We start from the raw sequence: 144179 nt of genomic DNA, 5'->3' as shown, positions 1-144179 counted from the left end.
CAGTTCATAGAAACAATAAAGAAGCAAAACCTACAACCCAATGACCTACTTGTGAGCTTCGATGTTGTATCTCTCTTCACACAAGTGCCCATTAATGAAGCCTTGACAGCCATTCAAAACAAATACAATCCCCCCGAATACATCTTGGACCTGACCAACCACTGCCTAACCAACACGTACTTCATCCACAATGGACAAAGATACAAACAGATAGAAGGAGCACCTATGGGATCACCCCTCTCACCGGTCATCGCTAACCTGTACATGGAACACTTTGAAACCAATGCTTTAGACAAGTCAGAACACAAACCCAAACTTTGGCTCAGATATGTTGACGACACCTTTGTAATTTGGCCACACGGGAAGGAAAAACTGGATAGCTTCCTCACACATCTCAACAGCCTACACCCCAAAATACAATTCACTATGGAAATAGAAGCCAACAACCAACTTCCCTTCCTTGACGTCCTAATCTACAAAAAACCTGATGGCTCCCTAGGACACACTATCTACCGGAAAAAAACACACACCAACCGCTACTTACATGCACAATCACACCACCACCCTGCACAAATAAACTCCGTAGCCAAGACTCTCATCTCCAGAACCAAACGCCTGGCTGACGAAGACCACTTGACAACTGAGTTACAGAATCTCTCAAATGTGTTAATTGCCAATGGATACCAGCAAAACAGGGTTACGAAGCTAATCCAAAAAGAAACACCCCCCAAAAACCAAGACACAGAAGAAAACAATGGCATAGCCCTCCTTCCTTATATCAAGGGCACTACAGATAAAATTAGCAAAATCCTCCATAAACACAATATCAAAACAGCCTTTTGCACCAACCAAAAAATAGCCAATATCCTCAGAAACCCCAAGGATAAAATTCAGTTGGAAAACCAAGGGGTCTATGAAATACCCTGCAAAGTCTGCCCAGCCACGTACATTGGACAAACAAACAGACGAATAAATGCACGGATCGCAGAACACAAGAATGCCGTCAAAAAAGAAGAAAAAACTTCCTCTCTTTTCCAACACATGAAAGAAACAGGACACGAAATTAATTTTGCAGATTCCAAATTGCTCTTTAACATGGAACATCACCACAAGAGAATAATCATGGAAGCCATCGAGATAGAGAAACACCCTCACAACATGAACAAGCGTGACGACACATCCCGCTTGCCAGACATCTGGAAATTAGCCCTCCCCACAAAATCTGACACCAGATCCAGAGGCACACAGAACGCCATCACCAATCAACTACACCAGACCCAAACCCAGACCCTCTCCACAGATAAATTACAGACACCATCCAGTAGCCAAACCAGGGTGGCACCTCCGGATGCTGCACCCCCCTGCAATCCCTACACAGATCTGGCTGGCACAGGCCACAAAACCACAGCTCGCCCCTATACACGAAGCCAAGCCAGAGCACAACCAAGTGCAGTACAGCCATCTTCTCAGAAAAACTCTTCACAAAGTTCAAGAGTTCAAGACACGAAGGCTTTAGCAACTAATCCACACCTAATGACCCACCTAAGTGGGATTCAGGAAATCACTCAAGAAATCACTCAAGATATCCCTCAAGTAATTAAGGAACAAAAGAAGAAAAGGCACACTAGCCTGGGAACCTCCTCTCTGCCCAGAACATTGGAGGCTATACACCACACCTCCTCAACAGTATTTATAGGAACTCAAACACTGAGATCCTGCTCTGTTCCAGTAACAAGAAGCCGAAAGCACCAGCCTGAAGATGACGAGTGAGACCTCGTCGAAACGTCGCCTAGACACCCCAACTTTTACACGGGAAGACACCCGAGGACACCAAAACCTGCATTCCTGTACCCGTGAAAATCTACGAAAGCACATATATATATATATATATATATATATTTGCTTTCGTAGATTTTCACGGGTACAGGAATGCAGGTTTTGGTGTCCTCGGGTGTCTTCCCGTGTAAAAGTTGGGGTGTCTAGGCGACGTTTCGACGAGGTCTCACTCGTCATCTTCAGGCTGGTGCTTTCGGCTTCTTGTTACTGGAACAGAGGTTGGGGTGTCTAGGCGACGTTTCGACGAGGTCTCACTCGTCATCTTCAGGCTGGTGCTTTCGGCTTCTTGTTCCAGTAACAAGAAGCCGAAAGCACCAGCCTGAAGATGACGAGTGAGACCTCGTCGAAACGTCGCCTAGACACCCCAACTTTTACACGGGAAGACACCCGAGGACACCAAAACCTGCATATATATATATATATATATAAACATATTTTTATTATTTTTATTTAGACTTTTTCTTTCCAACTTAATATATAAAAGATTGCTAAATTGTGTACAGCAGATTTAAAAAAGCAAATATTATGAAAAATATGCAATACATCATTAATACAAATACAAACTTGGACAGTACCAATGAATACATATTGATTTCAGCACCATAACTGAGTACAGATGTTAACCTGTTCTCCTAACTCATCTCCCTACTCAGTACCTCTCAGTGAGATCAGCCCAAAATCTCTCACAACATTGAAGGTCCCTTAAGCATGCTGTCTTCTTCTTCTTCTTAGTCTCTCACTCTAGGGCAGTGGTAGCTGACATGCTCTCCAGATGTTGTTGAACTGCAACATTCATCAGTCCCAGCCAACATAGTCAATGGTCAGGGATGATGGGCCCTGTAGTCTAGCAATGTCTGAAGGTGCCCAGTTGGCTATCCATAGGGTTTGTGGGTTGGCAACAAGGTCTGATGGAGCTGCCTCAGGCTGCCCACAGCTGTGTCCCATTCAGAAATCAATCAGCTGTGCTCCACACACCCAGTGCTAGGCTACAATGGGCTTAGTGAGTTTCCTAGCATTGCCAAATGGGGCTCCCTGCACTCAGAATTCTTTCTTTGACCTCTGTGTGCCTCTTCTCTTCCAGCTGAATATAGGAAGTGCAAGAGAGTTCACCGTTCTTCTTCAATAGTTAAAATTGCTCAGAAGCTCACAGTCTAATGAGGCCCCTCAGAGATTTGATTTATGTTATGTTTATGCCTATGATTTTTGAAATGTCCTCCATATAAATATAAAATGCGACTGTATCAAAGAAATGTTTGGAAAGACATGTATCGCATATGCATGCCCGTCAGATAACTCTGATTGCCTGTGATTCCCTTTTGAATGTAAATGCAGTGCAGACCCTAGGCTTGTTGCTGTACAATGTGTGAGAAAGCCTAAAGAGTGACTTGAAAATGAAATGCATGTTGGAAAAAAGCTCAAATCATTATTCATTACTTTCATGACAGTATAAGGCTACTGTTTGAAAACCACAACACACACTCTGTGGGCGTACACCGATCACAACAAAATGACTATGTATAAGAACATAAAACAAAACAAACCTGGTGGACCAGACCAATGGTCTGTCTAGTTCATTTTTTAAAATAATGTTTTTTAATTTTTTTTTCTTTTGCAACAATCAATACAAATAAACAAACCCCAAAATAAGAACAAATCAACTTCTTGCCCCACCCCATCCATGGTTCCTTCAATTTTATCTCTACTTCTGCATACCCACAGAATTCCTTAATTTCTCCAAAATTCCCTTAAATATTCTTTAACGCTTGTTTTAAGTTAACCCTGCTAATGTTTTAAGTTGTTTACAATAAATGCTTCCCAATCTTTATTCTTTGGTTTTTTATCTTCCTGATTTCTTATTCTTCCTGTAAGCTTGGCCATGTCTGCACAGTCCATCAATTTTTATCTGCCAGTCCTCCTTGGTTGCATCTGTTCCTTCTTTCCATTTCTGTACATATATCATCCTGGCAGCCATCGTTGCATACATAAATAGTCTTTTTCTGATCTTTTAGTTCCTCTTGACCTATAATTCCTAGAAGAAAAGCTTCTGGTCTGTTTATAAAAAAATATCAGCAGCATATATTTTTTTCACTTAACGGTCTATCTAGTTCAGTGTCCTGTTCCCACAGCGGCCAACAACATACCTGTAGGAAGCCTGAAAAGACATGAATACAATAGCATCCTCCCACCTGTGACCTTCTAGCAACTGGAACACAAACCACAAGGCCTCCAACAATGGAGGCAGAAGATATCCATCATGGCCAGCAGCTGTTAGTAGCCTCATGAATCCATCCAATCCCAGCTATGCAAGATGATAGCAACTCCTGCTTCCTGTGTGAGTGAGTTCCATAGCTCATCAATAGGCTGTTCGACTAAGTACTTTCATCCACCCTGAATCTTCCAGCATTCCGCTTCATCAGATGTCCATGAGTTATGAGAGAAGGGGGAGATGACTTTTCTCTACTCACTTTCTCCATGCCATGCCTAATTTTATAAATGTCTATCATGGCACCTCTTACCCGTCTACTAGTCAAAGGGAAAGAATGCCAGCCTGGTCTCAACATAACGTAAAAGCTGAGAAAGGAACGAAAGAAGAATGGCAGACAAAATTAATGGACTATGCAGAATTGGACAAAATGACAGGAAGGATTCGAAACCTGCGGGACCAGAGATTCATAGAAGATTGGAAGAAGTACATGAACTATTTGAAGAGCAATTGTAATCAACAAATTACGCTAGTAGGACTAATAGAAGTTTTGCAGGAGAAATATAATATATGAAAGTAGAAAAGTAGAAAAAGAATAGAGATATTAGTTATGAATTTAAATGTAATAGGGAAAGTAAGAAATGTATACTAAGAGATTAGACTGGAAAATTTTCAGATGAGATTGATGAAAGTCAAAAAAATTGTATAAGATGTAAAAGTACGTTTAATTACTGTTGAAAATGATATGTTAAAAAACTAATAAAAATATATAAAAAAGAGAAAGGAAGGAGACAGGTGAACATACAATGAGAGACATGTGGGGCTGGGAGGGGGGGTAAAAAACTAAAAGATAAAGCCTTCTCCACTTAGAGACCCTTGATAAGCAAATTCTGTCTGGAAGGGGGAGGCTAAGTCATGGTACCTCCGGAACACCTGTGTGTACTTAGCTGGAGGAAAACTGAGCTCTGGAACTCCTAGCTAAAAGGAAAAAGCTATGGCAAAGAATTTGGCCATTTTCAAAGATGGATTAGGTATCAGTAGAAAATGATGCTAGTAGTTGCCAGATCGATTGTGCCAAATGCTCTATCTGCCACTGCAGCCTATTTTGTGATTGAGGAGTGATGTTCTTCTTTCTCAGCGTTCTACCCCTGGGGGTAGAAAGTTTGAGAAGACCTGGTTTAGCACAAGTCCCCAGCACCATCTTTTGAGACTGGAAGAACCGCACAATACCCATTTTTCCCTCCTTTTCTCATAGGAGCTCAAACCTCCACCCTCCTCTGAACCCCTTCCATTTGCCTACATCATTCTTAGAGTGCAACACCAGTATTCCAGAGGAGGTCTGACAACTCTAGAATAAAATGAAGTCATTCATTCGCCTTGTAAACTATGGCGGTTAACATCTTACGAGCTTCTTCTAGCCAGTCATTCATGCCACACCGCTGACTCATTGTTAGCCTGTGTTCAGCTACAGCTCTGAGGACCATTTTTGCTGTCTTGCTGCCAAGCCAGGTATTCCCCAGCCTACACCTGTGCAGATGATGAGGAGTCTTAAATAAACGGCTGAATTCCATGCTGCTAGTTTCCACCAAGTATTCCATTCTGTCAAAGCAGTTGATAGTTCACTTTTGCCCTAGTTATATCAATCAGAGTATTATATCCTTCTTAAATAGGACTTTCCCCCATCAATTTACCTAGGACTGAGGTTAGGCTGACAGGTTTTAATTACCTGGATACTCTCTGCATCCCTCTCTCTTAAAAGAAGTTACATCATCTATCTTCCAAATCCTCCAGTTCTTTACTACATGATCACAGCAATGCAGAATCTTCCAAATCCCTTGAAGCATGGATTAAGCATTAAGGAAGTTCAAATTCTAAAAATAGCTGCAAGCTTCCTATTTAGGACATTATCCCCATATACATCCCCAGTCTTTATAATTAATTTATGATGAGTATACTATAATTACTTTAATAGCATATTTTTAAATTTTTATTTGGGTTTTTCTTTGAGCATTGCAATGAACACCCCACCCCGCTGCAATTTCTCTGATTTGCTGTTGATTTCACACCTGGCCTTCTGTTTGTTGGAACCAAACTGTTTTGTCCAGTTGGCAAAAACTTTGCTCAGGCAGAAGCCCATCTACAGTCACAATCCCCAAAGAAAAGGACTCACTCCTTCTCAATAAATCACTGGTGCACACAGACTAGCAGTATGCAAAGCTCGGAGTATCCAGGTGATGGGTAATAGTGAGTCCCTGACTTGTTTTTCTCTTTGGCACCATTGTAGTTATTTCTAGACTCCATGAATTCCCCGTCTATATTGCAAAGCTGGTGAGAAAAAGAGCACTTAACAACTGTAATACATATGCTGTGTGTGCGGACCTTTGGCAATAATGAGAAAGCCTGCTATAAATATCAATGTGTTTTACCATGCAATATTTTTACTCAGAAGTAAGTGGCCATTCAGTTCAATGGGACTTATTCTAAGGTAAATGTCTATAGGAGGGACGTGGGTGGCGCTGTGGGTAAAACCTCAGCGCCTAGGACTTGCTGATCGCATGGTCGGCGGTTTGAATCCCCGCAGCGGGGTGAGCTCCCATCATTCGGTCCCAGCTCCTGCCCACCTAGCAGTTCGAAAGCACCCTTAAGTGCAAGTAGATAAATAGGTACCGCTTTCTAGCGGGAAGGTAAACGGCGTTTCTGTGTGCTGCTCTGGTGCCGGTTCGCCAGAGCAGCTTCATCACGCTGGCCATGTGACCCGGAAGTGTCTTCGGACGGCGCCGGCTCCCGGCCTCTAGAGTGAGATGAGCGCACAACTCTAGAGTCTGTCAAGACTGGCCCGTACGTGCAGGGGTACCTTTACCTTTACCTTTAAATGTCTATAGGATTGCAGTTTTGCAATGATTAAGTAGCCCATCAAATACTGCATGCTATATAATCTAATTTTAATTTATGACATCACTGAATGACCTTTATTTAGAAACTCCTGTCGGAGCCTAACTCTGTTCAGCAAAGACACATGACCTAGTACCCTGGTTAAAGCTGGTAAAATGAGTGGAGCAAGTCAAACTCTATTTTAAAGCTTTGTTTTCCCTCTGTCTGGCTTAGGCCAACTCAGTCAGCAGTAGCCCCGCTCCTGAATGGAGTTTGGATCTGACATACTTAACTTTAGCCAGCATAATTTACACTGGCTTCCCACACTGAGGATTGATCCCTAACTTAGTGTGGATGCAATCAATTTTGCTCTACTGCTTTATGGCTATGGGTATTGTTTTTATTCCCAATGATGGGATTGGCTGGCTTCACACATCTAGCCTGTTTGTAGACCAACTCTCTGTTACAAATATGTCTGCAAATGTGACCAGGGCTGGCAACATTGTGTTGTGGAATTTCCCACAAGAATATTCCCACCACACATTTGGTAAATTGAAGGGGGAGGTTGGTGCCAATGGAAGGCCAGCTTCTCCAGGAGAGCTGGGGGCAGAAATCACTGCACTTAATCCAACATCTACTACCACCTGGTGTATGGAGTGGTTAGGTTGTTCTGTAAAATATCACTTAATAGTCACATTCATTTCACTCTAGAAAGGGAACAGGAAACTCCCTTATTCCAATTCAAACAGCCCTATACAGTGGTACCTCGGGTTACAGACGCTTCAGGTTACAGACTCCACTAACCCAGAAATAGTACCTCGGGTTAAGAACTTTGCTTCAGGATGAGAACAGAAATCGTGTGGTGGCGGCACAGCGGCAGTGAGAGGCCCCATTAGCTAAAGTGGTACCTCAGGTTAAGAACAGTTTCAGGTTAAGAACAGGCCTCCGGAACGAATTAAGTTCCTAACCAGAGGCACCACTGTATAAAAGTGACAAGAATTGAACATGAAACTTTCTGTATGCACAAAATATGGTCTGTCAATGAGCTACTGTCTACAATGATACAAAGATCAATAAGGAAATAAAGAAAATATCATCATGTGAGGTGTGCAGTGGTGAAGATCATGTTTGTGGCATCAAACACCCTTCCGCCACCGAGATTCAAACGTGAGGCACAATATTTAGATAGAGCCATCTCCCAAAGCTCCTTATATTCCAGTATATTTTTTTTTATTAGACGGTAGAAAATGTGTAACGCCTGGTTTTGTATATGAAGTATAGGAAATCATTGGTTAGAGAATAGCAATTGCATCACTGTTTATCGTTAAAATTTTGTATGGGCAGAATGTGCAATTGAATTGCAAAGGAGTTGGCAGCACAAAGAGAAGTTATTCCTTCAGTGGCTAATTAAAACCACCACAAATCCCTCAATGGTATCCAAACATGAAGCAAATCCATTGATTTTTCTCCCACATTTTTACTCACCTCCTTAAGGTTGCTTTCATTTTAGACTCTTCCTTTCCCCATATTAATTACTGATCAGTCTTCCTCAGCCTTGCATTTGATTAAGAAAGTATTTTGAAAGTTATGGCTTTAGGCATTAATGTGATGCAGCCTCCATCTTTTCCTCCTAAACCTTTGACCTTAACTCGTATGATATCTTTTTTTCGCCCACAATCCCACTGTGCATTTCCAGTGACTTTGGCAACCCCGTCCTTTTAAATTTGTGGACTTTCCCAAAGTTCTTGTTGAAAGACACAGCCTGAGATACAGAAACATCTGAAAGCAGGATTATGTGTGGACCTTAGCTGATCAGTCACCTAAGGATTGCCCCAACGCTGGATGAAAGAGAGTCTAGCATGGAATTCATTTTCCCCTTGAATGCTGAAAATGTACAAAACTTTTGCAGCGGAAGAACATTTTAACTAGACACATTTGAACTTTGGTGGCATGAAAAGAGTCACAAGAAGCTTCTCAGCTTTCGCTACACGGAAGCTTGGAAGAAGGAAAGGTTTGATGGGCACCTTGCAAAGCTGTAAAAACACATTATCTGATAAAATGACTCTCTGTGGTACATTGTGCTTAAAAAAACCTTACCGCAATCTGTCTCCATTAGAAAATAAAGAAAGGCCAAACTAAATAATGAATCCTGTATATTTTTAAAATGTTTCTTTTAAAAACTATTCTCCATCAATTAATGAGCAAAAAAAATAAAATCACATTTGAAAATTATCAAAGGAGAGAGGATGTTTTGGTAGAATTCTCTTGCTTTTTGCTGCATTTATCTTCTTGTGAGATGGCCAAGAAATGATTTTGAGTGTACTTTCTTTCATTCTACAACTAATCTCTCTGGTGGTCTACACTTTGCAGCTTTTTCAGATGCTCATAATTCCTGAAACCCACATGGTGTCCATGATTGTCCTCTCCTGTTATTGCAGGAAGCCAAGAAGACAGTCTACCACACTCCTGACAGCTATTTATAAAACAGTATTTTTGCTTTAAAAGAATAAGTGCAGGAAAGGTGAAACAGGACCAGTCAATGTGGTACCCTTTAGATGTTGTAGAACACAACTTCTATCACCCCTGTCTGTTAGCCATAGGAGCTGGGCTGATGGGAGTTGGAATACAAAACCAGTGGAGGGTGCTATCAAATACTGTCTGGATGGAAAATGAGTATTATTTCCTCAAATTATGAGAAAGAAGATAGGAAAGATCTCCAAAACTATTGGCCAATTAGCTTGATACACTTCTCCTCAAAAGTATATGCACAGTATCTCCTTCAAAAGTTGTAAGATTGCTTGCAAAATAACAACATTGTTCATGAAGAACAAGCAGGATTCGGAGGAGGACAAAGTACCATTGATCAACGTTTTACTCTGAACCATCTAAAGATATACAGTAATAGCACTGAGAATAATCTTTATGTAGCCTTTCTCTTGCATTTGGGTCTATTAATTGAAACAGGCTGTAGGAGAAATCTCAAATTGCTAACATCAACTGCAGACTTCTGCTATTGATCCAAGAATTATGCAGCAATACAGAAATGAGGGTCGGAGTAGCTTTAAATGGTAGCAAGACTGATGCATTTAAAATGTCACAAGGAATGAAGCACAGTTGCATTCTGGCTCCCACTATTTTTAACTTTTATAGTCATGTCTTGGTTTAATGTTTAGGCAATGCAAATACCCTGTCTCCTGTAATTAGCTACAGGAAGATCTCAATCTTGATGTATGTAGAAATCTCTTGAAGGTGTTCATCACATACTATAAACAGGAAAGTCTATCTATAAAGCAGTGTAAGACCAATATTATGTTTTCCCCCAGACACAATCCTCGGTACAAATGGTGCTTAGATCAGCAAGCTATAGAACATACTCGCTCATTTAGAGAAGTTAATGTTGCCATTTGTTGATTGACAGCCAGAAATGCTAAAACTCCTTGCACGAGGCTAGGGCTTCCTCTTTTCGCCCGTGCATCGGATTGCCCATCCCCCCCTCCCTAGAATTAGGGTTGTTCGCTTTGACCTTGCTATGCCTATCATGGGGTCATCTGCTCTTGGGGCAGGGGCCTGGTAGGAATTTTGTCCATCTGGCTGATTGGCTGGGGCCATTTGGTTTTTGCCTACTGCGTAGCAAATCGTCACAACTTGTAAGGTTGCAGTTAGGCATTGGTTTATGGTTTGGTTGGTTGAGGGGCATGGATTGGCTGTGCCTGCCCCTCTAATGCTGCTGCTGCTGCAAGTGATTCTGTTAAAGGAATCAGGGGCTAACTATTGCTTGTCCACTCTGTCAAGGGGGCTCGGGCTATAGCAATGAGCACCTGGTTGCATTTGGGGAGGGCTGAGGGCAGCTTCCCTGCTCCGTCGATACCCTGAAGGGTATTCCCCTTTTCTGACTTTAGCATCATGTGAAATGTCAGTCTGTCCCCCATGGTGGGGGCAGATAGTTGCAACCAATGCCTAATCAACCACTCACATTTTTGTATTTTAATAAAGTTGTGGCCAAAAGGAGAGCATTAGAAACAGAGAGGTGGCCAGCAAAAAGGAGAAAGACAGGCATAGATGAGGAAATATTGAAGTGGGTCTCATATTGCTTGGTTGGATTTACTTCCAAGCTGGGAAAAGAATAGCAGTGGCCTAGATAATTTGTGAATTTGGTTAACAGAGCAGACAGCAACCATGTATGTTGGCCCAATAGGCACATCTGTTGCTTTTAGAGAACTCTAAAAATAGGTTCTCCTTTCTACAGGCTCTTAGAACAGAGGGGAGGGGTGCCAAGTAAATGAAAGGCCACATTTCATGGCATTTGGCTTCGTCCGCCACAACATGAGCAAGTAAGGACTAGTTTCTTGATAATGTATGTTGTGAGGTATTTACATTTGAATTTCTTCCCCTGACCCTTTCTGTCACCTTTGCCTAAATTCTCAGAACGGACTCCTTCCTTAAGAGTTTGACTGACATGGATGTCAATACTTTGTGTGCTGCAACCCCATTCACCCCCGAATGCACTGACAACTTGACGGACATTGACTAATCAGAGTGATGACACTGGTTTCCTCCATTCTGAATTCTCCTGAGCAGGGATGCCTCTTCCTCCTGGCGTCCTGAATCCTTCCAAAGGTATATGATTGCCTGGGAGATTCTGTTTTATTTAGAAAAGGCTTCAAGCTTCTATTAAAGCTCCCAGAATATTGCAGTTCTGCTTCAGGGCTTCATAAGAGAATATATTATGTTGAGGGACTGTCAATAAAGAATCAGACCGTGCTCTTGTGACACTTTCTGGGGGAACAGGAGCAGTGCTGCTGCTCCCGGCCAGATAAAAAAATAAGAAATGTGAACACACTGTACATTTTAATAAATTTTTTAGAGTGGAAGGCATTAATGCACATGTAACATTGCTGTAAATGCTTCTTATTATTTGACAGTCCTGTCAGTCTTAATAAATAATAAAAGAAGTCATTGGTCTCATAGAATCATAGAATTGGAATAGACCCCTAGAATAATCTAGTCCAACCCTCTGCAGTGCGGGACTATGCAGTTTATGGAGATCAGCCTTGACATTATCAGCACCATGCTCTAACCAACTGAGCTGCTTCAAGCTAAAAATGATTGCAGGGTCCAGGTAAATTCTTATGGAGAGAGATGGTCCTTGGGGTATTGTAGTCCTGTACCACTTAAGGCTTCATGGGACTAAACCAGTGCTTTGAACTGGGCCCAGAAAGTCATTGGCAGCCAGTGCAATTGGTGTTATACGCTCAAACCATATAACAATCTGGCTGCTCAATTCTGCACCACCTGAAGTTTCCAAACCAGGCTTCCTCAACCTCGTCCCTCCAGATGTTTTGAGACTACAATTCCCATCATCCCTGACCACTGGTCCTGCTAGCTAGGGATCATGGGAGTTGTAGGCCAAAAACATCTGGAGGGCCGAGATTGAGGAAGCCTTTTCCAAACCCACTTCAGAGGCATCCCCATGTAAAACGAATTGCTGTAATTAACCTAGAGGTTCCCAGTGGATAAACAAAAAGTTAGCCTATCCCTGTCCTGTTAGGGGCACAGCTAGGCCACCAGCTGAAACAGATAGAAGGCACTCCATGCATGCTACCAAGGCCATCTGAGCATCAAACGTCAGCAGTTGATCCAGAAGAACTCCTAAGTTACATACTTGCTCCTTCAAAGGAAGTGTAACCCCATCAAAAGCAGGCCACCTCCCATCCCTCTAGTCTAGGGAACCACCCACTAACAGTACCTCAAACTTATCTGGATTGAGCTTCAGTTTATTGGCTCTCATCCAGTCCATTAGCAAGGCAAGACAACACAGCCACTGGCACAGCTACAGATATAAAGGAAAGTTGTCAGCATATTTCTCCAAAACTCCAGATGACCCACTCAGAGGTTTCATGTAGATGTTGAACAGCATTGGGGATAAAATTGAACCTTGAGGAACCCCACTCTGAATGCTCCATGGGGCTGAAGAGCAGTCTGCAATAGCCAATAACTATTAGTTCTAATAGCAGGCAGGGCAACGAGTCATCATTCTAGCAGAACTTCCAGCCCAGGACTGGGGGTTTTGAGCTGAAGATGTTGGAAGCACACCCCAATTCCAGCAGTTTCCTATCAACTTCATTTTCGCCAGAAGTCTCCCTGAGAGAAGGGTGTCAATCTCAAGGAGATTTTCAGTCATGAGGAGTAACTGTCTTCAGTCAGGTGCCTCTTTGGATTGGCCATTGGGTTATTAAAGCCCCATGTTTCCCTCAAGCTTCAAGCGCATTCACCCTTGATGTCAGAGGCTGAACATCTCCTGGATGTGCACAGCTGTTCCTTGACCTTTTTGCAGTACTCTGGCTCCTTGTCCAGAGATGGAGTCAGCCCCAAAGTTTGGTACAAGGCTGGAGCTTTCTGGGCCTCCTCTGGGGAGGATCTCACACACCTCTGGATGAGACATGACATGGGTCTACACAACATGATTGGCATAAAAATGCCAGCCTGATCCCACCATTTACAATCCGGAATCTCCCCAGTACCATAAAGCTAATTCTCCACAAGGTAGCTCACTACTTCTAGGTCTGTTGTTGTTTACTGAATTTATATACCATCCTATACCTGCAGGTCTCAGGGCAGTTCACAGAATAAAATCAGAATATAAAACTACAAAATACATAATCAAAATAACAACAGCAACAACCCAATAACCCCCTGGAGCCCAATAACCAATCACCTGGAACCTGTTGTAGGCTGACTAAGCAGAAAGGAAAATACACAGTTGTGTGCATGTTTTGTGCATGTATGTGTATACATTATATTCCCCCAATGGTTCTGCACTTTAAGAAATTGTTCTTAACTGGCCTCCTTATTTCAGGAAAGGAATTTCAGCTTTTCATGGCTTCTGTTGGAGGCAGGGCAAACTCAAAACTAACACTATGTTCAAAGCTTCAAATAGCAGCAGAAAAGGTAGTTTTCCAAGAGAAACTGGAGAATGACTTTGTGAGAGCTGTAATAAGAAACAGACTTCCAGCTTCATAAATTCACAGTGAGTATTGATGTAGAGCCTACCTCAAGACATGCCATCTCCTGAAGTGCTAAGCAACTCTGCAAGACTATCCTCTGGGATTGACCATATAGATTGTACATGGGTCTTTAATAACTGGCAGACTAGAGTGCACTGTGGCTTCAAGATCTACTGTTCTGGGATCACTCCAGTTATGGAACTGAGAGCCACATTATGCTACCAGGAAAATCAAGTGGAAATATTTCCCTAGCCATTACTGTTTCAGACTGAAGGCAGAGAGTTGCATGTGTGAATAATTTACCACACACAAAAGAAAATCTCCCATGTGCATGTTAAAAAAAAGCAGCACCTAGATGATCATGAAGAAAGTTTTTGTGTGGGCTTCCACAAAATTTATCTGAAGAGATTTTATTGAGAAAACTTTCTGAGAATTTTTATTGGGTTAGGGAGAGTGGGGAAGAGGACAGAGGGCTTTTTGCCAAATATTATCCACCTTTTGGGCGGAGTGGAAACATGTATTTTCTCCCACAGTGCCCTGTAACGCACTGTGAAGTAGGTAAAATGCAAAAGACCCCTGGATGGTTAAGTCCAGTCAAAGGTGACTCTGGGGTTGCGGTGCTCATTTCACTTTCAGGCCGAGGGAGCTGGCGTTTGTCCACAGACAGGTTTTTGGGTCATGTGGCCAGCATGACTAAACTGCTTCTGGCGCAATGGAACATTGTGACAGAAACCAGAATGCACAGAAATGCCATTTACCTTCTCACCGCAGTGGTACCTATTTATCTACTAGCACTGGCGTGCTTTCGAACTGCTACGTTGGCAGGAGCTGGGTCAGAGCAATGGGAGCTCACCCTGTTGCGGGGATTTGAACCACCAATCTTCTAATCAGCAAAGCCCAAGAGTGCAGTGGTTTAGACCACAGTCCCTTTAAGGACTGCCAGCATACAGTCCCTGTAAAGCCTGGCATTGTAAAGACTGCCAGCATAATGGCTCCTTCTGCTGCCTCGAAGGAAGGAAAGAAACAATACAATAAAGTAAGAAGCTGTGTCACTGCCAAAAGTAAGCCCGCCCTATAAGATACTGCTAAACCAATCTCCCCTCCCTGGATAATATATGGGAAAGGGCTTCCAGATTTGCTTGGCAGCCCAGACTTGCTCCGTGGTTGCAATTTCTGGCTTGTTCCACGGCTTCTGGTTCCTGGCTAACCCCAGACTACTGCTTTCAACCCAGCCCTGACACAATCACACAGTATGCACCTGCAAACCTTGAAGTTGAGAAGCTGGGGAGCCTTCTAGGTGGAATTAATGCTGGCACGGACTGTTTAAAATGTGTGGCTATGTACTGCATTATCATATGCATAAAGGTGATTATTGGTGCATTGATCATTGGCTTCCTAGTCATCAAAATAGATGGTGAGGTTAGTTACCTTTGTACCTCTTGAAAAGTACACAGAACTCAAGGAGGAAGTTGGAAGAATGATGCTCTTTCAGTTCCCCAAATGCAGAGTGTATTTACTAGTATTGTGTATAAACTTAGCTCAGTGTTATGCCCTCACGGCCCAGAACCTACTATAAATGCATGAAAAGCATTGCACTAAATTTTTTAAAACTCTAAACTCATAATCTCCTGGCAGATATACATATTTCTCACTAATGAGTCATCCCAGCAATGCTTTCTGCCTGCTGTTTTTCAGTCTACCTATTCTACATATTATCCAGAGCCCCATTTTCTCTTGGATGCCCTGAATATAGATATTTCTTCTGTCCTTGCAGTTTCTCACACGCATTTCAACAGTTCCTCCCAAGTTCTATGTCTGTGTCCAATCAGGACATTTAATCAATTGAAACTCCATTTGTTTTTGGAGCTTCATTTCACATGCATTGCGTAACTAAATATATGTGCCTAATTTTTATGTCCTAATTTTATGCAATGCCTTGAAATTAATCTCCTTTAATATTGGAGAGTTTACTAAGCTATAACTCATAATATTAGCTGGCACTCCAGCAGAGAGCAAGCCAAGCTACAGACACAATGGCAAGTTCTCAGCTTTGGTTTCCTTAATTTTCATTTTATGAAATGATTAGATGTTGCTTACATTAAACGGATTTCCAGTCCAAGGGAACGGTCCTAAGTATACTTACCCAATTCATACTTCCTGAAAAACTACAAACCAAAGCACAGCTGCCCTTTGATTTAGTATATGGGTAAAAATTGTAGGGGACAAAAACAACTGTGACCTTACTGTGGGTGTTTGGTATAGAACTCCAAACCATACTGAAGTGAAGGGTGATGCCTTTCTAGTTCAGATTACCAAACATTCAAAATGAGAGATATAGTAGTTGTGGGAATGTTAAGGATAGTAGGAGAGAATATGTTGATTAAATATTATCCTTCCTTCTCTCATGCTAGTGAGTCATGTAGCAGAGCAGATTCACTTCAATACAGCAGCAAGCTAGTTTGCATATTCATTTGAATCTCTTTAGTTAAGCAGTTCAGTCTGGCTTGATCAGACTGGATTATTCCTGGTGACTCCTTTTATCCCCTCTTAAAAGAATAAAGACACAAGAGTCTTTCCTTGAAAGTAACAAGAAGTTTACTCACATTCAGTTCACAGTATGATCCCTGAAGGCAGGCTTTAGCTAGTAGTTACAGAACATAGTGTGAGTTAATCTCATATGGGGATTGAGCCCATGTGCTGCTGGCTAAGAGCCAGCAGACAGCAAAATCCATTAAGAGAACGGCATCAAGAGAACAAAATGGCTGCAGGAGAGCAGCATGGCATCAAGAGAAGATGGTTGCGTGACTCTGCTCTTTCATGGAGTCAGCCAGGGTCATGCCCATCTCTCACATGCAGGGGGAGGATGCTCCAGGCCAGTGGAACAGGAAGTTATACTGACTGGAGTAACATCTTCCTGCCTGTGTCCACTCTAGGAAAACAAGGAATGTTGTATTTGACTGTTCCAATGCATTACATCCCTCAGCAGTCATGGAGAATTCAACTACCCCTACATCTATTGGAACTGAAAGCGATTTTACAAAGCTCCAGTGCTGTGAGCATTCCAGCATCTGGTGAAGCAGAAGATAGGGAAGGTGAAGTAATAATTGGAATGTAAAGCATCATCAATAAATGAATGAAATTAAGTCACAGGTTTTTCACTAGGCCATTCTAAGTACTGGGATAGGGAGAGCAATGTGAACCTCCCTTTCACAGTAATGTTATCAAGTTCAGTTCATCATATCTCATCTTTGGTGGAGAAAAAGGAGCTTTATGTTTGTTTCAACAGCAGCCACAATATCAACAGTACTTAATAGCACGCTTAAGGCTAACGATACCATGTCAAAACTACCACCACCACCACACATGATTTAAAGATTCATTGATGGCTTTGGGTTGCAGGACGGAATCATTGCTGAAACATTGTTTATACTCGCTGATGGCTGTGGTGTTGCATTTGCATGAATGGTCAGATTAGTTTTGAAGCCAAGTTGAAAGATAAAGGGTGGATTTCAGGGTCACACTCTCCCAATTGTTCCATCCTTGCAAGCATTCCTGTTTACCAAATGGAATGATTCCCCCTCTCCTCCCCCTGTGTGCTGTTCTGGGGGTTGTCCAGCCCCGCCCCACAATGAAATTTGGTGAGCATGGAGCACATAGTGGGAGGCAAGGGGGGAAATTGTGCAGGTGAAGTGAATCCAGCTGAAAGAGTTGAAGCTAAAAAATACCATTTGCACCTTGGTCAAATCAATTTATGCCTTGAACCATGTTGCCAAACGGATATGCTCTGCCATTTAAAACCATTTCTTTGGTTCCAACACCGAGCTCTTGTAGTCTGTTGACATCTATAATGTTTCTCCAAGGACAAGTGGCAATGGCTTCTGATGAAAATGAAATCAGTTTAAGGTGGGAGCAGCACCATTATCTATATTAAGGGTTGACCAAAGTCAAGACTTCAGCTGAAAAGATAGAGAGGAAAAGAAGAAATTATTCACATACTAAGTGCAGCTTTACATGGAATTAGATCAAGTGATATCTGGTCCAGCTGGAAGCATTCTCCTAAGTCCCTGGCACTGGTCTAAGTCCCCCACAGCTTGCTTTATGACAGCTTCATGTGCACAGGATTTGCCCCCAAATTCTTCCATGACTTTGACACAGAAATGGATTACTGATGCGGAGCTCAAAATGTGAAACAAAAAAATGTACAAAACAGGTGGACGGGTTTGATATTTGAACCCTGATATATCCTAGAAAGCTGCTTATATAAATTTGGGCACTGTGTGTGGGAGTGATGGTGGGACAATTATTTGAAAGATAAGCACTGCAGCATGACTCATTGTCCATTTATCTTGCAAACAGGTTTTTCCAGCTCCTTTTTTTAATTTTTTAGCGAGGATGGGGGATTACAGCCTCAATTTTCAACTTTGCTACACACAGTTATTATGTTGTAGGAAATGGGGGGGCAGTGTTCTTTCTTTTGATTAAAGCAACTGCATCATGTATTTCACAACAATAGTTAAGAATTTGACTGATTTGCTAAGTCCCAGCAAGTCCCTGGATGAGGTCTGCCAACTTTTATATGAAAGGATCATTTCAGCATTTGCAACTCATCTTGGTAACCAAGGGTAGCTTTAAAGCCATTTCAGGGAACGAGTTTAATCAGTATGAAGCAATTTAAATAGTTTGCACATCCGTCCCATCATGTAAAATATAATGCAGCAGCTACTAAGAACTTGAATTATTTTATACGTTCACACAAACACCTCAGTTTTTGAGGCAGTGGAGATTAAATTCTCAGGGCGTAATTGGGAACATGATAGGGACAAAATAATTTCCCCCATGAGCCACCAAACCCCTTTCGCCTGTATTCACCTGTACCAGGTAACCAGCAGACCTTGCAATGAGAAGAGCTGGAATTGGGGTCTCCTAGTCAGCAACTAGGGATGCGGGTGGTGCTGAGGGTTAAACCACAGAGCCTAGAGCTTGCTGATCAGAAGGTCGGCAGTTTGAATCCCTGTGACAGGGTGAGCTCCCGTTACTCGGTCCCAGCTCCTGCCAACCTAGCAGTTCGAAAGCACGTCAAAGTGCAAGTAGATAAATAGGTACTGCTCCGGCGGGAAGATAAATGGCGTTTCCGTGTGCTGCTCCAGTTCGCCAGAAGTGGCTTAGTCATGCTGGCCACATGACCTGGAAGCTGTACGCAGGGCTCCCTCAGCCAATAAAGCAAGATGAGCGCCGCAACCCCAGAGTCGGCCATGACTGGACCTAATGGTCCCTTTACCCTTTACCCTGTATCAAGAATGCTGCCATAGCTGCTGGCTCCTTAAAGAATTATCCTAGGAAAATTATATTTCCCATTGATCCTGATGCCCAGGACACTACTGAGATTGTTCACAACAACAGACTGAGTGTCAGGACTAGTTCTACAGAGAAACCTGATTGTTCTGTTTTGTTTTGCTTGTGAAAAACTTTGATCCCTGCAAAAGAGGAGAGTGTATTTTTCTGCCACTTTCACAGTTGTGGGGCGTGGGGATTCAGCGGCAGAGCTTCATGCTCTGGCACTGGGGGGTGGAGACTGGGCGTGGGGGTGGCTGGCACATGTCCCGGGGGCATGATGCGCCACCTGCGGGGGCATGGCACCCAGCACAGGCAGGGGGCCCTCCGCGATGGCACCCCAGCAGGATCGCGCTGCCGGGGGCAGTGCACTCCTCCCGCCCCCCTCTTCCTCCGCCAGTGGGGGGATTTCCAATGACTTTTTGAGGAATGGGGCAGTTGAGCTGTTCTTAAGTGGTTGAGGGCTCTTTTCATTTAGCACAAACATTTTGAAAAGCACCCCACACTCTCTCAGAGCAGTTCCGACTCTTTGGAGACAAGATTCCAAACTGGCAGAACTTTTTGGATTGAGATAGCATAGAAATATTCCACAGTGTGTTCCACATACCAATTTGCATTTCTTTCTAACTAATTATGTTCCTCAAGCATTAGCTAAATAAGGAAAATGTGGACATACTCAGCAAAGTTTCTCAATCCTACCCTTCAGAAGCCAATGGATACGCCCTGATTAAAGCACCATCATGTAGCTTCAGATCTGCTAAAGGGAGAGTTCATTCTTTCTTTTGATAAAACAAGTCAGGAAACATTTTTAGTTCAAATATAGGTTACAAAGATAATATTTTAATAAATGTTAATGGCTTTGCACATCATGATTTTTTTTCCTGCAAGGGAACCTAAAATAGTTCATGGGGTTTGTTTTGTTTATAGCACACTATAAAATTCAAGGTTTAGTTCAATGGTATTTCCCTTCCTGGCATGTCTCATTCTTTTCTCAAATCTGTTCCAGAGGGTTGGGAGAACCCTCAGAACAGATATATGGGAGCCCTGAGAGGAGAAGGGGAGAATATTATGTTGCACAAGGAAAAATTCCTGCTCTGACAGAATACCTTAATGAATGAAACCCACTCCGTCGTCAAGATCCAGCCATTCCATCCCGGATATAATATTGTAAAATAGGAGACAATACAGAAAAAATAGTGAGGACAATTATCAGGGAACTGGGGCACTTTCCCTACAAGGAAAGATGAATGTGTTAAGGGGCCATCCATCACAGATGGGGGGGGGGGAGAGATGACTGAAGAGAAATATGATAGAGCTTTATAAAATTATGTAGGCATCAGAAGTGTATAAAAATACATTCTCCCCACCCTCCCATCATCCCAATACTAGTATTCACAATCATCCAGTGAAATGAATTCTGGACAGACAAAATAAAGTGCTTCTCATAAAACATAATTAATTTTATGGGATTTGCTGCCACAAGCTGTGCTGATGGCCAGTGGCTTAGATGGTTTTAAAAATGGATTATACATATTCATGGTGAATAAGTCTATCAGTGGTCTTTTAATCAGCATTGCTGCAATGAATTTCCAGGTCCGGAGGCAGTCTGCCTCTGGATACACAGTCGCTGGGACTTAAAGAGTCAGAACAGGCTTAAGCCTTCATCTCCTGCCCATGGGCATCCTGGAGGCATTTGGCTGGCCACTATGGATAGCAGGATGTGAACTTTATTGACCTTCAGTCTGATCCAGTGGTGCTTTCCTTATGTTCTTCACATCTGAACAGCGCTTGTGTGTGCTTTTTTGTTTCAATTAAGCAAATAAAGATATTGAATTGTGGACTGAGATAATCTCTTTGCGGTTCATTATTCCCCCCGCCCAACTTGACTCATACAAAGGCTTCTTACCAGTCTCCCAAAAGCCGACTGCATCTTTCTCAGGCGCACCATTTCCCAAGCAAATCATGTGAGATAAGGATGAAGGAAGGGTGGCATGTTTCATCTAGACAAAAGGTGACAGGTTGGGAGTTTTAAAAGCTTATTGGATTGTCAGGGAGGAAAGAGGGACAATATTCAGTGGCTTGTAACAAGATGCAATGATTGTTTACTCTAGTTAGGTACATTATAGCTAAGTATCAGAAATAACTTTGATGTTTTAAAGATACAGATATAGAAATAGATATAGATACACAAATATACATATATATATTATTGTAAACTTTCTCCAAGAACTTTATTTTCATTGAACTTGGGAACTGGGAAGAGGTCATATCTTAGTGGTAGAGCATCTGCTTTGCATGCAGAAAGTTCCTGGCATCTCCAGGTAGGACTGGGGAAAGACCCCTCTTTGAAAACCTTGAGGGTCACTTCCAGTCAGTGTAGACAACACTGAGCTAGATGGATGCAGCATTCTGAGAGGTTAATAATAATAATAATAATACCTTTATTGTCATTGTACAACCTGTGTACAATGAAATTAAATGAGTCGCCCTCCCCCAAATACTCAATCTCTTATCAAACAACACACCACCTCGCAAGTCAATTTTGCTATGTTATTTTGTGTTCAACAGCCTAACAGCCCATGGATAGAAGCTATTTCTTAGCCTGTTGGTACGGCTGATTATACTTCTATATCTCTCCTGCCTGAGGGTAGAAGATGAAAGATGTGATGGCCGGGGTGTGAGCTTGACAACCATATGTCAGGAGTGCTCTGATGGTGTTTCCTGCTTGGCAGGGGGTTGGACTCGATGGCCCTTGTGGTCTCTTCCAACTCTATGATTCTATGATTCTATGATTCTATCCCTGATTCCTAAACATCCGATCTGGGTACCATGACCCAGTGTGGGTACCATGACCTATTTCAACACTATGTGATGAGCAACTGAATGGTGAATTGCAACATCTGCTTAGGCAACTTATCATTTGGAGGCCAGGGAGTCATCCATCCTGCTGCTTGCTGCTCATTGGATCCACCTGGATCCACCTCACTGGATCCACCTGTTTCAGTGATGGGGCTACTCTTGCCTGACACTCAAAGCTGGGAAGGCTTGACTTGCTGTCTATGCCGAAACCAAAGCTATGGCTTAGATGGGGCGGGGTGCCTGGAAATTTAATAGGGAGCAAAATCCATTGGGATGTTAATGCTGTGAGCCCTTCTATCTTATGCTCAGGTTGTATATATGTGGAAATAAAACTGTATATCAAAAATACTTTCTATCACAGGAAACCAAACCTGAGGTAAGTGATGGCACCCCTGAACAGTGCCGAATTTATGAATAAGCTAAACAAGCTATAGCTTAGGGTCCAGCTCTCCTGGGGGCCCAAGAAAAAAATTAAAGAAAAAAAACTGATGTACATTTCCAAAATATAAGATAAAAAACAAATAAAGTAAAACCTACATACAGCAACAGTGTTTTGTGTTGTGTAGGCTCCTATGGCAACATGTGCAAATGGCTTTAGATACCTGTTAGGTCCATAAATTACCATTTGGCATATATTCAACTCAAAAAACAGCAACAATTTGTTGTTGACAAAGGACAGCTGGACATATAAAGGGCCCCATTACCTTCAGTAGCTTAGGACCTCATCAAACCTAAATCTGGCCCTGCCCCTGAGGTCTCACATTGCTCAAGGTTTAGGGTGTGCAATAACATTACATTTTATATCACTAGATGTTATTCAGGGGAGGAGAGGAAATGAGATGTGGAATGCTGAGTTGCATCTGTGCATGAGTTGTGATGTCTGCTTCAGCTTCTGGTGTGCCTCTAGAGGACAGCAACTCCTTGTCTATCAAGGTGTGCACATGCAAAAAAAAGGACTTGAAGGGACAAAGAGAAATCACATGCCTCTTTTACATGCTGTTTGGGTTGTCTTCTACTCAATTGCTGAAGCAGAGGACTTGTTTCAAATAGAAAATATTTGTTATAGCTGTGAGGGGTGGGGTGAGGGGAATAGCCAGAAAGTTCTTACATTTCCACAGCACTTCCAGATGAACTGAGTAATAAAGCAAGGATAATAAACCAGTTGCCTATAATAGGCCAACTGTTTAAGAAGAGAAAAAAATTACTAATTGTGATAAGAAGGCATCAGAAGGGAATAGGATTGCTAAATTAGGGGAAGATTTGATAACATCTCATTGCGATTCCATTTTATGGCTATCACAGAGACAGTAATATGCCATCTGGACCATACAGTTAAAAAGCAAGCTTACTGGCAACAAAGTAGTAAACTTGGAAATGGGATATGGGGTAAGCCTGTCTTGCAGTTTTTCAAATGCCACCTTGTTTATGTGATAAGACAAGGTCTTTTCAGATCATTTACTTTTCTGCACCAGCTTGTCTACTATGGAGCACGGAAAACCTTCCACTAAATAAATGTTGTCTTCCTTTCCTACAGACTGGGCAGATTAGAGATTCTTGCAATGCAACCTGATGCCTTCACCAAGACGTATTTTAAAATTGAAAAGGGCAGCATAGTGAGATCCAATGTGAGGCCTACTTAATCAACTCTTTTTCCCCCCTTACCAGATGTGTGGAAAAGATACATCTGAAATAGAAATATCAAAAAGATTAACATACCCAGTTTTCTTCTCTCTGAACCACCACTGCAGTTTCATCCCCAGACCCAATCTGAAAACCAGCATTATCTCTAATACACAATCCTCTGGTTTAACTACAGAGTTATGGACTGGTGTAGCTTGCTGTGATTATATCCTGGCATTTACTCCAATGTGGTTGTTGGTCATGTCAAAAATATATGTGCTGCATTTCTGGGAAGAGTCATAAAGATTCATTTTAAAACACTATGTAACACTTCCTTTGATTGCTACAGAACCTTGTGAGCATACTAAATTGTATGGTGAACATTGGTTGTGCTCTATAAGAGGTCCCTCCCCCTCAGATTTGTTAGCTTTTTTCTGATTCATAATTGGGAAAGACATTCTGGGGGATTAAAATGTTTGTTTGTACAATAACAGTAAGGAACATAAAGATCAGATTGGTTATGGCAGTTTCCTTTTGTTGTGGTTTATTTGTCCAGCTTTTTCTGAAATTAAACATCAGACTATGAGAACTTTCTCATGTAACAACCATCAATGGTGTTAGTTGGCCCACCTACATCATCCTGAGTTTTTACAGGCTAATATAGTCGTGAGGTCCACTTAGAACATCAGACAAAGCAGATATAGACCCAAATGGTAGGAGGAAGAGGAGGGAAAGATACATAATGCAATCAGAATCTAAGCAGAGGTAGGAACACCTCAATTGACCCACAAGGAGGTCCAGTTTAGCCCAACAGGCCATATTCCCGAAGCTATGCTCACCTAGCCATCAGATTTCATCAACGATGTCATCAGCTGATGGACAAGAGGACACAATTTAGCTGTGATTGGCTGTGCCACCCTGTTGCCACCAGGAATAGGACCATGCAGCCTAGGCAGAAGGATTAAATCTTTGCTCATCAGCTGAGCACCTGAGGGGTGTGTTAGATGCGGCTTGCACTTTCTATTCTTCACACTTATCGGAAAGGTTTCTGCCACATCCCCTCCCCAAATGAGGAGAAAACACCAGAAGCCTCCTTTTATACCTCTAGAAGAAGCACAGCAAAAACAAGTCACTGGTGCTCTCTGTCCACCCTTCTCTTCCGAGGCTTATTATCTTCCGATCTGAAACAGCTCAGAAGTGCAGAATAGCTTCTTCTTCACTGAGGTGTCTTACAAGGTCCAGAGATCCATCCGACAATCTTCTTGTTGGCGTTTTTCATCTTGTCACATGGGTGTCTGAAGTCCTGTTCTGATCATCAATAAGAGTCCTGCTCTTGTTTTATATACCTGCATTTTAGCATGCATTTGCATATTTAGACAGGGGAAATAGAGCTTATGATAAATAATGGGATTAAAATAATATAATATATTGCTGTTTCTTCATATAACTTATTAGGGCAAAGCCAAAGCCATGCATCTTACGGTGTCAGCCACAAGAGGGAAAGCATAATATAATTTGTCAAAAGACATTATACATTATTCATAATAATGTGTTTTGTGGATCAGGGTCATTTTTCTAACTTCTCTGAAAGCAGATTTCCCCACTACTTGGTATGAGTGCAGATATACTGCAATTCTCTCTCTGTGTGTCCAACATACCTGTGTTTTCATGTAGATTTGTGCTTCCTTTTGTGTTTGTGAACTATAGAAGGCTTACTGCAATGACTAGTCCATACAGGGAGCAATCCCATGCACAAGAAGCTGGCAGGAAGCCAGCCAGGGCAGGTTCAGCTGATATAAAGTTACACCTCATCCAAGCCCCATTCAGCAGTGGCGCTGCTGCTCCTATTCTGCCTAAGCCTGGCAGAGGAAATTAAACCTCTTAAATAGTGTTCTAGGCTGGGTTGCCAGGTCACATAACTGAACTGAATGGGCTTAGGATCCAGTCGAGGTTCTGCCCCCTGGTCCCACCCCCACCGCATCCCATAATGCCCCCTTTGGGGGACTAAGATAGACTGCTGTATCTTTGGCTGAGCCAGGGTTGGGAGCTTCATGCAAGGGGAATCCAGCTGAGCCAGGAATTAGCTGATTCCATGATCTGTTGCACCTTAATTGCTCATTCCAGTGGATCTTACTGTAGGCTTGCCTCCACAGTATTTGTTATATTTTTCTCTTTCTCTAAGAACCTTAATGGAGTTTTCCAGGTTAACCCCCATCTTAGGTAAGTCCTAGAACTTCCTGATTCAGAAGGCTCTATCAGGCATCAAACATTCACACCAGGTCATGTTCGCAGTGCCTGTACCAGCATACAAAGCCCTCAGTAACTTTGGTCCACTATACTTTAAGGACCACTTTACCACGTACATCCCAAATCAGTCACTGATACCATCTGGGGGCGTACTGTTGTTCCCTCCACAGGCCAGAAGCACAACTCATGTCAATGAGAAGTTGTGCCTATAGCTTTCTGGGCCCAGCTCTGTGGAACTCCCTCCCAACAGATGTTAGAAAGGCGCTGTCCCTGCGGAGTTTCAGACAGGTGGTTAAAAATCTTTTATTTCCAGAAACCTTTTCAGGGGACTCAAGTGGACACTTCTCATGTGTTTGCATGCACCAATGTCCCCACTGTCTCACCCCTTCCCTCCTCTTTCCTGGTAAACAACAATGACACAGCTGCTAGGAGGTCAGGGGAGTGCCACTATCCCTCCACAATGTCTGCTACTTGAGAGGAATTGTTATCCCCAGCCCCCTCCAACAAGAACGATTGCAAGAGTGATAGGGAGATAAAATCAGGCTCCTGAAACTGTTGCTATGGATGTGTAAGGCATCCCCCCATAATTGAATTTTCAGAATAGGCACTAAAGTTATTAAAATTTCAGTGGCCCTATAAAATAATAGTAATACTTGCGGATCCCAATATGGAAGAACTATTTCGGCTCAGCTGCTCGCAATCTGGTACTCTATATTGCAAGACCAGTTAAATTCTTCTCATTCATTTACTACTTCATTGGTGGTCCTTTATTTACTCACTGTTTTCAGCTCTGCTTTTTCCTCCTGTCCTTTGCCTTCCTTCCAGAGAGCTTACCTGCATTGCCTTCAAATAAAGCAGCAGCACAAATCCCTTTACTCCTTTCTCTTTCACCCTTAAAAAGAGCTTCTTCTGTTTAAAGCAGTTTTCTGCTTGAGTTTTTGTCACAGACTCAAAATTAGTGGGTGACTGAAAACACGAGCATTTTTCTGTTGAGACAGGAACTGTCTCCAGTCCATTTCTTCACCTTTGTTTTATGGTTGTAAACAACTGATTTGTATCAAATAATTGTCCGGTTTGTCTAACCTCTCTGCTCTTTTGTAATCTGTGAGTGATGATGGGTGCCACTACCACTTCATCTGTTGAAACATTGGTGCTTCTATCCTCCACCATTTCCCCTGGGGGAAACCTCAGTTGAATTCACTGAATAAGCATGCTTAGGGTCCAGCTCTTAGGTCTCTGTTTTCTCCTCATTTGGACACAGACTAAACTATTCACACCAAGTGTGTTGTGTTTAATTTAGTTCTGTGTTGGGAACACGTCCTCTAATATCTCAAATGAGTTCTTTCTCAGAGAAAGAGGCATTCATTTTTCTCTCTCTCATTCTCAGAGCACTTTCAAATTTTATCAGAATTTTGGAGAGGGTTTATTGTTGCAAGATGGTCATGGGTTCTGTATGTTCTTCCACATTCTCCAGCCCTCTGTAGCCTTTAATTCCTGATCTGAAAAGCCCCACAGGAGAAGTTATTTCATGATGTCTTCCCTTGAGTTTTCATTTAACCAGGGGAAACCAGAGAGGCTGCCTAACAAAGGCCTAATTTGCATTGCTGATTTTGTTTTAGGTTCTTCCTTTTAGAGTGCCACACTGATTTCTTTAAAAGAAAGAGAACTCGCTTAAAAAAATAGCAATGGCTAGTTTCCAGGGAAACAGTAGGCAACCTTCTAGGAAAGTCTGGATGAGAATGTTATGGGGTTTTCAAGAAAGCTGAGAGGGTAGAGCACCAGGGAGATTGAAAGGAAAGACACTCACACTCACCCCTCAGTTACCTTGAAGGCAATATAAATGCAAAAAATTCCCACATCCCACCCATGAGAATTTCTCCAAATTTCTCTCTCTTCCTTGATCATTTTTGAACACAATTTCTTTTCTCATTAATCAATGGAGAATAGTCAGAGGAGATTCATATATCACCTATATTAAGGTGTGCTTTGGTTTACCCTGCTGATCAAGTTGTTTTCATCAAATGACAACATGCATACACTCACCAGTTAAGTGCATACCCAGTCTACAACAGGGATGTGAAGTCCATGCCCCACCAGATCTTGCTGGACTACAGCTACCATCACTTCGGACCACTGGCCATGCTGGCTGTATCTGATGGGAGATGGAGCCAGATCCTTCTGTAGTTGTTTGGCTCTCCTTTGAAACTTCTCCTGTAGTTGTTTGACTTTTGCATTAAACTTATCTGGAGGACTCAAAATGAAGAGGAGCAGACTGTTCCACTCTTGTAGAACATATTTTCCTGTAAGAAGAAAGTCCCCCCCCCCCGCATCCTAAAACTTGTTGGGAGAATTTTCCAACCTTCCAGAGAATATTTGGTGAACCTTCCCTTGTAACTTCACAAGCCAGAAATGTCAGGAAGAATTTTGGAGAGGTCATTTCCACACATCCCTAGCTGCTTTTCTTTCATTGGAAAGATTTCACCCATGTTGTCTTGCATTTCTCCCCCTGCCTCTTCATGTATTTCTTAGGGAGATAAACTATATCAGGGGCCGGTGTTTTGGGTTTTTTTTTGGGGGGGGGGTCTATAGTTTTATTATTCCTTTTAAAAATAAACATTTAATATCAAATTTATTCATGTAAGTTTGCAGTTTATTCCCATAATGGCCTTTAATTCTCATTTCCTCCTCTGAAGTGACATAATGCAAGATTGGGTGGATTTTTAATTTTAGTTTAGATGTTCTTCTATTAAAGCTTCATATGCTATTTTCCTCCTGAAGGTTTCTGAGGACCTGTATATCACCCTGAGAAGTCATTGATTCAACAGATTTGTTTTGCTTAATAGAGTTCCACTACATTATACTCTGTAATTCTGCAGGAAGAGTGGAATATTTACTGCTGGCTTGTTCTTTTTGCATGCTGCAATATATATTTCTTATGCCCAAGAAGTAACTTTTTGTGACAGGTTTATTCTTTTAAAAGATATTTGTTTAGGAAGTGAGAAGAATTACATAGTGATCGAGATCTGTTTGATGGATGTAAAAGAATCCTTTCAGGCTCCAGTGGAAAATGTACATTTGCAAGTTTTGACAGAGTTAAATGATTTGTGGCATGCAGAGGGACCTCAAAATGCACTTGATCCCAGCATTCAGTTGGTTTCTAATGACATGGATGGGGCGACTGGGATTGCATCTGCTTCCCACTTGCCTCCATGAATTCAAGTGTACGATTTGAACACAGGCTACAAATCAACACCCAGGCATGTGTAAAACCAAGGCTTCTGAAACATACCTGCTGGAACTTACCGGTACATGTGTTCATACGGTGCTTAGAAATATATACCTGTGGCAGCCAGCAGAGGCATACTCCCTGCACCGTGGCTATATATAAGAAGAGGAGAGTGGTAGCGAGACCAGCAGGAAATGCTGGGTAGGATTTGAACTAAAATGAGCTTTGGAATCATGGATATCTCAATAGCACTCACAGCTGGATGCTTGTAGCATGGCTGTGTCCTCTTACTCAGCAGACCAGGGAGACAAAGGAGCAGAGAGTGGTGACTTCTGCCTCAGTGAGTTATGGAAGTAAAGGAGACCACTTAGGATGGTGGTGCCCACTTCATTAAAGCCTGGAGAGTGGTGTCAACAAAAATCTCCAGGAAGGGCAGATTCTGACAGAGGACAACCCAGTGGGGAGGCAGATAAAGAGAGGGAAGAAATAAAAAGAGGGCAAAAAGGAAGTGGAATTTACACTACAAATAAAATGCCTGTCCAAGAATTCCTGTCATGAGAAGGGTTCCCAAGCTCCTGGAGTAAAGAATCCAACAGCTTTACTCTGCTAGACCAGATGGACCAAGGGTCTGATCCAGCAGCATTTCTTATGTTCTTAATTACCATCCCCCCCCCAACCATCAATGCTTTTTAAAAGTGCATTCCTGTCAAAGAATTATACCCAGGAAAGCTTTTCCCATCACTGCAACTCCGCACTGAGGGGAAAAACAGCTGCTGCTGCATCCCTCCTGCGAGGCAGATCTTCAAAGTCTGAGTCCTGAGTCAGGAGGGGGGACACCTCTTGCTGTTTGAAATAAATCCACCTGAAGGCAGCTCCACCAGATGATTTGGCAGAGTGAAAATACCTGAAACAATGGAGGCAGCAGCTTCCTCTGAACAGCTTACCTTGAACAGCTTGCCGCTAGGCAGTTCTGTTTGAGGCCGCTGCTAGGCAGTGCTAGCCAGTGTGGTGTAGTGGTTAAGAGCGGTAGACTCCTAATCTGGGGAACCAGGTTCGTGTCTCCGCTCCTCCACATTCAGCTGCTGGGTGACCTTGGGCCAGTCACACTTCTTGAAGTCTCTCAGCCCCACTCATCCCACAGAGTGTTTGTTGTGGGGGAGGAAGGGAAAGGAGAATGTTAGCCGCTTTGAGACTCCTTAAAAAGGGAGTGAAAGGCGGGATATCAAATCCAAACTCTTCTTCTTCTTCTAGGCTGCAATTTGCACAGGGCCACCCAAAGACATTTTGTTGCCTCAAGCAAAGGACGAGATGTTGACTGCCCCCACTTGCCTGGCACAGGAACTCAAAAAGAGTCAGACCATTGTCCAAGTATTGTCCAAGAGTTCAGCAGGTAAAGGTAAAGGACCCATGGATGGTTAAGTCCAGTCAAAGGCGACTATGGGGTTGTGGCACTCATCTCGCTTTCAGGCCGAGGGAACCCATGTTTGTCCACAGACAGCTTTCCAGGTCATGTGGCCACATGACTAAACCTCTTCTGGTGCAACGGAACACCGTGACGGAAACCAGAGTGCACAGAAACACCATTTACCTTACCGCTGCAGCAATACCTATTTATCTACTTGCACTGGCGTGCTTTCAAACTGCTAGGTTGGCAGGAGCTGGGACAGAGCAATGGGAGCTCACCCCGTCACAGGGATTCGAACCACCGACCTTCTGATCGGCAAGCCCGAGAGGCTCAGTGGAATTAGGGAATGCTGGCATTGGCTCTCCAGGTTTTCAGATAGAGGTCATTCCTAGCCCTACCTGGAGATGCTGTGTCTGAAACTGGGGCTTTCTGCAGGCAAAGAAGATGTTCTCCCACTTGAGCTACTGTCCTTCCCTTGTTCTTCAGCAACGGAACATTGCACAATCTCCCACTGCGCCTGAGGGCTGCAGACTAGCTTCAGAGCCTCCGGGCAGAAATAATGACCAGGAGCAAAGCCACAACTGAGGCACTGGCTGACAAGGCTGGGAATGAGCAAGAGCTCAAGGGGGAAAGTCAGGAAGCACTCACCTCTCACTGTCTACCACCTGAGGCAGCTCTCTCACCCTAACACATGGTAGGGCCAGCACTGAAGGAACACTTTTTAATATGACTGACATTTTGCATATGCATGGGTTTGGGATGGATATAAAATTTGGTTTTAATCCATGAACCCACACTGACATTTGTTATATTAAGAGGTGATACTACTTATGATTATGATTATAATTATGATTTTATTTATTTTAAAAGCCAGTACATTTTAAAGTCCCAGCACACACTGTGAAATTTCTATAGAGACTCTACCCCTTCATTTAACTGTATGATAGACTTATTTTCTTCACATAAATTGCCTTCTGGAGTCAAGGAAACCATGCAAGCTGTGAGCAGTGTCTGAGAATATTGATTCCTATCGATGTTGATAGGATGTGATGCTTCTCTTTCTAAGCAAGTCACCGGAGTATTAGAACTACTCTTAAGTAGGCTCTGTGAGATATCCCTAGTGATGTATAGCACTGCTGGAGAGGAAGAATATTAGAAAAACACCAAGATATGAAAAATAGAAGTTTCATTTCTGATCAGGCAGGTTTTTCGGGGGTAGAAATTGATATGTACAGCTGGTTGGCATCGAGGAGACAAAACCTATCCCCATCCCTAATTTCCATGTATCCAAGGGGCCAATTTACACGGAGCAGGGATGGGGGAAGCTATTGCCCTCCAGACATCATGCTACAGCTTCCATCATCCCTGACCACCAGCCATGCTGGATATACATTATGTAGGATCCTGTGCAAACAACTCGGTAAAAGCTTGGGGTGCCGCCACCTCTGCCAAATACTGAATGCCTGAACAGGCTTTTGATCGAGTAAAACAGGTGTAGTTTTGATAGAATTCTGCCGGTTTATAAATGCATCAGAAAAAGGTGGTAGAATGCTGAGGTGGTAGAGTGGACTGTGACCACTTCAGTCTGCTGGTGGGATGTGGCATTTTTTAATGCTTAAAGTAAAGGTTAAGGGACCCCTGACCCTTAGGTCCAGTCGTGACTGACTCTGGGGTTGCGGCGCTCATCTCGCTTTATTAGCCGAGGGAGCCGGCATACAGCTTCTGGGTCATGTGGCCAGCATGACTAAGCCGCTTCTGACGAACCAGAGCAGCACACGGAAACACCATTTACCTTCCCGCCAGAGTGGTACCTATTTATCTACTTGCACTTTGATGTGCTTTCGAACTGCTAGGTTGGCAGGAGCTGGGACCGAAAAACAGGAGCTCACGGGGATTCGAACCGCCAACCTTCTGATCGGCAAGTCCTAGGCTCTGTGGTTTAACCCACAGCGCCACCTGCATCCCAGTAATTTTTTATGCTTACCACCCCACATCACCCACAGTTTGAAGTGGTACAGGTCATTCTCCCATTACAGAATTCTACTACCATGGTCCTACACATTCTGCTGCACATGAAGGTCAAGACTTAGTGTTTTTAGAGGACTGGGCGGTCATTCTGCAACCAATGGATTTCCTTAGTGCTGCTCTTCTCAGGTCAAGTTACTGGAAACCATTTTGAGAGCTGCTGCTCTCATTAGGGTTTTTGTAGCCACATACCTTCCTGAGAAATGAAGCATGTGCTATACATTTAGGAATGAAATATTCGAATTTCTTTGAGTAAGGCTTGTAAATTGTGCAATAAACCCTGACAGGTATATAAGTACAATAATTCATATGGAGGTTTAGATTGTTGAAAAATGTCTGGCTGTGGTGATTCAGAGACGAAATACATAAAACAGATTAATACAGAGAATGTAAACGAGCTCAAGTTATGTGGTTTGATCAAACTACAAACACATACATATAAGCTTTTTGGAAGCAACCAGGGCAGAGAATGCAATTTTGAGAATCAGATATCTGGGCATTGATGGGGAAAAAACCAAGTTTGATTATCTGTGGGAGGCTTGCAAGCAGGTGCCTCTAGAAAGGCCAATAGTTTTGTGGTATAGTGTGTATTAGAAGATCCAGACATCTTTGCCTAACTTGGTTCATCTTCTGTTAAAACGTGAAATTTAATCCCTATGTCATTATATCCTTAGAGCACATGTATGCTTGTTTGTTGCATTATCAATAAAGAGGGAATATATGTCAAGAGTGCAGAGCCTCTCCAGATGTTGTTGGACACCATCTCCCATCAGCCCCAGTCAATATGACCAATGGTAGAGGGTTCCATTAAACCCTGTATGTAAGTGGTCCCCTTGTCCCTTTCTATCGGCCCATATGGGACCAGCATGGGTGACCAGCCTGGTGAATATTTAATATTCCTAACTTCATGGCTGTGATTTGTGGGTTGGCCACTTAATTTTATTCTGGTTTTATTGTGATTTTGAGCTGTGTTTTCATCAATTGTTTGATTTTGTGTTTTTAATGTATTATATATTTGGTGTTAGCCGCCCTGAGCCCAGCCTTGGCTGGGGAGGGCGGGGTATAAATCAATTATTATTATTATTATTATTATTATTATTATTATTATTATTATTAGAGATATAGTTCAAGAATCTTTGGAGGGCCATAGGTGTTCCATCCTTGACATATGCACTATTAGGGCTTGGAGTTAATATTAATTATTTTCTTATTATTTGCATGCTAGGCAACATGACATTTTGAAACATGTATTTCCTCTGCGATTTTTCATTGTCCTTTCCTATTTATACATCAGTGCATCAGGATTCTCTAATAAATGCTGGCTTTCGCCATTTCAGAAGTCTTCACATACGATTTCAAACAATCAGGTTAAAACTGATTTTTAGCTATCCCCCCCCCCCTTTGAGATTTACCTACTTTCATCATGTGCTATGAGTCTTTCAGTTTTGAGAGGAATAATTTAAAAGTTCTATTGAATGCCAATGTTAAAAATAAGTTTTGCCCTGATATCTGTTTATTCAATGTTTGAGAGCTGCATATTTATTTTTGCACAGCATTATGTGAACCTTAACAAGTGAGTCTGCAGTTCTAGAGGAAGAATCCCCCAACCATTTTCTTTGGGATTTTGATATTTAAGATTTCCAGTTCAAGGTTACTGGGGAGAAAGGTAAAATATTTGTCTATGCTCTTTTTGTACAGTTGGTTCAGGTTAAGAATTTCAGTTGCCAAGTCAAATCTTCAGTGATCTCTGCATGAAAAATTCTTGCCTAGAGGTGTCTATGAGCTGTGCTGAGTTTTTTTTCCTGCTAAACATGCAGGTTTCATTTTTTATTTTTTAAAAAAGAATGCAACTTGGGAATACAACATTAAGGCACCAAATATTCTGCTCTTTTCTGATTCACTGCCATGGTTGGGTAGTTGACTCATTGTTGGAAAATATAACAAATCTTGTGGCGAGAGAGAAAGTTGTAATGGCTAAAATGCTGCCAGAGAAATGGCAACATTCATCTCCATAGAACAGAGATATGACAATTATTCCTTCTTTTCTTCCCAACTGCACATGGCTGCCTGTAAAAAACAACAACAAAACATCCTAGCTTTGAGCAGCATCAAGCATTTGTGGCCTCAGCTGGGTGAAAGAATAATAGCTTTACACCAGCCCTAACAACCTAGGGACCTTCAACCTCCAATAGATAAAGGTTACCAGGATACATTGGTCAAACCATGACAAGTCCAAGAGACCCAGTCCTCTTTACAGTCCACTTTCTCTGCTGCTCTATATGCTCAGGGCAGCTTTGGGGGTGATGGAAGCCCTGCCACAAATCCTTGTTTCTGTCACCAAGTCAATTTTGGAAAGAGGAGAGTAGCAGGGAAGTTTCTCTTGGCCACAATATGCTTCTGAGTACATCTCTAGGAACACAAGGGGCTTAGGCTCAGAACACACATGCATTTAAATGATTTAATTCTTCACATCCAACAAACGCAAGGCAAATTAAATACTTCTACCCAAACCCATCCCAAATTGGATGGCGGGACTTTGTAAATCACTACCCTCAAGATCCACCAACAACATTTGAACCAACTTTGCAGAGCGGAAGACAGCAGATGCAAGCTGTGTGGGCAGTGAGAGCTTCAGAAACAGGAATTTCATAGAAGATACATATAATTAGAATCTTTGCCAGGAATGCTAGAAAGGCACTGCTGGTCTGTGTAGATGAATGATGGGGAAACTGTATGAATCTCTAGATGTTGTCAAATGCCAATATCCGTGACCACTGGCCATGCTGCCTGAGGCTGATGGGATATGGAGACCAACAACATCTGAGGGGGTTACAAATTCTTCATGCCAGAGACAATACTGAGCTAGATGGACCAAAGGTCAAATTTGGTACAAGGCAGCCTCCCATTTTCCTAACAGAGCTGTCGTATGGCTGTAATTAATAAATCCCTGAAGTGTTTTCCCTCATATATTCAAACTCACCTTCGGTTCTTCAAGAGGATTGTTTGTGACAGTTTCTTTTGCTCAAACTTCCACCCACAAGTAGCAAATATCTGAAACTGAAGCCTATGAAGTATGACTATATCAACTAATGATATCATCATTCCTTTACTAAACATTGTCAGGTGCAAACAGAAAAGGTCCTTATATTCAAGAATCTTCTCCCTTGCAAGGCCGGGTCTTTTAAAGGGGGGGGGGGGAATCTCAATTGAGTGAAGAATGAGTTTACATTATTTGCTATACAACTTGTCTGTTGACTCTATTGAATGATAATTACTTCTATAAACTCCCCAGCTGTTTTCTAGTTAATAGCTGCATGTGAAATTCAGGTGGTTCTCAATATGTTTGCTTGGCTGACTCCACTCCACCTGGCTAATGAAAGAGCTCTTGTGTAGGAGAGATAACTCAGCTAGAATATGAAAAAATTGATCATTTCAATAGCAATTAGATTTGCCACAGAGACTCCTACGACACAAATTCACAGTACAGTACTTCTTAGGCTGAAACGCTTTCAAAGGGGAAATAGTGAGTAATTGTGAATTTATGCTCCATTAATGCAATCAGAAATATTGTACCAAACCACAATCTCAAATATTCTTTACCGGGAGAGGGTGAAGAAGGTACAACATCTACAAACACTGAATGTTGGAGCTGGTTTCTAAAGAGTACGTTATGATGAAATTGAGATTTTCATCTGTATACCCGCCCCCCTCCATCTTATTTTGTTCTTGAAGTTCATTTTGCATAGCACAAGATCACACTATTATATTCAGAGATGAAGGTTGAATCAACAGGTCTAAAATAAATCCAAAACTTCTAAATAAGTCAACTTTCCCCCTTGTTCTTAGCAGGAGATTTTAATTGTTGCGAAATAGATGAGTTTAAACCAGGCATGGGCAAGCTCAGCCCACCAGATGTATTTGGACTACAACTCCCATCATCCCTGACCACTGGTCCTGTTAGCTAGGGATGATGGGAATTGTAGTCCCCAAAATCTGGAGGGCCAGAGTTTGCCTATGCCTGATCTGGACACACACACACACACACACACACACACACACACCCTTTGTGGCAAATTAGATGAGAAATATTGTGCATAGTTTGGCCTTCGAGGTGGCAGTGTTGAAGCCAAATCTGTGATTGGCGTAAAAAAGAAGTGTGTGTACAAACAAACCCCAAACCCCAAATTAAGCTTGATGTGGACCTAATGAAAATTCCACTCTCTGCTGTCCATTTTCGTGCAATTTTCTGAAGATTGCAAGAGCTTGCCAGGAGGCTATAGCACTTTCATCCCAAGTGCACAACTTCCCAAGAGTTGAGTCTCAGCAGCTTGTGAAACATCCACACGTGAGTGTGTAAGACCAAGATTGTCCTTTCTACCTCTGCATATTTCCCAGTAATTTATTAGTATACAAGGGGCAAGGGACGGCTGCAGACTCAGATGGATTTTGAAACGTATTTTAGCAGGAGAGGGGCAAAATGCAAAGCAGAATGTGCTGGTGGAAGATAGTAAAATAAATTGAAGTCACTGAGGTACAAAACCTCAGTGAAGTATTTAATTTCACACTATAAAAGGCTGTGCTTAAGTGTTACCACTAAGCTAAATTAGCTGAAATGTACAATCTGCCTTTTTTGTGCTGATGAAACATTTAGCTTTCCTCTGACACTCTCATCAGTCTACATATAGAAGAGCAACTTGCCTCATTGTTGATCATAATAAAAGACCAATGTTGCTCCTTTACGATGGAAAATCACTTCCTTTATATAAGGAGTGTTTGCAATTAGGGACTGGAAGGTGTTTTTTATATTATCAAAAGAGCCAAGTTTCAACAAGCTGCACAAATAAGGAATGGTATTTGATGGTGTTCATTCCAGTAACGGAAGATCTCTGTCAGAAAAAACTAAGAGGGAAGTGAATTTGGGTGAGTCTCTCTGCCCTGCAGGCACCATCTGCTCCAAGGTTGTGAGGAGCTCTCCAGAGCAGATTTGGGTGGGGAACACTGGGCAGAGGAATTGCTGGAAACTGTCTACCTGTTCTGCTTTCCATCAGTGGAAGTAACAGCATTGGGCACAACACATTTCTCAAGGAAGTGGTAAACGTACATAGGATTTTAGGTTGCAGACTGGCATGGCTGCATGGTCCACCAGTGGTAATAACACCATTAGATATTTCCCATTTCTCACTGAAGTTATCAAGCTGTATACCAATGTAGGCTTTGAGGACTTATACGTACAGTGGTACCTTGGGTTACAGACGCTTCAGGTTACAGATGCTTCAGGTTACAGACTCCGCTGACCCAGAAATAGTACCTCAGGTTAAGAACTTTGCTTCAGGATGAGAACAGAAATCATGCGGTGGCGGTGCGGCGGCAGCAGGAGGCCCCATTAGCTAAAGTGGCACCTCAGGTTAAGAACAGTTTCAGGTTAAGAACGGACCTCCAGAACGAATTAAGTTCTTAACCCACGGTACCACTGTATACATTCAAGCTGTTTCATTTTGCCAGCAACTACCCCTCTTCTCTGAGATCTGTAACTGATAAAACAATTCTTGCTTATTTTAGCGCTTGTGGAAATTTTGGAAGATACCAATTTAAAAAGTTCATTGGTGTATTTTCATGTGCGCCAGAACACATTCATTCCTTTTCTTTATACTCCCCATGACTAGATAGCACATGCTGAAGAATGTTTTTGAATTTCAGCTCTTCTATAGAAAGTACAACCAGATTCATTGTGATAGTAAACGTCCTAATGTTAAATGAAGAGTGAGGTTTCTTTTGCAGCGCTATTTATCTCCTAAATGTGTGTGTATGGAGAGATATTCAGAGGCTTTCATGGGGTGGGTGCATATAAAGACATTTCTTCTTACCTTTTTAAATATGAAGTGGCCAAGGATTTTTCTCCATTTGTTTGTTTTGTTTTGTTTTATTTTTGTCACACTGCATTACTATTCCTGGGACAGAATGCCTCTGGCAACTCTGCTAATTCAGATTACTGAGCAGGTTGTTGCAGCATTAATGAATAAGTATATCGCAGGCAGAAGGACAACTTCAGCCATGTGTAATGTGTGTGGCAGCGAGGCTCTGATAGTGATTGTTAGTGTGAAAAACAGGAGTGTAGAATGCTGGCAGATGTTCACGATATAGAAGAGTTTCTCCACATCAAATACTAGATGTCAGGAAGAATTGTTCTAGCGTAGATTTCTCCCTGATATGCTATTCTTCCAAGCACAAGAATTTCACTGGTGTGCATAAACTAGTGTGCCTTGGACAGCAAAATTGGTTCAGCCTCTCTGTATCCTTGTTTAAAGGACTTAACTCACCTTCATTGGCAGATATTTCTCCATACTTGACATGTGCTTGCTTCTGAATATGGAAACCACCCCTTAAGACAGTATATCCCCCCTTCATCTGTTAAAGGTCCATAACAAATTCCAATTTCATATAACTTTTAATAGATGCTGCTGCTGGTGTGTTTATTTTTAAAGGAGAAGTTGGGTATCCACATGGGCAGTCTTTAAATGTCATGGAGAAAAACGTAATAATGTTTTTCTACTATGAGAAGCAAGCAATGTAACTTGATTTTTTGGGTTTAATTCAAAAATATACTTTGTATGGTCTTTCTTTAAAGATTAACACAGAGAGAGAGACAAAAGGTTGGCCCTTGTCACGACATGATCTGCATTGTTAAGTAGTGCAGCTGATTTCGATGCTCTGTAAGTATTACTTCCTATTTGGATCATAGAAATATAGCCACGTTTTCATTTTACGGGAAACTTTATTTGACACTGACATCTGCCAGATAAAAGGAAAATCGAGAGTGCACATTTTAAATCTGTTTAAAATGATATGTCTTTCAAGGAGATCTAGGGAAACTGTCCTGCAATAGAATTTTTATAAAGATATTTTCACCAAAGTGATATGGAAGGCAAGCGGGAGTGGAAATTAGCATTTAGATTGAGACATATTGAGGAATAGGGAATATAGCAATCCTGGAGCACTCTTCTTTGTCATTGTGTAGATGCAGAGACTTCCCTGATGAAGGTATGATGGCTGCCTCTTTAGACATAAGCAAGACAAAGTAAGCAAAGTGAAACATTTTATAGGGTGTGCATCTTTTAGCAGGTGTCGGCAAGCCTCTTGAAACTCTCCTTTAAAGAGGTATAAAGCGGGAATTGAACTTAATGTTGGCTAGATATATCTTATGAATCCAGGAAAAACACAAACAGGGGAAAGACTAATACTCAGTGCCAAGGATATAGGAAAATGGGGGCTAGAGAACAATTTTTGGTATTTCTTAAGAAGAATTAACACAGGATCTTGTAGCAACTTAAATACCTACGATGTTTTGGAAGACGATAATCAGGACCTACGATGTTTTTGTGGTATACATTTTCATAGGTTAGAGTTTATTTTGGCAGATATATGAAATGATAGCCAGTGGCAGACTTTGGGCTCTGAAATTTCAGCGGCAACCTGTGTGACGCTAAAATTTGATTCTTCTCCACGTCTTGTGCTTCGTTCTGCAGCATTGTTGTGGCAACCCCTGCAATGCAGTGGCCCACTGCAACCACACTGGTCATGCTACTTTAAAATCGTCACTGTGATTGCCTCAGTTGTCAGAATGTTGACATGTAATAGTGTTGAGCAACATGTGGCCTTTCAGATGTTGTTGGACTCCAATTCCAATCAAGCCCTGGCCAGCACAGCCAAGAGTTGAGGATGGTGGGAGTTTCAGTCAAGCCACATTTGGATGGCCACAGGTTCCCTACTCTTGAAATATACGTGGCAGCTGGGAACAGTGGCAGCTGGGAACAGTGGAGTCTGAAGGAAATGAAATACAAACGTTAGCAGTAAGTGTGAGACATTTGAAAGCTTATTTCTGGAATTCAGGCATATTTAGTCTCCAATAGTTTTATATATGATTAGCACAATCCAAAGCTTCAACCCTCTTGCCACTGTGTTGGCAAGAACTCTTTTGCTTCATAACAAGAAAGTGGCTGAGATACCTGACCTTTGCATAAATCAATGAGATAATGCTTTGTACAAAGAAACTCTCTCCCCAAGGTTACATTTTGTAACGTTTCCTCCATGAACAAGGCAACCCCCCATTTTTAATAAAGTTTTTGATATCACACAGGTTGCGTTGTGCATTTTTTTCAAAGGCAGAGGGTAATTTTAGCAACTGTAAGCTATCTTTCTTTTCTTTTACTTTCAGAAGAGTAGTTCATAACTGAGGTTTCATACACATTAGTTGAGAAAAGCTACCTGCATTTGCTCTGAAACCATCCAGATACTTGTATGCAGGTGTTACACTCCTCTTGTGTGTCAATTTGTTGGCACGCATAATGAAATTATATCAGACTGCAGTGGAAATGTCTGTGTGCTTCTCCCCCTCCCCACCCTTTTTCAATACCCTGAACTTCTCTGTCAGTGCAATTTGCCATAATTTGGCTTAAGGCATTTTTTTCAAAACCATCATTATTCTGTGTACCACCTGCTAAACTTGAGAAACTCAAGAGTCCTATTTGACTGGATGCTGCCTTTTCTCCATGCCAACCTCTCCCCCAGATCACAACATGAAATGCCTCATTTTGAAAATGTTTTTGTCTTTGTTTGATCTGGTGAGGCTCTGCTGTAGCCTGCCAGGAGCTCATGCTGTTTGTCAGCAAAAGAAGGGTTGCCCTCTCATCTACAAGTAAATGAAATGGTTTTTAGGCAATGTACCCAGTATGTTAGTAAGAAAATATAGGTTTACTAGGAGCTGTGTCCACCCCCTCACTAAAGCCACCCCTCCCTTTACACCTCACCAAAACCACACTCTTACTTTTCCCCTTGTTGTTTAGTCATCTTAGTCGGGTTTGACTCTCCGTGACCCCATGAACCAGAGCATGCCTTGGAAACTCTCACTTTCTTCTCAAAGCTTCTCCTTTTTTATGTCCATGGAGTTTTCTTGGCAAAATACTGGCGTGGATTGCCAGTTCCTTCCCCAGGTGGATCACATTTAGTCTAAACTCTCATCTATGACCTGTCCATCTTGGATGGCCCTGCAAGGCATAACTCATAGCTTCTCTGAGTTATTCAAGCCCCTCAGCTCAGGGTCCCTCAGCTGGGAGCCAGTGTGGTGTAGTGGTTAAGAGCGATAGTCTCGTAATCTGGGGAACCGGGTTCGCGTCTCCGCTCCTCCACATGCAGCTGCTGGGTGACCTTGGGCTAGTCACACTTCTTTGAAGTCTCTCAGCCCCACTCACCTCACAGAGTGTTTGTTGTGGGGGAGGAAGGGAAAGGAGAATGTTAGCCGCTTTGAGACTCCTTAAAGGGAGTGAAAGGTGGGATATCAAATCCAAACTCTTCTTCTTCTTCCTTTGCCATTACAAGGCAATGATCCATGAAGGGGACTTCTCCCCTTAGACCTCACCAAACCTCTGCTTGCTTATGTGCTTGGGCCACGCCCTCACTCACTGATGTCAACTACCTGCCTACCTCTGTCTCCAGTTCTTTCTTCTTCACTCTCTGACATTGCTGTCGCACTGTAGTTTATAGCGCCACATGCTGGTGGCCACGTGAACTGTGGTATGACGACATCCTTAGGAAAATATGTATTAGGAGATAATCTGATTTCAGTGCCACTACTATTTCTGATGTTGCTTTTGAATCATTAATCAATCTTAAATCAAAAATCTGGGTTTAAGTAACAAGCCTTTAATTGAATGATTTCCCCCGTGCATCCTGTTTTGCCTTATGCAACTGCTAGGGGGTCTGCCTCTCTCTCTTTTAAATTTCTATTATCTGTATCTGCTCATGTATAAATTACATGAGAACTCTCAGTGGGCCAACCTCAAAAGGAAGGCAGAAGCTAAAGAGCTGGTATGTCACAGTGTAAAAAAGGAAAATGTTCTTGGTGGCTTGTCCTTCCATTTTATTGTTTAATCAAGTCCCATATAAAATCACTATATAACTTTTTAAGCCATAGCCTCACATGTTCACTCTCTGCCTTTTTCCCATTTTTCAACTCTTTAAATCTTTCATTTGATGTAGTGTATTCCATCTTTGTAGGTTACTTTCCAGACAAAGTGTTTTGCTACAAATAGTATTAGCAGTAGTACTAGTACAGAATACTTCAAATATTGTGAGTTATGGATGCACAATAATTATAAATATGCCCAAACCTTTTGAATTACATTTGGGAATCTCAAACTAAAATGCAACCTGCCTGAAATTCTTTCACACTATTACTTTTTCATTCTGGATACAAGATGCTCTGCATATTTTATATAGGAGCTATGAAATGCCATTCTAGGAGCATTATTTGGGGAAAGGCACAATATAAATGTAAATTGAGGTTATTCTGACTTTTCAGAAGTCTGTTAGGCCTTCATTAAAAGGTCTACTGTGGTAATCCTTCATAAATTGCTTGATTTTCTTTCCCGAATCCTTAGTTTCATTGATCTGAATCTTTGTCCTCTGTGTGGTTTAGTTAATAAGAACCCTTCTAAACTGAGTTTTCAAAGGCTCAGTTATATTAGCAGGGCATATATTTTGACAGCTGATAGAGAAGGGGAAAAGCAAATCAGTTCATTTCCAATTTGTTGAAAAGACTTAGGCTGATTCTTCAAAAAGTCTGGTTTAGAGTAGAACACAGAATACAGGGATATGACATATTCAGAAATGTTTACGCTTTGCCACTCTACCTCCAGCCTGATACCAGTGGTAAAATGATGCATGCTAAGGGGCTGTACCTGCACAGGAGAGTCATGTGCATGTATTCTGGGTTCTCCAAGTAGGACTGGAAGTGACTCTCATCTGAAAGCCTGGAAAGTCGCTGCCAGTTATTATAGTATAAGCAATACTGAGCTAGATGGACCAATGGGCTCAGTATAAGGTAGCTTTCTGTGCCATCCTACCACCGTGATGGTTACTATATTTATTTTATTTCCTTAAATATATATGTATCCCACCATTCACCGTATAGGATCCAAAGTGGCTTGTAAAGACTCTCCTCCCTGGAAGAGAGGGGAGTGGTTGTGGGCGGGAGCCCGAGCACCGCCCCTAGCAGGGGGCGTTAGCCCCCTGCCTCCCCCACTCACCTGGCTGGCGCCCACGCCCATCGGCAGGCACCCAACCAGGTGCTGCCAAGAGGGGCGTGTACAGCAGCCTATATGCTGCAGCGCCAGCCCCTCCTCAGCCTCACTCTCCGTCATCCGCCTATGCCTTCAATTTTTGGGTATTCCGTTAAAGGAATCTGGCGGTCGTGTATTCTGTCCGATACCTGCTTGGGGGGAGGCCATGGCACGACCCTCGGTGACATCAGGGGAAAGCCTATAGTTGGATTTGCATCAACAGGCTCCACCAACTGGTGAATAAACCCCCTTGTTTTGGACATCCAATGCCTAAGCCAATGCCTTTTCACTGCTGTAATCAATAAAGTTGTGGCCTTTTCTTGCCCATTAACCTTATATCACGTGCCCTTGTGTATTCATTCCACATTGCGGGGGTCGGGTCCTCGAACCACAACAGTAAAATATACAAACAGTAAAACATAAATTAAAACTCCTGAAATAAAAGTACCTGTCTAACTTTTTAGAGAAGGGAGTTCCATAGAGTTGGGCCCCCAACACTGAAAGCTCTGCTCCTTGTCAACTTGAGTTGTGCTTCTGGGCCATAAGGAGCCACAAATAGTTCTCCCTCAGTGACCTCAGCATCACCTGCACAGGGTAAAGCAGTCCTTAGGGTGTTCCAGACTTCCAAGTGTCCCTCTCTTTCAGGGACAGTCCTGGATGTACAGAATCCACCCTGGTTTCTGATTTGATCCTGGAATGCCCTGCTTTTCCTTGGGACGTCCCTATTGTCAATGAACGGTATGGAGTTATGGGGCCCCTGGGTCAAGGAGATAAGTAGCCATACAACCTTTAGAAGACATCTGAAGGCAGCCTTGTATAGGGAAGTTTTTCAATGTATTGCTAGTTTTCTGTTCTCAGTCTAGCCTCAGCATTCTGCACTAGCTGAAACTTCCAGCCAAGATTCAAGGACAGGTCCACCTAGTACACATTATAATAATCTTGTCATGAGATTACCATGTGCTCAGGTTATCTCTGTCCACAAATGGTCATAACTGATGTACTAGCCAAAGCCAACAAAAGGCAGTTTTAGCCACAGAGGCCACCTGAGCCTCAAGGGACAATGATGGTTCAAGGAGTATACCCAAGTTATCTGTCTGTTTCTTCAGGAAGACCACAACTCCATCCAGGGCAGGCAACTGACCTATCTCTTGGGTCAGAGAACCACCCACCCACAAGGCCTCTGCTTTCTCATGGTTCAGTGGTGGACTGGCCCTCATCCAGTCCACCACTGCATCCAAGCACTAATCTTGGTCTTTTACAGACTCTCCTGAATCAGATGTAATGGAGAACTAGAGCCGGCTATCATCAGTATACTAATGACATATTGCCCCCAATCTGCTCCAAACAGCGTCATGTTAGGGCAAAATAGTTCCCTGCAAGACCCCATTACATACCGTATTTTTCGCTCTATAAGACGCACCAGACCACAAGACGCACCTGGTTTTTGGAGGTGGAAAACAAGAAAAAAAAAATTCTGAATCTCAAAAGCCAGAACAGCAAGAGGGATCGCTGTGCAGTGAAAGCAATGATCCCTCTTGCTGTTCTGGGTTCTGGGATAGCTGTGCAGCCTGCATTCGCTCCATAAGACGCACACACATTTCCCCTTACTTTTTAGGAGGGAAAAAGTGAGTCCTATAGAGCAAAAAATATGGTAATTGCTATGGTCCCAAGAAACAGTCTCCCAGTGCTACTCTGTGGACATGACCCTGCAAATAGGAAAATAACCACTGTAAAACAGTGCTCCCAATACCCATTCCACGGAGCTGGTCCAGCAGGATACATTGGTCAATGGTCTCAAAAGCTGCCAATAAATCAAGGAAGAGATGTAGGGTAACCCTTCCCATGTCTGTTCCCCCAATAAAGGTTATCCATCAGGGTGACCAAGTCTCATTTAGTCTCAAAGCCATGTCTGAAAGCAGATGGAAATGGATCTAGATAATCCATCTCTTCCAGAAACACCTTTATTACCTTCCCCCAAAATGGTGTGTTAGCAACTAATCGCTGTAGGCCAGACATGTTCGACATGGTCGACCGTGAACAACAGTTAGATTCCCAGGTGATCCTGGTTGATCGTGTGATCCTTATTGATCGTGCAATTAAAATAACGGGGGAATGAATGTCTCTGCTCCTCCCCCCTCTCTCTGTTCCCCTGTCGTGTCAAGTGGGTGGTCGTTTGGCATTTGTTGATGTCGCTTGGGGATACGATGGTTGGCTTTAGCGCTGCGTGCGTTTGTTAGCTGTGGATTTTTCGGTGAGCGATGTATGGCATTTCCCCTTAAAAAAAGCTCAGGAACCCAGTTCTGTCTCCCCTAAAAAGCTCAGCAACTCTGGTCAGTCCTCCCCAAAGAAAGCTAAACAACTCTGGTCAGTCTTACCCTTCCACACACACACCCCACACACGCTCCTCCTCCCTCCAATGACAATGGGTAGATCACTGCCAGGTTTTTTTAATACTGGGAGTAGATTGCAGTCTCTCAGGAGTTGGACGTGTCTGTTGTAGGGCATTGGGTTCATGGTTGGCTTTTGGGGGAGTGGACACATTACCACCTCTTCTAGGATAGAAAGCACCACCCCATCCCACAATGAAGGGTCTACCATACCCTGAACCCAACTAGTCACACCAACCCACTGGTTTTCACCAGCCATGATGGGCAGGGATCAAGGGGGCTTATGGTCAGACACAAAGCCACAAGTATCCTGTCCAGATCATCAGGCCGCATAAATTGAAAATGATCCCACAAGACAGAGGGAGTGCTTCAATTTTCTTCACATTGCCACTGCCTGACACACAGCATGAGTCTGTCCCAGAGAAGCAAGCTTCTTATTTATTGCACATAAATTCATAATGTATAAAGGAGAACTCTTTTCTTATGAAAAGAAAGTATATCCATAGACGAATGGAAAAGTAGCTGCTGAAGAGAAGCAATGCATTTTGGCTACAGCTTGACGTCTTTTCAAAGCTGGAACAGTGAGCTTAAAACGATCCCAAGATTGAGTTGAAATTTCAAGCAGTTCCTGAGATATTGGCATTTAAGGAGACATCAGCATTTTTTGAAGAAAGGGAAATTGAGTTACAGATGGCATACTTTGAAATGCGCTAAGCTGGGAGAGATGGAGATTACTGAGGACCCATGCAAGCAAATTGAAAACTATAAAATCTTTAAAGAGCCTAAGATCCCCTTTCACTCTGGAGAGAATGTGTGAGATTACTCTGAATGTGTCACAGAGTTTTGTGTATAATTCACACTGCATACATGACCACTAACTTTCAAGTGGGATTCATTCTGCACCTGCAAAATAAAATGAATGCCAAGGAGCCAGTTAAAGAGGTGGTGAACCTTCTTTATGAGCGTGAGCCCATAAGACACTCTTTGTGCAAGCTGAAGGATTTAATTGACCATTTAAATGTTTTTTGAAAAGGAAAGGAAAAAGACAGAAAAAGTTAGCATTTGGTCAAATGTAAATTATTGCCGTTCCTTTATGAAAACACTGTGGAGATTTGGGTTTGTTTATATAACTCAGGAAATAATATATAATAGAGAGCACAATAACCAATATTCATCTTCTTATATGTATTTGAAGATTGGACTTCTATGATGCATTATCTGGTTATTTGCCCTTGAAAAGCACATGGACATTTTATACTTTATATCCATTTATTATTTTATTTTATTAGAAGATTTATGACGTGTACAAATGAAATTGGACATAAAGCACAGCTAAAATCCATGGCCCAATTAAAAACAAATATACAGAATACCATCACCATTAAACAAAAATAAAAAATTGCTCCTTGGGCTGTGAGCAGTGTAAGTGTGGGGTTTGGTGCCGGCCACAAAATTCACCATCCTGAAAATAGAAGCATGTCTACAGCCCTTATGACTCATCATATAGGCTTGAAAGTATGTGGGTGATGTCTGCAATTATAAGCCGATATCTCTAGCAGAATTCTTTAGGCATATATCTTATGGGAACTATTCAAGTGATATATATCCTGGATAATGTAGCTACCTCTTGATCATTGTAAAGCTCTGACTTTTCTTTTCTTTGGTGGATAAATTGAATTGTAAGCCTCTTCCTACAGACAAAAGCCTTGAAAGTATAAACCTATTAGCTATGATGAAAAGAAAATGTACAGCTTGATTTCCAGGCTAACAACAGAGAACTAAAAAGCCTTCTTATTCTTTAAAAAGAATCCCTTCACCCAGTAATTTTCCTTAAACTATTTAGCACAACATATTTCCTAATATTACCAATATAAATATCTTCATATGCCAATGCTTTCATCATCGGGTTAGGCCCAATATCATCCAAAATGTGCATCTGGATACATTGCACTCAAAACACAGGATGAAAATATCAAATCACCTCGATTTCAATGCATTCTTCTCTTTGACCGCACTAATAATACATATAGAATCATTTTGTTCAGCAATATGACAGAGTTGTTGAGGTTCCACCACAGAGCAATCCATCAGTGGAATGATGGTTTGTATTGGTCTGTTGTGGAACTTCATAAGCCAATAAGAGGAATCATTGGAGGATGCAGCAAAGTTACTGTGCAACCCAGCCAATGTCTGCTGCCATAAATTTCCACATCATGTATGGGATTTCTCCAAAACACCTTCCTTCATGACATGACAGTCATTAGTGATCTCCTAGGGTTCCTACAGAGTTCTTCAGAGAAGTATGGCTTTTTTTGTAATATGAGTACATTTGCAAGCATATACAGACCACAGAGAAGAGATAAAGCAGACACTACTAATATTTAAGGTAGCATTACTTCATTCTTTTTAATGTATGGTTGGAGCATGCCAAGCAAACTCTGCTGCCCTCTAGCAGAAGTTCACGAGATCAGGCCTTTTATGTGGTGGCCCCCCATTTGTGGAATGCTCTCTCCAAGGAGGCTCGCTTGACACCTTTGTTACATATCTTTAGGTGCCGGGGAAAATATTCCTCTTTTCCAGGGGTTTGGCAAATTAAGCAATCTGTGGCCTTTTAAACAGGGGGGGAGGAGTATTGTTTTATGATAACACTCGTGGCCACCTCAGAAACACCAGGTTAGTTGGACCCCACATCCACCAAAATTCTAAATAAATTCTAAAGCAAATGAGGCAGCAAAATGGAAACCTCTTTCCACAAAGAAAGAAAACCTCTGAGTACAGTGGTACCTCGGGTTAAGTACTTAATTCGTTCTGGAGGTCCGTTCTTAACCTGAAACTGTTCTTAACCTGAAGCACCACTTTAGCTAATGGGGCCTCCTGCTGCCGCCACGCCACCAGAGCATGATTTCTGTTCTCATCCTGAAGCAAAGTTTTTAACCCGAGGTACTATTTCTGGGTTAGTGGACTCTGTAACCTGAAGCGTATGTAACCTGAAGCGTATGTAACCGAGGTACCACTGTATTGCTCACTGAAAAATCCACAGCTAACAAATGCACGCAGCGCTAAAGCCAATCATCGTTTCCCCAAGCGACATCAACAAACAGCAAACGGCCACACACTATTTCTGGGTTAGTGCAGTCTGTAACCTGAAGTGTCTGTAACCTGAAGCGTATGTAACCTGAGGTACCACTGTATAGGTTTTGACACAAACCTCTCCAAAGCCATGGGGCAGTGGAGGGAAAGGGGCTGCCATCTCACTCTGGGAAACAATTCATTATTTGTTCTTGCTTAATTACATGTCCTTGAATGGTGTGACTAAGGCCTCAATCCAAGGCACAAGCTTCAGCGCACTAAACTGAAAGCAGTGGACCTTACTTCTGAGTAAACATGCTAAAGTTTGTGATGAGCAACTTCTTCTTTTGTAACTAAAACAGATGAAGTTAATGTAGCACTCAAAAGTGAACAAGGGGTTTTATTACTTTTATTGACTTTGTGGAAGGCGTTACTTTATTTCAAAGAAATAACATGATATCCACTTGATCAAACTACAGGGAAATTCTTCTTGGCTATTTTTAATTGCAATGATCATTATAGCAATCTTAACAGGACACCTTCTACCTGTAAATCAGAATTTGAAAGTCAGTTTTTTTACTTAAGGGCACTTCAGAAACCCTAAACCTGAGAAGCGTTCTGCGAAATTAACTTTTGTCTGCTTGCATTGACACAGCTTCTATAAAGGGGCTGAAGCCCACAGAAGACAATTAAGGCAAATCCCTTTCTTCAGAATAAACATGGTTCAGTTGTTTTTCTGCCCCGTTGAAAGTGAGTGGGATGGAAGCAAATGGATGTAAATCTGAACTCCAGTTTTCTTGCATTGGACTGCTCTTTTATTCTCCATCTTGGACTGGGGTTATCTCCATTTCAAGCATTAGCAATAACAGAAGGCAGTATGGGGTGGTGGCGCTCACTTGACCTCCAGTCATCTGCATCACTGCTGCATTCAAGGACAGAAGTGGGAGGGGCAAGGTCATTGTTACATCGGTGTGGTGCAAACCTTCTACATGTGTGGCGATTTCCTGCTTAGGTATAAAGCCTGAGTAGCACTCAGCTGCGGGATGTGGGTGGCGCTGTGGGTTAAACCACAGAGGCTAGGGCTTGCCGATCAGAATGTCGGCGGTTCGAATCCCCACAACGGGGTGAGCTCCTGTTGCTTGGTCCCTGCTCCTGCCAACCTAGCAGTTTGAAAGCACGTCAAAGTGCAAGTAGATAAATAGGTACCGCTCCGGTGGGAAGGTAAACAGTGTTTCTGTGCACTGCTCTGGTTCGCCAGAAGCGGCTTAGTCATGCTGGCCACATGACCTGGAAGCTGTATGCTGGCTCCCTCGGCCAATAAAGTGAGATGAGCGCTGCAACCCCAGAGTTGGTCACGACTGGACCTAATGGTCAGGGGTCCCTTTACCTTTACCTAGCACTCAGCTGAGCTGACTGAAAAACATTGCGTCTGAAGTAATGAGACTATCGTCTCTATGGTCTTATCTTTGTGATAGTTCATGCACTCAACTATCACCCCATGTTGCAGTTATCAAGCACTTGAAATGTATGTGTGCATGGATGATCAGCCTGTTTTTCTGGTCTGCATCAAGTTCTCCATACGTTCAGTCCTAAATCCATTCCATCCTGATTTTTCATTAAACTGCTTTTACTTTTCTTTTTACAAAATAAAAATAAAAGTACCTCCCCCCCAAATTGTGTATAAATATGTATTGTTGAACATATTGCTATAAAATATGCATATCTAGATGCATTTTATCCTGAAATATTTATTTATTCATTCACTTGACAAAATTTAGATACTATTAATCAACAAAAAACCCCTCTAAGCTGTTCACATAAAGCGATATAAAATATTCATCAAAAACACCGATAAAATCAAATTTAAGCCATGCATTTCAAAATGCACATATCAGTGAACAACCACATCACAAAATTCAGAGTGGTGTAGGATAGCTGTGCGCTGATCTGCACTTGAGTTCAGGAGGTGCCGATTGGGTCAGTTCATATTGGAATTTGCAAAGAATGACTTTTTTCCAAGCATCCCTACTGTGAACCAGCTCTGAGAAATCAGGAGATGTGCATTCATATGTGAACCAGTCACTAGTAGTGACACAAAGTCATACCAATATACCTTCAAAGTAAGATACAGCCTGTAAAATCAAAACAAAAAAAAAGATCAGTCACTTGTACACCCGGGATTCATCCTTTTATCCCTGAAGCATATTGTACAAAATACCAAGGAGAAAAACAAATGTCTGCTACATACAATATATCCACATTTTTGGTACATGAGTTTATCCTTGAATTACTTGCACATTTTACTTATATTTATTATGCCCAAAAGGAATCCATTTAAGACAATTTCCCCCTGATAATGTGGTCAATGTGGGTTGATTTATCAGCCATGCAACCATGGCCACATGCCTCTTTCAATAAATACTGAACTGTGTGTGAATCAGGTTGGCAGTGCACCATTTTGATCATGCTCATTTGCCTGAATCAAGCCAATGTGAGTAGCACATGTCGTTTAGATGGGCCCCTTTAAGCTTGAGCATGTGTCTATTTGGGGTAGGGAGTGATGTGGCTCTCAGCTGCAGCTTCTAAGAACATGCACAGTGTGTGGTGGATCAGAATTTTGGGCTCTTAATTTTTCATCTCATACACAGTGCTCAGTACACTATAAACCATCAGTATTCCTTTCATGTTATTGGTTGCACAATATGGTCCTGAGCACACTAAAGAAAACATTGTTTTCTAACTACCTCAGGAAAGATGTGACCTTTATGGTTATTTTACAAGTTTGGTTTATTGATGTTTCCTTTTGCACATTGAAAAGTTTACTCACTTGTTGCAAGTCATTTCTTCCTTTATTTTTAAATCTACCATTATTAAGCAAGATGATCTAGCTGAATTGTTAAATATTAACAAATGAACATTGGATCTAAAGTTTGTGCCTAAAATTCTCCATCCAATTTGTAGGTGAAGATGGAATGGAGGAACACTTTACTGGACATTCTACTGGGGAGATGAAATGCACCATTGGTTTGGGGATTGCAGTTGTAATTCCCAGAAACTGGGATACATATTGTCTACAACACTGGAGTTGGTAGATAGCCTTCATGACTAGCAGACATTGAGGGTGTTAGCCTCCAAGAATGTGTTGAATCCATTTTTAAAGTCATCCACATTGATGGTCATTGCTACATATTATTTGCTCTGTCTGAAGAAGTTTTTTCTTTTGTCTGCCTTGAATCTTCCAACATTCAGCTTCACACGTGTTTGAAAAGCACCCACCTCGAAACCTTTCTCAGGAGGAAATGGATAAACAGAGATCTGACCATCTGTGGACATTCTTTTACATGCTATAGACCAGGCATAGGCAAACTCGGTGCTCCACATGTTTTGGGACTACAACTCCCATCATCCCTAGCTAACAGGACCAGTGGTCAGGGGTGATGGGAGTTGTAGTCCCAAAACATCTGGAGGGCTGAGTTTGCCTATGTCTGCTATAGGCACCCTCTCTCTTTGGTGCCTATACTAAGCTGGGGGCAGTGGACAAGGATGCTGGGAGAAATGGGGGTACTGTCCCTGTGGACCTAGCACCACTCTCTCCACTGATCATTTCCATTTTGGTTCCTGTTTAAATGGCAGCAGGTTGCTTTGGTTTCTTTTAAAAAGTAATCACTTGCATTAAATGAGTAAGCTCTGCAATGTGCAAAAGGAAAACATCAATAAACTATACTTGTAAAGTAGCCATAAAGGTCACACTTTCCCTGGGGAACTTAGAAAACAATGTTTCCTTTAGTAAGCTCAAGAGAGCCATGTCTACGTGCCTGTGGTGTGTGCGGTTGCTAACCAATAAAGTGAAAGGAAATGCTGACGGTTTCAAGTTTGTGGTCCTGAGCACTGGCCCATAAAGTATAATGAAAAACCAAGGGAACATGAGCACAGAATTATTCAGTGAATCATAGATGACAAGTAAAACAACTAAATTGCTTTTATGAGGAGGGGGGAGGCTGGTAAAATATATTCCAATGCTTCTCAACCCCCCACCCTAATTAAAAGAAATCACTTTGGGGGTTTTCTTGTCTTGTCTTTCTACGTGGATATGTGCACGTGTGAATGATCACAAAATAGAACATTGCAGAATATGGCATTGTTATATTTTGTCGGTAATACTGAGCCCTAAGAATTATACTTCAGAGGAATAATAATAATAATAATAATAATAATAGTAATTTTTATTTGTACCCCGCCCTCCCCAGCCAAGGCTCAGAGCGGCTTACAAGCAATAATAAAAACAAGTTGAATGATTACAACTTAAAAACAAAATTAAAATGCAACATTAAAATGTTGAAACATTAAAATATTAAAATGTAGCCGCATCGCAGGAGGAGAAGGAAAAGAAAAAAGAAAGAGAGGGAGGGAGGGAATCAAATTGGCTCCAAGCCAAAGGCCAGGCGGAACAACTCTGTCTTACAGGCCCTGCGGAAAGAAATCAGATCCTGCAGGGCCCTGGTCTCATGAGGCAGAGCGTTCCACCAGGCCGGAGCCAGAGTTGAAAAGGCCCTGGCTCTGGTTGAAGCCAATCTAATGTCCACGAACTTGTTTCAAAACAGTTTGCATGGACCACAGAAGAAGAAAAATGTTGCAGGCCTATATAGATGGGTGTCACTGGATCTTTCCCTTGTCTCCCCAAATGCTAGGGGCAGTAGAAGCTGGTCTATTGGGGCAAATGGGGCTCTGCTCAACCAACCTCAGTCTGCCATCAGTTAGAACCCACCTTCCTGACATCTGCCTGCCATTGGCTCTGGCTCCACCTATTGCTGGTCTCCCTGCCTTCTGCCTTACTGGTTGGGCAAGCCAACTCCTGCAAGACCAGGTTCCCGCTCTCTATCCAATCCATTTGCACCAGACCTGGGAGGGTGAGGCACAGACTGGCTCCAGATAAAATGGCTGCTTCTGCTGCTCAGGGTGCTTAGAGACTATCAAGGTGAGGTACTGTTTTGGGGTATTTGAAAAGGTTATGGAGGTGGGCATTTAAAGATGAGCATACCTAATTTGCATGTCCTGAAATGATACACATACTGAAATGTAGACATCCTTTTATATTCTCACATATCTGAATTTTACAATACAGTAATCCAGTCATTTAATATGTACAAAATGCATATACAGTGCATTTGGGTTACGAACTTAATTTGCTCCGGAGGTCCGTTCTTAACCCAAAACTGTTCTTAACCTAAGCTGCGCTTTCGCTAATGGGGCCTCCCACTGCCAAGAGCCGCTGCGCGATTTCCGTTCTCATCCTGGGCAAAGTTCTCAAGCTGATATACTACTTCCAGGTTAGCGGAGTTTGTAACCCGAAGCGTTTGTAACTGGAGGTACCACTGTATTAGGGTAAAATTGCATTAGAATACATATATTAGTGAAATTAATATACAAAAATTAATTATATTAGGGAAATATGCAGCAGCAGCAGCAGCAGCAGCAAGAACAACAACTTATTATTGTTATGATATTAGCTGCTTCCTTGGCCAGGAAGGGCAGGATACAAATAAAATATGTTGTTGTTGTTGTTGTTGTTGTTGTTACTATTTGCACCCTGCTCATCTAACTGGGTTATGTATGTATTAGGCAAAATTGCATGCAAAAGTATGCATATGAGAATTTCGCACTAAAATACTGAAAATACTAAAATGAAAACCGTTGTGGAAATGTGGAGAACTGAATTTAAGATTGAAAAATAAGAAACTGATAAAATCTAAAACTGACTGATTCACCCACCCCTATGTAGAAGTATGGGTCAAGATATACTGTTGTCTGGATGGTATTCTTGTCGTTGTATTCTTAAACCCTTTTATGAATAATCAGTGAGTTGCTTAAATTTATTGCACATTTACAAGTATGAAATAAGATGATTATCCTGTTGTTTATATGACTATTCAAATTCTGTATTGCCTTGCAATTCTTAGTGAGTTATCTTATGAAAACCCTTTGATGCTGTGAGCTGCTTTGGTAACAGTTTACCATGGAAAAATACCATACAGCAATGATTATCATGTATTTATTTCTCATTTATTACATTTATGTCCTGCCCTTCATCCCAAAGGAGTCCAGAGGGGATGGTGATAATACCGGGGTGGCAGTGAGTCCTAGCTACTGCTCCTAACTCCCCACAGATACAATAGTCAGTTGGGGAGGGTCCCACTCTGCAAGGGAAGCGAAGCTTGCAATGCAGAGATGGTAGGATAGAGCCAGCCTTTAGAGGAGGAGGAATTACTAACAGGAGAAGAAGGAGAACCCAAGCTTAGCCTAGTCTGAGACCTGGGCCAGACAAAGAGCAGCAAAGAAGGTGAGCCCCCTTAACTCCTAAAAGGGATTGATATTATTTAATCCCATTTCAAAGGTAGGAGGTGAAGGCTAGGAAATCCTGGGGTTAAGCAGCTGCCCCTTTCCAGGAAAACAAAATAGCAATCACTTACTCAGTCCCTACACTTATCCAAACAGTCCCAGCAGTAAATCACCTTTCACTGCTAGGGGAACTGTCATCTTGCTCCGTGAAAACTCAAGGATCAAATGGAATTTCAGCAGTGTCCTGTCTACAGACCAAATCAGCAGAAAGTCTGTAGTATGAGGCATTCAAAGCAAGAAAGCAAGAGAAGTAGCCTCAGCAGGAATCCAAAGGAAGAGGCCAAGACAAACTGAACACCTGCAGGACCTTGGAGAGCTCCTAGGGCTCTTTGGAACAGCTATACAACTTTCTCGGTTTCTCATTTTCCCAACCTTAAATCCAGTTCTTTGCATTTCCACATCATCAGCATTTTATACCAATTTCTCCTAACACACACATTTATGGGTGCAGTTTTCCTTAATATATGTATTTTCCTCAATACAATGCATCGTGTAGCTTATGTTCACTACTTATATATGCATTTTTATGCACGTTTTACCCTAATATGTGCATTTTTGTACACATTACAGCTGTAGAACTGCATTGCAGAATTAGGAGAAGTGCAAATTCCAAAGCATGTCTCTCTTTTGGCTTGCATGTTTCAGAAAGTGCAAAGGAGGTACATTCACCGTTAATTGCAAACCTAATCAAAAATTATTCCCCCACACACCCACTTAGTTCAGACTATAGGCATATATAAGGACAGTGCCAGATCCATACTCTAAACTGGGTCATCGCTACAAGCCTTGGATAAATAACTAATATTTAGCGTGTCCCCACTGTATGGAATATGCCACAGACTTCTTTCATGTACGAAAGCCTGTTTCTGCATATGCAGCAGCTTTGATTGTGATCATTACGCTAATGCCATGCACAACATGCTCAGAAATTATTTTAAACCTCTACACCTTTGAAATAGCTGACAGATTCTGATAGGAGCAAATATAAATGATTAAGTCTTCAAGGCATTTTCCTCAATTTGTCATATCAGCAAGTGTCTTAAAGCTCTTCACATTTTCCAGACCACTGAGCAGCAATAATCCGTTTATTCCAAGTAGGCATATTCCATATGAAACAATCAGTGGTAACAACTACTGATATAGGCTGGAAATGATTGCAAAGAGGAGAAAATGGGACCTGCTTAATTCTCAGATTGAAATAAATGGGACATTGAAGTATTTCTGGCTGGCTGGATCATGCACCAGAATTTTCACATGCATGCAAGACTTTTTTTAAAAAAGGCAGCCTTGCCCAAACTGGCGCATTCATGTTGATTTTGATTATAATTCCCATCTTCTCCAACCAGCATGGGCTGCAGTTTGAAACATCTGGTGGGCACTAGGTTGGGGAAGACAATGTAGGGGTATAGCTGTAGGGTGATATCCATCTAAATCATGTTCAGAGGAGACCCATTAAAATGAGTGGCAGGATTCAATTAAACTGTCCCATCATCACAAGCAATACAGATAACGCAACATGACTTCACCCCTTTCCTCCCTCTGCACATGCCCTGTGCCCTCCTAAGTTTGCTTCATTGCAGCACCTTTGTGATAATGTATTCACACATAAGACAAAGCCCAACCATTACATACATTAATAATCCATACATTCAGTTTATTTCCCCCCCAAAAATCCTCAAGAACATTCATCTGCATTTTTATCTGCTGTTTCGACCAATGTACACATTTTTGCAAGTGATTTTTCCTAATACAATGCCCTCTGTATGTTATTTTCACTATCTTCATTTTTCTGCATAATTTTCATTAATATGTGAATTTATGTAAACATTAATTGGGAAACAGCACAACAAAATTTGGATAATTGTGATTTCTGAAGGATAGCTGTGTGTCGGTTCACATATTGTTTGGGGAATTGTGAATGAGATAGATTCCATTTTAAATGCAAATGGAATTGAATTTTTCCTCCATCCTTAGACTCAACAAATTTGGATTTCAAACTGTCTCTGTCCAAGCTGTGTTTTCTATGGCCAGATTCTCATCTCCAGTGTTCTGCCATACTTTCTTGCCATATCCACCACTGGCTTTTGTAAAACACAGCCTATTTATTTCCTTCTCAATTCCTTGAATGTCCAAGTCTTCTGCTTGTTTTATTTTATTAATTGTATCTTCTATAAAAATGCAGAGCAGGAAAGGAGACAGTGAGCACCCTTGACAGACTCCATGACTAATTTTAGCTCTTGGATCAATGCAATTTGCTCTAATTGTGCTTTCCTGGGTTTTGTAATTTTGTGAGTTCATTATCTGATTACTGTGACTTCAGCTATCGCTTTGGATTTTCCTTGAAACAATGCTGGATCACAGTTTGGAACAGGGGAAAGTGCTAAAATTTGAGCATCACCAGGGCCAGACATACGTTTTGCAGGGCATCTTCCATTGCAAGGAGCCCATTCTCAACCCCCAGAGCCTCTTGGCCCTGCTTCTTCTCCTTTCTGTGACTTCCTGTTCAGGTGTCCTCTCTGGGCATGCAAGCATTGGCAAGAGTGAGAAAATGGAGCAGAACATCTTACTTGCTTTCTGGTGTCCCTCTAGACCAGCTTTTCCTAACCTTGGATCTCCAGTTGTTGTTGGACTACATCTCCCATCATCCACAGCCAGCAGGCACAGCAGTCAGGGACGATGTGAGTTGTAGTATGACAACATCTAGGAACCCAAGATTGAGAAAGGTTGATCTTGACAGTTGAGTCCAGAGGAGAGGGCTATGAATTGGGCAGCAGTGGTACTGACAAAAAGCATGGGACCCCACTGAAGGCATCTTGTCCAAGTCCCACAAACCCTGAAATCAGTATTGTATGTGACCTCTGGCGCCAATTTGAGATTTCTCCAGGGAATCTAATGTTGGGATAGCAGAATGACAGTCCTGCAAGGAGTAGTCTGCCTCTTTAATTATTCTATGCCTTTATTTGCACATAAATTAAATTCCTCACCAGCTAGGAAAGAAGAGAGCACTGAACAGCACAAACTATATATTTCTCTATCTAATGTAAGGGACTATTGTGTGCTGGTAACTTATTTTGATTTTGCCTTCTCAGAAGCCTGGCCTGACGGTGCTTGCTTAGTCCACATTGTTTTGGCTTGCAGATAGATTTGTGCAGAAAGGTGCACAATGGGGAACATTTTTCAATCTTCTACATTTAAGTTTACTAGCACCTGTATGGCACTTTAAATGAAAAGCCCAGTACTTAATTGAACTTTGAATAAGGACACCCTGCTCTATGATGACATCTACAAAGCCAGGATCACTCAAGGAAATATAAATGTATTTATTTATAACATTTTAACAGTCTTACTAACTTCGTGTGTGTGTGTGATGAAATCCTGTGATTATGGACTGAGAATTAATAAGATCTGAAAAAGAAGAGTTGCAGCAAAGTATGTGCACTTTGAAATGAAGTTCCAATTAGATACTATTTTTCAAATATTTCCTCTCCTTTCTGAATTGGTATCCACTGCTTTTATGCTTTTGCACTCCTTGCGGTACAACCTCATTCATGCAGAAAATCCTTTCAGGGCATGAATATATGTGCTGAGCTCTGTTTTACGGAAACCACCATGCTAATTTAGCAAACCTGCATAAAACCGTGTGTGTGTGTGTGTATGTGTGGTTTCTGTCTGTTTTCCTAATTAAATTCAGCTGACCCTAGGAATAAAAGGTTCCATTTGCATGTAAACACAGGCTTTGGACATGCATACATGAAGATAGCCATGAGTGAAATTAGTTCTGGGGAAGCAGCGTGACTTTGCGGTTACTGTCAACACATTTACTGACATCATTATTTATCACTCAAGCTAAAATCCTCTTGTCACCTGGCAGCACTTTATGGAGCTGAGGAGTCATCGCAGCATCTGCAGGACTGGCATGATGGGCAAGATGGAAGGTGGGGCAGGGGGCTAGAGATGGAGAAGCCCTGGTGCTGTCATGTGATGGATCCCAAGATGTGTGGGAATGTTCAGGGTGGCAGGGGGGGATATATTGTTTATTAATATCCTTCCTAACTTGCGCTAGCAAGTTAGCAAAGTTATGTAGCAAAGTTACATTCCCCTTCTCAAGCACAGCAGAAAGCTGGTTGCAGGCTCGTTAGAACCTCTTACTATTATGCAATTCCATCTGCCTCAGATTGAATTGTACGTTCCTGGTATGTTCCCTTGAATCCCTCTTAAAAGAATAAAGACACCACAATCCTATTCACAGTCAACAAAATGTAAGTTTACTCACGTTCATGCAGTACACAGTATCAATCCTGAAAGCAGGCTTAAAGACTTAAAGTTACAAATAGCAACATGTGGCTTTATCCCATATGGGGGACAATCCCTGTGCAAGTCAACAGAGCAGTCCTAGCTGGAAGCAGACGGAAGGAGATGGGGGGGGGAGGGAGGGAGGGAGTGCTGTGTGACTTGTCCTTTTGTTACCTGGATAGGTAAGGTCATGCCCACCTCTGGTCACATGCAAAAGGAAGGATGCTCCAGGCCAGGAGGGAACAGGAAGTTTCGACTGGCTGGACCAAACATTCCCTTGCATGTCCACTCTAGGATTGCAAGGAATGTTGTACTTGAGTGCTACCCGTGGAACACATCCCACAAGCTGGCTCAGCCATGGCCCTTTCCTGCTCCCAAAAAGCTCCATTTGGAAGGTGGATGCCTCTGGCAGGGGTTCCATTGATGACACCAGCCTGCACATTCAGGACATAAGAATTTATGAAGAGCGGCTGGATCAGGTCAATTGACTATTCTGTTCTCACAAGAGCGCTTTCCTCTCAGCACTCTCTCTTCCTGTGGTTTCCAGCAAATGGAATTCAAAAGCATTTCTGCCTTAGACCATGGAGGCAGAACATAGCTATGATGGCTACTAGCCACTGATAACCTTTACCTCCATGAGTTAGTCTAATCCCCTTTCAAAGCCATCCACCCTGATGGCCATCACTGTCTTCATTGGGAGCAAACTTCATAGTTTTGCTTTCTCTTGTCTGTCCTGAATCCTCTAACCCATGGGTAGGCAAACTAACACCTGGGGGCTGGATCCAGCCCAATGACCTATTGAATCCGGCCCATGGATGGACCAGGAATCAGTGTGTTCTTACAGAAGAAGAAGAAGAAGAAGAAGAAGAAGAAGAAGAAGGGCAGTGGAGGAGGAGGAGGAATTTGGATTTGATATCCCGCTTTATCACTACCCTAAGGAGTCTCAAAGCGGCTAGCAATCTCCTTTCCCTTCCTCCCCCACAGCAAACACTCTGTGAGGTGAGTGAGGCTGAGAGACTTCAGAGAAGTGTGACTAGCCCAAGGGCACCCAGCAACTGCATGTGGAGGAGCGGAGACGCGAACCTGGTTCCCCAGATTACGAGTCTATCGCTCTTAACCACTACACCACACTGGCTCTCAAGAATGTGTCCTTTTATTTAAAATGCTTCTCTGGGTTATTTGTGGAGCATAGGAATTCGTTCACCCCCCCCCAAAAAAAATAGTCTGGCCCCCTACAAGGTCTGAGGGACAGTGGACCGGCCCCCTGCTGAAAAAGTTTGCTGACCCCTGCTCTAACTTTCAGTGTGTGGAAGAGGGAGCTCTACACCAGCATCTTAGAACATGTTTATGTAATCCAAGAATTAAAACAGAACATTTAGGAAGTGTGCAAGCCAGTGGGTAATGATGTTCTGATCTTCACATCAGTCTAGGAGCTATACATCAGATCAATTGGTATTAGTTATTACAGAGAAATCCTAAACCCTTTGCTGGGTTGGAATATTCAGTGCTTTCTCTTGGTCACTTTGTGTGTAGAGAATCAGATGCACACAGCAGAAAAAATGTACTTGGTGACCATATTGGAATATCTGAAGTAATACCTTATTTTCTATTGCATTCACATTTTAATTAATTTTTCAGAACTTGTATTTCAGAACAAAACAGGGACAAAATTACAGAGCCCAGTGATTTTCAAGCAAAAAAATGCCTCACCAGCTAGAATTCAATGTTCACCCCATCAAGAGTGTCGAAGCAGTTCTTCGGGACACTGTTTCTATCATCATCCTGGAACAAATACAGGTAGATAACAACCAGCATTATCTGGAAGGTCAGGAACAGATGAAGTAAAAGATTGAGGCTGTCAGTAGTATAGATTATGCTCCAGAAAAGAACACAGTTGTGTAAAATATTATATTGATTTAAGGACATTATTGTCAAAGTCTTGTAGGTGAGATGAGATCCATTTACATGCTAATGACAGCATGTTGTCTTTTGTATTCAGGAGTGAGTAAATCATAGCCTCTAGAGATCTCCCATCCAGCAAAGTAGATAGTTATCATTCTGCAATGTTGTTCCATTATTATTTTTATCTATGAAAAAATACCAGTTTTGTGCACTAGCATCCAGGGCAAGAGTGGCAACTTTGTCCAGTCCTCTCCTCCATGACAGAGCAGGTTACACTTGCAATTCATGGTTCCAGTCAATTAAACATTATCTGTGACTAGGCCCCATTAAAAACAATAGGACTTAATATTAGTTTCAAGTCCAATTGTTTTGAATGGGCAAAATAGACTATATTTAGATAACTGGGAGAATTACGCTCAGCAGAGAATTGAAAGTTAAATCTATCAATGGTCACTACTCATGGACTTCAGACAGGAAAGATGAGTAAGTGAGAGAAGCAAAAATCACTAGATAAACCAGATATTGAACCTGGAAATTTTGCTCTACAAGCAAGCAATGGTATTGGTGGCAAAGGAAAAAAATAAGTATAAAAAAAGAATTCCTGGGTGCAAAAATTTGGTGAGAGACCCCTAGCTGAGATTTAAAATCGCAAAATATGCAGCAAAGCAAAATATACAAATATAGACTGTTAAACCTTTAAAACATGCCCTTCTGAGTTCCTTCTAAAGTTTCCCTCTTCCCCTAGCATAGAAAAAAGAACTTCCCCAGGGAGGTGGTTCCAAGGTCTTGGAGCAGCCACTGGAAAGGCCCTCTTTCATGTCCCTTCCAAGCATGCCTGTGAGGGTGACAAGACCAAGAGAAGGGCCAAAGATCTCAGAATCTGGGCAGACTTGTATGAGGAATAGTCTTTCATATAACCTGGACCTAAGTTGTGTATATATATTCATTCATGCAACATTCAGCACCCCATTCATGAGCAGAATGGTCCTTCAGCATGTTGAAGGATTCTTTTTTATGCAAACCTTTATGGGTATATGGCAAATGAAGGCAACCCCAAGTTGGTTTAGATGACTATAAATAATTGCATAATCCAAAACATCTAATCTAAGGACGTGGAGAAAGAAGAAAAGTCATCCATGTTTCTCATTAAAATGGAGAAAAGTGGATCAGAAAGAGGAAACTTTGTCACCTTGAATTTGTTCAAAAAAAGTTGAAAGGCAGCCTTCACAGATGGTAAGCTGTCATTAATACATGCTGTGCGCTCTCCACCACCACCAAAAGAGTGGTGATTTCAGCAATCCCTAAGTCTTTCTCAGGAGATGCAACTCTGTGAGCTTTGATCATTTGAACATCTGAAGAGGAAAGTAAAGGATGATATCCCTGGAGCATGGAAAATTAAGAATGATTGAAACAAGTATTTTATTAAGATGATTTTTTTTCTCCCTTTGTCCTCTAAGATATATATATATATATATATATATATATATATATATATATATATATATGAAGTACAATTTTCTCTCTCAGAAAAGAATAACTTTATCAGGGCTGCATGTCAAATACATGCTTATGGTTTAGCAACTGCCACTTCATAATGTATTATCAAATGCCAGCAGTGCCCTTCAGCTCTCTATATTGGACAAACAGGCCAAACCCTACACCAAAGGATAAATGGGCATAAATCTGACACCAGGAATCACAAGACAGAGAAGCCAGTAGGAGAACACTTCAGTCTCCCAGGACATTCAATACAGGATCTCAAAGCAGCTGTCTTATTACAAAAGAATTTCAGAAACAGACTTGAAAGAGAAGTTGCTGAATTATAACTTATCACTAAACTGAAAACTATGGAGATACCTGGTCTTAATAGAGATATTGGATTCCTGTCTCATTACATATGCTAATCATCTGCATACTATCCCTTGCTTTTTTCTGTAGGACTAATTGCAGTCATTAACAGTCATCAACAGGTTTACCATACCCTTTGAGTCAATCACCCATCTCCTATTACCCTCCTGAGAAAAACCCCACTCCACCCTCCCAACTATATATAAGGGTCTGGTGACTTCTGTTTCAGTGTATCTGAAGAAGTGTGCATGCACACGAAAGCTTATACCAAGAACAAACTTAGTTGGTCTCTAAGGTGCTACTAGACATTTTTATTTTATTTTTAATATATTTACCTTTTCAGAGGAAGGGTAGATTCTTATCCCATAGGTCAAGCAACAGAATGTAACAGTTAGCCCTATTACTGAGCTGAACATTGTTCCAGAAATGAAGTGGAGCAAGACACGAGGAGGCTGCCCTAACAGAGAACCAATTTTACTGGACTCTCCAAGGCTGACAATGGAGTACAAAATGCCACCAGGACTTGGACATGTTAGGCTTCTTGGCACAAGTGAAAGAGGCAAAACCTAAGAGTATGAGTTAGAGGACACATTCATGCTCCTGTATATATAGCATCAAGTGATCGTCTGCATGGTCAACCAACATGGAATGTCTAGGTCACTCAAGGTCAATTCAGATAAAACTCTTTACTATAGTTGAAAGTCATCAATCCTCAAAACATCATGTGATGCATGAATCAGTTGTCAAACTATGACAGGGGCTCAGTTTAAAAGAAGGGAAATTGAAAGGATGGGAGGGGAGAATCTTGAAACTGCTAACCAAACAGAAGCCCAAACACTATCAGAAAAGAACACTAAGAGCTGATGTAGGATGATAAGACCATCAACCTCTTGCAGCACCTAGAACATTCTGTGCAGTCCTTGTAGTCTTTACCTGGTCATAGAGCCAATGGAGGGCCTGATCTAGAGATGAGGAGGCTGTGTCTTCCTTTGGAGACCCAACCCAAGAAGCTCCATGTCTGCCTGTGGGCCATATGATACATAATGAATGCTGCAGTCCTGCAGTACCCAATGGGTGAAAGGCGTAAATAGATAAAATCTGGCAAGTTTTTGTTGTCTGTCAACACAGTTGTGGATGTAATTATTGATATTGCAATTTCTTGCAATATCAAGGAATGGCAACAACACTTGGGACAAAAGGAATTGCTTGGATGAATATGTGGGTAAATTGTGCAAGGATGCTCACAATCCCATCCCACACACAGCAATATGCCCCTCATGTTGCAATCCCTCCAGAACATGGACAAGAAAGGTCTATTAATTTAGTGTGATGCCTCCCAGCAGCAGTGAGGATGGAGATCAGCCAGCAATGGGAAAACAAAAATATATCGTAGTAATGAAGAATATAGAGCATTGGCTCATTGGAACAATGTATACAAGGAGCTTAGCTAATGAGGACTATTTCTTGACATTTACATTCCATTCCTGTTTTTGTTAAGAAGAGTGGGGAGAAAATGATATTGCCACTGGCTTATGGTTAGAACTATGGGACCACCTTCTGCATATCTGTCTTTGACTGCATTTGAATGCTCTAGACTTTATATTGCTGTGCCACTGACCCATCAAGAATCTTCTCTTTGGGATCCACATAGAATATGCTTTTTCATTTTTCAGTTGCTGAGTGTAAAAGCAACCGGTAATGCAATTTCATTTCAGTGCCAAGGTAGACCACTCTCCTCAAAAGAGCCATCTGTTTCCAGTTTCCACTTCTTGCATCTGATATGCATCCTGTCACTGATTTGGGAAAAAAACACCCTTATTTTCTTGACACCAGTCTTGTTACATTTTCGCCCAAGGCCAGCTCAAGGGTTTTTTATAAACACGTACAAGATGGACCGCATCCAAAGGTCTCCTTGCTACCTTTGGGGCTGGCCTTAACCAAACCAAATGCTAAGTAGAAATCTTTAGTAGATTTCTTACATCACTGAACCACTGCTGTTTTACTGGCACAGTTTTCAATCAGTGTAATAATTGAAAGCACAGGGAGAGGAGACCAAACGCTGATGTTCTTTTACTAAGTTCTAAAGAGTTTGTTGATTTTTTTTATTTTAAATAAAGTGGGCTCATTTCAGTATTTTGTAGCACGCATTTTTGTTTCTTTTCCAAGTTCTTGTCATCTGCAAGGACACCGAAGGTGCCTATCAAAGGGCAGAAGCAGTACTTACTTAGCTGTAAGTTTTGGATCGATATGATCTAAATTATAATGCATTCTGCTATTGCAGTGCTGAAACAGTTGGAGGCATGCCAGCTTTAAATTTATTATACTTTTGCCATGTCCACTATAATCTTTATGATTGGAGGGCCTGGAAAGAAGCATGCCCACATGTTGTGATTTGAGCACAAGCCAACATTCAAATGCATATAGGACTGGTCCTACACAGCAGCTGCTTCTTTATGCCATAACCCCCTCCTACGTTCTTTTCTCTGTTCAAATGCTATCAGAAGAGTTCGGGAGGAAGCTGGATCTCCTCCAGGTTTCAGGAGGCCTCTGGCAAACGACCACCTCATGGGCCTCCTCCAGTGTCCAGTGGATGCCCCTAACTTTCAAAGGTACCCATTGATTAGGGCTGCCATATGTCCAGATTTTTCCAGGCGTTACCAGGATTTCAAAGGCGAAATTGACATCTGGAGGGAATTTCTGAAATGTGGTGCTTTGTCCTGGATCTCAGGCAAGTCAATTGAAAAATTGCGCTCTTTGGGTGTTTAAAAAAACTCATCAACTTTGGGGCTTTTCTAAAAAAAGCTCCCCAACAAAAGTGTCCTGAAATATAGCAATCCTAGGCACAAGAAGCTGGTGTAAAGCAACTTGATGTAAGTTAAGCCAGTGTAAAGTTACAGCAGATTCAATCCCCATTCAGCAATAAGGCTGTTGCTGCTCTGCCCAAGCCTAGCAGAAGAAATATAAGTCTTGGAGGCTTTTAAACAGAGGTTGGATGGTCATCTCTCATGGAAGCTTTAGCTGAAATTTCTGCATAGCAGGGGGTTGGACTTGGGACCCCTTACAGTTCTACAATTCTATGTTTCTACGATTCTATGTTCTATGCCGGGTTGCCAGGTCGGGTGACCAAACTGAATTGGCTTCAGGTAAAGCCTAAGCCCCCATTTCTTTGTCTTGCCCCAGCCATGCCCCCATCTCTCCTCAGCCAGCTTTGCCTTCCCCAAAGGGGGAAGCCTTATAAAGGTTTCTACACCTTCCTCCTCCTGTGGTGACCCACGGGAAAGTTTTCTCCCATGGGCCTATGCAGGGATCATGAGGTGTGCAGAACTCTGTCGCCGTTTGCTTCTCATTGGCCCATGCACCACCAGGCAAATGCGTTAATTTGGCCCAGAATGAGGCTTGTCAGTTAAGCCACTATTGCAATAGCAGCAGCTGCACAATCACTTTCCCATCCAGTTCACAGCATCCCTGTTTCATTAATAACCTTTGTGTTATTAATCTATTCTTTGTCCCCTAAACTGCTCTGCAAATCTATCCAGTGATGGAAGAACTAGATTATACATTCAGATTTCTTGGTTGGCTGTAACTTACTAGTAAACCCACAGGTCCCTTGTTGACTATGTATCTAAAGAAATCTCTTGTGTATTGTTTATGCCCCAAAGTGTGTGAAATATCATATACTGTGAGGAAAATTCATCACAGCTTCTGGTATAAAAGTTCCTAATAGCTTTCTAATGCAAATGTTGTGTTTCTGACGCAAACGACCAAACACCCTGAATTCATCTGGGGCACATAGGAATTTCCAGGATGTAACTAATAATAAATTGAATATTATGTAACCCCAAATGCATATGTTATATGTAATAAAAAGCAAATTAGGAATGAACAGCGTTCTGTTTGGATAAAATAAGTATGAATCAAACGCCTGTTCCAAAGTTCCCTTGTTTCATTTGTCAGTACACGAAATCTCTCACATCTATAAAAGCTCAAGGTTTCTTTTTTGCTTTTGGCTACTGTAACATTTATCTGCAACCAAAGTAAAAATCAGTTCACACTGTAGAAAGGTGTTTGTTGCGTATGCACAAATGTTAGAAGCTGCAAACAACACAAAGGGTGAAGTAGAAAAGAAGAAGAAGAAGAAGAGTTTCGATTTGATATCCTGCCTTTCACTCCCTTTAAGGAGTCTCAAAGCGGCTAACATTCTCCTTTCCCTTCCTCCCCCACAACAAACACTCTGTGAGGTGAGTGGGGCTGAGAGACTTCAAAGAAGTGTGACTGGCCCAAGGTCGCCCAGCAGCTGCATGTGGAAGAGCGGAGACGCGAACCCGGTTCCCCAGATTACGAGACTACCGCTCTTAACCACTACACCACACTGGCTCTCAAAGTGTGTTGATAAGCATGTAATAATCTTATGTGTAGGAACCACAGTCAAGCAGAATATTTCTCATGCAGAAGATTTCCATGTGTTCACAAACACACTTTTCTAATTTTTATGGAAAGGGCCCGAGACATTTTGGTGACTGGGACAGAAACCCCAAATCCCACCCCCACCCCCCAAGTGTGAAACAATCTTTATTTCTGTTTCTGATGTGCAAGCTAGGAGGGCCTTTGCTTATGTAGCCAAACAGTGCCAGGAACACACATGAGGGATGTATTAGCATGGAAAACTGGATAGGGGAGAGTGGAATAGTGTAGCTGAAATCCGGAACTGCAGAACTCTGCACTGCACCATTTTGTCTTTCATAAAAGGCAGTGTGGTGCAGCGCTTAGTGTGTCATGCTAGGCCCTGGGAAAACAGGCTACAAACACCCACCCAGGCATGAACCTGACTGGGTGACCTTGGGCCTGTCACTATCTCTTAGCTTAATGTGCCTCAATGTGAGGATAAAAAATGGGCGGGGGGGGGGAGCCTGTGCACCAACTTGAGCTCATTGGAAGAACGGTAGGATAGATGTTTGCCAACAATTAGATGCACTTGCTCCTCGGGACTACGAGGGAATCTTGCCTGTGGCAGGGCTATTTATAACAACACTGCCTCCTGCCTCCAGCATGTGTTTCCTAAGCACAGAACTTTGCTATTAGAGGAAGAAAGGAACCAACAGCATAATCCCGGCCTCCACCAAATATCTCGCTGCAAAACCTGCCCATCCGAATATTGTACTTCCGAGCCAGAGCACGCTATCCATCTCTGTGAATTGTTCTCAGTCCCTGAGGTTTATCCAGTGAATTATGCAGGCTCCCTCCGTGTAGAACTTTATTAATAGCTTTCTGACAATTCAAATAAATTACATCATGTGAACTGTCATTATCACTCTTATCCATAACCTCCTCAAAATGTCAAGGAGGTTAGCCAGGTATGCTCTTCCTCCAATTTAAATGGTTTCAAATTACATTATCACCACTCCATCCCATATCGCCCTTCACTGTGGGCTCCATTATTTTACATGTCATAAGACCAGAACTGGCTAGTCCAGGTATTGTTTTAAGCTATATCATTAAGACTAGGCAGGCTGAGACTGCCAGTTCCTTTGTAAATCCATTTTTTAAAAACCCCATAAGTTTTTTTCCTTTACTTGTAAACCACTTAGAAGCCACTTCAGCCATTAAGCCGCATATGCATTAAGTAATAGTAATGCTAACAATAGTTTCTTGTTTCTTTTTAAAAGTCTCTTTCTATAACAACAAAAATGGCTCCCGTTTATGCAGAAAGGTAAATCAAATTTGCTATCGCAAGATGTAGTAATGTGCAGTATCTGAGACAGCTTAAAAAGATTGGACAAAATTCATGGTTGATAAGTTTATCGATAACTATGGCCATTGCTTTGTTGTAATGTACAATGTGCTGTCACCACATGGTAGCCATTTTATGCTGGCATCCATTGCAGTTTTATCAAGTTGATCACTGACATGTCAGTTTTTACCAACAAGTACTGGCTCTATGAAACCTCCATCTTCAGGGACAGTATTCTGTCTTTAATACCTGCATGTGACCTTCCTAGAGTCATGTGACTAGCCACTTGAGAAGTATGTTGCCAGACTACATGGGTCTGATTCAGTATATTTGTCCCTATCCATATTGAAAACACATAGGGTCTCTTTCTTTTGATGCGCACAAAAGCTCACAATGCCACAATGAATGTGTTTTTAAGGTGCCGCAACTCTATTTCTGCAACAGATTTAACTCACCTATATTCTTCTAGATTTAGGTATTTCAAGTTCAGAACAGTAGAACTCATTTCATGTTGTTTACACTGAACAGATAAGAGTTGTCGAATAGGATGTAAATAGAATTCCATCTGCAAACTGAAAGGATTTACATTTGGAAGCAGTTCAGAAAAATTGCACAAACAATTGCTCCATGTTCAGTATAGCTGAGTATCTGCAAAGCCTATAGACTTTTCTCTTTAGATTGCAGTTGAGCAATCAAATGTGAATGTTATCAGCAACCAGGCATACTTCCTTTCTCAATCCAGCATAAGTGGTGTTGAATCAAAGCAAAACACTGCATTTAGGAACATGCAAGGCAATTTAAAGAAAGGTTTGGATGCCCTGACCACAAACTCATGTAGAAGTTTTTAGAACATATTTTGTGTGGAGTCTGAATTGCTCCCCTCACATGTGCAGCCATTTTTTGATAGAAGAGACCAAAAAGGGATTCTTGTCCTTATGTCTGACACAGTTGGATGGCTGTTTCTCCTTAGATCTTAGCAAATATTAGCATATTTAAACCCTGCAGAATCTGGACTGTGAATATTTCTCTAGCTTTGATCCCAGAGCAGTTTGAATGTGCACAGAGATTCTATGTCACTACATCCACTTAGTCACTACTTTTTAGATGTGCAACTGTCATGTGTGCAAAATGGCATAGATTTGATTTTCTTCTTCAAGCAAATTTGATTCCTCCTTAGATTAATTTCTGTTCCACACACACAAGAAATACCTTTAAACTTATTGAAACTTGGCTTCTCTCCTAATTCCTTCATATTTCCCAAATCAGATAATCTAGAGATATGTGGAGGACCATTTCCCATCACCTCAAGACATTGTACTATCCCTTAAAATTATTTGTGTTTTCTTTCCTATATATATTTAAAAAACAACAATGGTTTTTTCAAGATAGCAAAGGTGAAAATCAACAATTTCAATAGGTCTATGCTGAGTAAAACACAGCTGACTACCACCCACATAACTGAATGCCCAGACCCAGGAAGGAGAATTCTTGCAAATACTTTGGAAGTGGAACAGTGTAGTTATTGCTAACAGAATGCTTATTTCTTTTAAGAACTCACATCCAACTCTCCCTCTCTCCCCACCCCCCATAATCACTTTACAAAAGCTAATAAAGGCTGGATTAAGCTATAGCTTTGAAGAACTCATCTCAAAAGGAACCCTGAAACACTGTCTAAAAGCAATATTATTGGTATTAGAAGCTGGAAAATTATGCCAAAAGATCTAGGTCAGTGCTTTATATATATTCAAAACAATAGTACTGATGCCAAAAATATCCAGTGTCCGAAAGAAGCCTCAGATAGTCGGAGGGTCTTTTGGTCTCCACGTTTTATGTAAATGTTCATCCTTCTATGTGAGGTTTGATTCACAAGGACTGCTGTCTTAGCAGTTTGCAGTGAGGATTCAGTACTAGATAAAACCTGTAGGAATCAGCAAAGGTATTTCCTTTTGTCTGTATTAGGGGTGTGTACCTGTCACAAGATTTGACTTGTGTCTGTGGGCTTTGGGAGGTAGCTCATTGTGTTTTGGAGCTGCTTTGTTTCTTTCCAGTTTGTCTCATTATTCAGGACCAAATTAGGTAAGTTTAACATAAATCTCCCTCCTCCACATACAAACCCTTCACTGTAAAGGGAAATCTAAAAATGGTGACATTTTTCTCCTTTTCACAGAAGTGAATGAAATTTGCAGGCATTTGAGTATCTCCAGAGTTGAATAAGCTTGCCAAGCTATAGGCTGATGCTTCCACACATTCTTAGTCTTATTTATTTTCTGCCAGACAGTTTACAATGTGTATTTGTAGTTGTCTCCATGTGAGGGCATGAAAACTGCTAAATTTCAGGGTGATAGCTGTAGTAGTTCTTTGGCAACAACAGACACTACCATTCTGAGGCAGGGTAGATATAATTGGATTCACAGGGAGCATTTAAGCTATAGATATCTGGGAAAGACTGGGATGTGGAACATGCCATTCTGCTAGCAAGGACCCAATACCTCAAGAGTCGTAGGGTGGGGCTTCTTCTCCCCACTACAGATATTTTGGAGGTGTTTTTCCTCCTCCTCAATTGACTTGCACAGGAGACAGGGTAGTAGTGGGAGAAAAACAGCATAGAACACCATGAAAAACAAACTCAAATTTTAAACCTTTCCCCAAATCACTGTGACTGGAGAGGCCACTTGGAAAATAATTCACTTTCATTTGCACAGTACAAAATGAGAAGCTTTTTACCTTTAAAGATGGTACAGAACATGCTAAATAAATAAATAAAATATTGGGGCGGGGCATAAGAAGGGAAGAGCCAAAAAACAACAGTCCACTTTGATTTCAGCAACCTATCTAGCCATGGAATGCTGATCATGTGTTGGTGGGCAGAATCAGAAATCAGCAGGGGACTAAAATGGCTCAAATCCTGAACAGAAGCATTCTGTGCTGCAACATTTTGTTGCAGCCCCAATTGGTCCCATACAAATATTGAACTCCATATATACCAGGAGGGCAATTAGATAAAGTAGAGGATTTTGCTAGTCCTGAAGTTAAGTAGCCCTGCATTTTGTGGCCCTGTTTGAAGCACAGCACAGTTGTCAGGATAAGATCAACACTTTAAACTGAACTGTTTAAATCCTCCTTGTGTTGCATTCTAGGTTTCTGAACACCATATGAAAAAGAGGGACAGCATGGCAGTGATGGCAATGTATATGCTTTAGGCCAATATATGTTAATGAATAATTGACCTGCCATAATATGCAATTACAGCAAAACTCCACGCACCATTGTATAATGGCTCTTCCATTAAAACGTCTCTGTCTTTTCTGAATGATGCATTGCATTGCTTCAGACACCACTTGTCTTAGAATCTTTGTGAACTGTTCTGCTGATGATACCAATTTGTGTCCTGAATTCTTTGTGGGTTGGGGTTATCATTAATGCATGACCAACCAGTGATGACTGAGGAAGGGCTTGGAATCCAATTCAGCACATGACAAACGAGCACTTTGCCTACCAGGTTTCCTAGATGCCTCATTGTGTCTAGTGCTATACACAATGCTTCATTGTGCTATAGTGAAGATTAACAAATTATTTCTGTCAGAAAACTTCTAAAGGAAAAACTAAAAGTGCTATCTTAGACATGTTGGCTCAGAAGTAATATCCACAGAGTTCAGAGAGGCTTCCTTCAAGAAAAGTGTACATAACATCGCAGCCCATGTCATCTGCTTCCCACAAGTATAACACATTAATACATGCTAATGGAGGAGTGTGCAACCTCCAACCTGTGAGCAGAATGAGGCCCTCAAAGCATTTCTGTCTGGTTCTTAGGACTCTCCCCAGGCCATGATCCCACAGTGAACAGCATCTTTGATTCCTAGATGAAGGACAGAAAGGTGTGAAGGGGGAGTACAGAAAGCCTTGACATTTGGGTGGGTGGACTATTGTCTAATCATGCATGGGTCATGTGACCCATGTGCATCCCAGTTTTGGGACTCAACATGTTGGAAGGTATGCTAATGTAACAAGGTGAAAATTGCATTTTGCAGATGGTTGCAAAATGTGAAGAACTGGATATAGGATTAGAAAAATGAGAAACTAATATAATTAAAATTGATAGATCCTTCCACCCTTATTTGAGATGTACAAGAATGAGAGATGGGATGGGAAAAAGGAGGAAGAAAAGAAGAGAGTAAGGCAATGGGTAGAAACACTAAAACAGAGATACCCTCTGAAATAAGAGAAACTCGATTTCGGAATTTAGGAGTTTATTTTCATCCCTTCTACAGCACATTTAACATTGCTTATTTTTCCTTTAAAAATAGCACACAAAAAGAACAATGACCAGAAGCTAATCCATTCATTTTAAAATACCCTCAAGAAATATATTTTCTGCAGCTTTACATTTGCCTCTTTTTCTTTTTGCTAAGGGAAGCAATTTCTAAAAGAAGGAGAAATGCTTAGCAGGAGAACAACAGTGCCTTGAAAAGCTTATACAGAGATAAGTATTTATTATGCCTGTGGCAAGATGATGTATCATTTTGGACTAGTGTCTAATTTCATAGAGAATAAAAATGCATAGACTGATACTAATCCCAAGACTGATGGCAGGTATTTGGACATCTGACCATGTAAGCAAAACTCATGGTATAAAGAAAATAACATGAGAAGATGGTTGTATGTCTGGCTTGCCTGTAAGGATGGTTGGATGGATGTGTAGAGCTGCCTTCTACTGGAGACATTCTGTTAGCCTTGGTAAATGCCCCCCCCCCGGCCAGTGTGGTGTAGTGGTTAAGAGCGATAGACTTGTAATCTGGTGAACCAGGTTTGCATCCCCGCTCCTCCACATGCAGTTGCTGGGTGACCTTGGGCCAGTCACACTTCTCTGAAGTCTCTCAGCCTCACTCACCTCACAGAGTGTTTGTTGTGGGGGAGGAAGGGAAAGGAGATTGTTAGCCATTTTGAGACTCCTTAGGGTAGTGATAAAGCGGGATGTCAAATTCAAACTCTTCTTGTTAGTCATTCTCCCAAGCAGACGGCACCCGAGAAAAATTGTATAATTATACAATTGAAAAATTGTATAATTGTATAACTTTTGGAAATTCTGACAGTGAGAAGTGGGGCTGGACCTACCAATAGGCAAAGTGGTGAGACTGTTTCAAAGTCATCATCATTATTTGTAGGAAGTTTCCAATAATAATTATCATTGGAAACGTCCTCCAAATAAGGGGATTGGTTAAAAGGCAATGTCAAGAGAGTCAACTCACTCCAAAATGCTTATAAGTTGTTGGAATAAAAAATATTGGAAGCTCAACAGCTGTGTGTACCACAGATCAGAAAAAAATACCACAAGGGTCAAGAGGATGCCAGCATGGTTAATCAGCATGGTTAATGAGTCAAAAAATGACAAGCTAAATTGGGTCCTGAGCTTTGAGTTGGGTTGTGACATCTCTTGGTTTCCCCTGCTCATGATTGACTGGCCAGGATGATCTGGGCCTGTGAGGGGGGGTTGGTGGCAAAGTTCCCAAAGTTCTCCTCCTCCTCTGCATGGTTACATGCTCTGGCTGCATCTACACAGCTAGAAGAAAACTCTCTGAAAATGCTCTGAAAACAACCGTTGTAAAGCTCACAATGGAAAATTTCATAGAGTTCCCATTTCAGCTCTATAGCACCATCTGCTGTCACAATGAGTCCTCAATCAAAGTTTCAAATCTCCTGCGGGCTGTGTGTGTGGAGATGCTCCTTCCCCAGTCCGTAAGAAGATACAGCAGCTGTCTCTTAGCAGAGAAATTATACAAATGGTAGCTGACAAGGGTTTTTTCTCGGGTGCCGTCTGAGCTTTTACCTTTCCACAAGGATTCAGCATGGAATTCAAAATGGATGGCTAGAGTTCATCCTTCCCATTGTGAGCAAAACAGACAGTTAATCCTATCAGGAGAAAAGAGGTTCTTGTTTTTAATGGTCTTCAGAGGGATTTGGTGTCTGACATCTCGGTAGAGCTTTGCTTTGTAATGGCTGTCTTAGTTCATTGCAAAGTTGGACGTTTGCAAGACTGTGACAAATTAGCTCAGTGTACACAGAACTTTGATCATTTTCTGTACAGTACAGCAGGAAAGACCAGAATAGGGTCATTCTAAGTTCTTCTGATCCAAGAAGGAGAACAAAACACACTGGGGGTGTTTTTAGTGGCAGGATCACTTTTGTCAGTTCAGAAATGCATCTCACTTATTTCTTCGTTGCTCTCAACCATAGCTGCCATAGGAGGTCAACTAAGTCACACCAGAGGGCTTCTTTTATCATATGATGATATGATATTTCTGCAAATTGGGCAATTTACGGTTGCTTGTGAAAATGGTCATGTGGTGTACATACTGTCCACAACAGTGGAAGCAGAGTATAACCCTAGGGCTAGTAACTATGGACAGGCCTATACTCCATGATTTTTCATGCTATTCTTTTAAAGTCATCCAAGTTTGTGGCTGTCACTCTATCTTGTGAGAGCAAAACTGGGATTTGTGTGGTCAGGTTTGCACTTTTCGAACGCAAAGTCCTGGATGTTTCATTCACATTCAGTTGAATCATAGCTGCCAAATTTAAAGAATCCCTCATCTGAATTCAGGCTATTCTAACTTGATATGATACTACAGTGGTACCTCTGGTTACGAACTTAATTTGTTCTAGAGGCCCGTTCTTAACCTGAAACCATTCTTAACCTGAGGTACCACTTTAGCTAATGGGGCCTCCTGCTGCTGCTGCGCCGCCGCCACACGATTTCTGTTCTCATCCTGAGGTAAAGTTCTTAACCCAAGGTACTACTAACCCAAAGTGTTTGTAACCCGGGGTGCTTGTAACCCAAGGTACCACTGTATAAGCATCTGTGAGAATATGAGACGAAATCCCAGTTTCCCCACCCTAATTAGCAGGTTTCCATGATAAATCTGCTCACTTACTTCAATTTTAGCCAGTTTCCAATAAATGTTTTCACCTCTGATTGTTTCACAAATGGGTCCCCATGGTTCTGCTGCACTGCATGAGTTGCATAGATGTAAGGCTAACAAAACATTTTTCTTGTGGGTACAGTTTTTACTTACTGCATTTGACATGGGTTAATATGAAAGGATTACCATCAGAGACGCTACAGAATAAAACACAACTCTGCTCGCCACCCACCATGGCAGGCTACGTTGTGCTGCCAGTGTGGCAGACAGGAGGAAGGCAATGAAAGCTGCAGGATCAGTGGTGCTGCATCATGAAATGGCTGTACCAGCAACAGGTGACAGGGTGGTGGCCAGGTCTGGAACTCTCCTCTACAGTGAACTGTGGGCATACATAAATTTCAAGCAAAGCCACGGTTCAGCCTCAGTGTTTGCTGTGACTTCCCTTCCTCCTCCCCCTGTTAGAAACATCCTTGCAGTGGGCAATGGACAGCTGTTGGTTCACAGGGATGGATTTTTTTAAAAAATAAACCATGATAACTTTCAAACACGTGGTAAGGTTTTTGCCTTCCTCAAAGTGGTATGCATAATTCTGCTGGAATTGTTCCTATGTCAAGTTCTATCGCAGCTTCAGGAGTTGGCAGGGAATGGAATTGGGCAGAATCCGTAGAGGTCTGAGGCAAGGATGCCCCAAGGCCTTGACTCCATCTCAAGGGACTAAGGCCGGCAGCATTATACCCAGTTTGAGAGTGGGGCTCACCAGAATGGCCTGGGCCAAAGTGGGCCCCTTCCAGACACCCAGCTCCTCCTTTCTGGTCCCCAGCTGGGGGGTAGGAAAATAAGTTTGCTTACCCTAAATGAAGAATGACAAACCTTATCTACCCTTGATTAAAACAGTGTAAGAATGCAAACAATTGGGTGCAAAAAGGATAACACATTACACTGCAGATGGTTCAGCACGAAAGATTTGGAATAGTATGAAGATGCTAGTTAGAAGAGAAAGCTTGTCAGAGTCCTGAACACCATTGAATTTATGCCTTCTCAATTTCAAAATGGAAACATCAGGGAACATTCTCTTCTGCTAATTTAATAATCTGGAGGCTAGGTTTAGCTAGAGAGCAGTAGAAGAGAGGCTTGGGAGGGGGGAACACACTGATAAATAATGCTAATAAGCTTGTCCATTGCTCTAAGAAGGTCATGTTACTCTTGATATGCACAAATCAAGTTACTCATCTCAGATTTAAATTGAAGATGGAAATAATCAGATATGTTCTACTTTGTGTCCACTGGTAGACTTGTAATGCCATTGGAATGACAATACAAGGTGACAGAAATACATATTCCGTTTAGATTAGGTCATTATTTTATCTAAGTATTCACAGCACAGGTCATGTGAAATGAGATTTTACAGGGTCAAGGGGACTGAGAGTAAAATCAAGAAAATTACAGGAGACTGGGAGATTAGTGGGCAAAATTGCATTGCTAAGAACTATGATCAAAGTTTCTGACAAAAAGGAAGTGTGGGAACAGTACATAAAATGATTGCTCAGGGAGCGTAATGGCAGGCTGTGCAAATTTCTTCGTCCAAATGTCATTTTTAACATAGTGTAATAAAGGCAGCAATCCTATGGCAAGATCCACCAGGATAATAATAATAATAATAATAATAATAATAATAATAATAATAATAATTTATTATTTATACCCCGCCCATCTGGGTGGGTTTCCCCAGCCACTCTGGGCGGCTTCCATAGAAACCAAAAATACACTAAAATATCACACATTAAAAACTTCCCTGAACAGGGCTGCCTTAAGATGTCTTCTGAATGTCAGGTAGTTGTTTATCACTGTGACATCTGATGGGAGGGCGTTCCACAGGGCGGGCGCCACTACTGAGAAGGCCCTCTGCCTGGTTCCCTGTAGCTTTGCTTCTTGCAATGAGGGAACCACCAGAAGGCCCTCGGCGCTGGACCTCAGTGTCCGGGCAGAACGATGGGGGTGGAGACGCTCCTTCAGGTATACTGGGCCGAGGCTGTTTAGGGCTTTAAAGGTCAACACCAGCACTTTGAATTGTGCTTGGAAACATACTGGGAGACAATGTAGGTCTTTCAAGACTGGTGTTATGTGGTCTCAGCAGCCGCCCCCGGTCACCAGTCTAGCTGCCGCATTCTGGATTAGTTGTAGTTTCCGGGTCACTTTCAAAGGTAGCCCCACGTAGAGCGCATTGCAGTAGTCCAAGCGGGAGATAACTAGAGCATGCACCACTCTGGTGAGACAGTCTGCGGGCAGGTAGGGTCTCAGCCTGTGTACCAGGTGGAGTTGGTAGACAGCTGCCCTGGATGCAGAATTGACCTGCGCCTCCATGGACAGCTGTGAGTCCAAAATGACTCCCAGGCTGCGCACCTGGTCCTTCAGGGGCACAGTTACCCCATTCAGGACCAGGGAGTCCTCCACACCAGCCCGCCCCCTGTCCCCCAAATCCTGTCTTGTCAGGATTCAACTTCAATCCATTAGCCGCCATCCAGGATGAGCTGCTTAGGATGCAGCAGAACTCTGGCTCAGACAGCTGATTCCCGGCTCAGCCAGCACTGAGTCCCCAACCCTGGCTCCGCCCCCCCCCCCCCCCAAATATGCTGGTGTAATTTGCTCATCCTGGCTCAGCTTGGGCTCAGCCTACTAAACTGAAGCTGGCTGAGCTGGGGTCTGTGTTAGTACCAAAAAGAGGGGGGGGTGTTCTGGGGTGAGGCAGAGGTGGGAGAAGAGGGTGTGGGGTTATGCTGAATCCTTAACCCATTCAGCTGCAACCTTACAATCTGACATAGAACCCTATTTTAAAGGCTTGTTCTCTCTCTGCCAGGTTTACGCAGCCTAGCAGCAGTTAGCTCCACTACTGAACAGATTTTCAATCTGGTTTAACTGTACGCTGGCTTAACATACAAGAACATCCTTTATACCAGTTTACTGTGCATATGATTGCTAACTTAGTGGCATCACTAAAATATAATTCAGTCCCTTAAATGTGTTGTCCAGGGAATCCAGCTGATGGGTAGGGTTGGGGGAGAGGCAGACTCTGGTGGCTGTTAGAGATTCACAAAAACAAATGAGATGGATGGAATTAAATTCGAAGGAACACTTGTATGTTTCTGTCCTACCTTGCTCATAACGCGAGAGAATAGCTGACATCCTGTCTCCAACAAAAGTAGAGAAAGACGTAGTAATAATTTTGCAGAATTGAAAGGAAAGGTCTCTTTATCAGTTTCCTGAAGAGAAACTTTGACTCCAAACAGAACATTGATGCTCATTTTTTGGATAAATTTATGACTTGGGAACAACAGCGATAAGACTTGTTTTCCTCCCAAAGTAGAATCTTGCTCTTTCACTTCAACCTTATCTCCGTAAGATGCACTGGCGGTAGGTGGGAGTGTTATCAAAGGGTTGTAAGCAAGCCCTTCCCTTTCGACATAGGAGTCAGTAAGAAGAATAAGAAGAAGCGTTTGGATTTGATATCCCGCCTTTCACTCCCTTTAAGGAGTCTCAAAGTGGCTAACATTCTCCTTTCCCTTCCTCCCCCACAACAAACACTCTGTGAGGTGAGTGTGGCTGAGAGACTTCAAAGAAGTGTGACTGGCCCAAGGTCACCCAGCAGCTGCATGTGAAGGAGCGGAGACGCGAACCCGGTTCCCCAGATTACGAGACTACCGCTCTTAACCACTACACCACACTGGCTCTAAATATCTAAAAATTCTAAATATCTTTAAACTATAGATTTTGCCCAAGCAAATTGGCACATGTGCCCCATCTTCCTTCACATCACCCTCAAGGTTCATCCCTACACCTTGCTGGATGGGAACAGGTAAGAGATCTCTGTTGCTTGGTGGGTATAAGATACTTGGGGAATTCCACTTTCTATATCTCTCCATTCAGAGAACTGTCCTTATAATTTTGGTTTCAATTAATACTGTTCAGTTCATCAATCAACTAGATCTCATATGATTAATTGACTTAAATGATTAGACTCAACAGGCCACCACCCTCGGCATTAAATGCATTATGCGAAGACACAACTTTATCTACATTTCTATCTGCGTCTCGCCAAAAGTTGTGAATTAATAATTGGTTTAAATTTCTGTTTTCAAGTATTTTGCAAATATGCATTTTCTTGGTGGGGGAGACATTATTACTCATTTAAGCTTATATACAATGAAATGTGAAACTCATTTATATATGTCATCCATAAATTTAATGATTTTCTTTGCCTTTTCAAGCAATTCAATAGATGCCTTAAGGTTACCTTGTCCTTCTGGGAGGCTCAGAATTTCCTCTAACTTATAATTGCTCATGATAATAAAATATAACAGCTGAAATATGGAGCAAGCTCCTAATCTGAAATATCAAAAAAGTGAGGCAATATTGTTCCTTAAAAGGGATGGATGATTACGGGTATTGGTAAGAGGATATATTAAATATATTTAGTCCTCTATGGACCCACATGTGTGGGTTAGTGAACAAAAGAAAAATGACTGGTGCCTGTTTTTGAAAACCATGGCTTGCACATAAAGAGCCCCAGTAGCAGAGTGTAAATCCCACTGTTAGGCAGATTTAGGAAGCACAGGAATAGGCCTTTAAACCTTCTTTTAACATTTTCCAGCTACTTGAGGCAACTGGCCCCCTTTTCCTCTGATGCAGAGAAACAGGCTACACGCTGAAGTACATTTAAAATATACTTTCCTTACATTGTGCTTAACAGCAACAAAAAAAAAAAATGCAAGTAAATGTTCTTAGCTGAAAAATATAGCAAAGGCAGAGCGATCTGTTGAGGTATGTCTAACCCTGTCATTTACAGCATGAAGGGAGAGGGAGAGGGAGAGGGAGGGAGAGGAAGAGAGAGAAACTGGAACAGTGGCCATGCCACTGAGGCAGTGAGCAAAATGAAGAAGACAAGATTTTCAAGGGGAAAGTTATTTTGAAAGTAATGTGCTATAACTGTGAACTGCCCTGAGACCTTATGATGAAGGGTGGTTTATAAGTCAAAGAAAGAAAGAAAGAAAGAAAGAAAGAAAGAAAGAAAGAAAGAAAGAAAGAAAATGAGGTGAATTATGTTCGAAATTTTATAAAATTGCCACTAAAGATAATATGATGCTTTCAGAGAAGGTAAATTTTATACTGGGTATCCTATTGGCTTTATTAACTAGAAGTTTCGGCCCAAGTGTTTGTGATAGGCAAGCTCAAACCAAGGGTGCACTGAGGTGAGATGAAAGAAAACTGTATGGTACCTGGAGGGTTTGTTCCACAGGTCAAAGAACCGCTCCAGGGTAGGGGTAATACTAAGGTAAGGCCATGCATGAGAGTTCTACCTTCACTGTCTATGATAGGCATAGGCAAACTTGGCCCTCCAGATGTTTTGGGACTAAAACTCCCATCATCCCTAGCTAACAGGACCAGTGGTCAGGGATGATGGGAAATATAGTCTCAAAACATCTGGAGAGCCGAGTTTGCCTATGCCTGGTCTATGAGCAACTGGGAATCACAGGTGAGCAGACTGCTGTTGCACTCATAACCAATGGCTGGGAAAACCCAGCCAGATGGGCAAGGTATAAATAATATCCGACAGACATTTGTAAGAACAGGATGCTGGACTAGATGGGCCATTGGCCTGATCTAGAAGGCCCACCTTCTTATGTATTTAAACCATTAAACCATAATTCTTCAACCTTCTTCAACCTTGTCTCTCCAGACACTATTGGGATTCAACTCCCATCTCTGAGCCATGCAGGCTGGAGGTGATGGAGGTTATTGAGCAACAGCATTTGGAGACCCAAATATGGGGAAGCATAAGTTAAATTCCTAGTGTCACAGCAATTTCGGCTGTTGTCCCTGTACCTTGGGCTTCCCTTCCCCCTACCCTATGTGAAGCAGCAGTCATCAGACTGGACCACACTTTACGACTTTGAATCCTCTGGTTTTCCATTTTTAACCACTTACATATACTTTTCTCTGTTTTTTCTCTGTTACTGCGTAATTGGTTTTAGGAATTGCTTGTTTATTTTAGATTTTATTCCACTTATATATATATATATATTTTAAAAATAAGTGGTTTATAAATGCTTTTAAATACTTAAAATATACCAGCCCTAGATGCACTGACTATTGCAACACCCACAGGTATACAGGGTATCTGAGCTTAGTGTCTCATCATCTCATCAAATTCAACCCAAATAAAATTTCACACACCCCTCTCTCTCTCCACACACACACACACACACACACACACACTATCAGGGTCTGGAAGACCATCACCTTTATCTCTGTACTGGTTTTGCAACCAATATTGATACACAAAGCATAGTGCTACATGTACAATAAAACAACATCATAGCTTGCAGACCAAACTTTCCACCAGAAAGTAGCTGTAGAAATGTGTCCCCCCACACCTTGTTTGTGCATGATAAAAAGCAAAGGTTTCTTGTCTACTTCTCTTGGACACAAAGATAATCAAACAGTCCCAATTCTTCTTTGAGAATGCTCTCTCTACAGTAAGCAGGAATCAGCTGCACCTCCAGGGATGGCAGTAGTGATTTATATTTATGAAAGAGCAAAGAACCAAAAGGGAAGGAAGGAAGACAAGAAAAAGTAATCCAAATACAGAGGAATCCCACATTGGGAAGCCTATAACTATTCAGGGGTGTATAATGTACACAGCTTGCATCCAGTAACAGATGCCGCTGCACTTACAATTACACCATTGCACCAATTTATTGGATTTCACAATACATACAAAATATAACATTACCCGCAGTTCTGCAACCACTGAGCACAACGGAAAGAGTTATGTTCGAGGCAGAAACCCTAACAATCCGGATTTCCTTCCTGAAGGCCCTTTAAATCAAGTCCTTCCTATCAACATCCTTCATGGGCTCTAATTTGTTTATTTATTTCATATATATTTCTTTGCTGTGGGGAGAGACAAATGAGCTCATGTAATGACTCCCTTACACGGAGGAGCCTCTTTGCAGAGGGAGGGAGGAGGGAAAGCTCTTCAGCTGCTCTCTTTATTGATCAGCGGCTAGAAACCTAATGTATTTAATGTATGCCTTGGAGAAATCATGTGTCTGGGAAGCAAAAGAATGAGGCTCAGCATCTGCTTAAAGTCTTTAAGAAATGCTCCAAGTGAAGCAGCAAGATGCTTTGGAGGAGAAGGGGGAACAGAGGCATGCTTGCTCATCCACAAAGGGGGCAAATTGAAGTAGCCTTGAGAAATGATGCAAAAATTGCCTGGTCCTTCTAGCAATTTTAACAATGTGATGAATGTAGCCCCTAAGCCTGGTATAGCTGGTGTAGAGCTCCCATCAGCCCCAGCCAGCATGGCAAATGATCAAGAATGATGGGAGATGTAGGTCAACAATATTTGGAGGACACAAGGTTGGCTAGCTTTGCCCTAAACACGGGACCAAGCAGGAAAAAACATCACAGAGTGAGAGTGCAAAGGATAGCCCTATTAGAGTCAAGCTGGGCTGAAATGCACCCCTATTTTCTGTAGGAGCAACAGGGGTTAGGGGATATTCTGAGACTTTCAGGGCAAGCAGATTTTTACAATTTTCAGGGGGAGTGGTTTTTCTTTTCAATACAAAGATTATAGGAAACTGCCTATATGAAGTCCATCGAGTCCTTCCATGTTGCAGTTATTAATATTGTGCAGCTTAAAGCAATTGGATGCATTGAAAATGGCTCCTTTTTAGGATAAAAATTGCCCAGACCCATAAATATTATTCAAAGCTTTACTAACCAGAACTTCTTCAAAAACACAGGTACAAAACAATCAAGATACTCCCAGAAATTTGTATAACGCTTATGCTTATCCAAAGTTCTTCTTAAATATATTTAATATAATTAGGATCAGAGTAAAAATCAAATCTCTCTCTTCCATCTCTTGTGTGCATCTAGCCTATGGCTATGCAGCTCCAGGAGAGAGCTTCCTTATCACATCCTTTGTTGTCTCTGTGGCATCCAAAGAAAGATTAACAGGCAATTGCCTTCATGATGGCAAATTTGCAATTGAATACCTTAATCACATGGTCTAAGGTTAAACACTAAACAGACCCACTGAAATTAATAGACCTAACATCATCAAGTTCATTCATTTCAATAGTTCCACTCTAAGTAAAACCACCCAATATTTTAGAAGTTCTTAACTGTATTTAGAATATCTTTTTAAAAGAATGTATATTATTTATGTGCTTGCTGTGATGGGCTCCTTTGGGAGGAAGGGCAGAATGTCAACAACAATAACAATACTAATAAACTGAGTTCAACGTGTTATGTAGAAAACAGCCATTTTCATTTCAAATTCTTCTTTTGAATATTTTTGGAAATCTGGTTACATAATGAGCATCATTTGAATCATCATTTTTCTGCTCTGTTGTACGTTTTATCACAGAGGAACACTCAGACCCCTCCTCTTGAGAACATGGCTTTTTCCACATGAGAAATTATGGGTACAATATTTTTAAGAGAACACAATCTAGAGATCTGTCAAAGCCTCTTGAGATATGCTGCATTTTGTGGCACTGAACATTTTTTTGACTTCCTGAAGGATTCCTACAGAAGTTTTACCTCAGCAGAAAGACTTGCCTCAAATTACCTTTAGGCAAAATATTGTTTCAACACTTGCAAAAGAAAACAAATCACATTTTTTGGAATGTGTGTTGTATGAAGTTATGTTAAAGAGCTGTGGGAAGGTTTATTTGAGGGCTCCCTAAACATCTAGAACATACAGCCTGATGAACCAGACTGATGGACCATCTAATCTGGCATGATGTTCTCACAGTGACCAACCGATGTTTCAGTGAAGCCCATAAGCAGCACCTGAGCACAACAGCACACTACTCATGATTCTCAGCTACTGGTTTTCAGAGGCATACTTCCTCCAATGTCAGAGGTAGGGCAGGCGTATTCTAGATATTATTGGATGGCCACCATCTCTGACCACTGGCCATGTTGGCTGGGGCTGATGGGAAGTGGACCCAATGATAGGTTCCACAGTCTTGACCTAGGGTCACCCATAACTGCACCAATGCTGAAACAACAACAACACCCACTTTGTGGCATCGTGGGGGCCAAACTGGGTGAGTGCCACAGCAATTTTAGAGGCTATGGTGCTAGAAACAGCCAGCTGAATTACCCTGCAGTGCCCAGCATCCCATTACACGAGATAAAACCAGGCAGGGAAGAGGTGAGACAGGGCAGGACTAGAAATGTCTCAGTGGACACTGCTGTCAACAGCTCTGGCCAGCACACAACCATTTTCCTAAGTGCATCAGGCTATCCATTAAATAAATGGGACAGCAGGCAAAGCTTTGTGAAGGTCAGTATGACTATGTTCATTGTGCTATATTTATTTGCTTGTGGTACAAGCAGCAGGAGCACACTGATCTTGACCAAAGATAATAAGCTATTGATTAGTGTAGGCACAAAAAGCCTAACAGAAAAAAAGAAGGAAAAAACTTCATTCCAGAGAATTAAAATGAAAATGCTTTCTTTAAAGATAGTTGTCCTTTCCTGTTGTTCAATTTAAGGCATTTTTGCTTCTTGTTGTTGTTCTTTTAAATCCTGGTGACATTTAGATGGATGTAAGATCAAAACTAATTTTAAAAAGTGGGCACGCTACCTGCTCATTTATCCAAAACAATGTGTGTGTTAGCACTTTCGTAACTCAAGGGTCAAAATATAGTTTTGCCCTGTTTTCAGTCCACTATGTGCATGGAATAATAAATTATAACAAATTCCATCTTGGTCCCTGTGCGTAATGCTTATGCACTTCACACCCACATTGTTTCTTGGGTGTCTGTTATTAGAGAGCCTCATATATCTCTGCAAGTGAATCCTGATTCATTTGGAGTAGTGGAGGGAAAAGTTTCCAACCCTGGGGGCCAGATTGTTAATCTCCCTACCTTTTGTGGTCAAGGCTTGATAGGTGGGCAGAGCTACCCATCTGTCAATCACCTGATGTCACAATGATATCAGATAACCTTTTTTTAGTGTGCCTGTGGGGTCTTCAGAAACTCTTCCCAAAACATTGTTTGGCTCAGTACTTTGAACAGGTTTTCAGAAGACCTGATAATCAGCTGATTCTGATAAATCAACATTTTAGAGAAACAATGCTGTTTCTCTATATTACCTTGGTGGGCACCTCATTGGCTTCTGTTTGGCTACTGTAGAAAGAAAATGGACTAGATGGATCTGTGGTCCAAACCAGCAGGGAACTTCTTATGTTCTTAATTCTGCTCAAAGGGGAATTTGACTGATTTGAGGTACCGCACACCACAAAACCATCAACCACAAACCACATTTACCAGAATCTGGCAAATTAGATTGCAGGTCCAAAAAGCATTGACCTGTAGGACAATGACACCATGTCATGTCGAACACAAAAAAAACTATTGGTGTGGCCTACAAAATCCAGAAAATCTCCTGTCTGGGATGTTTGTCAGTGAAATGGGTGGATTTGGAATTCATAGCAAATTTCAGAATAGTGGGGTGGGGAGCTTTATTTAAGAGTTATAAAATAAGCCTATAACATAGATTTTCATGGATCTGCTTTGAGTATTGACTAACATTGAATATCACGCCATGCCTCTTGAACCTTTTTTCTGAATGGAAATATTGGGTATCTCCATTCATTTCTACTTTAGAAGTCATGGGAAATGTGGCTGAATTAGCCACTGGACTCATTCCCACGAGTTCAGGTAAAAGAATAATCAGTGTTGTTTTTAAAAAATGCAAATGCTAAGGTGCTTTATTGGGCTTAGGGTAGCCTGGATGTTGTGGGCATAAACATGTACATTGTAAGAGGAAAATGCTGAGTATCACTCAGCAATGAGACTGTTTGGATCCCAGCACTGGTTTAAGGGGATGAACTGATCACTTAAACTGATTCCAGGAGACTTACATTGCATTCTATAAGCCTTTGTCTCAGCACAGTAATTCAGCAGCCCATGTAGAGTTTAAAGTCTTGGACTAAGGCACGAGAGAGCAATCTGATCCAGCAAAGCAGTTGTTATGGGGGTTTATTTCAGGGAAATTTGCTTCCAGTGTGCTTAGGATTGTATCCATATAGGGAGAACTTTAATACTCCTTTTCTGTTCAGAAAACTGGAACATCTGTTTCACCCATGATGGTTTTGGTTGGGTTGAGCATATCTCCACTTTAGCAATTTCCCCTCTGCAGAAACAAGGCTGACTTCGAAGCATTTGGGAAGATTATATTCTGTTTTTATGATTTCAGGCTTTTTTATTTCTGCTGTGCTCGATAGAAGATGAACAAATATTACAGTGGCAGATGGACCACATCTGTGTATGCTTGGCATTGGGGAACAAAGTCTGCATTCCCCCCTCAAGTGAACTTTTTTTTGCCCTCTGTTGGAAATTGGGTGGGTTGACTCTTTGTCCCCAAATAAAAAGCTGATGGTTGCTCAGGGAGCAGAATTGTAAAACTGTAGCTTTTAAAGTTGTCTTTCAGCTTATGTTGTAGATATGAATTTAGCTGAGTGAAATATAATGGATGATCAATTTGAATAAGTTCTGCAACAGAAGATTTTTAGATTTCCATTTTAAATACTTGCTGGCTCACTCACTAATTGTGCCACGAGCATGTGTAATAAAATATAATGCGGTAGGGTGGAGATGCCTACCTGAGCAGGGGGGGGGGAAGCCTGAAATAATAAAAACCTGACCTCCGAGTAGGTAAGTCACTACTGGAAGCAAGGTTAGTACCATCCAAACACACTGACAGGAGTGCTGGATTGACTCTACTGCTGCACTATCACCCCGACCAACCTCACCACTGCCCCGCTCCTTCCCCTCTGGGTTAGCAGCAGCATTTTTTTAAAGAAGCAAAACCAAACTACAAGGCCCTGGAGCAACATTACATTATTATGCAGCATCAAACTGAGTGTCATTGAATTTAATCTAATTTTTACTTACTGTATTTGTATTCTGGCTTTCTGCCCCATGGTGCTGAAGGCAGCTAATGACAATAATACAAATATAATAAAATATAAGGTTACAATAAAAGTAGAAGCATAAGACAGACAAACATCAAAAACAACAGTCAGCTAAAACCAATCCTAACATATTTTGAAGTGTACATCTGTTGTTTCCCTGGTTCTTTATTCTAAATAATGGCAGCAGCAACAACAACCACCAATGCTGTACCATTTAATTCCCAAAACAGGGTTTTAAGTGGTCTGCAGGTATAAAAACTAATAAAACAATCATTAAAATTGTATGCCAAATAATTCCACCAAGTCCTTTTTTAGCCTTACTCTCCATTTTGCAGAGGAAGTAAATTAGATATCATATAAAAACTTGGTTCTGTTCGTTTTGGTAGTGGCCATAGCCCAGCACTGGAATTTTACACTGAATGATATGAAGTCTGGATTCCTGTGTTGCAAGAAAAGCTGACCCAACAAAAGAGACTTGGAGGGCAATCCTAGGGCAAGATCTTCTGGGACAAGCAGCTTAGGATGCAGCACATCTCTGACTCAGCTCAGCCAGGCTCAACCATGTTTCAGCTAGAGATACACTGATAGCCATGTTCAAATATATAAAAGGATGTCACACAGAGGAGGGAGAAAGGTTGTTTTCTGCTGCTCCAGAGAAGCAGACACGGAGCAATGGATCCAAACTACAAGAAAGAAGATTCCACCTAAACATTAGGAAGAACTTCCTGACAGTAAGAGCTGTTCGACAGTGGAATTTGCTGCCAAGGAGTGTGGTGGAGTCTCCTTCTTTGGAGGTCTTTAAGCAGAGGCTTGACAACCATATGTCAGGAGTGCTCTGATGGTGTTTCCTGCTTGGCAGGGGGTTGGACTCGATGGCCCTTGTGGTCTCTTCCAACTCTATGATTCCATGATTCTATGATTCTATAACTTGTTCACTCCAGCTCAGCCAGGGCTCGGCCAGCTCAGCCAAAACTGGCTGAGCCAGAACCTGTGTAAGTCCCCAAAAACGAGGCATGGAGGAGGCGGGACCAGAGATCAGGGACTTTGGCTGCATCCTAAGCCTGTACAGCTGTATAGCCTGTTCTTGATGCAAAGTGCAATTTCAGCAACATTTCAGCTGAATTTGAATTCCAGTGGGCTTTGAAATGCAAGCACTCACCCATCACACCTCAATGCACAAAAGGTCCTGAATTCTGAACCCTTCAGTCCACACTTGGTTCTCTAGCCTCTCTTGAACTGCTGTAACAGCATCTTGTGCAGAAATGGCGAGATAACATAATCCTTCCATTTGAACTTGTTACCCTCTTCAATGCAGCAAGTCAAGCGGGCAATATGTGAGACAGGAAGCACGTTTGAACTTGACCTCACGATGCAAGTTCTGTAGGCTTCTGCCGAACTGTGCTTCAAACGTCATTGTAAGAAAGCCATTTTTTAAAAAACCAAAAAACCTCATTGAAGTTGATATAGAGGAAGACTATTGCTAAAAACTGTGGAACGCACACATCTGGGAAGAATGTTTATATGTTGCATGATGTGCAATCACACACTGATGAGCCTTTGCAGCTTAGAGTTCTGCATGTCTAAAGCTCTGTTCAAGCTTTTGGTTGAATATGTAAGGGCAGAATGTGTGAGGATATGGGACTTTATGCTCCTGAGTCACCTGTTCTAGGAGCCCTGCATTAAGCAGAAAGGTAAAAGATAAAGGTAAATGTAAAGGACCCCCTGGATGGTTAAATCCAGTCCAAGGCGACTATGGGGTTGTGGCACTCATCTCGCTTTCAGGCCACAGACAACTTTCCGGGTCATGTTGTCAGCATGACTAAACCACTTCTGGCGCAATGTAACACCGTGACGGAAGCCAGAGTGCACAGAAATGCCGTTTACCTTCCTGCCGCAGTGGTACCTATTTATCTACTTGCACTGGCGTGCTTTCAAACTGCTAGGTTCACAGGAGCTAGGACAAAGCAACAGGAGCTCACTCCGTCCCGTCACGGGGATTCGAACCTCTGACCTTCTGATCAGCAAGTCCCAAAGGCTCAGCGGAGTTAGGGAAATTCAGGCCCAGGAGCCATATGCAACCTTCCAGGCCTCTCTCTCTGGCCCTCAGAACACTTCCAAGTGTTCACATCCCTCAGTGGCCCCTCTTTGCCCCTTGAGTGCTTTATGCCTGGCTGAAATGTATCCTTCCTTACCTAGATAGAAAACAGAGAGGTGTGTGGGAGGGTATGTAGAAGCTAACCTGTTGTACAAAGGTAAAAATGTATGTTTGTTGTTTTGTCCACTTGTGCTTCTGACCACCATTGGCAGCTGAACCTCAGAAGTTTGGCCAGCAATGAATGAAGCCCTCAGGCTGAAAATGTTTCCCTACCCTTGAGCTACACAATGACCTGATTCAGGGCAATGCCAATGAGCAAGCATACCTTTTCAGGAGGAGTTGGGAAAGTGTTATTCAGCACTGCTGAAAATGTTCACAGAACGACTGAGTAATTTCAGCATCAGCTTTCGTGATTATACACGTACCTGATTAACTTAACTAAGTGCAGCCGAATGTTCACTGTGAATTGCAGACTACATTTATTTCCAAATGTCTCGGATGATAGATGTTTAAAGTTACAGCAATCACGTTAAACACAGCCATTGTTTTTCTTTTAACACTAGCTGCGAAAGAACACATATTGTTCTTTTTGCAGTTATTATACTATCTCCAGGGAGTTTTGTCACACATTGCAACCAAATAAACAAAAAAGTGCACATTACTTAAGCAGCCACAAAAACTTTCTTCAATCCATTATACCAATTGTTTAACCAATGCATGGCCCATCTAGGCAGGTGCCTATAAGCATTAATCCAGTAAGTATTCTTCAGAAGTTTATTCTTCTCCATTAGCTGTCAGCTGCTGGAGTCAGGAGTAGGTCAGCAATAAAGGACACTGGTGTTAATGAAATTAATTCTTTATTCAAAGAAACCAAAGCAGTGCAGGCCTAGTGATCACAGCAACTCTTGCTCCACTTGTGAGGACCAAAGGTTCCCACCACTTCCTTCCCCAGCAGCCTAAGTCTTTGTTGTCTTATCTCTCTTTGCTCCTCCCATTTAATTTCTCTCTGTGTTTGGGGAGACCAGGGGGAAGGGGAGCTGGCCGGAGCAGGAGAGGAAGATTCCCTGGATTCTTCAGCAGCCCGCCTACACTCTTGCCTCCTCACCCCCTCCACTGCTGCCTCTGAGTTTAGACAGCTCTCTGCCACACCCTCTTCCTGCTCACGAAACCCTGTTGCCTCTTCAGCTTCCAACACCTCCTCCTCCCAGTCTGCTCCCTCTTCTCCCTCTGATCACAAACGTCATCCCACCACCAATCTCCTGGCTCTGAGCTGGGTTCCCTTGGGGGTTCCCCAGCTGCTGCCTCCTACCACTCCTCTGCATCCAGCCAGTCCATGGCATTAGCTGTGTGTGTGTGTGTTTATTTAAATTTAAGTGCCAAGCCAACTCTGTCCTTATTACAGTTGCAGGAAACCTGAATATAATTCAGAAGACATTGTAAATGTCTGAGTCTAATTAATTTCATAAATGTATGTACATCTGCATGTACACACACACACTTTGAAGAAGTAGCAAATTGGTTCCTAAACCATATTAAGCTGAGTAAATCAGATCCCCATCTGTGATAGAAAGCATATTGAATAATACAGATTAAATGTAAACCATATTGAGCTGCAGAAAAGATGCCATATAGCAGATTTACAGTCTACAATGTGCGCAGAGAGCCTGTTAATATAGATCACTGCTGTCACACATCACAGTTTGCTTGTCTTCCCGCACCTCGTCCCCTTTCAACAAGAGCATAAAGAGCACACCACACCATTTTTTGATTCATTTGGCAAACTCTGCTCCCCACAGGTCCTAATTTCATGTGGCGAGGATTAAGGATGAGAATGAGAACTCTCTCACAGACATTTTGCCATTGCAATCCATCTAATAGCTGTGATCAATTTTAAGTCTTCACATAAAGGGAACTTACAGCAAACAGAAGGCTGCAGGTTTATGGGGATAGACTGGAGTTTCCCACAGGAAAATATGTTTGCGTGACAGTTAGGAATTGAGACTGGAGTAGGTCGCTGACTGGATGCCTGGAGGATGCAATTTAGTTAGCCAGGGTGGGATTTAGCCTGTGTGTAACCATCCACCTCTAGCCAAATGGCAGGCATTCAAGGAAAGGAGTCATATCATTCAAGGTCTGGCACAGAAATGCCAGAGTAGGCCAGTTATTCATATTTTTCACTCTATAGGACGCACCAGACCACAAGACGCACCAAATTTTGGAGAAGGAGAACAAGAAAAAAAAATATTCTGAATCTCAGAAGCCAGAACAGCAAGAGGGATCGCTGCGCAGTGAAAGTAGCAATCCCTCTTGCTGTTCTGGCTTATGGGATAGCTGCGCAGCCTGCATTTGCTGCATAAGCCGCACACACATTTCCCCTTACTTTTTAGGAGGGAAAAAGTGAGTCTTATAAAGCAAAAAATACGGTAATTCTCCATGTGTTATATAAAGACATCCAGGGTTCCTTGCTGGTCTGACCAATAAGACCTTATTGCCTCGCTCACCCATTACTGCATAGATGAGGATCCTATGAATTTACTGAGAATGTCATTAGCATGTTCTGATTAGTTGCAATGTGCAACTGAAAGTAAACAAACAAGAAAGGAGATTCTGACTAAACATCAGGAAGAACATTCTCGCAGTAAAAGCTGTTTGACAGTGCAACAGACTCTCTCAAAAGGTGGTGAACTCTCCTCCACTGGAGGTTTTTAAGCAGAGGTCAGATGGCCATCTGTCATGGATGCTTTAGTTCAGATTCCTGCATTGCAGGGGCTTGGACTAGATGACCCTTGGGCCCCTTCCGACCCTACAAATCTATGCTTCTACCAAAATATATCATTGTTTCTGGAATGCAAGTAAATCACATAACCTTAACATCTGCAGGGTCAATGAACACTAATATCTAACTCTTATTGGAGCACTGAACATTGATAAAACGACTTCCCTTCCTTTCACATATAATAATGCCACTGAGGTCATATTTATGTACACCCAAAAGTGGTGTTGAAATCATTCCACAGGAAAGTGGTTCCCAATGCTTCCAGTCCTCACTCACAACTGACTTCATGACAATGGCAGGTGGGCAGTGAGATTCGGTTTCATGATGACAGGGGTGCTAAGAATGTTCACCATTGTGAGTAACGTCAGTATAAGCAACACAAGTGATATTCAGTACCGGTTCTTATTTGTTCATGGCTTCATTTCCACCAAATTACAAAAGAGGAGTGGCTTGTGGTATGTGAATAGGACAGCAAGAAGAAGAAGAAGAAGAAGAAGAAGAAGAAGAAGAGGAGTTTGGATTTGATATCCCACCTTTCACTCCCTTTAAGGAGTCTCAAAGCGGCTAACATTCTCCTTTCCCTTCCTCCCCCACAACAAACACTCTGTGAGGTGAGTGGGGCTGAGAGACTTCAAAGAAGTGTGACTGGCCCAAGGTCAACGAGCAGCTGCATGTGGAGGAGCGGAGACGCGAACCGGGTTCCCCAGATTACGAGACTACCGCTCTTAACCACTACACCACACTGGCTCCCAGCTGAGGGACCCTGAGCTGAGGGACCCTGTTCACCACCCTTTCTGTTGCCCTAGCCCTACCTTGTTCCTGTCACTTACTCATTGCCATGGGCTCTTGAGTTTGGTAGGATATGATGGCATCATCTTATCAAGCACAACAGCAATAGAACATCGCTTTATGGTGTTCATGTATTTTATATAGGGCCAGGAAAGGGCAGAGAGGTAGTTCATGCCAACGGATCCACTACTGATTGGCAATGTAAACTGAAGTCTCTCGGGAGTTGTCCCTGCTGCCCAGCCAAGTCCACTGATTGAGCAATTGTTACACTGGAACAACTCCAGATTGTGGTATGTTGAAGCAACCACAGACCATGAAAGCAGGAATCTTGTAGCAGATTCATAAACCACAATGGGGTGTCTTAGAGAGGCCACATGTACATCTGTGTGTCCTCACATTAACATCAAAACCTCAGTGCTGATGTCAACTGGCGGGCATCACAAATGGTAGGAGAGGCAGCTGGCGGCAGCTGGTGCCCAGAGAACTCCAAACTTGCAACGGGAGCAGGTTTAGAAAGCTCTGAGCCAAAACCCACAGCAGCACAAGCAGTCCTAATTTATGTGTTCCAGATTCAATAAACCTATGAGTATCAGGCATGATAGCAAACTGTGCAGGCTATTCACTGTGCTATAAATAAAAGGGGCATGCTGTCGCCGTTCAGTGAGTGACAAATAGTATCCAAAAATCTCCAGTTCGGAAAATGATATGCCATCTGCTTGTCATTCATTTCTAAAGGCTTTTCTCCCTTCTCCCCCCACACTGGGAGGGGAAGAGATCTGATATAAATGATTATGGCCCCGTGAGCGGAAAAATACAGAGTTTATCCTTTTTAGACAGACAGGTGACAAGCTTCCATCTTTGATCTTAACCAATGCATACAGATTTCAAATTCTAAATAAATGCACTCTTCTCTTTTCGGTTGCTGATAGCTGTCAACGGTCAAAAGACAAGCCATCCTTTGAGGAGTCTTTCAGGCTCATCAGCACCATCGTGCTAACCAAGATGATTGCTGATGACCAGGCACTTTGGAGTTCTGACGGCATAGTGGTGATTGATTAAAAGGCAGGCTAAGGGACAGGGAGCTTAACTGCTAAACAAAGGAGTGCCTGTGCCCTTTCCGTTCAGATTCCTTTCTTGAATAATCCATCCTTAAGTCTGTTTTGTTCCAAAACACAGGAGATATGAATATTGCATCGAACTGTTCAACCATTTAGAGAAGGCATCGGGAACCTCAAATATATCTGGACCTCAAAACTCCAGATCACACCTCAGGTTACACCTATCTTTGCACCTGGGTGTTGTTGTTTTTTCAGGGTGAGGACTGAACTGGGTCCTTGAACTCTTGTTTGTCTGGATGAAGGTTAGGGGTGTGTGTAAATATGAGTAGAAACTAGCCCACTGTACAAAGGTAACCTTTACATCCACTCCCCCAGCTCTGGTCTCACCCAGGTGATTCATATACCACTTCATATTGGGGGGAGGATATCTAAGCTGTTTACTGCAAATGAATGTCAAATGCAAGAAAAAATACAGTAAATAAAAAAAAAACTAAAACATTCTGTAGTTTAGAGCAGCACAGTTAAGAATTAGATATACTCTTAAAGAGCAATACAGTGGTGCCTCGCAAGATGAAATTAATTCATTCTGTGAGTTTTTTCGTTCTGCGAGTTTTTTCGTCTTGCGAAGCACCACTGTGTATTGACGGTTTCCCATAGGAATGCATTGGCGGTTTAAAAAAAAAGGTGCAAGACATTTCGTCTTGCGAAGCAAGCCCATAGGGAAATCCGTCTTGCGAAGCAACTCAGAAAACGAAAAACTCTTTCGTCTTGCGAGTTTTTCGTCTTCCGAGGCATTCGTCTTGCAAGGTACCACTGTATAAATGCAACCAACTAACATATGTGGACCATAATAATTACCAGCGTATCCTAAATACAGACATGCAGCATAGACAGTCAGCTATACCCAACAGATATACAAGCATGCATACATAGAGGTAACTGTCGTGAATTCCTCGCGGCACTTTAGCAGAATGCTCAGAGTCCCAGGTTCTTTAGTGCAGTATTTATTATTGTGAGCTAAATATATATACAAATATCTACAGAAGCGGTTCATATAATCAGACAGAGTACCTGCACCTTGAGGCAAAAGAAGACTCCACACTCATCTACACCACCACCACCATTACTATTGGACAGGCTTTACTTTTAAACTGGTCACAGCCAATCACATTACTGCTGAGTCATTCTGACCCAGCACTTCCACAGAGAGTATTGCATCAGCCTGTTGCAAACTGAAGCCTGCAGACTTACTTACACAGCATCCTATGAATCCCAACAGTAACAGCAGTACTCTGACCTCTGCTGCTATCCTATGCCATATTGACATCCTAAAAGTAAACATATAGGTAGGGTGACTGAAGGACTAAGGCTAATCTCTTGCCAGAAGTTGGTCCTATGAAAAGGACCAATGTAAAAAGGTAAAGGTAAAGGTACCCCTGCCCGTACGGGCCAGTCTTGCCAAGACTCTAGGGTTGTGCGCCCATCTCACTCAAGAGGCCAGGAGCCAGCGCTGTCCGCAGACACTTCCGGGTCACGTGGCCAGCGTGACAAGCTGCATCTGGCGAGCCAGCGCAGCACACGGAACGCCGTTTACCTTCTCGCTGGTAAGCGGTCCCTATTTATCTACTTGCACCCGGGGGTGCTTTCGAACTGCTAGGTTGGCAGGCGCTGGGACCGAACGACGGGAGCGCACCCCGCCGCGGGGATTTGAACCGCCGACCATGCGATCGGCAAGTCCTAGGCTCTGTGGTTTAACCCACAGCGCCACCCACGTCCCTAATCAATCACGCCACACCAATCAGTTCAATACCATATCATATTGCCATGTTGTGGTCCTTTACACCACCCACTGTCCCATGCATTTTCAAGTTCATTTCTGCAATCATGTAGGATAAAAAAAAAAATTCCCTTTATTTAATTATTTATTTTTTTAACAGCAGAATATAAAAAAGGCTTTGTAACAGTATGTCCACTCTTCAGATAGCAGTTTTCAGAAATCTGTGTTGTTTCCATGAAAATAGCAAAGCATTAGTAAATGATATCATTTGGGGGGGGGGGGTTACTTTCAAGGAGATCAAGGCAGAAATGAAACTTTGGAAGCTTGCGATTCCCCCAGATTTATACACAAGGATATTGTTTCCTCCAGGTGCAGCACATTTATTAGAAAAGTTGAACTGCATTTTGTGCTGACAGTGAAAACATTTGCTTATGAATTTTGGGACGCAGAGAGAGGAGGAGGATGTTGTATCCAAACAAATTGATTAATGTTGTATCCAGAAAGTAAATGAGATGATGGAGGAATGTAGATGGCAGATGACATTATTGTAATAATGATAATGATAATAATGCTTTTATTATTTATTCCCCTACCCATCTGGCTGGGTTTCCCCATTCACTCTGGGCAGCTCCCAGCAGAATAGTAAAAACACGATAAAACATCAAACATTAAAAACTTCCCTAAGAAGGGCTGCATTCAGATGTTTCCTAAATGTTATATAATTACTCATCTCCTTAACATTTCGTGGGAGGGCATTCCACAGGGTGGATGCCACTACCAAGAAGGCCCTCTGCCTGGTTCCCTGTAACTTTGCTTCTCACAGTGAGGGAAGCAGCAGAAGGCCCTCAGAAGAGGACCTCAGTGTGTGGGCTGAAAGATGCGGGTGGAGGCACTCCTTCAGGTATAATGGCCTGAGGCCATTTAGGGCTTTAAAGGTCAGCACCAACACTTTGAATTGTGCTCGGAAACGTTCTGGGAGCCAATGAAGATCCTTTAGGACCGGTGTCTCTGAGGTGAAGGACAGCATATCAGTAATTAGGAAGGATGGAGAGATCAGTCTACTCCTGGTTCATGTAAGTTTTGCATGTGTTTGTTCATAAATCATTTGAGTTAATCCAAAGTGAATCCTCCTTAAAAGAGATCCGCTGAAATCAATGGGCATGACTAACTTAGAACCATTATTTTCAACATGTCTAACCGGGACATAACTTAGTTCAATATAATCCGTTCTGCCCCATTCCCTTATTAAAAAAGAACACCATGTGAACATTGGTATTTAAATATTGACATTTAAATGCATATCTTTGAACATAGAGTCTCTCATTTCAAAATGTATTATATCCTTTAAAAAAACAAAAAACCTTTCTGGTGTATTTTGGTACATTTTTGAGCTGTGAGCTTTTCACAAAGTTCAGAAAAGTGCCAAATCGGAAGACTAATTTCATTCTGATTTGCACATTAGTTCAGGAGGTGTAGAACAAGTCAGCTCCCATCAGAATTTGCAAGGAACAAATTATTCAAGCATCCCTATTAGAGAGACTCAATAATTTCTATGTCCCCATCAAACTCTAGTCACTTCATACAGGCTATTTCCATTAGGCACTACAGAAATATTCATATTCCCAAATTATCCACATTTTGTCCAGTTCCTTCCGTCAACCCGGACCACACTTCTATCCAAATGTCCAGTTTGGAACACTGCAAATTTTGTATCTGAATGTAAGGGAATCCTTCTATCAATGAGGAAATAGCACAGGGGCTCATCCAAAAATCAAAAATCGGATTGTACTCCTAGGTGCATGCTGTATTACCAAGTAGTAAAGAAACCAGAAGAAAGAAATCCTTCTGAGCTCGTAGAATAGTTGGATGTATTTAGATAAAAAGAGGAATCACATGTGTATACAACTTGTTTTCAAAGCTGGGATGATCCACTAGGGTTGTTAATCAGCTTCTTGTGGCAAACCAATGTTTAACCCTGTGAAGATCAGATGAGCTCATGTATTTTAATGTATTTTCAGAAGAAAATGCTTCCTGCTGTGCACTACAAATTCAAAATAGCATGGATCTAGCAATGCACACCTGCTTTTGGAAAAGTATTCACTTTGCACTGATGGAAAGAGTTCATTTTAAAACCTCAGTGCTGGGTGCAGCTCCTGTAAATCGCTAACAATTTTCCTTAAAATGCAGTTACTGTGCTTGAAAGAAACAGAGAGTTGGAGTGGCATTGTGGCTAAGAGACTCATTTACAAATCAAGACGTCTGTGGGTTAAGCCTTGCTTCTGCAACAAATCCAAGAGCAGTTCTTAGACAACCCACTCACTCTCAGCTTCAGCCCACCATCTGCAACGTGGGGATAATAATACTCACTTGCTTTACAGGATTGTTCTATATATATAGATTTACAAGAGCTGTGCATTTGCAATGTGTTCTGCCTGAATTGTGAGGTGAAGGGTGCTTTGGGTGAGGTGTTCATATACCTGAGTCAAATTGCACCATTAATCAGGTGTCTCAAGTCATACCAGGGACTCCCTGAAACGGCAAGTCACTCTGTGCAAAAGCCCCACTGAATTTTGTCATCTGAAGCAGAATGGCAATTGCCTTTTTTTAACAGCAAAACAGAGCTGACTAGGCAAATACCCTGAGCAAAACTGGGGAGGAAAAGAAGAGAGGGAGAAATAGAGGCTCTTTTGTTTCTGTGGACTGGCCGAGCATTCGGTTACAACAAATTATGTTCCCAGGGCACTCCAATCACAGTGTTTTCTGAGACGGATCTTTCCAAGCTTCCAACAGAGCTCACCCCCCCCCCCCTCGATTCAGTTGTAGGAATTTTCACATGACTCCTTTGTTTGTTTTTATTCTAACCCCTTTCTCATTTTCTATAAGTAACACCTACTTTAATTGTTTATCATTCTGTTTATTTTTTCTTAGGTTTGTGCAAACAGCTCCAAGGGTCTGCTTGTCCATTAAGGAAACTGTTCATTGCCAGCCTATTATTATCCTTCTACAGGGAACAGCACAGAAAGAAGCACAATGGCACACCTGCGTCAGCACAACTGGATGCCTTCATCTGCCCCAGCTGCAATGAAGCATATCTCTCCTGTATTGGTCTCTACAGCCACACCATGCGCTGTAACTCTCCAATGGTTTGACTACACCCCTAAAGGTGCACTCTTCCATTGATTCCCAATACAGATGGATGCCGACAACAGCAACTTTTATTGCCCACTTATCCAGGGGCACATTCTCCAGACCATTGTCCACAAAGCACTTGTTGTTTAGTCGTTTAGTCGTGTCCGACTCTTCGTGACCCCATGGACCAGAGCATGCCAGGCACTCCTGTCTTCCACTGCCTCCTGCAGTTTGGTCAGACTCATGTTAGTAGCTTTGAAAACACTGTCCAACCATCTCGTCCTCTGTCGTCCCCTTCTTCTTGTGCCCTCAATCTTTCCCAACATCAGGGTCTTTTCCAGGGAGTCTTCTCTTCTCATGAGGTGGCCAAAGTAGTGGAGCCTCACCTTCACTAGGGGAGTGAAGCCACAAAGCACTAGGGGAGGTTAACCCATCCCCAGTGGTGGAGCTTCATGCTCCGTCACTGGGGGGGGGGAGGAGAGCAGGCGGGGCATGGCTGGCATGTGTCCCGGGGGTGTGATGCACCACCTGCAGGGGCGTGGTGTGCGTCCTGAGGCTGTGACGTGTCACCTGCGGGGGCGTGGAGCCCAGCGCAGACTGAGGGCAGCTGTGATGGCACCCCACCGGTATTTCACTGCCGGGAGTGCTGCCAGTGCCCATCCCCAAATGGTTAGTTACTGTAACTCAAATAAAACAGCATCCTTAAATGTTCAGATATTCATTTAGGAAAACACCAGAAGGTTTTCTATTGGGAATAGTACCAGGAAGTCTAAAGGAAGAAGACAAGACATTATATTTATACGGAACAGTAGCCGCAAGGCTATTGATCGCGAAAAATTGGAAAAGTGGTATTATACCGACAAAAACAGAGTGGCTTGCCAAATTATTGGAGTATTACAATATATCCAAAACAATGGGAGGAATGGGAAGGATCTCAAAAGAGAAGATAGACAGGGACTGGAAGGTGTTTAAAGGATACTTGCAAAACCATATTGAAAAATCAGACTCCTATTAGAATAAACAAGTTCTGTTTTAAATACTGAAATACTAAATAAGATGGAGAACAATGTGTAACAGAAAAAGGAGCATGAAATTAGGTTAAAGGTGTGTGAAGGAAAGTAATAGAAGTGGAAAGAAATTGCAATTGAGTAGATTGGAAGTCTAACACAAAGGTGGGGTGAGGGGTGGTGGATGGTGATGGGAAAAAGGAATTATCTGTGGGATTGGGTGTTGGTATGTTTGAACATTTTTAAGGACTGTATGAAATGTATGTTTGTATGCTTGTATATTCGCAATATGTGTGTATTGATCCTGAATTATTTTAATAATAAAAACTTTTTAATTTTTTTTTTTAAAAAACCCCAGCATCCTTAGCTGATAAAATGATGGGGCAATTTCATTCTTTTTACATTTAGCGACTCAGGTAAAGGATGAATAGGCAAAAAGGGAATTCATTTATCCAGGTCATGTGTGCATTTAAAGTAAGGGACTGGGTGCTTGAGACATATCCTGCTTACTCCCATTTCTCCTAATTTTATTGCATTATTGGTTTCAATACTCTTGTGACTGAAATTTGCTTGCCTGCTGCCATGAAATCCAATTTGGGATGAAGGGCATTTTATACATCAATAATTGGCTTCTGGGCAAATTTCTTAAATTTGTAAGATTTAAAGGAAGCGGAGGCTTAGCCTTGGGCCTTTCATTTCAGTTGCGTTTCAACTCCTGCCATCATCATTACCTGTATCCATTGAACAGAACATAGACTTCAGGTCAATTGGTTTTCTGAAATACATTAAGTCAACCTTTGGCTGACTATTGCATCTAGTTTTAGGTTGGGCTTTTGCGGTGCAAAACGAAAGTCCTCATCTCTGTCTGTGACTAGATGCCAATACATATTGAAAACCACCTGTTTACACCTTAAATGTGCAGTCGACTCTAGAGAGAGAATACTACTACAAAGGATGTGGTCATTTCAGTATATCTGAGATGGGGAGGAAGGCATAATAAAAGATAGATTCATAAATTATGCATTTTTTGACATTTGGATACATCACAGACACTATCAATGTGCCTCTCTTCGATATTGCAGAGCATAGCTTTCAAAACTGGCTGGGTTTATTTGACAAAGTTTATATATTTCTTAACCCAGACTACCCTAGCCAATCTCATTAAAAGCTCCAAATTAGCTAACTTTCCCAAAATGTACTTAATCTAATTCAACTTTTATTCAGCAGCCTTTGGATTAGAGATATCCATGTTATTATGGCATTACAGTTGAACCTACCTGCTAATATTTCATTGAAACTAGAACTCCCACAGTGCCTTTGATTTTTAGGAGTTTGGCAGTGGTTCACAAAGTGAAAAGGTTAAAACAACCTTTATTAAGCAAGCAAACAAACTGGGGGCTTTCTGAGCTAGAGTTGGGAGGCTGGTTGATTTGCATGTAAAATACTAGCAACTATTTGACCACACTGGAATATTCTCTGAACCAAAAATAACTTATGTAGTTGGTGTGTTTAAACACATACAAAGCTCACTATGCCCTGCGGTTCTATAACCACAACTGCCTTGAACAATCTTTTTTTTTTTTTTAATCAACTGATATATATGTGTTATCTGTTCAGTTTCACTGTAAAAGAAATTTATTTTGGCAATCAATGGCATTCAATGTATAGGTCTAGAAGAACTGTTCAATTTCTCAAATGTTGTTCACATATATTTGCATAAATACTAATTGTGACAATAGTACAAAATTACTAATACAATAGCAAGTGTCCAAGTGTCTCTATTTTCCAGGGACATCCCTGATTTAGAGAAGCCATCCCAGTTTCTGATTTGATCCCAGAATGTCCCGCTTTTCCCTAGGATGTCCCTATTTTCATTGGAGAAATGTTGGAGGGTATGGAGTTATCCAACCCCGAGCCGCCTTCAGACTGTACAGGAAAGGTTTTTGTTTTGTTTTTTTTAACGTTTAATGTTTTGTTATGCTTTTACTGCCCAGAGTGTGGGGTATAAATAGTAAAATTATCATTATGGAATGGGACGTCACTATTGTCATCAAAGAAATGTTGGAGGGTATGCAATAGTATGCAATTGGACTAGTGACTATAACAGTTAACTAAATTGGATTTGTGTGTGTGTGGCTTTTTTGTGTGTGACAGTAGCAACTGGTACATATTTTTCGTGCCAAGCCAATGGCAGCCATTTTGTCATATTTCAATATGTGCCTCCCGGCACCTCACTGTTTACTCCAGAGTGCACCACATGCACCCTTGACTGTTATTTGACAGTATTTGTCTCATATGCCATATTTGGATCAAGATAATCTGGCCACTCTAGTCCCTGCATTGCTAAACCTGAGAATGGATTACCCGGCCGGGGTCAGCAAACTTTTTCAGCAGGGGGCTGGTCCCCTGTTCCTCAGACCTTGTGGGGGGCAGACTATTTTTTTTGGGGGGGGGGGGAATGAACGAATTCCTATGCCCCTAGCCCAGAGATGCATTTTAAATAAAAGGACACATTCTACTCATGTAAAAACATGCTGATTCCCGGACAATCCACGGGTCGGATTTAGAAGGTGATTGGTCTGGATCTGGCCCCCGGGCCTTAGTTTGCCTACCCATGGATTACTGCAATGAGCTGTATGTGGGGTTGTCCTGGTCATGAAGTTCCGGGGAGTGCATCTAATGTAGTGACTAGATTGCTGATGGGGGCAGATAGCCAACATCATATTTAACATTGCACCACCAGGGTTGAGGGAGAAATTCAATTCACTTTTCATTTAAAGGCAGGCCTAACTAATGTCATGCTTTCCAAAACAATACATGGACCAAAAGCCTGCCATTTGCATTTCTCCAAATTTTGCAGTATCGTTCTCCAGCTCAAGTTTGCATGAAAATACATTACAGTCTGCAAATGTACAAAAATGTGTATATTATGGGAAATTGCATAAAATGTATACATATTAGAAGAAATTCACATTTACCGTACTTTTCCGTGTATAAGACTAGGTTTTTTTTAACTAAAAAAAATGTTGAAAGGGGGGGGGGTAGACTTATACATGGAGGCAATCTCCCCACATTTTCTTAATTTTGAGTCCCCCCAAATAGGGGGCATCTTATACACGTGGGTGTGTTATACACAGAAAAATACGGTATATGCTGGTGAATTTTCATGAGAACTTTAAAAAAAATATGCAAACTGATAAGGACATGTCTAGATCTGAACTTTTTGGGGGAAAGTGAGATTTGCCCATCGCTAAGCACTAGTTCCTAAGACTTCAAATGCTTACTAAAGCATCCAGAAAATATGGGGAACTATAGACTGCACAATCCCAGAATCCTCTGAGCATTTGCAGCAGCACCCAGGGACACTACATTTCATATTGCGCCCCAAGTCCCTGGACTCTCCAACACTTATCAAGTCATAATTATACCCAGAGAAAATGTAGAGCCTTCAAGTTTGCCAACCTTACTGTTTTATGAGAACAGAGTGAAACAATGCTTTATAACTTTATAGATTGCCTAGTCCATAGTTTACATATGCTGCTCCAAACTTCCTTTAATGTATGACAACACAAGAGAATGGAAAGAAGGCTGCTGTTATTGTCACCCATTCACAATAAGTGCAATATATTAGCTTAAACCTGTTGTTAGAAACTTACCGAAAATCCTTTGTGTGATGAAGCACAGCGGCCACAAAAAGTGTCCTTAGACTTTGCCATCATTTTTCCTCCTGTGACTTCAGAACATGTTTGATCTTCAATTTAGGTCCCTATTTTTCTTTCCAACGGAGATTTAATGACTACCGCATGCCGGTTAACAACCTTTATGTATTGTGTTCCTTGCAATGTCACTTGTGCTGTTAAATTCCCGATGATGGCTTGAATAGCAAGCAATAACCTTGGGTGGAAAACCTGTATTCCGTTAGACACAAAATGGTGAATATGTAAGGAAAACAGAATAACAACTGGGCTGCCTGGAGGTTTTTTTTTCCAGAATGAGAAAAACAACAATCCATAATTAGGGAGAAGGTCAGGTTCAGAGTGGGACAAAAAAAACTTCTCTGAAACTTTCAGTTTTGGGGTAGAGTTCTACTTACCTTAAGTCTTAAATGAGGTGACGATATTTATTTCATCTCGTTTTCGTTTTAGGTACAAAATATTAAAGCAATAGAGAGGATCTTCACCATGCTGCAAAAAATTATGTAAGGAAGGAGCCAGATATAGCTTTGCAAAGCTGGTGTTTCAGAGCTTAGAGATGCCATAGAGAATGGCAACCTCTTCCCAAACTTCTGAGGGTGGTGGAACTACCAAGAAGGTCCCCTCTACTGCTCTTAACATCTGAGATGGTCTGCAGGGAAGGAAACAGTCTTTCAGATTTTGGGGGCCTTAGTTATTAATAGCCTTTCCATAGTTATCTTACGTTGATAAAATTAGCAAACTTTCTTGGCCATTTTCCAGATGCAAGCAGTCTGCAAAGCATGCACAATCCTAAGGTATGTTTGCTGTTATATCAGAAAACCCTTTTTTTTTTTTTTTGTATAAACTCATACAGTGCAAGAAAACATGGAAACCATTTGAGCAAAACAAAAATCAATTAAAGAAGTACGCCATCACTTCTGAAGTGTGGTTTATTTTTTGCTCAAGGACACAGATAAAAGGATTTGTAATCTTTTTTTAAAAAAAAAAAATCCCTTTGAATGGACGCTCCAAAATGATGGTTCTGAATTTTCTACCCTCAACCCCATCTTGCCACCCTATAATCCTAACTTTAATCGCATCTATTGTGTGCTTTCCACTTATTTCAGTCGTGGGAGTGATGAGGCATTTTGTCCTGCTTGTGATCATGAAGATTAATAACATTAAGAAAGCTGGCTGTTAATATTTGCACTCATTTAATTATTTTTCTAGAATTGTAGAAATCCCATTATAATTAGGAAAGGGCATGAGGGAATATACACCGGGGAATAATCTGCCGCTGACAACAAAATGAGTTCAGTGACCCAATTAGGTCATTTCCATTGCTAATTCCACTGATTCTGAACATTATGGGGGAAATTTCTTCAGCGACAATCTATTAAAAACAAGATCACCCACACAGGGTGAGTACGGCCTAATATTGATTAATTTTCTCTTGCAGAAAGGCGAAGTTGTGGCATCATATCATAAAACAATTAAACACAGTGGCAGCAAACGGCTTTCTTACTGTTTCATGTCAACTGAACCAGGAAAAAAATTAGAGATGTGTTCAATTATCCATAGGAGATTCCAGGACATTATTAGCCTATTCACCCTAACACTTATCTTCAATTGCACACAGCAGCAAGAGAAAGGATTTAGGTTACATTTTAGTAATCCTAAATCTTGTGCGTAGTGGGTTTTATCAAAAACTGGAGCACTTGTTACTATAATTTAGCTACAAAAATATACAGCGTTTTTTAACCTGACTTCAATGCAGAAAAGCAGCTTTTAAGCAGTATGAGGAAGTTTGGGTTGTCAGATGAGATTTCCAGCCTCGGTTGTGAGTTTCACTGATTTTGGGTGGATTTGTCAAATATTAACGTTGCTTAAGTCCCCAACACCGCCCCTTTTTTCTTTTTACTTTACAAAAATAGCATCTTAGGCTGCAGCCTTAACCACGACTGCTCAGAAGGTACTTCTTATGCAATTCCTTGGTGCTTACTTACAGGCAAACGGAGTTAGAATTGTAGCCTAATGCATATATAAGAATTTCACACTGGTGAGACACAGTGTGGTGTAATGGTTAATGTGTTAGGAGACCAGGCCTCCTAAGGTAACTGCCACCCAAACACTGGGATAGTTCAGTCACTAGAGGAAGGACTCAGCTACATTAGAAAAAAAACAAACCCCAAAACAAACAGTGCTTTGAATGTGTTATAAAGATGCAACACCAGATGGCGATGGAGAGCAAAAAAAAATATCTTTGCGGTTTTACATAGAGCTTTCCCTCCTTTTGTTATAGCAATTTATGACTTTATAGCATCCCCCCTCCCCCCGGGTGGGTAGATGCATCCCAAGAGACTCTTAATCTCAGGATCATTGGAGGTTTTTAAACAAAGGTATTCTGTAGCTATGATTACTGTATTGTAGGGGGTTGGAATAGAAAATCAGGGGTTAGCAAACTTTTTCAGCAGGGGGCCGGTCCACTGTCCCTCAGAACTTGTGGGGGACCAGACTTTTTTTTTTGGGGGGGGAGGAACAAATTCCTATGCCCCACAAATAACCCAGAGATGCATTTTAAATAAAAGCACACATTCTACTCATGTAAAAACATGCTGATTCCTGGACCGTTCACTGGCCGGATTTAGAAGGTGATTGGGCCGGATCCGGGCCTTAGTTTGCTAACCATGGAATAGATGGATTCCTACTCAATAATTACATGACTCAGTATATGAACAAGACAGGATATTGCTGTTTTACATGTTTCCCTTTGCACTCAGCCTTTGTTGTGAGTCTTTTCCGAGATCTAAATAAGGAGCTCTGTTTTTGAAAATATATAAAAGCAGAGTAAAATTCCACAAAGGGTTCCACTTTTACATGAAAAAGAAGCACCGTACTGCTGAGCTGAACCCACTCCCCAAACCCGCAACATGGATGCAGCACTTTATGAAAACCTAACGCAGAGCCCAGCGTTTATACCAAGCACCCTGGAGCCTCTTTTCCATTTCTGTATGACGGGTCTTCTCAATTTCCTCATTTCAATGTAAATTTTGTGTGAAGCATCACTTTGTAAAACCAGGTGAAAGATCTGGTGGTTTGTTGTTTCCTTGTCACGGGGATGGTTGCAGTCTATTACTTCCCGTTCCGAAGCAAAATAACATGTTGTTTTTTTTAGGAAACTGTGCTTTCAGATTTGCCGGCTGCTCAAAAAGCATGTCAGTTCTGATACAACTCCAGGAATGCATACATGGTTTGGGGGGGAAATTTATTCCGTTGTAAACAGAATGCTAAAGACAAAAATCTATGAACCTTGAGACAGTCAGTTATGCACCTGCAGCTAGGGAAGCTGACTTCAAATGTTAAGGCTGGGCTAAAATCTCCCAACCCAGTTTCATGGGTGAAAATATTCTTCCTCTGTGAAAATGGGGCCAGGGCAGTAATTTTCTTTGGGTGGCATTAGTTGCTTGTCTGTACTTTGCATGTACTTTACATGCACTCATGTAATCTCATGTACTCATGTAATCACTATTGCCACATTAAACTGCCATAGCTCTCTCCCCAGTTCTTGAGAGTTCTTGTTAAGGGTGTTGAGAGTTGTTAAAAGACCTCTGCTCTCCTCACAGAGCTGAATTTTCAAGAGTGGTTTCCTGGGAACTCTGGGAATTGTAGGTGTATAGTGGTGGTGGGGATTGAAGGGGGTCTCCTAACAATTCTCAACACCCTTAACTCAATGCACTTTCCAGCATTCTTTGGCAGAAGCCACAATTGTTGCATCATAGTGCTTGAAATGTGCCACACAGATGGGGCTTCCAATCTAGTCTATCAATTGTGCATGGGATTAGACTGATTGCACCTATCAGTATGCATAGGTTTATCCTAGGGATGGAGGTGAATTTCATTTCATTTCACATTTTTTAAAGGAAACAGACCTAATGTCCACCTCCCAAATTAATACACAAATTGTCGTGTGATTATTCTTCAGATTTCACATGCCTCTGAATTTTGTAATCCACTTCCCATCCGAAAAAGCTTTTGGAAATGCATTTAAAATGCATTTGAAGGTAAAAATGCATGTAGAATGTGCACATTATAATACATATTTTAATGCATATTTTAATATGAATTTATAAGTTCTTGCATTGTTGTTGGGTTTGTTTGTTTTTTTAAAAAAATAATATGTAGAAACGTATAATGCAAAATTGATAGAGGCTGTTTTATTATGTTTTTATATATAATGGAAACCAGCCAGAGTAGCTGGGGCAATCCAGTCAGATAGGTAGAGTGTAATAATAATAATAATAATAATAATAATAATAATAATAATATTGACCTTGGGAATGGTACAGCATTTCTCAATTGAATTTCCTGAAACCTATTTCCATAAAGAACAATTGAAGAATTCCAGTATAAATGAGCAAATTATATATTCAAAAAGGATGCCTGGAAATGATGCCACTGTATTCCTAGTTGTACTTTCTCTCCTCTCCACAGCGTTCTAACAGTCTCCTCCCTAATTATTGCTGAAGAGAAGTTACAGTAAGGATCTCTCAATTAATAGGAAACCCAGAGAATGAGTAGACTGGCTGCCAAGCAAGGCCATGTCTTCCAGAGCTTGCATTCATTAATTGGCACCACCTTTGATTTGAGCCATGTATTATCACCTCACTTCTGTCTTTCAAGCTTGCCAGATTTTGCTAATTTAATGCCGTCATGCTGAAGTTAATTAGGATTTGATGGCATCTCAGTTGGGTAACATTGCCTGAATTCGGGGAAATCAGAAATGACATCTTACGTTGACCATAAAGTGAAATTCAGAGTTGGCGCTATCCCCAGTCTCAGCTGACAAAGGAAACGATCCAAAAAGAGGTTTGATACCTATGCAAACCTATTTATTCAGAAATAAGCTTCACTGAAGTCAGGGACATATAGCAGTAACAGGGGGGCACAGCGGAGCATTGCAGTCTTGGGACACAACCTGCTCCACTGCTAGGCCTTTATTAGGCCACCTAACAGAGTACTACAATTTAAAATTAAGAATTAAAAACAAACCACAGAGCCCAGGGCTTGCCGATCGGAAGGTCGGCGGTTCGAATCCCTGTGACGGGGTGAGCTCCTGTTGCTCAGTCCCTGCTCCTGTCAACCTAGCAGTTTGAAAGCACGTCAAAGTGCAAGTAGATAAATAGGTACTGCTCCAGCGGGAAGGTAAACAGCATTTCTGTGCGCTGCTCTGGTTTGCCAGAAGCAGCTTAGTCATGCTGGCCACATGACCCAAAAGCTGTACGCCGGCTCCCTTGGCCAGTAAAGCGAGATGAGCGCCGCAACCCCAGAGTCGTCCGCGACTCGACCTAGTGGTCAGGGGTCCCTTTACCTTTACAGTAACAGGCATAGGGCATAGCTGTCAACTTTTCCCTTTTCTTGCAAGGAATCCTATTCGGAATAAGGGAATTTCCCTTAAAAAAGGGGAAACGTTGACAGCTATGGCATAGGGTGAGCCATATATGCATGTATATCACACACACATACATTAAACCAGCTTTCTATGCACATATATTTCTCAAGGTGGCTTAATAATTGAGATCACAACAATAAAACATCTAGAAACATTAGGTAAGGTAAAAAAGTTAAAGGGCCCCTGGGCAGTGAAGTCCAGTCAAAGGTGACCATGGGGTTGCGGCAGTCATCTCACTTTTCATGCTGAGGGAGCCGGCATTTGTCCACAGACAGCTTTCCGGGTCATGTGACCAGCAGGACAAAACTGCTTCCGGCGCAATGGAACACCGTGACAGAAGCCAGAGCGCACAGAAATGCCGTTTACCTTCCCCCCGCAGTGGTACCTACAGTATTTATCTACTTGCACTGGCATGCTTCCAAACTTCTAGGTTGGCAGAAGCTGGGACAGAGCAATAGGAGCTCATTACGTCATGGGGATTCAAACAGCCGACATTCTGATCAGCAAAGCCCAAGTGGCTCAGTGGTTTAGACCACAGTGCCACCCGCATCCCCCCTGAAAAAAATAAATAACAGAGGTATGGCAGATCAAGAAAGAGTCTTCAACAACTTCTTTCTAGCAAGGGAAATGAAAACCCTGCCAATTTTTTAAAAAAAATAAATTTATTGGTATAATAACCTATAGTTAAGAGATGCAGAACTGAGACATGTAATGTTGTATCATCACAGGCAGAGGGGAAGCTAATAGTGTACATTTACTTTGAACAAAGATTGGGCAACAAATAGGAAAAAATTGAACTGTAGGAAAGAGATTAGATGATATAATTGGTTGTCCTCCATCCCTAACTTTTTTCACTCCATCCTAATTCAGAGTGCTATGTGATAGTAGTGATCTATTCCAAAGAAAAATAGACTCGAAATAGATTAATGAAGGTTCGAGACACATTAATGAAAAGCTGTATTGCTGATGTATAGCCTAGTTACTGATTTATCTCGTCAGCTGAAGAACTTTGAGTCTTTCAGACATCTGGTAGACGATTGTCATGGTATCAATAAATGAAATACATTCTGTCAAGTGAAACTTTTTGGATGAAAATATAGCCCGAGTTAAAAGTACACTTTTCAACAGAAGCTTTGCAAAATGAGCAGGAAATATTACAAATAGAATGAAAATGATGTATAGATTGCATTTGACACCATCTAAACTGGCCAAAATGTACAGGACAAGTGACAAACTATGTTGGAAATGTAAGGAACATGAGGAGTTTTTCTACCATATGTGGTGGACTTGCACCAAAGTTAAAGCTTATTGGGACATGATATACAATGAACTAAAAAAAATGCTTAAAAATACATTTCTGAAAAAATCAGAGGCCTTCTTATTAGGTATTATTGGGGATGAAATCCCCCAAAAGGACCACAGTTTATTCCTTTACGTCTCTTAGCCCAGAAATACTCTTAGCCCAGAAATGGAAGCAACAACATTAAGTGAATGGCAGAGTAAGATGATGGAATACGCAGAACTGGCAAGATTGTCCAGGAAGATTCGAGACCAGCGAGACCAACTGTTCAAAAAAGACTGGAGTAAATTTATAATATATTTAAAAGACCGTTGTAAAAATCTGGCAACGCTAACAGGATTGATTTAAAGGTTTTTGCAAATAGAATTTGGAACTTATTTACAATTGCATAGTATGTGGATTTAAGTAAGATAAAGTAAACAAGAGGAAATAGAAATGTGAAGAAGATAGGAAATGTAATTAGAAAGCTATCTAGGGGGAAGGGAGGAAGGAGTGGACTTGAGAGAGTCAGAATATATGTGAGGATAAGAAATGTTGATGTTCTTTGTATTGAAATGGAAAACTAATAAATATTATTGAAGCGGGGGGAAAGAGCAGGAAATATTACTAGGTTGTATGCAGTGGCGTAGCGTGGGTTGTCAGCACCCGGGGCAAGGCAAGTAATTTGCGCCCCCTAACCCGGGGCAAGGCAAGTAATTTGCGCCCTCCCCCCGCTGCACTGTCCCTCCCCCAGATAGTCCCTCACTCTCTCTCCGCACCGCACCGCACGCCTGGCACCCTCCCCTCCACAGTGGGCGGCAACCCGGCGGCTCGGATCGGATTCGCACAGCCAGCACTGCAGTGAGAGAGAGTGAGTGAGCCAGGTAGGGTCAGAGGGCTGCGAGTGTAAGCGCCCCCCCCAGATGTTGCGCCCGGTGCAGCCAGCCCCCCCTGCACCCCCCACGCTACGCCACTGGTTGTATGCAATGTAGTGCTTTGGAGATTGTTTCATTGGTGAAAGCATTTCTGCATGCTCGATGGAACGATTCCCTTTTCTTTCCCCCACAACTGGTGGTTCTCATGACCTCCCAGAGCACATCTGGGGATGGTGCAGGAAGCACACAGTGGGAGAAGAGGGGGTAAATCCTGTTGCACTAGCAGGAATCATTGCGTTGGCTTCCACTACTGCAATGATTTAGTTGAATATGGCCTAAGTATTCTGGTTGTGCATATACTGTACAGACTAAAACTTTCATAGAGTCCAACCCCCTGCAATGCAGAAATCTCAGCTAATGCATCCATGACAGATGGCCAACTGTGGTGTTTGCCCTCCTAGGTGGGTCATAAGGAAAGGGTTAAATGGGTGTGAAGTGATTGGCCAGTGGGAACCCAAGGGGAGGAGTTAGAGTTAGAGTTGGAGTTGGAGTTGTTTGGAGGTCAGTTGGGAGTTGGAGAAGGAAGAGGGAGGATAAGTCTGTGGGTTGGTTGAGCTGTGTTGTGAGAGAGTGAGAGAAACTGATAGGAGGAGTCAGATAGACAGTTGGGATAATCAGCAGTTATTAGGAAAGGTATAGGCCGGTATAGAAACTAAGATTAAGAAACTGACAAGAAAAATTATCTGAAACCATAAACTTGTTAAGGCTTATAAAATAAACTTGCTGATTTGATTTAATGTTAACAACTGTCTGGACTCTGTGTGTACCCGAGAGAAACGGGTTGGTGGCAGCGGGAAAGCAAGCACAGTGGTGGCACAGGGATCAATAGACCGTCAAACGTCCAGGGACCCTGTGTGATCGCCACACCAACCAACCTCCACTTTAAAAAAATCCTCCAAGGAATGAGAATCCACAACCTCCTGAGGGAGACTGTTCCACTTGCACCATTGCATGGACTTTGAGAATTCATGTAGAAATAATTTGTAAGGGGAAAGGCATTGGGGAAAAGGGTCATATCTCAGTGGTAGAGCACATGTTTTGCATACAGAAGGTCCCAGATTACGGTAATCCCCGTTATCTACAGGTAGGGTTGGAAGACCATGGAACCCTGGACAACCTGAGCTAGACTGGCCAATTGTCTGATTCACCTTTGTTCCTATGTGTGGGGATTTACAAATGATTGCATATTTACGTTCCAAGCTTGCGGCACAGAAGCCACGCTACACTATAATTTTGTTGGCACAGGGATCAGCATGCCGTACTCTAACATCTGATTAATGTCACTAGCTTTGTCTGCACCCCTGTAACAAAGCCAAGCAAAAAGGATGGTGAACTTGCAGCCCTTTGGATACTGTCAGACTACAACTCCCATCATCCTTTGCCATTCTAGCCATACTAGTTGGGGCTGATGGAACTCTCATCCTTTTTTACATGGACAGAGCAACTGTATCAGTTTCCAAAATAGCACCATTATATAAGATTTTCCCTTGCATTCATTTTATACTACTTTGTTATTTTAAGGATTTGTGGGAGCTGAGAGATAGGATGGCCTTTACCAAAGCCTGGTTGAATCTGATTCCTTCAGCTATTTTAGAAGGAAGGTTCAGAAATATGCCAGACTCTGAATGTGCCTGTCCTTGTGCTTCAAACCAAGATGAAGATCTTGTACACATTATTATATATTGTCCTTTATAAATGCATCGAGAGAGCAATATCTGGGATGGATTTTAGGGAGAGGACTGAAAATGAGTCTGCAATTTATATGCTGAGTGTTGTTTTTTGTATCTTTATCTTAGATCTTGTGATTGCTGTCAAAAATATTTGCATTTGTTTTATGCTTTTATTCATTTTGTTTTTTATATTATTTTATTCCGTTCTGCATGAATTAATCTTAGTTCATCCTACTTCATTTTATTAAAAAATTTTGTTTTAACATGTGTTGAAAGAGGATGGATATTTCCTTTTTAAAGTGGCATGCTGTGATCTGTCATGGAAATATAGCATTTTATGTTTGCTTGCGTTACAATTTATTTGGGTCAAAATAAAATTGACTTCTACTGATATTGCTTGGTGTTACTTTCATTCTATTGTTTTGTGATAGTCTAGTGACTAGATACAATAGCTTGTTGGTGCTGGACAGCCATATAAGGTGGCCCAAACCAAGCTTCTACCCTTTTCGGGTTTTTTGCAACATCCCTTCTCAAACTCTTATAGCAGTATGCTTGGCACTTGAATTTTGGGTGCACCTCAATAGATCTTTAGTATACCTTTCTCCCTAATTTACACTATTCTTAATTTGGTTGCATGCCAATGCCCCAAGGCCCACAGTTCCCTTATATAATAAACACACGGATACAAAAATTTTAGGCTAATGGGATAAAATAGGCCACAACTTTATTGGGTAGAGATGTGAGCGGTTTGGCTTAGGCTAGGCATGTCCAAAGTCCATTTTGGGAGCCTAATCCGGCCTGCTGGTCGGTTTAATCCGGCCCCTGTGGCAGTTTATTTCCTAGGGTAAAATCCTTAAAAAACCCCAACCCCAACAACTTCAACCCTAAAAAACGCTAAACAACTTAAAATCATAAAAAAAGCTCAACAACTTTGGTTGGCCCTTTGGTCAGCCCTCATGGCCCTTCACTTCATCAAATCTGGCCCCCTTTAAAAAAAGTTTGGACACCACTGGTTTAGGCATTGGGTGAAACCAGATTATATCCCAACTCCTGCCCATCTGCAAGGAGTCTCACTAAGGGTAAACCAGCAATAGGGGGAACCCTATGACATACGTCAAATCGGGGCACCCCAGGGTCCCCTATGGGGTTATGGCATGGCCCTAGCCCACACCCAGGCTATGGACAGGATCCACACCCCTGGATCCCTTTAACAGGGTACCCTTATCGAGAAGGGGCAGGCAGAGGCTAAAATCTCCCCTCCCATAAACAAAGGCTTACCCAATGCCTAACCTTACAAAGTTGTGGCGATTGCTACAAGGTAGATGAAAACCAAATTGCTGGTGCCAATTTGTCAAGTGGAAAAATTCCTACACAGCCCCATCTTTTTTTATGTATTCTTTTTTTAAAAAAACCCTTTATTGAAGTTCATAGGTATCATACAGTATCTTAAATCCACACATACAAAGAAAAAAATAACCTTACATAAATTTACTGTTAAATATTAAATTACTCTTTCCACATATTTTCTAACTAAACTAAGATAAAATAAGGTAAAGTAAAATAAAATAAGGTAGACTTCCCATCAATTCCCAATGTAATTAACGTTTGTAATATTGAATGTACTTATAATTATTACCTTCCTCTTAATATATTTTCTAATGCTTTCTTACAACATTTCCCCTTATTTCTTAATATTTACTTTACACAAGGGTAATCTGAAAGCTGCCATAGATGTTATATCACTGTTACATTGTTACCCTGCCCCATCAATATTGCGGCCGTCATATGTCCATACCAAGGTCGCTGTCATAACAATGCATAAAAAGAGAGTGGGTTGGCTGGGAGATCTGGCAAGACTCTACACTTCCCATGCAGAGGGTTTTGATTTGGCTGTTTAATTTTATTGGCATTCAGGGTAGGCAAGAAAGCTGAACTGAGTATTGGTAGGCACACGAAGGCGTATTTGGGTGGAGAGCCACTTCCTAGGGTCATCTGCCTTCAGGAGCTACTTGCTGTGGTGGTCTTATAGCCTAACTGGTGTCACCTGCTGAATGGTGAAACATGGGGGTGGCTGGCACTGGTCATGTCTGGCACAACCAGTGCTTCCATTTAAGGGAGATCAAAATTTTGCTTCCCATCATGCCAGCTTGGGTGATAGAATCTGATCTGGGCTTGGTTTTGGTTTTGCCTTTTTCTGCCGTCAGGAGATAATTCCTCATTGCCTGCGCAGGTTACACCTGCCTGTACTTGTTTTGTCTAATTGGCATAAGTTCATTTTTGTTATGTTTAATAATAATAATAATAATAATAATAATAATAATAATAATAATAATTTATTTATACCCTGCCCATATGGCTGGGTTTCCCCAGCCACTCTGGGCGGCTTCCAACAGAATATTAAAATAATCTATTAAACATTTAAAGCTTCCCTAAATAGGGCTGCCTTCATATAACCTCCACCCAACTCTTGTTGAGTCTTCACTTTGGCTGTGGGACAAATAAAGGAATTTATTGATTCCATTGAAATTCCCCAGATACTTTATGTGAAGGTGAACTGCAACAATTTTAGATGATGGCAGCTTCCTAAAAGATATCTGTGTCCTGTCCTAATTGCAAAAAAAATCTGTCCGAAAGCTGTGCTTTAAGATTGGTCTCTTACCTCATTTCAGGACATGCCTGAATTAGCAAATGTGATTCCAGTTCAAAATCACTGCTCTCCACTCTTGAGCAATATGCAGTCCATTAATAACACAAATGTCAGACTTCTTGGGCCTGCCACCTACTATCCTCGCATCCCACTCCCAAGCAAGAATTTAATAAGCAATTAATTGCTGAAATGATGCATAGCTATCTGCAAGAACCAATTCTAGAAACTGCAAGGACTTCAATTCTATTAGAAAATAAAATGGAGTTTGTGTGCTATTTTTGAATGTGTGAGAGAGCACAGAAGTCAAGGGAATCTAGTGGGTGATGTTATTATTGTAGGGTTTCAAATAAGAGAAATGACCAAAGTTAACTTTTGCTAAACAAACTTTAGGATTTATGAATGAATCCATAGGCACAAGTCTTTCTGAAGATGGCTTCCAGCAATCTTCAAGAAAATACGGCTTTGTGAGACTGGTGTTGTATTTTTTTAGCACATTTATGCAAAATTAACTCTGAGTTCAGTGGGACTCATTCTCTAGTAATTGTGTCTGTTTGGGATAAATTCTAATTGAACTCAGGGGGACATGTCTCTGAGTAGTCTCAGTCATACCTTCAATCTGCTAGGGTTATTGCCTCATAGAAGTTATCCTGAGATTTTGTTGTTGGCATTCATCTGTGGAAGAGTGCGCCTTCAGGGGTGATGTCAAACTGTTGGAGAGTTGCAGTACTTGCTGTGGCTATAGAGAGATAATACTATATGTTCACACAAATTGAGAAATCCTTTGTATTTCAGCCACACAGCTACTGGCTATCTGAGAACTTTGTTAGAAATGGGCCAAAAGTCCAAAACTTTGGCATTGCCAAAAAGGAATGGGGGAGGGGGTGCGTATTCAGGACTCATTGACCATGCTATGAATTGTATTCATTGGCTGCCAGTTCCATTGACATGTGACCAAATTTGATTGACAGTGTAGCAAAATGACATTATCCTGTTCACTTCAAGATATCTGATTGGTTGAGATTGTTCATGGGATTATTCCAGCAATAAGATCATTTTATAATAGGTAAAAAAAAAAGGGGGGGGGAGCATTGGCATGAAGAACAGCAACAGCAACTGGTAAAGGATACAATGGTAGTGATCAGAAGCTACAAATGTGAACACTTACGCAAGTTGCTTACAGAAAACTTCCTTATTCAGCATTCAGCCTGATTCCTTTGCAGAAACCACTTTGGTTATTTATTGAACATTCATTCTGAATTGTTTGTGGGGAGATTATAGAATGCTACAGCAAACAATTGTTATTTCACACTTCAAAGTGCATTTTCCAGTGCATTTTCCCAACACTTTCTAGATCACAGAAAGCATGTTCTTTGGGGGAAAGCAGGTTTGTTGTGCAAGAGTGCTCTGTCAATTTTAGTTGTACAACCTGAATTTGCTGGTGTGTGATTTAATTGCACCTGGAAATAGCAGCAGTTTGGAAGCACGCTCACTCTAGAGCAAGGGTCAGCAAACTTTTTCAGCAGGGGGCTGGTCCACTGTCCCTCAGACCTGGTGGGGGGCCGGACTATATTTTGAAGGGGGGGGAAATGATGCAAGAGCACTGGTGGCTGCTCAGGGGCTGGCAGCAGCAGCAGAGGGACGGTGGGCGGTGCGCAAAAGGGCTCCAGAGAGGGGCTGCTTTAAATGGCAGCCGCTTGAGTGCTGCTGCTGCTGGCACTAACAAAGCCCAGCCCCCTTCCTCCTCTAGGCAGGTCAGGGAGAAGCCAGGAAGAGGGACGGAGGAGGTGGCGGTGGCGGCACTGTGTGAGGGAGAGGGAGGGAGAGGGAAATAACAAGTGCACCAGCGATCCACGTGGTGGTTCCCGGACTGTCCATGGGCCGGATCCAGCAGGCAATTGGGCCTGACCTGGCCGGTGCACCTTAGTTTGCCTACCCATGCTCTAGACTTTTGTTTGGAAATATTTATCAGGTCAACTCCTACTGAAAGCACTGGTTTCAACAAGAAGAATGAACTTGAAGGGCATTCCGCCCTAGACATTATGGGTCTGGAACCTCCAAACATTCAGCACAACAGATCTGCTATTGTTTATGCTAGTAATTGCGTGTCGAGGTCCCCAGGTCCACCCCAAATAACTCACACATCACACAGAAATTTTTGTTTAAGATTTTTGGCATAATTTTGGCCACAACTTTATTAAAATACAAATTTGTGAGTGGTTGCGTAGGCATTGGTTGCGACTATCTGCCCCCACCATGGGGGACAGACTGACATTCCGCACGATGCGAAAGTCAGAATGGGGGAATACACTTGGGGGTTACGCGGAGCAGGGAACCTGCCCTCACCCCAAATGCAACCAGGTGCGACTATCTGCCCCCACCATGGGGGACAGACTGACATTCCGCACGATGCGAAAGTCAGAATGGGGGAATACACTTGGGGGTTACGCGGAGCAGGGAACCTGCCCTCACCCCAAATGCAACCAGGAGCTCATTGCTATGGTCCGAGCCCCCTTGACAGAGTGGACAAGCAATAGTTAGCTCCCAATTCCTTTAACGGAATCCCTTGCAGCAGCAGCATTAGAGGGGCAGGCACAGCCAATCCATGCCCCTCAACCAACCAAACCATAAACCAATGCCTAACCGCGAACCTTACAAGTTGTGACGATTTGCTACGCAGTAGGCAAAACCAAATGGCCCAAGCCAATCAGCCAGATGGACAAATTCCTACCAGGCCCCCGCTCCAAAGCAGACGACCCCATGACAGGCAATAGCAAGGTCAAAGCGAACAACCCTAATTCTAGGGAGGGAGGGATGGGCAATCCGATGCACTGGCGAAAAGAGGAAGCCCTAGCCTCGTGCAAGGAGTTTTAGTATTTCTGGCTGTCAATCAATAAATGGCAACATTAACTTCTTCCCAACAACAAGGGAAGCCCCAATCGCATCAGTGGCCAACAATCAATTAGCCCGCCTTCCAACTTTGGAGTGTCCTGAAGGCCCCCACCGCAACACGTGCTCTCCATGAAGGAGAACACGCTTTGCGTGTCGAGGTCCCCAGGTCCACCCCAAATAACTCACACATCACACAGAAATTTTTGTTTAAGATTTTTGGCATAATTTTGGCCACAACTTTATTAAAATACAAATTTGTGAGTGGTTGCGTAGGCATTGGTTGCGACTATCTGCCCCCACCATGGGGGACAGACTGACATTCCGCACGATGCGAAAGTCAGAATGGGGGAATACACTTGGGGGTTACGCGGAGCAGGGAACCTGCCCTCACCCCAAATGCAACCAGGTGCGACTATCTGCCCCCACCATGGGGGACAGACTGACATTCCGCACGATGCGAAAGTCAGAATGGGGGAATACACTTGGGGGTTACGCGGAGCAGGGAACCTGCCCTCACCCCAAATGCAACCAGGAGCTCATTGCTATGGTCCGAGCCCCCTTGACAGAGTGGACAAGCAATAGTTAGCTCCCAATTCCTTTAACGGAATCCCTTGCAGCAGCAGCATTAGAGGGGCAGGCACAGCCAATCCATGCCCCTCAACCAACCAAACCATAAACCAATGCCTAACCGCCACCGAGCACTCAAGCTCGCCGCCAACCACTCACAACTGCAACCCTTCCTTCAATCCCAAAGCAACCACATCCAGCCAGGTGTCGTTCCCCATAGGGGAAAGATGCACCCCATCTGCCCTAAAGAGGGCAACAGCCTTGAAGGAAATAGCAGGGTGCAATATCACAGAACCACCTAAAGCAAGGACCTATTTTATTTTATTTTATTGGTTATTTTATTTTATTTTATTGGTTATTTTATTTTATTTTATTTTACTTTTTCACCGCCTTATTAACATGCTTTCTGGCCTGCTCGGTGGTTCCGACTATCTGCACCTGACCTCAGCAGGTCAGCACTGACGACTGGGCTCCACCATATCGTCAGTACAAGCAAACATCGTGGGGGAGCAATGAACCAGGATCAGACTCAAGCGCACCCCAAATGCTCCAGGGACCCTTGCGTGGCCCTACCCCTCGAAAGGGGTCCACAAAAGCATGGCAAATCCTTGAATCCCTTTAAAGGATTACCTTTACGCATTGGAGGGGACAGGTGCTCCGACCCCCTCCAGACCACCTTGAGCCAATGCCTTAAATTATTTTGAGTCCAGGGAGAGCTGCCATCAACTCATCCAAGTCCTCCTGCATGCAGGAACGCAAACTTATGCTGTAAGAAGACGGCAAGTCATTCTCGTCCAGCTGCACCACTAGCACTGCGGGAGGACCTGCACATGTCACACTCGACCGCACCAAAGGAAGGAACTCCTTCCAAAGCATTCCGCATCTGGACACCCAGTATATGTTCACATGGGCAGGAAGACTGAGATGGCGCCCCAGTCCAGACTCGTCAGCGCGCTTGCCAGCCCATTGTACAATGCTGTGACCGACAATCCAAATGTGCACAGCTGCTCCTATGAAAAAAGGAAATAACAGACAGGCATCAGCACAGACATCATTGGTGACACTTCCTGATGTAACCCTTGTCAGCATCAGACTTCCAATGACCCGTATTCACAATCCTGTCTACTGACAGGCCCTCAGTGTGCAGCCTTTGCAGCAGCCCCATTCGGAAGGAATGAGGCGTGTTCAGCGGTAGGCAAGCCGCAGGCTGTAATAACTGGTGCACGATGTAAGCACATTGATGCCTGGCTAATGGGAACCCATTTTCATGGACTAGGAGCAGGCCAGCCCCCAAGGGAACGAAAAGCCAAATATTTCTGGTATCCATAACTGGGCAAAAGGCCCTCCTCACCTGTGAGGGGAAGCCTGATGGCGGCACTCCTGCCCACTAGGTCTGTTTTAGAGTTCCCAACTCTAATGACCAGCTCCAAAGCAGATAAGGAAATGTCCTGAAGCAATAAGCCTCCAGACTCTCAGCTCCGTGCTGGCTCCAACACAATTTCCCCAACCCTCAGTGCACCAAAATTGCAATGGAATACTGAAAGAAGTCTCGCCTTGATCTTTAACCAGCAGACAAGTTATAACTTGTTGCAGATACTGCATAGGTAAAAACTGACCGACTTCCTGCCCACTGTCGTATGAGGTTGGAGCCTATTCCGACCTTCCAAGGCCCTGCGCACGACAGACTTTATACAAGGGTCTCTGCAAATTAAAGCTTTACTATAACAGACATTGCAGCGGACTGAATACTGATAGTTTTAACAGCACATTCAATCTGCAGCAGGTGGACCAAATACTGCAGGATCTGCTCAGCGGATGGGGGCAAGTTCCTCTGAATGGCCAAGGGCTGTCAACTAAACCCTAAGAAATCCATCCAGGCCTTCTCATAAGAGCTAAAAGCAGAAGGGGAATGGAAACTGCTACTCCCTGTAATTACTAATTGTTGCCAAAGTGCAACAGGTGGTCCGGAAAAGTCTGGCAATAGCTGAGGGTCTGGAGCCCAGGATCTGAAACACTCCATCTGAAAATGGGTTAGAGTGTCAGCAATATCATTAGAGGATCCCATAATCAGGTGAGCAGCAAGCACAATATTAAACCTTAAGCAGTGCAGTTCAAAAGCGTAAGCGGAGGGGCGGAGACTCTGCTGGAGCGCGAGGACTGTTCCGCCAAGATGCTCACCACTGCCTGGTTATCAGACCAAAAGCAGATCCAACGGTCACTGAACTCCTCGGTCCAGATGTGAACTGTTACTACAATGGGGAAAACTCAAGCAAAGTTAGGTCACATGACAGCCTCACCACACCAGGCTTGAGGCCATGGCTTTGCACACCAACAGCCCCTGAAATAAAAACCAAAGGCCAAAGATCCAGCAGCATCAGCATGAACCTGAAAATCACTGTGCAGGTTCAAGGTATCCTGCCATGGTGAACTACTATTGCATCCATTTAGGAACTGCAACCACCGCATGAGATCTGCCTTCCCCCTCACTTGGTAAGCGTACACGAAGGTAAGGGGACCTCGGGCCACAGGCAGCCTGGCCAAGTGGGAACGGAAGGGGTGGCCTGGGGCAACCAATCTGCATGCAAAATTAATTTAACTGACCTAGCAAATGAAAGGATTTGACAAAGCAACACTTGCTTCAGCAGAAGTATAACAAAATAACTTCCTTGAAGGCAAACAGCTTCCCCACAGGCAAGCAGATGTTTGAGTAACGGTATCCAGCTAACCCCCAAATATTAAGAGGGGGTCCCATCCACTGCCTATGAAACACTCAGCTCCTCAGAGGGAATAAAGGATGTCTAGCAAGCCTACACAGAGGCTGGTGTCACATGAACCAGCCAGTAAAATAATCCAAAAATTGGTACCCCCAGTTAAATGAGTATAGACTCGCACTGTTCAATCCAGAAAGGCGCTAAAGGACTCGAGTGCTGCACAGTCTATTGCGCAACCCATCGGCATCGCCTTATCAATTTAAGGAGCCCCGTCCAATTTAAAGCCCAACCACTTAAAATCTCGCGGGAGAACCAGCAGCAGCCTAACATCCGATTCAATATAGCATATTGCCAACAAGGCACCTCTTCCAATTTTGTGGTAAGCTCAACCGCCTGCTCCAAAGACGTGAACTTCGCGGAACAATTCCTTAAGGATAGCGTCATTCACTGAGGTGCCTTAGGGATGCGATAAATAAGGATCAGACGGAATTATATGGGGCTTTCTTAGGGGTCCCACTTATGTCCCAATGCAAGCTGCTACCTGACCTTCTTTCTGGCTACCTCAGGTGGCTCTCTAACTGACTTTTGATTTGCTGTATTCCGAGCCACTGGCTGAAAAGCCAGAGGAATCCTAAACCTTGAGAAAACCCTTTCCACAAGCACAAGTCGCTGACCCCTCTAGATAACCTTTTAGCCAGGCTTTCGAGGGAGATAATTTTATGGGAATATGGGCCAAAGATGAGGAGCTATTGCTTGCCAGCTCCCAGCCCCCGCTTGGGCAGGGGGCGTCTTGTGCTGCCACCTAAGATGTGTGAATTTACAGGGCTGCCACTGTCCAGAACCCCTAAACAACAAAGTTGCCGCCGGGCCAGCTTCCTGCACACCAGTTTCAGGTACTACTGCTCAGGGAATTTCCATTTGAAATGTGGAGCTGCGTAAGTGGTCCACACGTCCCCGTCCCTGCGATCCCAGCAAGCTGTGGGGATGATGGCAGCCCTGTGTCTAACATTCCCATCATAGTGAATTGCTACTTATAGAATCATAGAGTTGGAAGGGACACCAACAATCTTCTAGTCCACTCCCTAATAATAATAATAATAATGATAAATAATTAAATAAATATAATATAATATGCCCCGCCCATCTAGCTGGGCTTCCCCTGGGTGGCTTCCAACAAAATATTAAAATACAGTAATGCATCAGACATTAAAAGCTTCCCTAAATAGGGCTGCCTTCCGATGTCTTTTAAAAGACTGGTAGTTGACATCTGGTGGGAGGGCTCTCCACGGGACAGGTGCCACCACCGAGAAGGCCCTCTGCCCGGCCCCCTGCAACCCGGCTTCCGTCCAGTTAGAACGATGGGGGAGCATGCAGCTGTCCCATACAGGGACCAATCCTGCAACCTAGGCATTACTGGCACCACGTGCTGACCTGCTGAGCTAACCAGGATGATCCTTAAAGACCCGGGAGAGCCTCACCCTGACCCCATAGAGGTCCAAGGTGACGTCTGAATCGTCATAAGAGCCCAGGGATGAAACACCTGTGAGGAAGTGTAAGTATCATCTCTGCTCTTCTTTGCCCTCCCCTCCTGGATCGCCGCCTCTGAAGACGCTTTCTTCCAGAAGAAGGCACCTGGGGCATCAGCAAAACATCCTCTGCAGGAGAGGCAAGCTCTGGAGGCATCTGCAAAGGCCCTGCCATAGTCTGCAAAAAACTAAATAATGTGAGGAACCAGTGAAACCAATGCTTTGTGCACCACATGGGGACGCTATTCAGGTTGGAAATTGCTGCCAGAGGCCATCGAATTCTTGAGCAAAGCCCTAGGATCACCTGCTAGGCCAGACATAAAATGTTTCCAATGAGATAACAGACTTGAGGCAGCCCACCGCCTGTCCAGGTACCCCTGCTTGCCCTTTTAGAGGGAAGCATCCCCTCAAGAAACCTAAATTTATTTTGATTTGTTTTGTTATAACAATGGCTAAGTGAGGGATATGAACCCTGTCTCCCAGGACCTAGTCCTGCACTCTACCCACTAAGCCACAATGGCTCGTCTCTAAAACTTTTTCTTTACAATTAAATTACACAGGCTGCAATGCTCAGAGCGGCTATTGTCAGCCTAAAATAATGCAATAAAAACAAGCGCTGCAGTAAACAAGCGCTGCAGTAAACTATGAGAGCAAATTAGGCCTCAAAAATGGCGCTCCCGCCAAAAAGAAGCAGGGAAAGTGGCAATCACAACGGGGCCTGCTCCCAGGCCCCAATTAGGCCGCGCCTGCCTCCCTGCAGCCCTGGCAGACACCAGGCCTCCCTGCTTCACAGGGAAGGCCTGCCAGGCTAACAAGGCCGAAACGGCCCTTTAAATAATAAGACGGGGGGCCTCACGGCAAGGCCTCATAAGGGCCTGGCAAAGGCCTCAGCCAGGCCCACCCTTCACCCGGGACTGGCACTAAAGGGGCAGCCGGGGCAATAAATTAAAGAAAACAGGCCTTGGAGAGGCCTGCCACCAAATTAGAAGATCCAACGTTAAGGTAAGCTAAAGGAGGGGGAGTAGGGAGTAGGGGGGAATTAAAGACCAAAAGGGGGGGTGGGAAAGCTGAGTAAAAGTAAAAGAAAATATTACACAGAAAAAAGAAAATATAATAGGACTAAAATAACAATTAAATAGAAGCTAACGCAATTAAAGCAGGCCAAAGACACAAGGTAATTAGTAGAAAAATACAACCGTCTCCCTTCGCTGTGATCAATCCGATGCACTGGCGAAAAGAGGAAGCCCTAGCCTCGTGCAAGGAGTTTTAGTATTTCTGGCTGTCAATCAATAAATGGCAACATTAACTTCTTCCCAACAACAAGGGAAGCCCCAATCGCATCAGTGGCCAACAATCAATTAGCCCGCCTTCCAACTTTGGAGTGTCCTGAAGGCCCCCACCGCAACACGTGCTCTCCATGAAGGAGAACACGCTTTCCCAAACTACAGTGTCATAAGAAAACTGCCAATATGGTTCAAGAAACAATTTAAGGATTATTAAGGATTAAGTATTTATTACTTTGCCCTCTTTTCTCCAATGTTATTTCATAAGAACCCTGTAAGTTGGCAAGGCTGAGAGGTAATGATTGGCCCACGGCCTAGTCAGCTTCATGGCAGTGCAGATTTCAACCTGGGACTCTCTAGCCACTACCGTCATACCTTGGAGATATTGTGGGTTCCGTTCCAGACCACTACAAGAAAGCTAATATCACAATAAAGCATGCCTTTAAAAACAAAACAAAACAACTCTAAAGTTTGTTGTTGTTTTTTTACTATAGTCTATTAAGCCAGACCCACTCCCCACCTGACTTAAGGGGCAGGAGAGGGAAAGCTCAGCTCCAGACCCAGACCCAGCCAGCTCCACTCCTGTGGCCAGAAGAGGGGGAACTTTATCCCCACTCCAAACCACAAATTAATAGAAGAAAGCAATGCCATTGGACAGTAATACACCTCAGGCCACCTTCATAAGTGCTCAAAGAGGCTCCTGTGATTATTTCAAATGCAGCTGTGAGCACAAAGTAGCCACCCACAGATTCATTTTGAAATATACAGGCATATCTTGTTTTATTGTGCTTTGCTTTACAGTGGTACCTCAAGCTAAGAACTTAATTCATTCTGGAGGTCCGTTCCTAAACTGAAACTGTTCTTAACCTCAGGTACACTTTAGCTAATGGGGCCTCCCACTGTTACCCCACCACCGCCATGCAATTTCTCTTCTCATCCTGAAGCAAAGTTCTTAACCCGAGGTAGTATTTCTGGGTTAGCGGAGTCTGCAACCTGAAGCGTCTGCAACCTGAAGCATCTGTAACCTGAGGTACCACTATATTGCCCTTCACATGGCTTTACAAGCTGCAGGCAACCTAGCTGCTTCCTTCACTGGAGGTTTTTAAGCAGAGGTTGGATGGTCCTCTACCATTGATGCTTCAGTTGAGATTCTTGCATTGCAGGGTGTTGGACTAGATTATCATCAAGATCCCTTCCGTGAGTCTATGATTCTATGATACTTGTATGGAAAAGTTTTGAGTGTATGTGTGCTGGTGAGGAACGTCATCCTACTTCACAATAAATTACATGGCAATTGTGGGGACCAGTATTTAAAAAAAAAACCGCCAAAAATATCCAAGCTATTGATTTCTGTGAAATATGAGGTGCTGCTGTTTTTTGCTTGGTGTGGGGATGGGAGAATATGGTGGAGATAAATCAATTGCCTTGATTTAGCTAGATCATTCAGTTATCATACAACAGTAAAACTAAGTTAGCCAAAAGTTATAAAATCTATGAAGGCAATTCCCAAGGTTATTATTTTTTCCACACAAAAATGATAAGTAAAACCATTAAAGGAGTTTCTCCCCTCCCCCAGCAGCAACCTAAAAATGTAAAGTATAATCAGTCAAATATTATATATATATGCACACATACCTCTGCTAAAGGGGAAGCTCTTAGCACAAAGCTGCGCTGTATTGATTTCCTTTTAAACAAGAAAAGGGAAGTGCCATGGGCTTAAAACTGAATACTCCAGCACAATTCTGCCTCACTGTTCAATACATGGAAATAAAGAACGATATTAGAAGTTCTATTTCCATCTTCTGAGGCTGGACGGAAAATTAACTGATCAACAGGGAGGAAAATGAAATAAAAGTAGAACCAGATAACTTACAGTGAAAAGCAGTATGCCATATTACAAGTGGCAAAATAAACTGAGTTGGTAGTTCACAATACTTGCCCTTCATTCAGGAGTTACAACCTATCTGCATATTTCAGTTGCATGGAATTAACAAAATCCACAGATTGGGTGGCATCCAGACTTTATGTGTGCAGAACTTTGGTCAGGGGACTTTCCAAGCAGAGGGGATGAGGGTGCAAATTTTGCTGAAATTTGCACCCTCTGAAGCTCACATTTCTGAATTCTATAATTTGGTTCTCCAAGCAAGAAATGTGTACAACAAATGCATCAGCTAGGGAAAATGTGTATAAAATGCATGCTAGTGAAAAGATTATATAGAAATGCATTGTGTATATTGGGCAAAAATGAATGCTAACATGTATATTTAGGAGAAATTAGCCCTAAAATGCTGGTGAATTTTCATAAGGATTTTCAAAACATGCAAAATGCTATGGAACTGTAGAGAACTAAAGTTAAAATTGGAAAATATGAGAAACAGAATTGCCCATCCATAGCTTGCTGTCAATAATCTTGCCTGATGAGAAGACTCCACCCCTTTGAACTGTATTGATTCATTGTATGTTAACTTCCATTGTGCTCCATACTTATGTGTTATGTTTTAGATTATTTCTTTGCGATACTGAATTTATTCATTATTGCCTTTGTCCTATTTGTTTTGAAATTTTTTACTTTTTATTTAATAGTAAGTATATGTTTGTTTTAAGCTGCTTTGCTCATTGTGGTAAATCAGCATATAATAATAGTACTGAAAGTAGTCAGAAAAATGCTACCCAAAAGATCCTGGATAACATGCTGGGCAATCTGAGAGGGCGTACTAAGTGTGAAAATTACCCTCCAGCATCACAATAAAAGATTATGGGCTAACTGCACGCTTTCTTTATTTTTGATTGGTTAAGTGTGTGCTTCCCCCATTTAAAGGGCCTGTCTCACCAGGTACTGATGGAGCCTTTGTCATTTCCTTCTAAATAGACCCTCATGAAACATCCAGAGCTACTGCAGTTCTCCTTACTACTCTGAACGCTTCCTTAAGGACGTATTATTCTGCCTGCTGGTTGCCACATCTCTTTGAAAACTATTGTATTAACTTGGTCATTTCATTGCTCTTTTTCTGCCAGAAAAGTTCTCAAAATGACACTCCATTACATACCCTCCAACATGTTCCCAATGAAAATATGGACGTCCCATTCCATAATGATAATTTTACTATTTATACCCTACACATCTTACTGGGTTGCCCCAGCCAATCACTCTGTGCATCTACCAACATATATTAAAACATAATAAAACATTAAAAAACACACACTTCCCTATACAGGATTGTCTTCAGACAGCTCAGGGGTCAGATAACTCCATACTGTCCAACATTTATCCAGTGAAAATAGGGACATCCTAAGGAAAAGTGGGACATTCCGGGGTCAAATCAGAAACTGAGACAGCTTCTCTAAATCAGGGAGGTCTCTGGAAAATAGGGACGCTTGGAGGGTCTGCCATTATGACTGCTTCTCATTTTGTTAAATTGTGATTCCAGTTACAAGCAGTTTAATGAGCATCATCAGTCCATACAGATTTACAGTTTTACACATTCCGAATTGGCTGACAACAATAGGCAGGGCTAAATTAGATTTTATTGCAATGTCTCCTTAGTTGTTATTGGATTAGCACATGATATAAATGTTCTGTAACCAGTATGAGACAAATGACTAGAAGAACTGGGCTAACTCTTCACAAGTTAACTGCAAACAACCTCTTCTTTCTGAGTCTTTTTAGAGACTTCATAGGAGGAGCTTTGGTTTTTCCTGAGAATTTTCTGAAATTTCAGAAAGATCTGACTTTTCCAGTTGCTTCCCTGCCAACTTCATTGCCCCCTGTTGTGGTGTGTAGAACGATTCTGTAAGATAGTGTTGCTGTCGGTTTTAAAGAATTATTTCTGGTTGTTGGGTCTGTAGTAGGGTTGCCACCTTTGATCGGGGAAAAAATGGAACAGGTGGGAAGAAATGGGTGGCTAAAAATTTCTTTACCTGGTGTAGAAATGACCAAAGCAATCCATTACAATGGCACACAGGGTTTATAGTGATTTATTCCATGGCTGCACAGCAACTCTCTTTGCACCCCCAGCTCTCTGCCAGAGCAAATTCAAGTCAGTACAGACTGAGAGCAAAACTATTCAGGGAAGTCACACAGATACTAGCACCATAGTAATATTCAGCTAATCAGATTCACTGAAGGGCAAATTTCAGAAAGAAAGCCAAAGAAAGCAATGCAAATGAATAAGCAAGCACTTTTAAAGAACTTGCAAATGAAGAAGAAGAAGAAGAAGAAGAAGAAGAAGAAGAAGAAGAAGAAGAAGAAGAAGAAAGTTGCTTTTACACTGCTGAAAATATTCCTGGAGTCTGAGTATTGTCACCTTCCCCATAATATTCATACCAATGCCAAATGGATATTATCATGATCTTGAAACTAAGACCAAAAAAGAAAAGTGTTGAACTGTCACAAGCTTCTCTGCACAGTGCTATAACAAAATTGATCTGCCAGCTGCTCTTGTCTTGCCTTTTAATCTGTCTGGGAAGTAGACTTGTTTGATAGCTTATCAAGCACCAAGTGGTTAGCATCTTAAAGCATTTGAGAAAGAACCTGATAAGGAAAACAGCACCTTTCCAATAGCGTCAATTAGGGAATGACATTTAAGGGTGAAAGATGCATTAAAATTTGATCTGTGCTTCAGTTAGCTATATAGTGACTGATTCTTCTTTGTAGTAGTCTGTCTCAGCTGTAGTCCACAATTTCCCCAAGTTCCTTTTATGGATTTAGGTTGATTAGGAAACATCAAAAATCCAGTCCTAGCTTAGGTTACATTATGCTATGGAAAACATAGCATATTGTCTCCTTATTGTTCTGTGCTTTAGGAACAGATATATTTGACCACTGGCTGGGTAGATGATCTAATTAGTGCAAATACTGCTGCTAGGCCAAATGCCCAAACAAGAGGCTAATAAATAATATATTTATTGCAATTGAAGTTTACCAAAAAATGTTTTTTTAAAAGGAAGAAATAAAGAAAACCACCACTTGGTTTGGGTGCTCTGGAAGGATTGTGAAACACTGAAGGGCATAAGAATTTTACAAATTTAGATTCACACTGGGGTTTTAAAAAAAGAATATGCCCCCCCAGGGGATTAAGTTGCAGGTCCAAAGACCATCATTGAAGTATGCCTGCAGAATGTCACTATTAGCCTTGTATCTGCGGTCTTCCCCCCAACCCCCCCACAACTGTTTTGAGTTGCTCAATCCTCTCTCTGCTTCTGTGATTTGGGTTTCTGAGACACTGTATAACATGAAAGTCTGCACACTTTCTTAAAGGGAATCTAAAAATAACTGTATGGTTTCTCCTCCCTTTTGGCAGAAGCAGGTGAAGTTTTCAGGCAAAGGAGCTCCTAGAGAGTTGATTAAGTCAATCAAATGGAACCCTAATCACACAAGATTTCCAGTCACACAAAGGACTGCAACAATGTTCAGCTGAACACGCTTGCCTCCCTTCTGACTTTGAAAGAAGGCCACAATGGGGGTGTGGGCTCTATGTAAAAAACAAACAAACCTTTCAGCCCCCTCCACCTATTTTAGAATGCTAGAATCAGGCTATTTTGCCTGTTCCCTCATACCAGTCCTATTGGGATGAATCTCCCTTTTTAATGTAACCCTTCCCATTTTCAGATAAAGCATGAATTCCCAAGGAAAGGCAAAGCTTACAAGTGATTTCTTGTTGAACACTACTGATCTAAGCACTATCCTAAAATCGAAAGTTATGTAAGTATGTCTTGCATTTTAACAGTTTACAGGCTTCTAACATGCTCATTAAAATAAGGTCATTGCTTGAGTTTGAAAGTCAATTAACTCAGAAGGTGGAATGAAAAGTTCATGTTAATCCACTAATGTGCATCTCAGTGGCAATTAATTCAGATCTTTGTAGTGGTTCCAAGAAAGTAATTTACTCTTCTATAGGAAGCGTCTACAGATTCCCCCTCCCCATACTGGGGCATTCCATTATAATGAATAAATAATTGCTGCAGAATCATTTTACAAAATTAGTATGTAAGCTTAGAATAACTCGGATCGATTTGTATCAATATTGATATTGTACCAAGCCAAGTAATGCATAAGGATCAGGTCTTTTCTTTCTTTTTTCCTATTAGATTTTGATTAAGACGCTTCGATATTTCACCTACATTTACTGGTTTTGTAAGAAGGCAGACATTATAAAGGAACCATCAGGCTTATGATTGCCAATAGTACAAAGGAACTCAAGGCATTCAACTTACTATTATGTATATTCTGATGAATTTTTGCTTTGCCATGCTTGAAAACCCCACTACCTTCCAGGCGTTGCAAGTCACCTAAGAGCTCATCAATGTATATGCCTTCAGGCTGAACATGGACCATTTATTACAAGAGTGCATGGACCCCAAAGCTCACCTAGTGTATTAAAACAAAACAACAAAATACAACTGCTGGTAAACTGTTCTTTGCACATTCTGCTTCAGTCAGTTCCCATTCACTATAATGGAGAACCTAAAAATTGCTATGATTTCCCTTTGAGGCCAAAGTGAATGAAATTTACAGGAACATAATCCTTTCTAAAGTGGGGTAAGTCTGCCAGACTATTTTGAATAATTCAGTATTTTGAATGGAGGAGACACCTACATTTTACACTGGCAAAAAGTCAAACTCTATTTTGAAGCTTTATACTATAAACATATTACTGTGTGTGTGTGTGTGTGTGTGTGTGTGTGTGTTATAGATAGATCTAGATATGATGGCTAGGTTGCATGCAGGGGCAACCACTGCTAGCATATAACACCCTACTTGTGGTTCGAGGACCCGATTCCTGCTTAGTGGAATGAAGACACACAGACACATAATATAAGGTTAATGGGCAAGAAAAGGCCACAACTCTATTGATTACAGCAAGTGAAAAGGTATTGGCTTAGGCATTGGATCACGTCACTTGACTCCACCCACTTGGAGAGGGGTGAGTCTAAAAGGGGGGTTTATTCACCAGTAGGTGGAGCCTGTTGATGCTAATCCAACTATAAGCTCTCCCCTGATGTCACCGAGGGTCGTGCCATGGCCCCCCGCCACACAGGCATCAGACAGGATCCATGACCTCCGGATTCCTTTAACGGAATACCCAAAAATTGAAGATGTAGGCGATGGCCACACCTAGCCCTTTCACACACCACAAACACATTCCAATGCCTAACCTACCCACCAAAGTTGTGACAATTGCTACAAGGTAGGCGAAAAAACCACAAGGCCTAATGCCAGATGGAAAAATTCCTACCAGGCCCCCTGGACAACCTGGGCGACCAACCCAAGGTCCGTAGCAAGGCCAAGAGAGAGAACTAAACCCTAAGCTCTAAGGGAGTGGAGGGTGGGTGACTCGCGATGGGAAGGCAGAAAATGAGGCAGAATGGCTGGCGCAGCAGTAAGTTAAACTGCAAACCACGCCCCTCCAAGCCGCCCGATTGGGCACTTACCTGTGGGTGTGGTGCGCCAGCCAGGTGAGTGGGTGAGGCGGGGATCGGATCCCGCCCACAACCCCTCCCCTCTTGCAGGAGGAGAGTCTTTGCAGGATTTTCACTGGCTGCTAATTTACTACCAGGGCAAGATCAAGGGGTTGGTACAAAGATATGTCCATATACATCTTGGGACTAGGTTACTTATACCTTATACACCTAGTAGATCACTGCAGTCTACAGAGTTTCTCCTGCAAGTTCCAAAGATCTAGGAAGCTGTAGTAACTCAGAGCAGAGCTTTCAGTGTGGCTGCCCTTTTTCTGTGGAACAGCTTTCCTATTGAGATACAACAGGTACCCCCTAACTGCACTTCCCAGAAATGATTGAAGACACTTTTTTTTCTAGGAAGCCTAGTCTCATTTTAAATGTATTTGTTGTATTTGTGGTCAGGATAACAACAACAACAACAACAACAACAACAACAACAACAACATTGCTTACATTATCTTATGTGAAAATTGCTTTGAGGCAGTGGTTTAGATCAGGGGTCGCCAACTCCCAAGAGTCTGCGATCTACTCACAGAGTTAAAAACTGGCAGTGATCTACCCCCATTTTGGGGGTGCAGGGCAAAGTTGTTGAGCTTCTTTGGAGGGAGCCAGTGATCTATCAGTGATCTACCACAGACGGCCAGTGATTTCTAAATCATATAACACACACACACACACTCCAAATGTTGTTGGACTACTACTCCCATCAGCACCAGCCAGTGTCCTGGGCCAGGTGTCAGCTTCCCCTGCTGAACAGCAACCTGAAGGGAGAGAAGGCAAAGTGACTCAACCTGCAGCTGGTCAGCCTTCAAGGACAGCACCAATGAGAACCAGCTGGCTTCAGCCATCTTAAATTGGGCTTTTGGCAGCAGTCAGATGCTGGAAACAATCCTGTGGTTCCCGATTCTCCCTTGCTGCTTCCTGATCTCCGTCTGGACCCTTGGTTTTGTAACCACTTAGATTCTGCGAGTCCTGGATTGTCTGACTATGTGGATTGCTGTTTGCTTGGAATGGACAGGACCTTGCATGTGGATTCAGCTTTGTGGCAAGCATTTCTCAGAGACTCTTACCTCTGTCTGTTTGGCCTCACATTCCACCCAGCTCTGCACTCTGTTGCTCAGCAATGGGACTTGGGACAAGACTACAACAGTCAGCATGGTCAGTGGTGAGAAATGATGCGAATTGGAGTCCAATGAAGTTTGAAGGGCACCACATCGGCTACTCCTGATTATATTCAGTGCTGACTTGAGCTAACAGAAGGACTTTCCCTTCCCCAAGAGGAGGCACCTGATTTATGTTGATCTCTCTTCTGCAATACAGACCCATGCCACCCACTTCTCTTGAAGTTGGAAGAGTCTCTGGAATACTCTGGAATAGAGCATAGAGGGGAGATTGGTGAAAATGGGGGTGCTTCTCCTTATGCCAGTGGAAGAATTTCCATGAATGCAAAACCACCATTGGATCCAACCCATAATTTCTAGAACTGCATATCAAAAAATCCCCAATTTTTTAACATGCATAATTCTAAGCTTATGGCATAAGACCCTCTGCTGAATCAGCTCAGTCAGTTCTATAGAGTCTTAAGTCCACAAGCCAAAAAATAAATAAAAATGGAATAAAAGCCATTCATTACGGCTCACCGCCAACGAACTGGAATCTCGGCTCCTTATGAACCTCACAGGATTATAATACTAATTGACTCTGTATCTTTTAAAAAAGAAAGCAGTAATTTCCATTCATTTTTAATTGCTATCCAGACTAAGTTTCCATTCAGTTGTTGCTGAGTTTTAGGTTTAAGTAACAAGGAACACTAATTTCTACTTTGGTCTGGAGGCTGGATAGGGCACCTATTTAAATCAGTAGGTTGAATGCCAAGGTGTCTCTGATTCCCTGGCTAATTACTGATGTTCAATTAACGTGTGCATACAATATAGCAGAATCTTCTTCCAAGCCTTGGGGACCTTTGGTTCACTAATTAGCAAAATAATAGAAACTGGAAAAGGCCCCTTTGACCCCTTAATCAGCGGAGATACCTTTGGGGGCAGTGGACTGTGAAGATGTTCATTAATGGAGATTTGAAAGACCTTTCAGACTTATATCTGAGGATTTCCAGTACTCTGAGGTTTACTGTACATAAATATGGCATACGATGCTCCGCTCCGCTCTGTTGGTGGGTTGGCCTGTAACATGAATGAGGAAGCTGCAGCCCTCCAGATATGGTTTGGCTCCAACTTCCATCAACCTCAGTCATTCCTGATCATCCATGAGAATGAAAAACCAAGGGAGGAGAGTCACCCTTTAAGAAACGCTCACCTGTGTCACTGGCAACACTGACCTCTTGTTGGGAATTCCATTCCACCCTTTGCTGCAGACATGGGATTGTTGCATGTCACATGTCTGTTTATATTCCAGCACAGATTGCTGGCGTGAGCAGAACTTCCGCTCTCTATTGCTTTTGTTTTTAGTCTCCAAGAAGATGGCAAGGAGAGATGCCATGTTTTCTTTGTCCTGATTTATATATAATAAATGCGTAGCCTTAGTATTGTATCTACAGCCTCAAGCCTCTTCTGTTGCGCAGTTTACACTGCTGAGTATTGCGTGCTCAAGCCTGCAAGCTTGAGTCGCTGATAAACGTTTGAGGAGCAGAGGTCGATGGATCTCCACAGCAGCAAAGCTGAGGTGGGGAGATGCTCCAGCTGGGGCCAAGCTAGCTGGCTTTTTGACCCCCGATTCCGACACCTCTTAGGCAAGGCTTAAGTCCAGCGTGACCTCCTTTCACTTGTGTTTGTGTAGGGGACAAACCCACTTCAATGGCAAGTTGGAAATTCACCCTATGTTATTGTTTAGTTGTGTCCGACTCTTTGTGACCCCATGGACCAGATGCAATTGACGAAGTGCATATTGCTTGTCTTAGTGAATACCCCCATCAACTACCAGTGATCTCAAGTGTATCAGAAATCCAAGAGAATGTCAGTTACATGAGGTATCTCATCCCATCCCATTGATACTGCATCCCCAACAAGGTATCTAGATCACAAAGCAAGTTTGGTCATATGGAAGTACAGATGGCCTCTTCTAAGAATGGCTCAGGGTATAGACTATCACCACTGAGCAATTTCCAAATATGGTCAGCATTTTTTTAATTGATTGATTGATTGATTGTGACACAAAAATAGGCTTGCAGCGTGCTGAGTTTTTCTCAGTCGGTCTGAATGTGAGACTATGCAGTGCCACACACAGTTCAATCATTGGCATGTCTCCTTACAAATAAAGCCAACTGAGTTTACTGAAACTTCCTAGGGAAACATATATAGGATTGTAACCAGAGTAAGATAACAGCCTTGACATCACCATGTCCTCCTCACTTATTAGCTGGTTTTGCCAGCCAGTCTGGTCTGTGAATTGATGGGTGGCAGTATCAGACGAAGTGAGCAAAGCAGAATAATTCATAAACACGGATGGTGTTTTACTACAGTCCTAGGGTTAGATCCAGGCGTTAATGGCCTGGGGAATTTCCTAGTTATAGTACAGTGCTTTAAGGAAAGCAATGGATGACTCCATCAGTTTTAGTTTCTCACAGTTTCAGGTGGCTCCAGTCTTAAGCTCAGTTGGCCACATTTCAATTTGCAAGGGTTAACCGTATGCACCCACCCAAAATGAAGCAGAATTTTTACTGCATTTGTGTGGGCTTGTTCCCATCAGAAAAGAGGTGGGGATGCCTTCACTCAACACACACGACCCTGTTTGTTTCCCCACCTCTGCAGTCTCCCTGGCATAGGAGCCAACTCCTAGGAGCCAAGGTCCCTTTGCCCCCCCCTTAAAATAGTTGAGGGGGCTACCCCTCCCACAAGTTGATGGACATTGCAATTCAAATGGTGTGTATACACCACATCTTGTAATTGACTGTATAGGGTGGGACTTACCTGCCCCCCATGTTTTATTCAATTTGACACCCCTGCTCCCTGGAATTCCTACTCATGAAGCTGTGCTCTGCACATGCATGATGGCTGTTAAGGTATATGTTTACATTACTGCTTAATGTGCATCCACTTTCCAAGTTGGACTGAAGGTGGTGGGATCAAATAGTGGTATTTGTCGGTATTTCTATGCCACCTGATGGGGCTTCATTTCATATACTTCTGATTCAGATCTACTAAACACTTTGCTTCCCTCATGTTGCAAACAATGGTTGCCTTGAAAAACTCGATATAATTAATGCTTTTCAATTAAATGCGAGAAGTTGCTCTGGTCTCTGTTTCTTTGGACGTTATCTTTGATGTGTTTTCTGTTTTCTTCATAATAAATTTGAAAATGCAAAAGAAAAAAGAAGCAGCAGTATTTATTAAGACACTATAGGATCAACGTGGATTGTGGCTAACATTGTGTGAATATGAGTAGGAACACATTGGATGTGGAGTAAGCAGCAATATGAACATATTTTGAATTCTGCTTTTCTCTTCTTCTTTTGTGTGGTAAGCCAGACTGTAATTATTATTGACTGGCAGGAACAAATTAACACAGGAGACTGAAGCAAAGTGTTCTGACATAATTATGTTTTCATATTTTCACACCTTTCAAGGTGTTCATGAAAGGACACCATTCTATCTTAAGGCTGATGGAAAACAAGCGACAAAGCAACAGCAGAGCTTTATATATACTTTTCACAGATGACATGTTTAAAATCAAAATGTCAATAATATGCTGTGGCAACTGATGCGACAGAATTTCTTTCCTGATTAAGCAGAAATAACCGTGCCAAAGTCACCTTCAATATTCCTCCTTTCCTATGATCCAATTTTGCTGTGGTCCTGTTTGTAAAGGACTGTGGCTCAGTGGGAGAGCATCCGTCTTGCATCCAGAAGGTCTCAGGTTCTATCCCCAGCATCTCCAGGTAGGTCTGGGAATGTATACCTGCTTGAAACCCTAGGGCGTTGTTTCCCAAACCTGGGTCTCCAGCTGTTTTTGGACTCCCATCATCCCTGAACATTGGTCTTGCTAGCTAGGGCTGATGGGAGTTGAGGTTCAAAAACAGCTGGAGACCCAGGTTTGGGAAAGAATGCCCTAGAGAGCTGCTACCAGTCAGTGTCAATAGTACTGGATTACATGGACTAATTGTCTAAACAAGTTTATTATGATTGGCAAAGATGACTAATTGCTAGTCCAACATGGCAGTTACTTCCCAATATACTGGGATCCTTTGGGAAGAAGGGTGAGGTGTCAATTTAATAAGAAACAAACAAATATTTGGTAGCAATATTTAAGCTGGGTGGCGTTCATGGTATAAAAGAGTGGTTTATATATATATATATTTCACTTATAAAGAGAGAGAGAGAGAGAGACAGCGCTTTGGTTTTAATGTGGAAATTAAAATTTTAAACTGCTGAATGCGTAGTTGCAAGTTTCAATAATATCAATAAAAATTACTTTATCCAGTTTATGATTTGTTTGGGGTTTTTATCATGGTGATCAGCTATCAAAGAGCAGTACTCATTGCTATGTATTGCATTGACATAAAACCGTGTTAAATATTTACAGAGGTGGAGTTTTTAAAACAGCAAAAATGAGGACTTGCAGGGAATATAGCGCAAATAATTGGCTTGGGAAGGTGGGAGCTGTGTAGGCGGGTCATCAACCTTTTGATTTTGCTCAGTATGGGATTAATTTTTTAAAACCACATAATTAATAAAGCTACCATTCTTTTACATTTATTATTCAAAAATCTTCTGGGTTTTAATAGTACCCTTATGTACCGTGCCTAACATATAAGTCATTTAAGAGCTTTACTGTTCAGTGCAGAAACCATCAAATGTATGCCATAATATCTATAGAGGATAAGCATCTCTGGGCTAACCTCAGGCCTCTGTGACATTAATGGCCTGTTTCAAACAGTTGCTGCACTTGCAAATAGGAGTTTAGTTTGGGAGTGGGGTGCACCCAATGTTGCATTAGCACAATGTTCGTAAGCCTGACATCACACAGACACTGCAGGGATATGGTTGTTATTATTAACACATCAAATGAAAAGACTGTCTATCATGCTAATCAGTTCAGTCTAATGGTCCCAATTTAGCTGTAGTCAGGAAACAACAGGTGACCCTTAGCTGCACAGAAAGCTACATCTAGCTAGTTCGAAAGGGCTAGGATAAGCATTGCAATTTAGTTAGGCATATACATGCTGGTGGCACTGTGAGTTAAACCACAGAGCCTAGGACTTGTCGATCAGAAGGTTGGAGGTTTGAATCCCTGTGATGGGGTGAGCTCCCGTGGCTTGGTCCCAGCTCCTGTCAACCTAGCAGTTCGAAAGCATGTCAAAGTGCAAGTAGATAAATAGGTACCACTCCAGTGGGAAGGTAAACGGCATTTCCATGCACTGCTCTGGTTCACCAGAAGCAGCTTAGTCATGCTGGCCACATGACCCAGAAGCTGTACGCCGGCTTCCTCGGCCATTAAAGCAAGATGAGTGCCACAACCCCAGAGTCGGCCACGACTGGACCTAATGGTGAGGGGTCCCTTTACCTTTACCTTTATACACCCAGAACCAAATCTTCATACCAACTATGAAGAAAGGTTGGAGTGTTTGGGACTTTTTGGTTTATGCAGCACATAGTTAAACTATGGAATTTGCTCCCTCAGTGATGGGCACCAACCTAGTCCCTTTGTAGCTTATGGCCCTCATATTTACGGGACCACCTCTCCTGGTATGCCCTGCAGAGGACCTTAAGGTCCATGAATAATTATAGTTTAGAGGTTCAAGGCCCTAAGGAAGTCGGGTTATCCTCCACCAGGGCCAGGGCCTTCTTAGTGATGGCTCCGACCTGGTGGAATGCTCTGTCCCATGAGACCAGGGCCCGGCAGGATTTAACTTCCTTCCTCGGGGCCTGTAAGACAGAGCTATTCTGCCTGCCTGGCCTTCAATTTGAACTTAGCCTGATCTTTTATTCCCCTTCCTTCCTTCCCTCCCCCTCCTCTTTTTATGAAGATTACCCACTCTGGGATCCCACAGCTAATTCTCCCCTGATCTCCTCGCTGGCCCAAATAGGACTAATTTAGCCAGCTAGCCCTGGTGATCATCTAATGTTTATTGGATGGATTTCCCCCCTTAAATTGATTTTTGAATTCTGAATTTATTGTTATTCACATTCTATACTGTATTTTATGCTGTTTTTTGTTGCATCAATTAAGTGTTTTAAATTTGTTGTTAGCTGCCCTGAGCCCTGTTTTCTGAACCGGGAAGGGCGGGGTATAAATAAAAAATTATTATTAGTATTAGTCGAAATACTTGACCAATATTCATCCTGGCTGGAGCTGATGAGTTGAGCATCCCTGTGTGCCTCTGCTACATACATTCTTCCATTCAACCTTTTGCCCATTCAGTGACCTGTTCTGGCCCTCTGTCTCTTGTGCTGTCCATCTGGCATGTCCCTGGAACGCTCTGCTCACGCCATTACACGGAATGGAATGTTATTTTTTTTACTCTCACGCTTTCAGCATGGAAGCGCAGGACTGTCAGCCTAAAACGGTCCTTTGAGATGAGTTAAATAGTGATTGCATTGCACTTTTGAAAAAAAGGGGGGGGTGGCAGTGGAAATGACTGGCACCGCAATAACGGCACCACGGTGAAGTATTGTCCTCGCCGGAGCAAATGTTGTTTTCCTCCCTCCTGCCTTTCAGACAAGTGTGAGGGTGACAGTCTCGTTCAGCTGTTTGACTAGACCCTGACCAATGTTGTTATATGCTGAGAAATGTACACCACTCCAGAGTGAAAATTCTTCATGCTTTCCAGATCAATTTGATGGATGGAGGCAAACTGATAGCCTTTGCTGTCTATCTGTTGCTGTTCATGTGTCAGTGAACATTTGAATATTGTTCCCAAAAGAAAATTGTTTCTAAAAAAAACAAAAACAAAAAAACACCAGCGCAGAATTGTGGCTTGCTCCCAACTAAAATTTGGAACTGGGGATTAGACTTCCCTCCTATCCATATTTAGTTAGTGTAATACACTGTTTTGTATTATCATTATCATCTTAGATATGATGGTGTCTTGCATGAGTGCAAAAGGCACTTCCTTTTATATGCTTTCACAAAGCTGCTATTCCTCCACAGAGCAACCCCACACCATTCCACAGGGTCAGGGGAACTTTTTTTTTGGGGGGGTGCAGGGTTTGAGAGAGGCAATATAACAAAGAGGAAGGCAGAGGCATTCTACTCATGTGTAAACATGAAAGGAGGGGCAACAAGAACACTGAGCTCCTCTTATCATCATCCCTCCCCTCATCATCAATAGGTCTTAAGTGACGAGCACCCTCTGGTCATCAAGACTTCACCTGCCCCGATTTGAAGGCTGATTGGACATAGGGGGCAGAATTTGGCCGAAATATGAGAAGCCACTGTGGCGATCACACAGGGTCCCCAGACGTTTCACCGTTTATTGATCTCTGTGCCGCCACCCAGGTCCTACCTGGTACAATACTGAGTCCAGTCAGGGTTAAATTGGAACATAAACTTTTGTTTATAAACCACACGCTTGTTAAACTGCAATAAATAAATGGTATCGGTCAATTACAATCATGGGGTGTCTATCCAGACCTATAACTTCCGCTACCTGCTCTCACTCACTAAACCACCTCTCAGATATTTACTTGTCTTCCTAGCCCTTAACTATTCCTGACTCAGCTTATTTCACTACACTAACGCAACCTACCCACAAACTCTATCCCAATTCACTCCCACTCCAACCAACCACCCAACTCCCAATGAACTCCTCCGGCCCGCCCAGATCTGGTTTTATAGTCCCTCTGACTCCACCCCCTGGGTCCTGATTGGGTAACCTGTTTAACTATTTCACCTCCAGCGCTCTCATATGTTGTCACAGCTGCATTAGTTCTGACATTTCACTGCTCTCTCAACCTATTTTAATTGCTGTGTTGTTTTAATGAGATTTCTTTTATTGCATGTTTTATTATGCATGTTTACATTTTGGGGAAGTATTGGTGTGTAGTCAGCTCGCACCAGACACTGATATGTCTGCATGAGGAAGAGTAGATGGAGAGAGAAGCCTCCAAGTTTCTCAAAGTCTCTTTTTCTGAACTAACCTGAGTTGACCTTCATCCTTGCCTTGGGGGAAGGAGACACCTTTTGTACCTCTCTTCCCCAGATGCTAGAGCAAGCACGGCTGATGGCATCACCACCTTACTTAGGGAGATCTAGGATCTTTGCCATTGAGCATATATTTCCTGTAATAAACATAGCTTTCTTGTTTTCCTTAATTCAGTATGATTTTACCCTATGTAAAGTGAGCTCCTCTAAGAAGGATACTGTGCTAAGTTCAGCTTCTGTCAAGCAACTTAACTTCATACATCAATGACATTTTAATGAGATCATCTTATTGTATTTTTAAAGATGGCGTTCATTTTAATATTTGTGTAAGTGGTTTTTATATTGTGCAAACTGTTTATAACCCTATTTTGGCATTAAGTGAATTAATAGTAATAATAATAATAATAATAATTATAATAATAATACACTCATCCCTTCCCTCCCTACTCACATTTAGGTTATAAGCACCAGCAGGACACCCACATATGACTATAAGGAGTCTCTCATCATTTCACTCCAGAGCTAAATACAATTTCATTTTTCATTTCTTGGTAGCAATAAAAGAGATGTCTGCACCTCTTCCATCGTATTTCCAAAGGGGGAACAGCAGCATCCCATTATTTCGATTTCTCTTCTTCAGATTGCAGTGCGGCAGCACCTATTTACAATAAACAAGAGCCACTTCTATCACTGGCATTGTTTTTCCTTTCCCATCTGAACCTGGGTCAGCAAGAGTCCAAAGGTTCCTGAACAAATCTATCCTCCTTACCAGGCTCAGTCAACAATTGCTTTGCTGTAATGAGGAAAGAGTGGCTAAGGATATTCATCTGTTTCCATGATTACTGATCTCTCCAAGCAAGCTAACAATAATAGCACCCTTTGGAGCATAATAGCATAGATCAGAATATACTCAAGGCGTCGTTCTCTTATATTGTTTCTGTAATTGAAGTATTGAGCTGGAAGCTTCAGTAAGCACACCATTGTAAAAGTATTTAGAACAAATGTTCTGGGGAACAGTTATTGCACATTCAAATAACTCTTCGTTGTAGGGGACAATTCTTTCCCCCTGCTCTCCTCCCCCCGCTTGAAAAAAAACATGTCGCAGGCTTCAAATCTGTGCTACTACTTTATTTTATAACCTTGAAGCTGTAGGATGTCAGTGAAGCTCTCTCTGTCTGATCAGACGGTATATTTACACTCGCTTCGAACCAAGCTGTAAAGGGAAGTAAAGCAGGAACACTCAAAAGAGGGTATAAAGCAACTGTCAAAGCCTATAATGAAAGAGCGAAAGTGGAAACTTCTGCACACATTGCGATGAGCTGAAACAGTCCAGTGGACTTAATACACTGGCAAGGCAGAGGAAATATAAAAGATGGGGGTGAGGAGAACAGATTTGAAGCTTTCATTCCTGAGCCCTTGAGGACAGGGATATATTTCTTTACTTAAGAATCTTGATGGCAATCCAGTCAATGATCCAGCAAGATTGTCAAACAAATACGTCAGGGACAACTTGCTATTTTATTTATCTGTTTTTTTTAAAATCTGTATCACCAACATTAAGAAATTATGAATGAACAACATAAAATTTGATTCATGAATCAGTACGAAACACATAATAAATCATTAGATCCACCCAGGGGACAATCCTATGGCAAGGGTCCCTTGGGAGGAGTAGCTTAGGATGCAACTTATGTCCAACTATGACTTCTGGTTCAACTGGGCTCATCCCAGTTCATTTAACGCCCCTCCACACCACTGCCTTCTCACTGTATCTGGTGTCAGTGTTATTATTTTCCTCAGCTGGGAGTGGAAGGATATTTTTGACATCAGGATGTTAATATTTTATGAAACTGTTTACACACACTGACAAACTATATTCAGAATATATTTTTTAAGGCAACTCATCTTTTCCCTCCTACTTTTCTTTTCAGCAAGTTCAGAGCTGACATCAAAAGAGATACCAAACTTTTTCCACATTGAAACTCCCTTGAATCCACGAGTTAGTCTTTGGGCTGTGCCTTGAATTTTCATCCCCATGTTCTGCAGCTGATAACAGCTCTGCTCGACTGCATAAATTTATTTCATTGT

At 42.2% G+C, this 144179-nt stretch overlaps 2 long non-coding RNA genes across 3 annotated transcripts; one reads left to right on the top strand and one right to left on the bottom strand.

Moving 5' to 3' along the window:
* Positions 1-50925: 50925 nt before the first annotated feature.
* LOC310678543 lies at positions 50926-105129 on the bottom strand. Its single transcript, XR_014511833.1, has 5 exons — positions 105001-105129; positions 96805-96870; positions 88257-88299; positions 61597-61668; positions 50926-51329 (listed from the first exon to the last, which is right to left on the bottom strand). It is a non-coding gene; the product is annotated as an uncharacterized lncRNA (long non-coding RNA).
* Positions 105130-108422: 3293 nt separating this feature from the next.
* LOC310678549 lies at positions 108423-131892 on the top strand. Of its 2 annotated transcripts, XR_014511840.1 has the most exons (4): positions 108431-108469; positions 108564-108642; positions 131146-131238; positions 131812-131892. It is a non-coding gene; the product is annotated as an uncharacterized lncRNA (long non-coding RNA). The 2 variants fall into 2 exon arrangements; XR_014511841.1 differs by lacking the exons at positions 131146-131238; positions 131812-131892 and adding an exon at positions 109073-109235 and having other exon boundaries at positions 108423-108469.
* Positions 131893-144179: the final 12287 nt, after the last annotated feature.

This window comes from Podarcis tiliguerta (assembly GCF_965153285.1).
Source record: "Podarcis tiliguerta genome assembly, chromosome: 5".
In the NCBI taxonomy this organism is placed as follows: Eukaryota; Metazoa; Chordata; class Lepidosauria; order Squamata; family Lacertidae; genus Podarcis; species Podarcis tiliguerta.
This window is presented reverse-complemented; position numbering and strand designations above follow the sequence as displayed.